Source organism: Lissotriton helveticus, chromosome 4_1 (genome assembly GCF_964261635.1).
Source record: "Lissotriton helveticus chromosome 4_1, aLisHel1.1, whole genome shotgun sequence".
NCBI classification, from domain to species: Eukaryota; Metazoa; Chordata; class Amphibia; order Caudata; family Salamandridae; genus Lissotriton; species Lissotriton helveticus.
This window is the reverse complement of record NC_136063.1, coordinates 1,976,892,409-1,977,036,587: the sequence shown is the minus strand read 5'-3', so window position 1 is coordinate 1,977,036,587 and position 144,179 is coordinate 1,976,892,409.

Here is a 144,179-nt window from a genome sequence, read left to right as displayed (position 1 = left end):
AATATTTCATCATTGTAACAAGTGTGCTGCACTTGGCCCTTTTTGCAGAGTCATCCCTGACCTTTTTGCCATCTTCCTGTATTTTGTCTGACCTGTTTTTGTTGGTTTTATGACTCTGGGCACTTTACCACTGCTGATCAGTGCTAAAGTGCATATGCTCTCCCTATGGTAAATTGGTGTATGGATTATTGACTCCATGATTGACTGATTTGGTTTACTTGTCAGACCCTAGTACAGAGCACTGAGTGTGCGCAGCGCTTGTAAACTAAATGCTGCTAGTGGACTTGCAGCACTGGTTGTGCCACCCACAGAAGCAACCTGTAAAAGTGTGTCTTAGGTCTGCCATTGCAGAGCCTGCATGCAGTCTGTTAATGCCATGTTGACTGGGCAAGTGAACCCACTTGCCAGTCCCTAAACCTTCCCTTTTCTTCATATCAGACACCTCTGTGATAGGCCCAAGGGCAGGGTGCATTGTAGGTATAAGGTAGGGCATGTGTTGCATGTCCTAATAGTGAATTACAGCCATTTTTGTTTTTCACTATTGTGAGGCTAACTGTTCTCCATAGGCACAATGGCCAATTAGATTATTACATCTTATAATCCTAACTGACTCAGGGAACACGGTAGAAACTCGAGTTTAGTATGCCTGAACTCGGAATGATAAAATACATCTTTTAGTGAAGTTGATTTTAACATTCTGTGTTTGAAAATACTACTATTAGAAAGTAGGTATTTTCTTGTCTAACTATCCGGGCCTAACTCAGCTAGGTTGTGTATTCCTTGCCTGGAGTTTGAGTGACAAGGCTGGGGGATTTCAGGAGACAGGGTGAGTCCGCCCTGCGGTGAATAGAGAGATCTGCATCTAGATGGGAGGGAGGAGTTGCACCTGGGACCTGAATAGAACTGTGCTTGCCCCAAACAGTGCTGGCTCCACCCCCTGTGGTGCGTCTGATGTCTCTTTCCTGCACTGTGAAAGGAAAGAAGGAGTCATGTAAACAGAGTGCTCCAAAACTGTTTTGGACTGGGCAAAGGCCCCTCTGCCCTCAGAGGACAAATCATTTTGGGGTATAAATATTGGGACCCTGATCACAAGAAATTAGATCATATTCTACTACAAAACTACAAGAAGAAACCTTTGCTGAGGAGAGGAACCTGAAGAAACTGAGGAGATAATATCTCTAAGCTGAACTGCTGCATGGGGGATTGGCCTGCAGTGGTTGCCTGACTGCCAAAGAAAAGAGAAACAACGTTATGTGCTTTATTTTCAACTTGTCAAGGATCTCCAAAGGCTTGGAACAGAGCTTGCCTCCTGCTGAAGTCTCAGGGACAACAGACTTCAAACCCCAGCTCCCCAGAGATCTTTGGACGTGCATGCGGCTGTTTTGGGGCCTTCTGAGGGACGGCTTGTCGCAGGGAGCTGGAAGTGTGACTCAAGAGTAAGAAGCGTGTCGTATTCGCTGCTGCTGCCGCAGCATCGTGGATGTAGCTGCTGTAGCTGTCGTATTGCACCACATCGAGAGAAGCGTCTCACAACGAAGAGGAAGCGTGTCGCAGTCGCTGCTGCTGCCGTCGAATCTTGGATGTCGCCGCTGTAGTTGTCGTATTGCACCGCATCAAGAGAAGTGTCTCGCAATTACGAAGAAGCGTGTCGCCGTCGCTGCTGCTCCCGTCGCATTGTGGATGTCGCCACTGTAGCTTTCATATTGCACTGCATCAAGGAAATCGCCTCGCATCCACGGAGAAGCATGCAGCCGTCGGCGCTGCATCCATCTCATCTTGGATGTCGCCGCTGTAGTTGTTGAATTGTGCGGAAGCCTTTCGCAACGTCGGAGAAGAGTGCCGCAGCCAAGGCTGTTGCCGTCGCATTACTGAACAAGGGTGTTGACGCTGCAGCTGACGCATCGGAGAAGCGTGCTGCATTTGGAAGATCTTCACGTCTTTATTTCTTCGCACCAGAGCTTTGCCGCATTTCCATCACACTTTTGTTGTGGAAGGTACATTGGGATTCCAGGAGACAGGGTGAGTCCGTCCAGTGGTGAATAGAGCGATCTGGATGGGAGGGAGGAGTTGCACCTGGGACGTGAATAGGACTGTGCCTGCCCCACAGTGCTGGCTCCACCCCCTGTGGTGTGTCTGATGTCTCTTCCCCGCACTGTGAAAGAAAAAAAGGAGTCATGTAAACAGAGTCCTCCAGAACTTGTTTGGACTGGGCAAAGGTCCCTCTGCCCTCAGAGGACAAAGGATTTTGGGGTATAAATATTAGGATCCTGATCCCAGGAAATTATATCACTTTTGGACTACAAAAAGAAACGTTTGCTGAGGAGAGAAACCTGTAGAAACTGAGGAGAGACTATCCCTAAGCTGAAGTGCTGCCTGGAGTGGTTGCCTGACTGCCAACGAAAGGAGAAATAAGTTTGTGTGCTTTATTTTCAACTTGTCAAGAGCTTGCCTCCTGCTGAAGTCTCAGGGACAACAGACTTCAAACCCCAGCTCCCCAGAGTTCTTTGGAAGTGCCTGCTGCTGTTTTGCGGCCTTCTGAGGGACTGCATGTCGCAACGAGCTGGAAGCGTGACTCAAGAGGAACAAGCGTGTCGCCGTCGCTGCTGCTGCCGTCGCATCGTGGATGTCGCTGCTGTAGCTGTCGTATTGCACCACATCAAGAGAAGCATCTCACAACAAAGGGGAAGTGTGTCGCCCTTGCTGCTGCTGTCGCATCTTGGATGTCACCGCTGTAGCTGTCGCATTGCACAGCATCAAGAGAAGCGTCTTGCAATGAGGAAGAAGCATGTTGCCATCGCTGCTGCTGCCGTCGCATCAAAGATGTCGCCGCAGTAGCTGTCGTATTGCACCGCATCAGGGAAAGTGCCTCACATCCACGGAGAAGCGTGTCGCCATCGGAGCTGCTGCCATCGCATCTTGGATGTCACCGGTGTAGTTGTCGCATTGTGCGGAAGTCTCTCGCAACGTCGGAGAAGAGTGCCGCATCCAAGGGTGTTGCCGTCACATCACTGAACAAGTATGTCGCCGCTGCAGCTGACGCATCAAACCGAGACTTCTCGCATCATCGGAGAAGTGTGCCGTATCTGGAAAATCTTCACATCTTTATTTCTTTGCCCCACTTCCATCGATGCAACACTTTTGTTGTGGAAGCGTCACGCATCGTAAGGTACATTGACTTAAAGTGTCGCATCTTAAGAACTGAACTGAACTAAGCTAAAACTACCATTTTATGTATAGTATTGTGGATTTTTGTCATTTGTGGTCTTGTGTTAAGTCTATATAAAGATTACTTATTTTTAATATACAACTGTGTGGTGTCCATCTGTAGTGTTGTCACTGGGTTACTGTATGTGGTCACATATGCTTTACACACAGCCTCTGAGATAAGCCTGTCTGCTCATGCCAAGCTACCAAGGGGGTTAGCAGGGGTTATTTTAGGAGTGTACCCCCTTACCCTGACTAGAGGCAAGGGTCCCTATTTGTCACAAGTGCCTGCCTGTGCCGACTAGAGATCCCTAAATCTAACAAAGTGCTACAGGATGTATACCATGGACAAGAAGCCTGGATGAAAATGTATCAATAAATAACAGAAACCAATGAGTCACATAAAGAATCAGAGTCTTCTGAGAAAGTGCCGACAACCAAACCCAAGGCCCATCCACTTAGAAGATCCATGTCTAACTTTTGTCCCCCTCCAATAACATATCAGAAAGCAGAGGATCTCCAATGTGTTATCTGGAGTCAGCCAGAAGAAGGTCAAAGGGATTAATGAAAGAACAAAGTACAGCCTATGTGAATCTCAAAGCGCAAACGTGTTTTTATCTGCAGGTAGTTTCTTCCGAGATGAAGTTTTAAACTGAGTAGCTGATCTAAACAGTGATGTGAATGTACTTGCAGCGCTTTGATAGGCCCCACCTGAACTGCATGAATGCATACATTCAAAAATATGAATGTACAATGAGTTCCCAGGAGCAACATAACCACCAGCTTTCAGTCACTGCACTCTTTGAAAAGCAAATGAAGTTTTAACCCCTTCCATGCTCATGACGAGCTCAGCTCGTCATGCAGTACAGTGCTCCTGTGCTCATGACGAGCTGAGCTCGTCATGACCACACCCGTTTTTATTGCTGTCCAGCACAGCAGCAGAATCGCCCTATCAGTGATGCGGTTAAAGACACTCGACTGCTGACTACGGGTTCACACTCGACAATAGTTTTCAACATTTATGAAACTATATTCATCCATAATAATGAATTTACGATTTTTCTGGTGAGAATGGACAATGACAGAATTAGTTATCAGTTTGTCAAAAGGAATGAGCTTTTTATGGTGTTCTCAGCTAATTTGACTCCTGGAAAAAGGCTCTGGTAAAACCGCTCAGAAAGAACACGGCCACCCCATGGGAAGAGCTAGCCAACCTTAGACCCATATCCCTGCTCCCGTTTTTGGGCAAAATGATTGAAAAACATGTAAATAATAAATTGTCCAAATACATTGAATCTGCTGGAGTGCTGGATCTATCCCAGTCTGGTTTCAGGCCAAGACATAGCACAGAGACCGCTCTAATGTCAGTCGCAGACGATCTACACATGTACCAGGATAGGGGTCACTCTGTTGTCCTGGTACTGTTGGATCTGTCTGCGGCATTTGACACCGTCTCCCACTCCACCTTGACTACCAGGCTAGCTAACATCGGCCTGAAGTAGGAAGCCTTGGCTTGGTTGAGGAGCTTTCTGACTGACCGCACCCAGCAAGTAGCTATGGGTACATATAGGTCAGAGGAGGTGGAATCTCTAAGGGGGTGCCACAGGGCTCTTGTTTGAGCCCCACCCTCTTCAACATATATGTGGCACCCCTGGCTAACATCATGAGAAGATACGGATTCATCCTAATATCTTACGCGGATGATACGCAACTCCTCTTTCCTTTTAAGATCTTTACACCTGAGGTCAGAGAATCCTTCTCCCAGGGCATGAAAGCAGTGGCACGATGGATGTCTTCCAAATACTTACAGTGTAACGTTGGAAAGACGGAAGTCATGTTGTTTGGTGAGGCAAAATTGCTCTGGACCCCAGACTGGTGGCCACAAGATCTCGGCCCAGTGCCCAAGCCTAAACAAACTGTTAAGAACCTGGGGGTCCGTTTAGATCAGGAGCTTACTCTCAAACAACATGGCAACCAGGTGGTGGGAGCCTGCTTTCATGTAATTGGTATGCTGCGAAAAATCTTCCCACTACTACCTGATAATACTAGGAAGACGCTGGTCCAGGCACTTGTTTTGAGTCGCCTGGACTACTGCAATGGCCTGCTCCTGTCGGCCAACGAGGGAGTTATGAACAGACTTCAGGTGGCTGAGAACACGGCTGCCGGCCTGGTTCTGAATGCCCCTCCCCACACGCCGTCTAAACCTCTGCTGACAAAACTACATTGGTTATCTGTCAGACAGAGGGCCAAGTTCAAGGTATGTTGTACCATCCACAAAAGCCTGAATGTAAAGGGCCCTGCATACCTGAATACTAAATTTATACCTTACACACCATCCCGGACACTTAGATCTAGTGAACAAGGCCTTTTGTGTGTTCCCAGAGCAAAGAAGACCAGACATGGTGCAAAACATTATCCATAGCCGGACCCTCTCTCTGGAATAGTCTCCCAATATCCCTCAGGCTGTGTGTTGATCATCTTCCTTTTAGGAAAATGCTAAAAACTTTCTTGTTTAAACAGTAGATCACAGTAGCTTTTAGCATCCCTTCCTCTTAACTCTCTGTAGAAGCCAAAATCGCGGAGATACTCCTTTGGGAGTGAAGCCAGCGCGATACAAACCAGCAAATAAATAAATAAATAAATAAATAAATAAGTTCTTGCTGTCAATATAAGATCACAGTCCTCATTAGTGCAATATTGTTAGTAAGGAGTTGTCGGGCCCCATTCTCTCTTCAGGACTTTGCCTTCACTGCCATATAGCAAACGTGCGAATCTGGACAGTACCCCTGTGTTGCTTTAAAGAAAGGAGGGTCCCCTTATTTCCATTACTTTATTGAAGGATTTAGCGTGCGGGGGGGAGCTAGCCATTCTGGCTACTCTTGCAGGCCTTCTCCTGACTTTCCATTGCTCACACATAATCATTGGACTGTGGTATGATGGATTTGTTCTGGTCCAACCATTGATATAACACCCATATAGATTATCCCAGGAAAGTAATCTAAGTTAGTCCTAGTTGGTAACTTTCCCAAATCTCCCAGAATTTAAACTTTTTACTAGGTGCCTTTCTTTTATCCAGTTTGTATATTCTTAATATTGAACTCAGCCACTCGCTGTGTGTCGGGGGGACTGGGCTTACCCATTTCACACAAATCTCTCTCCTAGCCAATAATATTAATAAGAAAAGTAGGTTTTCCTGTACTTTAGAAAGTTTTTCTGGCACGCTTGCATTCATTACCCCAAAAATAATTAAATCCATACTTACATTCAGATGTCTTCCTAGCACCCCGTCTAGTGTCTTACCCACATCGTTCCAGAAACCATCGAGAAGGGGGCACTGCCGAAACATGTGGAGGTCGGCGGCCTTTTCCAGTCCACATTTTGGGAAAGCCTTCACTGTCGCCCCATTGAATTTTGACAGCTTTTTCGGGGTCCAGTATACTCTGTGAGATGTGAATAAATGGTTTCTCTTTAGGGCAGCTGAAGTTACGATAGCCCAGCATTTACTCATAGATACTTGCCATTGATTGGTTAGCTCCAGCGTCGGCAGGTCTTTCCCCCATACTCTCTCCGGTACCTGAAATTCTTCCTCCCCAGCTTGGATCAAAGCCCAGTACCAATGCGAGATTTCTTTGCGGAAAACATCCTTTTCCAGCATCTCCTTTTCCAGAGTTATATTTCCCGCTCTAACTTCTTTTAAGGATTTCACCCAGCTAGAAAGCTGGTAATATTTGAATTTTGATACAGAGGCATTTGTTGTTAGAGATAACGTCTCCCAATCCATTAAGTTATTCTGAGACAAGAGATGTCCCCACATTGTTATTCCTGTTGATTTTATCGGGAGTGCAAGTATATCTTTAAGGCACTCAGGAGTGCCTGGAGAGTCCCATATTGAGGCCAAGTCACTGTAATAGGGGATATTTAGCGTACATCTTATGCCAAACCAAGATTTGGCCGCTGATTTCAGAGTCTTAAGTTTGAATTTTTTTGAAGAATTGTGGGTGTCCGAATTTATATAGGAAGTGGCTAGTTTTATTAGTCATTGTTTGGAGAAAAGGTGGATAATTATCAGATGTATTTAGTAGCTTCCTGCTTGATTTAAATTGGAATGCTCTACAATACTCATAGATGTCGGGACTAGCAATCCCCCCCTGAACTTTTTTCCTTCTTAGCTTACTCCAAGCGATTCTAGGGTTTTTCGAAGACCAAATAAAGCTTGAGATTTCCCCTTGGATTTTTTAAATTATTTCTCTGTTGAATTCCAGAGGAATGGCACCGAAGGCAAAGGTAATTTCGGTAAAATTGACATTTTTGTTATATTGGATTTTCCAAGTAGAGTCAGAGGTAGTCCTCCCCACACTTTTAATAACTTCTTAACTTCCTTTTCAATTCTTTGGATATTGATCTGTGTTACTTTATCTAGATCTTGTACTAGGTCTATACCTAGATATCTGATTTTGTCTTTACTATACGGACTAATAGAGTTATCGTTCCAGCTCATAGTTTCCGTTTTAGCTTGATTAATTTGATAGCCGGAGAGTCTTCCGAATCCGTTCAGAGTCTCTTCTATTATCGTTAGGGACCTGCTTAGGTTATCTGTGAAGATCATCAGATCATCTGCATAAAGAGCTATTTTTTTAGACCAATCTTGAAAGGAGAAGGGGGATATTGAGGAATCTTTTCTGAGACACTCTGCCATCGGTTCAATATAGAAATTGAAAAGCAAGGGGGAGAGGGGGCATCCCTGCCTTGTTCCTCTCTTTATCTGGATGTTTGTAGTGAGATTGCCATTAATTAGGATTTGAGCTCTAGGGGAAGTATAGATTTTTGCCACCATATTTAAGATATTTGTCCCCAGATTGAAATTTTTCAATACTTCCTTCAAATATACCCAATTGACTCTATCGAACGCTTTGGCTGCATCGATAGTAATTATTGATAGTGGAAGTTTCTCATTGATGGCTATGTCTATGGCGCCAAACAGTTCTTGTGTTAGATCTTGTAGTTGTCTTCCGGTTATAAAACCCTTCTGGTTGTTGTTGATTAGTAGCCCTGCTATTCTCCCCAGTCTTTTGGCCATAATCTGTGTGAAGATCTTATAGTCACAGTTCAGGATAGAAATTGGGTGGTATGATTCGCATTTTTTTGGGCTTTTACCTTGTTTTAGGAGGATGGAGATTGTAGCTGCGTTCCAGGAATCAGGGAGGTCGTCATTTTCCAAGAAGATTCTATTCAATAAAATTGTTAAGGGGGAAAGCAGTGAGTCCCTTAATTTTGTGTAGAATTCATGTGGCAAGGCATCCGGACCAGCTGCTTTACCTCTCTTGAGGTTTTTTAGTACTTCTTCTACTTCCTGAGTTGTAATTTCTGCATTTAATTCCTCTTTCATTCTGGTGTTAAGGTTGGAAGATTTAAAGGCCTTAAAAGGTGTTTTATTTCCTCAATTTCGGGATTGCAATCTTCATTGTAGAGATCTGAGAAAAAAGCTAGGAATTCTTGTTTTATTATGGCTTCTTCTGATCCATTCTCGGTTGGATTTCGAGGGTCAATAAAAGCGACTTTATTCCTGGCTTGGTCTGTTCTAATTTTCCAAGCAAGCATCTTGCCACAACCCTCCCCATATTCGTAGTGGGCGAGTTTGCTGGCCTCCCATTTTTCTCTGACTTTGTTTTCCAGAATTTCTACTATACTTTCTTTTTGACACATTCTGTCTGCTTCCAGTTGCTCTTTGTAAGAAGGAGATATTTCTGCAGCTATTTGTATATCCAGATTTCTGATCCTATCTTCCAACTTTTGGATCGTTTGTTTTATTCCCTTTGATTTGTGAGCTGCTAGGCTGAGGATGTTCCCCCTAATCACCGCTTTGTATGCATCCCAGGTTGTCTGTATTGAGGTGCCATCCTTATTGTCCTCAAAGAATAATTTGGTGTGTTCTTTGAGCTGCTCAGTAATCTGGGGGTCTAAGAGAATTGTACAATCTAAGGTCCATCTTGTACCTTCCATACCAACTTCGAGTTTCAAGGTGATCCGGACTGCCGAATGATCTGAGAGATGGGCAGGGATATGTTCTACTTTTATAGTTTTTTCGACTAGCCCTTGGTCTAAAAGAAAGAAGTCTATTCTTGATTGAATTCCAAGTTTTTTTTATTTTGGAAAGTAAAATTATTTTGTTTATCACCCTTTTCTTTCCAGATGTCTACTAAACCCAGATCCCTTTCTTAACATTTTTTACATCATTGTTTTATATCAGCAAATTAAAACTGTTACTAAGTAAAGATCTTTAATTCGAACAGATTCCAACAACATTGATGTTGGCTTTGATGACAAAGTGAAGAAGTCAAAAATAGTCTCATGAACCGACAGGCTTATGCTGTGCAAATGTACTGTCTTTTCCCAAATCACGTTTTATGAATTACATCACAGCTAAAAACACGACAACACATGATGACTGCCCACATAATGTATGCCATGTGCAAAAGTAGAGAGCTAATCACTTCAATGAATAGGATTGGTGTTCAACAAGTTATAATGACATAGTCTGGAGCATGAACATGTTAGCAGATCATGCTTTAACAACTTGTGAATCTGACAGCACACCACTTCCAAGTCACTTTTCGAGGAAAGGAAATGTTGCTCTTGATAATTTTGATTTTGAAGCCATCTCTTCCTTGACTGGAATGTCCAGCATATATGATACTGCCATGGCGCTTATTCAAGACTGTACCAATGAAGTAGCTTAGGGAAAACAAGCTGTAGGCATAAACAAACACAGCTACCTTGCCATTGTGAGCAAACTCACTACAAGCCATCAACATACCTCAGACTACCAGAAAGTTTCAAAGTGGCTGAGGACATGGATCTTCTTCTACCTGATGCGGTGATCTGCAAAGCTGATTTAACTGAATGTATCATGTTGCTTATTCGGTGCGGACTGAAGTATGAAGAAAAGCCAGTTCCTCGGTGGGCTGGATTCATTCTCCTCTCTCCCAGAATACCATCTTACTGAAGAAGGATGGGTTTTTACCAGTATTATCATCTCCAGTCACAAACTACACAACTGTACACACAGCTCCAAAATGTGCATGCTCATCTTGAAGGCCAGCCTATCCTGCCAATTTTCTGCAAAGAAGGTGTTTTTCTGTATTGTAGCTGAAATTTGTATGAGCAATTCAGTAGAATTTGATTACATTTATCCATTGATGGATGTTTTCCACATGTCAAAACTTGTTTAGTAGTGTGCAGGAAGTTATCTCAGTGGATGTGGCATGCTCGATGCACTTATTGAGGCTGAAATCTTTGGAAGTAAAACTGTCCAGTCAGTATTGAGCGGAACTCATTACGTTTGTTTGTTACAAGATATGCACAACATATCTCAGGCTATAGAAACATCGCGCTGGAATGCTTTCTGGAATAAGAATGACAAAACTGGTTTTGCATATCTGATATCATCATAAGTGAACAAGACACATGGTGCAATGAATTTAAAATACATAATGCAAAGCAATGCTCAATGCACTCACTTAAAAATCAGAAAACCTGAAAACCAATATTGAAGAGTTTGTTAAAGAATGTGAAGAAAAATCTGAACTTCGCAAGTACTGGGGAAATGTTTTACACATGATAGCTCCAGTAAAAATCTTGATACATGCTGATCTGGAAGGTGATTGGGAGAGCACGTGAAGACTGTGGAGTCACTGACTATTCTGTTGATCCGATCCACCAAAAAATCAGCACTGAAGGATCGACTCGACAACAACACCCACAACAGCAAGGAACTATTCAACATCGTCAAAGAATTTACCAACCCCACCGCCGGCACCAACGACATCACTCCCTCCCAAGACCTCTGCGACTCTCTATCCTCTTTCTTCCACAACAAAATCGCCGACATTCATAACAGCTTTGATAACCTGTCCGAAGAACAACCCACTCCACCCACCTCCGAACCCAAACAACACTCTCACAACCTTTTCACCTGGAACCCAATCACGACTGAAGACACCATCCGTCTGATGAACTCCATCCACTCAGGATCACCAACCGACCCATGTCCCCACCACATTTTCAACAAAGCAGACTCTATTATCGCACCCCATCTCCGTGACGTCATCAACTGCTCATTCAACTCTGCTACCTTCCCGGAAAGCTGGAAACATGCCGAACTCAACGCCCTTCTGAAAAAACCCACAGCGGACCCCTCTGAACTGAAGAACTACTGCCCCATCTCACTCCTCCCCTTCCCGGCCAAAGTCATCGAGAAAGCCGTCAATACTCAACTCGCCGCCTTCCTTGAATCCAACAACTCACTTGACCCCTCACAGTCCGGCTCTTGAGCCAAACACAGCACCGAAACCGCCCTCATCGCCGCTACTGATGACATCCGAACGCTACTGGACAACGGAGAGACAGTTGTCCGAATCCTACTAGACCTCTCCGCTGCCTTTGACACAGTCTGTCATAACACCCTCATACAACGCCTCAGTAACGTCGGAATACAAGGAAAAGCATTGGACTGTGGTAAATAAATAATTAATTACCGGTTCTATTTTTCAGGATACTCTATAAACAGATAGCTCAATAAAAAAGAGTCAAGATTCGAGGTAGCTGGAGTCTACAGGCTTTAATCAGGCTTAAAGGACAGGAACAGGACAGCCTGCATGGGAATAGGATGGCAGCTGCCGGGGGCAGGATCTGGGAGCATAAGGGATAACTTTTTAATATGGGTGCACAATATATATACTTAAACAAATACATTACATTCAATACAGTAGGCGTAGCAGTAGGCGTGGTTCGTAGCAGTCGCGAAAGATAAGGGCAAAATGATGTAACAAGAAGGCGTGTACAGGGCGTATACATAGACATGTGATGTAAACGTAACAGAAGTGTCATAAACGGGGCGGAAACTTGGAGGGGGCTACCTGAGCAGCTGGGACCTCTAACCTAGTGGTGCGCACAAACGGGCAATGACGTGTTACCAGGGAGAACTGGGGGCTATGACTTCTGCACTAGAAGAGGAGACTAAAGTCTGGAGTGTCAGAGCGACATGTACCCAGGCATATCTAGTATCTGGTGTTTAGAGTACATGTTGATAGAATCCAAAAGTTATCAGGGCAAAGGCTACTTGATACTAAGACTGGTGCATGCATTATTCTACATGTAGTTCGTGTGCGAGGAATATTCTATGAATATTAATACAGTATTTCTCTTACATGGAGACATAAAGGCTAGACCATGACGGAAACTATTGATGCGATTCAGTAGCTTAGGAATGCAGAGAAGGAGGGCTGGACTGATAACTAGAAACATAACATACTCTTGGCAGACTGGGAAGCAGAGCCAGGCCTGGCCGGGCACTGCGAGGCATGAAGTAAGCGAAGGGTCAGGGATACAGGTGGGGGCTGTATCGCTCCTCGGAGAGGGTTCAGGAGACAGGAGCTGAATCTGTGTCCGGGCCCCTTTTGAGGCCTAGAAACGGGGACAATTCAATGAAGTAACGTGCACACTGTGAAATGTGGCAACGTAGGTTTACATAGGCCTAATATTTCGTTGTTTTCACGATGACTGGAAACTGGCATACTAGAGATGGACACAACTATAATTGCGTCTTTAATCGATCAGAGGGGAATACATGCATATCGATCATGCACATATAACATAAGATGGGGAACACGTAGGCACATACAACATGGCAAAATTTACTTTTCCACATTCTCTCCTTGTGCCCTACGTTTCCATCAGGAAACATCAATATTCATGATACCATCTATCATTTCATATAGCATCATTTGCTCGTCTCGAATTGTCTTGGAACGGGATTTAGGACTAGGAATACAAGAGGTAGCACAAATGCCGCAAATCGCAGGGCCACATTGTATACAGAGGCAGCAACTGAATATGATCATTACTGCAATACCTAGATATGACAATACTTTCCATCCCCAGGCAGATATAATACTCCAGAGCCAACCGGACCATGTCCAGGTGCCTGGATTCTGGTGTAACTGATGGGCAATTTTATGAAGTCTGGTTATAGCTGAATAAACAGACGGCGCATTATTAGGAATGAAAATGCAGCAACTAGATCCGATGACTCTACATGCTCCTCCTCTATCGGCCAGTATGACGTCAAGAACGAGACGATTTTGGAGCACGACAAATCTCATAGCAGATTGCTCTTCAGTTAAATTACCTAGAGCGGAAGTAGTCTCATTCACTACCGCTTCAAGGGTTCTGGTTAACCTACGGATTAACTTACTATTCTGGATAGGTCCTATAAAGAAGAAGAAACCTTTATTGAAGTCTTGATACTGTTCTAGAGTAGTGTCAGTTTGATCGACAATTGGGGACTCGATCTCCCTTTTATGTCTGACGTGTACTAGATGTGTGTTTCTGTGATAATCAGATGGGGCTAGAAAAACTGGTGGCAGTAGGAAGGCAATGTAACATGTTCCATCCCAATCGAGGGGCAGACGAACATATGCGGTCTGACCACAAACAAAATAAGAATGACGTGAGGCTTTGAAAATAGATTTCCCACTGTCACTATACTCGACAGTAGTAGAACAATCACTATGTCCTACATGTGCGGAACCATTCTTTCTGACACATAATTCGCCTTTGACTGGTAGTACTGAAATAGCAGGCAAATCTGGAGTAGTATCAGACTGAACATTCAGGACCATGAAATTCGAGGAATAATTACCTAAATCATATACTTCATTTTCTAGATCTAACCCTGTTCTATGGGGGAGACCTTGCTTGTCTGGAAAACATGTTCTATTCAGAAGGGACATATCTGTTGAGGATGACGTTAACGTGGACCATGCTCCACACAAACCATTATGTGAAAACGGATAAGGAAAGAGTGGCAGAACTCCCTTCGGTGTCTGGAAAGGGGGGAGTCGACCACACACCCAACAATTAGTGGCATTGCTGGTCTGGTGTGAATAGTGTAACATTCTGATAAATGTGTTATTTCGCATAGCAAGACGATAGGATAGCTCGTGAGGAGGCAGATAACTAAATGTGTGCTCTACTGTAGCATTAGAAAACTTATTTACATGTGAAACTGGAAAACATAAATATAAAGCATAACTTGTGCAGGTAACCATTAGACTCACATATAATAAAAAACTTAGAACAATGATACATCGTATAGAGTTTTGACTAACTCTCTCACTATGGGGGTCTATCTCATACATGTCAGAAACCTGTCTAACCGTTTCACCCGAGAGGGACTTAGACAATTAAACTGGCTGACTTATTTTACTAGACCTTAATTTCTTTTTATACTCCTGCTGCGGAGTTTTCTCTAACAGGGGAGGCTTGAGTTCAGAGTCAAGTTCAGAGTCTGTTTTTAGGCAGTCTTTAGAAAAAGTCTTTTCCTTAACAAATGTCTTTTCACGAACTCCATGGAATTTCTTTATATGGGACAGGTGGACCCATCCTTTCCTGCCCTCTAACTTCACAGCGGTCCTTGTTGTTAACAAGACAAGGCGGGGCTCCTTCCAACGGGGCTCCAGCGGGCTTGAACGATCAAAATTCCGCACCAAGACGAGGCTTCCTGGAATGACTTCATGCGGTTTCACCTCGGTGTTGTCTGGAAATGCGGCAGCAACCTGTGAACGACAAGAGTGTAGGGCAGACATCAAGGAAGCTAGGTAATCTGTCAGCATATTACTGGAAACATCTGTAATACTGCGGGGTCTAGGTGTACCCCACATGTTTGGGGGGCGGCCGAATACGACCTCATACGGGGACAGACCTGATCTGGAATGTGCAACCATTCGCATGTAAAATAAGGCAACTGGCAGGGCTACTAGCCAGTCTACACCTTTCTCTTTACAAACTTTTGCAATGCGGACTTTCAATGTCTGATTATGTCTCTCTACGAGACCGGCTGCTTCAGGATGGCGCACACAATGGAACTTCCACTGGTACCCTAACAGAAGGGAAACATGTTTCATGAGCTCAGATGAGAATGGCTGGCCGTTATCAGAATACACGACCCTAGGGAGTCCATAGCGGGGAAAGAATTCACGAACCAACTGCCTGGCAGTGGTCGCAGCTGTGTAATCTGGGACTGGATATGCTTCTGTCCACCTGGACAAAGCGCATACAACTACGAGGACATACTTGAAACCTCGACATCGCTCCATCTGAATATCACAGAAACACACATCTAGTACACGTCAGACATAAAAGGGAGATCGAGTCCCCAATTGTCGATCAAACTGACACTATTCTAGAACAGTATCAAGACTTCAATAAAGGTTTCTTCTTCTTTATAGGACCTATCCAGAATAGTAAGTTAATCCGTAGGTTAACCAGAACCCTTGAAGCGGTAGTGAATGAGACTACATCCGCTCTAGGTAATTTAACTGAAGAGCAATCTGCTATGAGATTTGTCGTGCTCCAAAATCGTCTCGTTCTTGACGTCATACTGGCCGATAGAGGAGGAGCATGTAGAGTCATCGGATCTAGTTGCTGCATTTTCATTCCTAATAACGCGCCGTCTGTTTATTCAGCTATAACCAGACTTCATAAAATTGCCCATCAGTTACACCAGAATCCAGGCACCTGGACATGGTCCGGTTGGCTCTGGAGTATTATATCTGCCTGGGGATGGAAAGTATTGTCATTTCTAGGTATTGCAGTAATGATCATATTCAGTTGCTGCCTCTGTATACAATGTGGCCCTGCGATTTGCGGCATTTGTGCTACCTCTTGTATTCCTAGTCCTAAATCCCGTTCCAAGACAATTCGAGACGAGCAAATGATGCTATATGAAATGATAGATGGTATCATGAATATTGATGTTTCCTGATGGAAACGTAGGGCACAAGGAGGGAATGTGGAAAAGTAAATTTTGCCATGTTGTATGTGCCTACGTGTTCCCCATCTTATGTTATATGTGCATGATCGATATGCATGTATTCCCCTCTGATCGATTAAAGACGCAATTATAGTTGTGTCCATCTCTAGTATGCCAGTTTCCAGTCATCGTGAAAACAACGAAATATTAGGCCTATGTAAACCTACGTTGCCACATTTCACAGTGTGCACGTTACTCCATTGAATTGTCCCCGTTTCTAGGCCTCAAAAGGGGCCCGGACACAGATTCAGCTCCTGTCTCCTGAACCCTCTCCGAGGAGCGATACAGCCCCCACCTGTATCCCTGACCCTTCGCTTACTTCATGCCTCGCAGTGCCCGGCCAGGCCTGGCTCTGCTTCCCAGTCTGCCAAGAGTATGTTATGTTTCTAGTTATCAGTCCAGCCCTCCTTCTCTGCATTCCTAAGCTACTGAATCGCATCAATAGTTTCCGTCATGGTCTAGCCTTTATGTCTCCATGTAAGAGAAATACTGTATTAATATTCATAGAATATTCCTCGCACACGAACTACATGTAGAATAATGCATGCACCAGTCTTAGTATCAAGTAGCCTTTGCCCTGATAACTTTTGGATTCTATCAACATGTACTCTAAACACCAGATACTAGATATGCCTGGGTACATGTCGCTCTGACACTCCAGACGTTAGTCTCCCCTTAACTGTCATACAAGTAGTCGGACTTGGAGTGAGTGTCTGTGTCATGTTAACTGGAATGTCTGGAGTCTGAGCTGTAAGCTTGGCTGTTCGATCTGCTAGATCCTTACCTTGGGAAATGATGTCAGTAACTTTCGTATGTGCTTTGCACTTCATGATAGCGATAGCTGTCGGTAAATGTATTGCATCTAATAGAGCTTGAATGAGGAGACCATGCTGAATCTTGGTTCCATGAGAAGTCATGAAACCTCTCTCCTGCCAGAGCACTCCAAAGTCATGTACGACTCCGAATGCGTAACGTGAATCTGTATATATGTTTACTTTCAAGTTCTTGGCACGTATGCAGGCTTGGGTCAGAGCAACTAGCTCTGCTGCCTGAGCAGACAGGGTGTCAATACGATGTGTTTCTAGAACTTCAGTTTCAGTAGTCACTGCATACGCGGCTACTAGTTCTCCTGTACTTGTTCTCATACATGACCCATCCACATAAAGTGTCAGGTCGGGATTAGGTAATGCAATGTCTGTCAGGTCTTGTCTTGGCTTTGTCATAGTGTTAACAACTTCCACACAGTCATGTGTGGCAGGATTTAAAGTAACTGACGGTAACAGTGTAGCAGGATTTAGAATGTTGCAGCGTCTGATTTCTATGTGTGGCTGGAACAGCGTCAGTTCATAACCTGTTAAACGTGCAATTGTCAAGTGCTGAGTCTGTGTTCGGTTTAAAAGAACTTCCACGGAGTGTGGAACTTGTACTGTCAGGGAGTGTCCTAACACTATGGAATCACTTTGTCTGATAGCTAGAGCTGCGGCTGCAACTGACTTGAGGCACGCAGGCAGAGCCTGGGCTACTGGATCTAATGTGCTCGAAAAATAAGCACAGGGCTTGTACTGTCCTGCTTGATCTTGTGTGAGAACAGATAATGCAGTACCATCACGTTCTGTGACAAAAAGTGTAAAAGGCTTACTGTAGTTCGGTGTTGCTAGAACAGGTGCTTGGCATAAGGCTTTCTTTAATTCATTAAAAACAAGTGTATGTTCCTGGGTCCAAGGGAGGACAGTCGATACGGCTGCCTCCTGTGTCGTTAACTGTATCAGTGGCTTAGCTAGAAATGCATACTGAGGAATCCATTGTCTGCAATAAGAAGTAAGGCCAATAAAAGCTCGTACCTCCTTCTGTGTCTTGGGCTGTGGAAGACTCGCTATTAACTGGATACGGTCTGGTGTCAACTGCCTACCCCACTTGGACAGTAAGTGTCCTAAGTATACCACTTGCTGGACACAGAATTGTAATTTGGAAGGGGACACCTTGTGCCCCTGCTCGGCCAGAAAATACAGAACTGTAAGTGACGCTCGCTCGCAGTCACGTTCAGAACAGGCTGTGATCAGTAGATCATCGACATACTGGAGCAGGGCAGTGTCAGCTGGCATGTGAATATTGTCTAGTTGTCTCTTAAGTGCTTGACTATAAATACTAGGACTTTCTGTGAAACCTTGAGGAGCTCGTGTGAATTTATAGCTCCTTCCATTTAAACAAAAACCGAAAAGGTACTGGCTGTCTGGATGAATGGGGACACTAAAAAATGCGTTCTTGAGGTCAATGACCGTGAAAAACGTAGCTTCAGAATCAATGGCTGTCAATAGGGAAGAAATATCTGGGACTACTGGGTACTGAGGTATAATACATTTATTAAGCTCTCGAAGGTCAATCACTAATCGATATACTGGAGGTGCATTCGGATCAGTACGTTTCATAACTGGAATGATAGGAGAATTACATACATTGGAGTCAGTTTCTACAACCACTCCTTGAGCGATCAGTTCGTCAATAATCTTGGATAAGGCTGCTACAGCCTCAGGTGGCAATCTGTACTGTCTGATTTGTGGCAAAACTATACCTTGCTTGAGAGTCACACGATGGGGTGTGATATGCATATATCCTACATCAGTTGGACCTTGCGCCCATAAATGCTGCGGTACGTTCAATAATCTTGGATCAAAATCGCGTAATACATAGTGACCTTTGAAGTCACGTAAAAACAATCGGACTCCTTCTGGGGAACAGCATATAACTGCTCCTAATTCTTTTAACGTCTTGATGCCTAATACATTTTCGGGACATGATTTCGTGAGTAACAAATCAGTAGTTCGGGACAATGGACCAACTTCTAGAGTAACTGGTTTCGAAATTTCATTAACAATCGGCTTTCCTGAAAATCCAAGGGAAACATTTTTAGAGCCTGAGAGCGGAGCCCCTGGAACTTCGTCATGACTGATAGTAGTCCTACTTGCCCCTGTATCAATCAAAAACTTTCTGTCTTTCCCTAATACTTGACTGTGTACATAGGGACCCTCTTGATCTACAGGTATCTCGATGAGAGGCAAGCCTACCTCCCTCTCTAGGCTGTTTCATGAATACTGTTGATACTCTGGATACTCTGACTGAGCATACTGGTACATTTGCTGTGTGACATGCTGTGTTGCAGCGATGGGCTGCGGTGCTGGAACTGTCTGTTGTGCATTCTGTGGTGGCTGAGAAGTCTGTGAAACTTGTTCTTGTCTAGGCGGACGTGGTCTTTCTTTAGTCTTACCAGTAGCTATGTTGTGTTTCAGAACTGCACACTCGTTTATAAAATGACCTGGCTGTTTACAGTAATTGCAAGTCCCTTTAACGGGAGCTGCAGGATGACTGGCTAGATTCGGACCCCTCTTCTGACTGTCTTGCGGAACGGATTGTGCAACTAATACTTTCATTTTCGTGTCTTTCATACGTCTTCTTTCGTGTTCTTGCTCTTCCCTGATTCTATTCTGGTGATACTGGAGCATTTGTAGCATTTGGGACGGAGTATTAGCTTGCCAACTACTTTCGACTTTCAAAACTCGATTTTTAACTTGTGGACTTGAATTCTCGACTAGTTTGGTGACAAAAAGATGAGGGTACGATTCACTACCTGTCTTCAGACCACTGTTAATAATAAAACATTTTTCAAATCTAGAATAAAAATCACTAGTGTCTTCATCCTGTTTCTGTTTACAAGCTGAGATTGCATCCCAATCTTCCTTTTTCGTGGCTAGTAATCTTGGCAAAACCTGTATCAATAACTCGGGCAATTCTTTAACTTTACCCCCTAGACCGGTACCTGGTACTCGTGAATTATCTTCAGCTTCTAGAGCTGTCCAATCAATCTTTTTCTCTCCCACCTCCCATTCTTTTTCCTTGAGTTTTTCATATACCCCTGCGGGCAACAGGACCTTTAGCATCTTAATGATATCAGGATACGTGTATTCTCCCATACGGAGCATGTCTTTTAATTCTCGATGGAACCCTGCTGGATCTTTGTCATGACAGGGAATTAGCTTTTTCATCTCTAAGAGTTCCATCTTTGTGATAGGGGTGTAAACAAATACTCGTTCTAGATCACCACCCGTTGTCCTAACTGGGTGTACTTCTCGTAACGGATGCTGTCTATCTATGTAGAATGATTTACTTTCTGGAGGTGGGACATGAACAAAATGCGGGTTCAGAAACGTTCTATATTTGTGGCGCTGTTCTAGAATGATACTAATTAAATCGGTACCTAGACCTCTCCATCTATACTGGAGTAACTCGTTCAGAACATCATGTAACGGACCTGGATCCGAATGTTGTCCCTCATACAGTGTAATGAGGTGCTGGATCATATACATACCCACCAGTCGCTGCTTGGCTGGGGGCAGTTTCAGAAACATTTGTGCCACTATTTCGTCCGGAAAAGTGGTAGAATCAGTAGTCCATCGGACTGCTGATCGGGCTAGTTCTTGTTCATGCATGGTACTAAGTTTACTATAACCAATTCGTGATTTCAGATTGTGATCGGTAGCTTGAAATACTTGCTCAAGGGAACCCTGTTCTGGTGCTGGAGAAGGGAAAACTTTCTTGTGTTCTAGGCGTGAATGTCGGTCGGGAAGTCTAGTTCTACCTACATACGCTATTCTGATGGGATTCTCGTCGTCTACCTCTTCAGAAGAAGAGTCGTTTTCTTTCTCGGACACTTGTGCTGCTTTTCGTTTCTCGTGTAACTTTATTATTTCCCTACGGATTTTCTTGTACATACTGTCTATACAGTTCTGGGTCTTGTGTCTTCCCTCGGCTATGTGGTCACTCCACCTGGTCAGGACTTTCATTTCTTCCAGATCTTTATCCGGATAATCTTGTTCTCTTATTAAACAATTAATTAAAAACTTTAAAAGCATAAGCTGAATTTCGACTTTTCTTTGAACCATGGCGTCGCCAATACTTTCTGGATCTACTCCCGTACGGATGAAACAATATATTCTGTCTAGATAACCTTTCATATTCGGTAGGGTGTCCAAATATTCGGTCACCCATCTTACACGCAATGAATACAGGACCATATCATCATCGCCTGGGACTGGATCATAACGGCATTCGGTAAGGGCTCGCTTGATATCGGCAACTGACTGATGCTTGGGCGAACGCTGTAACGCTCGGGCATGTAGCTCGATTAATGTCACACGTCTGTGCTGAGGCGGGGTTCCAGGAGGACTTCCCCCCGAGGCCCCTTGACTAGAATCGTCGACGGGTATTGTACGGGCTGGGAGAGTAACTGATGTAGCGGGTACATGTACTGTGGGCTGGACCGGGGGTACCGTAACAGGTGCTGTAACGGGTGCCCCGGTGACTGGAGGAACAGGAATTACATTATTTACAGGAGCTGGCGGAACAGGATTTGCATATTCCGGGACTGTGTCATCCAAATAGGACGAGAGAAAAATATCAGCTGCGGTCGGTTTGTGACGTAGCTTAATCGGAACTAATGGCGGCGGAAAATTACATGGTGCTTCCGGGGTTGCTTTCGGCAAGCCCTCGGCAAGAAGAGGATACATACCCTTAATGAGGGCATTTCTCTGTCTGTCTGACTGTTCGGCTTTAACTCGTTCACCTACTTCGATTAATTCCCTTTCTTGGGCTCTTTCTGAGAATTCCCTACTTAACTCTGTTTTTCTGATTTCTTTTTCTGTTCTTTTATGAGATTATTTGCGCCATAACTCAATGGCATCTTTCTGGGACTGTCTGGCTTTCTTTTTCCATAATGCTTCTTCTACTCGCATGATGCACTCGGCATCCCATGTACCTGATACGGGCCATCTATATTTCTCGTCTAATTCCTTGGTGTACTCCACCCATAAGTCTAGATATAATATGGCACTTAAGCCATGCTTATGATACATAAAATGACCTGGACTGTCCCTTGGCGGGACAGGAACTGCTTCCTCGAGCAGACCTTTTCTGGTTTTTAACTGACGTAATTTCGAGAATAGAGGCATGACTTAGACTGGAATCTGGACACAATACAATACACAATAAACACAATAATAACTTGAAAAGAAAATCACTCATACCACGACATTGAAAACACATGAAATAACATTTAAAATAACGGTTCGGACAAAATACTACCTGGAATACTGAGAACAGAAACACATGAATTTCTCGAGAACAGAACTTACTGGAATGACTAGATGCACTGCTAAAACAGTAAGAAACATACCGGTCTCATGAAGAGACACGTCAGGACCCGCATCCACCTAGGTGGACACTTCGTGTTGGATCTGTGTACCCAAACCCACGGACCAGAGACAAATTAATTGACCCTGTCTAGATACTACCCCAGCAACGGTACTCACCGGGCAGCAAGAACGGAAGGCCTCGGACTGGACTGGACTGCTACGACGACGGACTACGAACTTCGGACTTCAGTTACAGGTGGGCCTCCGGATACCTCGGACCTTGGACTCTCGGCTTGGGCTCTGGTCGGGACTCGCCGCGTTCCTCCACCGCCTCGTCTGGACGCTGGACCGCAACCTCCGTCTCCTCCGTGGGCCTGAGGGATACTTGAAGCAGAAATATCTGCACGTGCACGGTATGGTTCCGTCACGGCTGCAGAGGATCAGGGGGCCTGCGTGGCTTCTCCGGCGCGTGGGGAAAGGGCAAGTCCCTATTCGGGCGCCATTATGTGGTAAATAAATAATTAATTACCGGTTCTATTTTTCAGGATACTCTATAAACAGATAGCTCAATAAAAAAGAGTCAAGATTCAAGGTAGCTGGAGTCTACAGGCTTTAATCAGGCATAAAGGACAGGAACAGGACAGCCTGCATGGGAATAGGATGGCAGCTGCCGGGGGCAGGATCTGGGAGCATAAGGGATAACTTTTTAATATGGGTGCACATTATATATACTTAAACAAATACATTACATTCAATACAGTAGGCGTAGCAGTAGGCGTGGTTCGTAGCAGTCGCGAAAGATAAGGGCAAAATGATGTAACAAGAAGGCGTGTAGAGGGCGTATACATAGACATGTGATGTAAACGTAACAGAAGTGTCATAAACGGGGCGGAAACATGGAGGGGGCTACCTGAGCAGCTGGGACCTCTAACCTAGTGGTGCGCACAAACGGGCAATGACGTGTTACCAGGGAGAACTGGGGGCTATGACTTCTGCACTAGAAGAGGAGACTAAAGTCTGGAGTGTCAGAGCGACATGTACCCAGGCATATCTAGTATCTGGTGTTTAGAGTACATGTTGATAGAATCCAAAAGTTATCAGGGCAAAGGCTACTTGATACTAAGACTGGTGCATGCATTATTCTACATGTAGTTCGTGTGCGAGGAATATTCTATGAATATTAATACAGTATTTCTCTTACATGGAGACATAAAGGCTAGACCATGACGGAAACTATTGATGCGATTCAGTAGCTTAGGAATGCAGAGAAGGAGGGCTGGACTGATAACTAGAAACATAACATACTCTTGGCAGACTGGGAAGCAGAGCCAGGCCTGGCCGGGCACTGCGAGGCATGAAGTAAGCGAAGGGTCAGGGATACAGGTGGGGGCTGTATCGCTCCTCGGAGAGGGTTCAGGAGACAGGAGCTGAATCTGTGTCCGGGCCCCTTTTGAGGCCTAGAAACGGGGACAATTCAATGAAGTAACGTGCACACTGTGAAATGTGGCAACGTAGGTTTACATAGGCCTAATATTTCGTTGTTTTCACGATGACTGGAAACTGGCATACTAGAGATGGACACAACTATAATTGCGTCTTTAATCGATCAGAGGGGAATACATGCATATCGATCATGCACATATAACATAAGATGGGGACCACGTAGGCACATACAACATGGCAAAATTTACTTTTCCACAGGACTGGATCATCTCGTTCCTCGACGGAAGAACCCAGAGAGTCCGCCTCCCCCTTTCAAATCTGAGGCCACCAAAGTCATCTGCGGCGTACCACAAGGATCATCACTCAGTCCCACCCTCTTCAACGTGTACATGAGTCCCCTCGCATCCATCGTGCGACAACACAACCTCAACATCATCTCCTACGCCGACGACACCCAGCTAATTCTCTCCCTCACCAAAGACTCTAACACCGCCAAAACCAACCTACTCAAGGGAATGAAAGAAGTAGCCGAATGGATGAAGAACAGCCGGCTAAAACTAAACTCGGACAAAACAGAAGTCCTCATCTTAGGATCATCCCCCTCTGCATGGGACAACTCATGGTGGCCTCCAGCTCTGGGCACAGCACCCATACCTACAGATCACGCTCGTAACCTGGGCTTCATCCTAGACTCCTCCCTCTCGATCACCAGACAAGTCAATGCTGTCTCATCATCGTGCTTCAACATCCTACGCATGCTCAAAAAAAAATTCCGCTGGATCCCCACCGATACAAGAAAGACAGTCACCCACACACTAGTCACTAGCCGACTAGATTATGGAAACACCCTTTACGCCGGAACCACTGCCAAACTACAGAAAAAACTCCAACGCATCCAAAACGCCTCAGCCAGACTCATACTGGACATCCCCCGCCAAGCTCACATTTCCGGCCACCTGAAAGATCTCCACTGGCTTCCCATCAACAAAAGAATTATGTTCCGTCTCCTCACCCACGCACACAAGGCCCTCCACGACAAAGGACCCGAATGCCTCCACAAACGAATGTCCTTCTACACACCCACCCGCCAACTACGTTCATCCAATAAAGCCCTCGCCACAATTCCGCGCATCAATAGATCCACCATGGGAGGAAGATCTTTCTCCTACTTAGCTGCCAAAACCTGGAACTCTCTCCCCAATCACCTCCGCCTCACACAGAACCACCCCTCCTTCAGAAAGCAGCTAAAAACCTGGCTATTCGATAAGTAACGCACCCACCCTCCCCCAAGCACCTTGAGCCCTCTGGGTGAGTAGTGCGCTATACAAATCACTGAACTTGAACTTGATAGCTCAATAGTTCGATTACATAAAATGCCTGATATGTGGGTCCTGGTATTTGGAAAGAGTGAAGAAGCTAGAGGTGGAAAATCCAGACCTCTACAGAAAATTGAATCAAAGACAGTTTGTGGTGAAAAACAGAGAGGTAGTGTTCAATGATGTAGCTTCAGAAATGAAATTGGAACAGACAATCCAGAGATCACAAAAAAGCTCCACAGGAATTATTGGTCAGACATGTTAAAGTGAATATGTTGCTCAATGGCTGCTAGTTTACCAAGAAGTCCTTTTTATTTGCAATGTCTTCTGGGAGGTGACAAAATCAAAAATTTATGGACCATCTTGAAATAATTTCTCACCACAAACTTTTGGGAAAGAGAGGGGACCATTTTAATAAACATGTTGACAGCCTTCTTACTTTCATGCAGCAGCAAGGAAACTCCTTTGAAATGACTAAGCATGTGCAACTACACAACTTCATGACCAAACAATACGTGGATAAATAAATAAAGACATGTCGACTTGACGTCCTGGAACATAGATCAAAGCTATAAATAGATATGAAGCAGGAGAGATTTGCAATGAAATTGAAAAGCTGTTTGACATAATCACTAAACCTAAACGTCCACGTTTTAATTGCCATAGTAAGAGTTGTCTCCAACCAGCCACTACAAAACAGACTACAAAAAAACAACCTTTGCAAGCATTTAGAAATATGGTAGTAGCAAAATAAAGGGGTGAATTTATCAAAGACATTTTGTCACATGATCTTCTTCCAACAAATGCACTACTTGATGGGATATACTGCAACCAAACCAGTGAAGTGCAAACTCATACAAGAGCTTGAAAAAAGACTTTCACCTGAAGAATTTCAATCTGAAAACGTGTCCTCAATAAAAACTGCTGTTGTTGTCCACTATATGTCACACTTGCGAATGATTAAGATTTTGTCCATGCAAAACTTCGGTGAGGTCTTTTAGACTGTTTTACAGATATCTAAGTCAGTGTACACTTTGCAAAAACTGCACATTGTGTTTGACAGTTACCTCAAACTATCTGTCAAAGAATGTGAGAGAATGAGACAAATGTCTACAAGTGGAACAACTAACCTTGCCTGCATCAAACAATCAACACCTATACCTGTGTAACTTGAGGAATTCTGGTCTTCAACTTCGAACAAGATCTACTCCTTCATGGACTGAGGGATGAGTGAGGAATGTGTGAGAATGGGTAACTATGGAGACGGTTCGCATGAAACGGGATGGAAGGACGAAAAACTCAAAGATGATCTCCAGGCATGGGCAGCTATGATAACCGATTTGTCTGATGTACTGGAGAGTTTGACAATCTAGTTGATGGGACTACCTCCAAAATGTTAAAGGACGGATGAGGCAGATGAGTGATTAAGAGGGATACCTTAGGACACCAGACAACCCCATACACTGTAGGTAACTATAGGTGTGAAAAAGACTGTGACACAGAGAGGGGAGGGGTGGGGGGAGTTCTTAGGCTTATATTAGCAAAGGAATCATGGTATGGAAATATGCGGAACAACCCTGTTCAATGGGTGAGTGTGGTCAACTTAGGTTCTACCTGGGATAGGTGAGGGGGGCACACACAGCCTAAAAGACTGCATTCCTGACGTGTTATGTCTGTGGTTTTAACCCTCGCAAATCGAGACAGGTACTAGCGTATGTAGACAGGCACAATATACAGGAGGTACTACTGCAGGAAACACACCTAAAAAAACAGTCAGAAGGTGCAGTGGGGGCTAGATGGCCTGGGCGAGATTGGCCTCCTCCTACTCTTTGTACTCGAGGGGGGTACTTACCCTTGTACAAAAGCACGTGCCATTTCCAATCACACAAACTATAACGGATACGCATGGCCGATATGAAATTCTACAGGGAGTGCCCTTGGGTACCCAAATCATGCTAGTTAACACCTACGGACCAAATGTGGACGACCTTAGGTTTTTCAACCAGGTATGGAATGAGCTCCAATGATTCCCACTGTCCTGAATAGTATGGGGGGACTTCAATACCGCTTTAGATCCTCAGAATGATAGATCATCACAAGCACCTACACCAGATAAAAATGCGGCCAAGACACTAAGAGAAGGCATAGTGGAATTTATTATGCTGGATTTGTGGAGGCTGAGAAATCCGAAAGCACGACAGAGCACCTATATGTCAACAGTACACTCGTCATGGTCCAGAATAGACTACTGGCTGGTATCAGCTAAAGTGAGCACATGGGTAAAGGTGGTACAAAATCTTGCCAGAACACTATCAGGTCATAACCCAGTCAAGTTAGAACTGGAAATCCCAACACAGAGCCAGACGAGCTATCTATGGAGATTCAAACGCACAGCAGTACTTGACCCAATATACAAGAAGACTATAAAAAAGGCCGTAATAGAATTATTTGAAATAAACATGGGCTCCCTAGAGGAAACCTCCATGCTGTGGGAGGCATTTAAAGCTACAGTCAGGGGAGTCTGCATAAGTACACATGTGGGCATAGTCAGAGATATCAGAGAGCAACTACACAAACTTGAAGTGAAGTCCCTGGAGAGGAAACTAGACGCAGAATGGAGTACGAAAACACTAGCGGACAATAAGTAATATAATGAATCAGCGCAGAGAGAAATATACTACATATCCAGACCGTTTGTGGTTAGAACATATGGGGAGGAAGGACACCCAGGCCGAGCGCTGGTGGCTAAGATAAGACCAGCCAGTGGATACAAGCCTATCACAGGGGTGACTGGAGAGGGTGGCATAACCAAGTATGAATCACAATCATGAATCATAGAGTTTTCTAAATATTATGAGAAGCTATATGACTCCAAACTGGTCATACCATAAGATGACATTAACAAGTACCTTGATGATATAGCACCGGTATGACTTTCAGATGGGCAGAGGGAATACTTGGTGCAACCACTAGATGTAGAAGACATGATTGAGGTCTTTCGCTCCCTACCAAATGGAAAGGCAAATTCTACAAGGAATTTCAGATCTACTGGCGCCACATGTGCTGGCACTATACATGGAGGCATATGTGAAACAAACACTGCCATGGACACTGAGAAAGGCCCTCCTCATAGCACTACTGAAACCGGACAAACAACTGGACAAATGTGACTCGTGCCGGCCATTGTCGGTCATCAGTACAAACACCAAAATACTGGGCCATATACTGGTCAGCAGACTGTGACCATTGGTCACCACAATGGTACGGCCAGATCAGTCTGCATAATAATGAGTTCTTGAAGAAATCAATATTCAGGCAAGGGGAAGTACCTAATGGCTTAAAAGGCTGGTTTTCCAAGAAATCGTTGTGAGATAGATGAACGGATGGAAGTAGTCATGCCTGTATTTGGGCAGCATGGGCTATTCCTAAATAAAGGCTTGATTTCGATGCCTATATATGGGCAATACGAATTGTATCCATATAAGGGCTTGAATCGGGAAATTCATACGGAATCTAAATCAACATACAACACCCACTCCACCTTCTTATGTACGACTCTTACTAAATACTAAGCTCTAAATACGTATAAACATATCTAAAAACTATCTACACAATAAGTGTTGTAAAACCCACCCAAAATACATAAAAATGCAATAGTACTGGTTGTACACAAAAGAGCATTTGTGTTGTACGCATTCAAGCAATGTTTCATTCTAAGCATATAGTTGACATTTGAAATGCTAACAGAATGAAACCATGAAAATATACATGTATGAAATGGCTCGTAAATACAGAAGGAAAAGATGCCGAAACCATTTCCTGTCAGATTCACATAAAACTGTATTTGGACAAGGTCAACTATTGTCTCTCAAAGGTTTTCAAAGAAATCTTGTTCTCTATGAATAGTTCTACTTTGAGCAGATTACTGGTGCCAGGGCTAGGAGAAAACATGAAGTATTCTATGTTTGTTGACAAAAAATCGTCTATGATTGTAGGTGAAAGTCGGATTACCTCGTTTAGAAGATTAAGCACATATAGATGTGAAGCATCGCCTGTTTCCTCTCGTACCTCAGCAGTTGAAATTTGCGTCTTTGAGATCTCAATGGATGCCATCATCAGAATTGGTAGCCGCTCGAGACGTTGGCATGACTGATGGAAGTGTCAGACAGATGTCTAGCAAGCATTCTTCTCCACATAGCAGGCAGCATAGAACAAGTAAGATGCAATCTTGCCAAATTGTTCTGAATGACAGAAACCATGTGGTATTTAATTCTCGTAGACAAGGCAGTCCCAAAATTTGGACGATGCACTCACGACACTTCATCGCCAGTAGAGTTGTTTCCATGGAGAACTGGGTGTCGCTGATGAATTGGCTTGCCATATCGCAGCAGTAGGAGCAAAAATAGTATCCCTGCAATGCTTCCCAACAAGAGAGGCAGTCCGCCAAACAAAGAGTGTATGAAGTTCAGAAATATTCCTAGGACTGCTTGAAAAGGTGCTGACAGTCCCGAAAATACGGTCCTAAATACATGTACAATACCGCTCGTATCAGACATGTTTAAGATACGACTTAACATTCCTGAGAAATGTATAGGGCAGTTTGTAGTTAAGAGGGCATGTATCTCGGCAGAAGTCCTTGAGACTTATAGATCATAGGTCTCTTTGGCTGAGGTCAGTGGCACAGTTTTTTGCAAATGAATGGCTTTCATTCTGCTTAAAGCATCAATTCGTATAGAAGAGATGTACAGTGAAGGACATAAAGGTGACTTCTTGTCTGTCTTGGTTTTAGGAAACAATACTTGCATACAGCAAGTGACCCTGGCTGACACAGTTACTAGATATGGTATGCCTGGCAACATGCCACAGCAGCCATGATCATTCAACATGAGGTAACTCCCATTTGAGAGCTGTCCAAAAGTTGGATCAATCACTGCAGTTTGTGAACCTTGCAGGTGGCAGGATAAATTCTTACAGGACCCATCACAGGCCCTGTGTAAGTTTATAGTCTTACAAAGGAGAGAACCGCTTAGTGCGTTTTCAGTTTATCCCGCTAATAAACACTTCACGTCCCCCACTCCAACATCTGTGTGTGTATGGTAATTCCCAGGATGTTTTGATGTATTCTTTTCCCAACCTTTCATATGTGCCTGCTGGTATGTGTTTTAGGCAATACTCAAAATATAAAATTGTAACAGGCAGAGTGATTGTTCCATGTATTATCCATTCAATAGCTGTTTTTTCTGCTACCGTAAATGGCAATCTTTCCAGTTTTTCAATGCTCAGCACCGTATAGTCTTCTACCTTTTGTGTCAATTTGATCTGTTTATCAGTGAGATTGAAATATGAAAACAGTGACGTAGTATTGATTAAACGCCAAAGCACATAGCCAGAACAAAGGTTTTGCAACGTCCAGCCTAATAGCATGATAGAACGTAGTTGCGACTGACCATGTTGCAGCATGACCAAGTCCTGTTTCATGATGTCTATGGCCGAAGACACTATGCTGTCCTAAGAATATATCCTGAACGACAGAGTTGTTAACCCATTGTCAACCACAGAGCGAGTTTTCTCTGAATTAATACAATCAATTTCTTGTATTATTTATGCAGTCTGTTTGCGTAATCTTTCATGCTTCATTATAAGCAGCATTTACACTGGCATATATAAAACGTTTATGACGCTGTGTTCTTGGTCCTAGCACAAATTGCCTAAGATCAGCGCCATCTTTAAGTAAAGATAAGTGTTGCTTTACATCCTTCAGTGTAGATTTGTGTAGCCAATCAAGGCAGAGCTTCCCTACACTGTATGTTGTTACTATTCTAGGATGCTGTCTTTGAACATACCTCGGGTCTGGCCTATTGAATGTGAAACCGTGTGTTTTGTTCAGGAATCTAACTTGACAGGTGTTTGTGTCTGTCGGCCAGATCCACCATTTTTTTCCAATCTGGATCTGTTATGTTGTGAAGCAAAATAGTATATACGTCGACCTCCCCCTCCGAAGTGTTATTTCTTTCAGGTGTAGGTGTAGGTATGGACAGATTGTTCATGTCTTTGATCTTGGCTAACCCAAGACAAGACGTCTATTGTACAGTGTCACTTAAAAACATAATTTGCTCAGGGATGATACAGGCTCTAAACATAGCTTCTATATCCTTGACCTGTAATATTTTGTGCCCCAGACAGTTTTTGTCTCAATGTTGTCTTTCCAAAAGTCGAAACCTAGCTTAGACAGTTGGGATGGTATTTGGATCTCAAGAGGTACAAGTTCCATAGCTTTGTTGCTTAGTCCTTCATTTCGCACTTCAGATTCTTCAAAGGTGATGAGTCTCTCACTTTGAACCTCTTGGATAGTAGCTAGAGCAGGGCGTCTGCTACATTGGCGGAGTCCACTTGGCCTACTGCTTATTATCGGCCACATGATGTGGTTTGACCAGGTCGATTGACATAAACCTGTTCTCCTTTTTACCAGCAAGAGACGGCAGTAATACTGTCCTAGCAATCCGTGGATTGCTAGGACAGGTACTGGTTGTCTGTAAGAAGGCCCACATTCCTTGTTGTCCGCAATCTTTTCTCTGACTAGATCACCAAGCTTTGGGATCCAGACAGACCTTGCTAGGATGGTCCGTTTTTCCTCAGTGGTGGTGGCTTTCAGGAGCACATTGCTTTGTTTCATTCCTATTTCTTTTAAGTCCTGTAAAACAGCCAAACAATCTTTGATGTCAAAATCTTTTTGGTCCACCACTGATGTTTCACAATCAAGGTCCGCAACCAGCATCCTAGTTCCAAAAAGGACCTCATATGGAGTGATACCCCCTGGAAAACTTCTTGGCAAGTTGTTAAGACTACGTTGGACACTTATTTGATGTTTGACCCACCCTTCACCCGAACCTAATACCCTAGCTGTTATAGAATGCTTTATGTCCCATTTTATTCTCTCCACAATCAAATTTCCTTCAGGATGGAACGGACTAGAATACTGCAATGCAACGCCCAAGTTGGCCATGGCCTCCTTGTAAGCTCGAGAGCTAAATGCAGGACCCCAGTCAGAATGTAGCGTGCCGACTGTGTATATGCCGATAAAGACTCACAAATCTTTTATAACAGTTCGAGCGTCAGCCGAGCACTCAGGCCACATCCAAATGAACCTTCAACACAAATCCACTGCGACCATGATATATTTATAGTTACCATCCCTTTGAAAGGCACTGCAGTGGGTCAGGTAAATGCAGGCTAATGGTTTATCTAAAATTAACAAGGGCATCTGCGCAGGATGTTTCACAGCAGAGACTTTAATCTTTTGGCATGTTTCACATTCAAAAACATAGTTTCTGGTCTGTTTCCGCATGCGTGGCCACCAGTATTGCTGTTTTACTAATGATACTGAGGCGGACACACCTGCATGAGTAGAGGCGAGCCCTTCATGTGCTGCTAGGATTAAGCCTAGTCTATGTTCCATGTTTGGAATTACTCTATCCCCCACTGCAGGGATTCGAGCTAACGGAACATTGTTCGCATCAAATATGTATGAGTATTTGAGTGGAAACCCTTTCGATAATGTTTTACCAATGTCTTTGCTTGAAGCATTGACAGCCAGCATTATTTCCCTGTCTTTTTTCGTTTATGAACTAGTGATTGCAGCTATGGAAGCCGTTTGCACAGCTGCCTTCGCGGCTTCATCAGCCAATGAATTCCCTGCACCGTGAAAGCCATCACTTTGATGACTCAGCGTACGTATCACGTGAGTCTTTTGTAGTCCTTGTCATAACCAAACTACTTGTTCCCAAAGCAGTTTATGCTTGATTGTGCCACCTTTTGCATCTTTGTAACTGTTTTGAATCCAGTTTTGCAAGCATTCATTGTATGATTGAACACAATAATACGAATCGCACACTATGAATGTGGGGAATTTGCGATCCGTATTCTCACGTGCCATCTTGAATGCTTGTAGTTCAGCTCGCTGAGCTATACAATCTCCTAACGATTGAGTTTTAGTGACCATTGGTCAGAATTTGCCAATGCGCCAACAACTTTTAACGATCGCGCACGCTGCACTATAGGCTTGTTTACCATCGTAGCGGGTTGAGCTGATCAGGCACTATAAATTATACATTTATACTGTTCTAGAGGCAGAATTTTAGTAGGCAGAGGCCATTCTTGTTCGTATTGTAGTAATGCTTGTTTTTTCAAATAAGGATCAAACACATATTCAACATCAGTTGCAGCAAGAGAAATAACCCATTGTATCCATCTTGGATGTAAAGCTTTAGCATTTGGAATGCTCGCTTTCGTCACTGCCTCTAAGTCAGGTACAGGTGTAACAACCGTAATGCGTTTACCCTGTGCGAGGGCTCTTTCTTTTGCTACAGCAGTTTGAACAGCTGTCAGAATGTATTCTGTAGAAGTGAATTTGATTTCTGCTTGTGTGTACAAGTGTGATTTGTAAGCTATTGGTACTTTTTCACCTACGTTAAAAGTTAAGTACGTGAATCCGCATTGTCCTGGAATGATTCGGATCACTAAGTTGCGTATGTTTACGCGGGTTTCCAAATGTTTGGTTGCTAACATGTTTGTTTGGAATAAACGCAAAATTTCAGTGTGGTTTTGTGTCCAATTTACTGATTTAAAATCAGGTTTGATTAATTCGTAGAGAGCTTAAACCCTTTCTGCTTAATTTAAAATGTAAGCTCTTCCGAAATTCAGGAAACTTGGAATCGACTATAAGTTTTTAAGCGTTTTTGGAGGTTGGAGCAGCGCACATTTATCTAGAAAGTTTGCTGCCAGGCTCTTGCCTTAACTTGATAACTCATATCCTAGGAAAAGGACATTGAGATGGGCAATCTTTGATTTCTTAAAAATGAATTTATACCCTTCAGAGATGAAGCCCAAAATAATTGAGTTCACCCTGTTCAAGTGCCTATCCAAGTCATCGTCTCTCAGATAGATGTCATCTACATATGATAATGCTTCATCATCATAAGTTTGTAGTAACTCTTTTGCTCTTGCTGAGAATAAACCAGGACTATCTATTCTTGAATCCCCGAGGGAGACGACAGAAGTGACGCTGTGTGCAATGTTTTGACAGAAGAAACTGTTTGAAATATATAATGTGGTTTTATATTTTTTACGCACAATGTTATTCATTAATGCTGTGAGGTTCCGTGAATTCTGAACCCGTTTCATAAAGGTCATGGTTTCGCTACGCATTTGGTATTAGCGAACCGTAACCAGTCAGTACGGCAAGCATGAGTGTTTTCATCACGTTACACCGATGGATTCACTACGTATTTAGGGATTCGTTTTGAGCCCTTGGGTTCCATTTTGTGTATGGCAGCCATTTTGTGGTTGCCCTCACATAGGCCGATGACTGCGGCCGAACGAGTCTTTAGCACACATACACTTTAGCTGACTTCTGAATGACCTGAGCGAACGACCCTCTTGCCTGAAGTCAAACTTGTTAGGCCAGTTCTTTTCCCAGTAGCTGATCAAGATTGAGGATCAAGGCACAGGACACCATAAACCTTTATTGCACACAACTATGTCTTATCTTACTCACACCTGTCTTTGCTCCTTTCTTTATGACCCGTTTACGATGGGGATGTGCCCGTTTTTATTATGGGTTCGATCGACCTGTCTGATGAAGAATGTTGGGTTCAACCAAATGATCGATCATGGGCTGGGCAACTGAAAAGTGGGTTTTACCGTCATGCGATACCTCTGATCTGGAGGCATATGATTGGACAGTTTGTAAATGTAAAGTATTTGTCTGGAATGTGATTTTTGGCATAAAAAGGGATGGCTTGCTTTGTAAAATTGAGCAGTCTCCTACGAATATACAGCCATTGTACTTCGTGGACCTCTGTTTCTGGTGGCAGCCAATAAATTCGATCTTTGACATCACCAAGAAGATTCTGTGTGTCTGTATGCCAAGACAGGTGAACTCGGAGACATTGGGCGTTTCCCCTGGTGCCGCCGGGTCTTAAATAACCCGGTTCTTCAGCTGTAATGTTTGTGTTTTGCACTGAAAATGTTTTGCAACAAGAATTTAGAGGTCTGTAATCCAATACTAGACGATATGTATTGTCTGGTTTGGAGACATGAAACAAAGGATTGTTCATTGACGAGGTGCATGTGTTAATCACTTGATATTCAAGTTGATGTAAGATCTCCCTGACCTGTTTTTTAGCTTCTTGCTTAACTGGATACTGCCTTTGTGAAGTTGGTTGATTTTTAACTGGATTTTATGGTGAGAGGAATCCTCATCCCATCCTACAAGATTTTTGTATAATGCTCGAGCCTGGGCGACTGACCATTTCCTGGAATAGGTATATTTTAAATTAATTGGAATGTGATTAGAGAAGGCTGGCATAATGATGTCTTCGCCATGTGGGCGCTCCCTGACAAATTCTGGTGACCAGTCTGGTTCAGCTAGAAAAATTTCATAACGCTGAGAGAGTCACTCCTAAAAGAGTGCTCTTATTTTTCTTGGTATGTCTCCCTCCATCCAGAGTGTTATGTCATATAACCTATGTGGAGAACTAACCCTGGTATCTGCAGTTTAAACTTGAATGAATTTATTCAAGTCCACTGTCTCCAGATGATCCTTCAGGTTCTGGCGTGCTATGGTGACTTCTGCTGCGCTGTCCAACATTGTCTGAGCCCATTCTCCGTTCTTGAGTTGTGTCCTCAAGATCCTCTGCATGTCTGATTTTTAGACCTACTACCTTCTTTTTGGTGAATTGAGGTTTCTTTTTTTTTTTTTAACATGATGATCGTCTTTGGACTACAAGCGTTCTACCTTGTTTTCAGACCGTCCTCTTCTTTTGGATTTCTGTGACGAAGTCTGAAAGGTATGAGAGGAACGTGCATCAGTATCTTGATATCTATCAGGTTTTCTTCAAATTATCCCTGTTCCTGAGGATATACCTCCTTTCGCCTTTTGAGGAGACCTACCTCTGAAATGAGAACGCTTCTCTTCAGAATTTGTTTAGTGTTTTCCCACTTCTCTTTAGAAAGGAGTGTTTTTACTAAATACCTTTTCAGGACTTTCAGACAGTTGGGGTTTCACTGGTTTCCTACCCAGACTGACTGCCTAATTCTTCATAGGATTTTTCAATTATTCTGGCTAGTTCTTGTGGTTGCTCTGTTACATAAAATTCCCTTAATTTTTGCAGGATCGCCACTGATGCTGCTTGACCTTTAATATTAGCTAATATTATTGCTGTGACCTGTTTGAAATCTTTCAGTAGTTTCATACCCAGATTTAAAGCAGGCTCTGCCCCGTATTCATTTAGAATCTGTTTCAGGACATCTGGTATTACCGCCAAAGACGGAACACCAAGTGTTTTAGTGTAAATAGCAGCAAAGACTGTACCCCAAGTGGTGCAGTCCTCCAGATGTGGTCTGATCCCTATTGGTAATCAGATTGTTAAAATTCTGTGTTTCTCATGAGGGCTAGTATTACGAAATACTGCTTCAATTTGAGTATTTTTTTGAGCTATCCCGAATGGAATTTGTTCCCGTTTTGCAGGTCATTTACCAATGACTGAGTGTAAAGTCTGTGGTGTACTTTTTAGTGTATTCCCCTGGTGGGATGTATGTTGTCGAATCACTATTGGAGGTTAGACTGTGAGAGTCCGCATGACATATTGAACCACTTGTGTATAGAGTTTGATTAACTCTTTGAGTTGAGCTAGTAAGTTTACATCTGACATGTCAGCAATTTATTTATTTATTTTGAAGCTTATAAAGCGTTCGGCTACCCCCAGCGGGGGTGTCCCGGCGCATCAGACAACTAGCAACAAGAGGAATTAAACGCAGCTAGAGATTGAAAAACAGCCAAGTTTTCAATTTGCTTTGGAACAGAGGTTCCGATGTAATGAGCCGAAGGTCCAGTGGGAGGGTGTTCCAGAGTTTTGCAGTCACCACAGAAAAAGCTATACCCCCCATTCTAGAAAGGCGAAAGCGCGGGGTAGAGGGAAGGCAGAGATGGTTGGATCTGAGAGCTCTGGAAGAGTGGACAGGTATAAGCCTGTTTCTCAGGAAGACCGGGCCAAAGCCATTAAGGGCCCTGAAGGCAAAGACCAATGCTTTGAATTGAATGCGACAAGTCACTGGCAGCCAGTATAGCTCCACCAGATACGGAGTGATATAATGGCGATAAGGGACGTTGCAAATCAGCCTGGCTGCAGCGTTCTGCACAATCTGCAGCCGCTTGAACAAGTTGGCTGGAGCTCCTACATACAAGCTGTTAGAATAATCAAGATGAGGAGTGATTAAGGTGTGCATAACGGTCCTGGGAGAATCAAGGGGGAGGAAAGGGAACATTTTCCTGATCATGTGGAGTTTACCAAAGCAGGCTGCAGTAACTTTGTTGATTTGGGTTTTACAAGATAAAGGGTTGTCAAATTGGAAACCCAAATTACGAGCTGCTTGAACTGGCACCGGTGGGGGGTTTAACTCCGAAGGCCAAGATAGTGTAGAGGAAAGTGGAGAATTCTGGTTGAAAAATAAAATTTCGGTCTTGTCCGTATTAAGTTTGAGATTGTTTGATTTCATCCAGAAGGAGATGTTAATGAGGCAGCGTCGAAAGTTGGTTAAGCTGCCGTCAGAGTGATCTCTAAAAGAAAACACAAGCTGAGTGTCATCAGCATAGGAGATCACTCTGACCCCCTAGGATTCAACCACTTCTGCCAGAGGAGTGAGGTAGATATTAAAGAACAAAGGGCTGAGTGCAGAGCCCTGGGGACACCGCAGAGCAGAGATTTCTCTTCAGAGACAAAAGGCCGGATGAAGACCTGATGAGATCTACTCATAAGAAAAGATCTAACCCAGGCCAGAGGAGTACCCCCAATACCAATATTGCGTAGACGATCCAATAGGATGTCATGAGACACGGTATCGAAAGCCGCGGATAGGTCGAGGAGGACCAGCATGGCCTCCTCGCCAGCATCCACGCACTCCCGAATGGACTCAGACACCTCAAGCAGTGCGGTCTCAGTGCTAAATCCTGGTCTAAAACCGGACTGGGTGTCATGAAGGAGTTGTTGGGATTCAAGATAATCAGCTAATTGTTCCTGCACCACTTTCTCAAGGATTTTTGCTGGCTTATGAAGGAGCGATATAGGCCGATAATTGCCGAACAGTGACGGGTCAGCGTCTGTCTTCTTAATGATTTTAATCAGCATAGCCTGCTTCCATGCGGAGGGGAACTGCCCTGTGAGTAGTGAGGTATTCCAGATAGAGAGAAGCGGGCTAATCACCAGGGGGGCAAGGCTCCCTAGAACCTGTGCTGGGGCCGGGTCGAGGGGGGACCCAAATTTGCACCGCCGTAACAAAGTCATAGCAGACTCCATGGTTAGATTCTTAAATGAGACAAATGTCTCCTCTTGAACTTTTTTAGGATCAGGCGAAGGAGATTGAATCCTGATTGAATGTGAATGAAATATGAATGATCTTATCATGAAAAAAGTCAGAGAGACCATCACAGAGGGTCTGACTGGGGGTATCAGGCAGGTCAAGGCTGGAGGGTTAGGAAATTCCTTAATGATGTTGAATAAGGTCTTAGATGAATTTGCAGCAGCCTTGATTTTCTTTACAAAATATTCCCTCATGGTGGCACGCTTAAGTTTGTGGAAATTCTTTAAAGCAGTTCTATAGGTAGTTTTAGATGCAGAATCATACGTCAGTCGCTAGTTATGTTCCAATTTTTCACATCTGCTCTTTTCCTCACGCAATGCCATAGAGAACCAAGGCGCAGACGACTTTGATCTTAAAGAAGCTAGCGGTAGCATTGGAGAAACGAGGTCAATAGAGGAGGAAAGGGAGGTGTTAAACTTGGATACGTCTGAGTTTAAATCATTGGAGGGCTGCCCAATCAATTTAGTAAAGATGCCAGGATGTGGTGTATAGCTGGCTAAAACCGGCCATGTAGCTCCTAGTCTACCTAGTGGACCGAGCCTGATAATGTGATTTAAATGTTTTAGGGCACCTTTAAACCAGAGCTCATGCTCTGCTATGTGAGTGAAATTTCAATATCCTCGAACTGAATATATTCCTCTGGTGGATCATCTTCTTTGTAGAAGTGAAACATGTGTTTTGTAATTTGCTTCAGGGAAGACTATACATGAAGAGTCCCTTCAGAGGTCCAATCTCAACTTCAATAATTGGCTCCACAGTTTTCCCAGATGGCATCATACTTCATGGACTGTGGAGTTGTAGTGAGTGCTGGAGAGCAGTCCACAACAGCTCTTCTCAATGCTGCAAGTAATCATAAATGTTTATTTATTTATTTTTTTGGCCCTTCATAGTTGTACTATATTAGCAGACAATTTATTATCTTACAAAATGGGTATCTAATGTATATGTGTTTTTCATTTTATAATCTTCTAATTTATTGTAACACTATTTACATTTAATTTGCCATATGGACAAGAGAAAGCGTTCCTCTATAATTAAATGCACAGTTAACTTTTGCCAGTTATTATTTACTTTTTCACTTTCTAAATCCAAGTCAATAGTGTGTGTTTGAATCTTTTAGTTAGTGTTTTGTCTACATCTACAAACATACTCTGTTTTTTGAGACCACACTGTGTTAAATGTTGTAATCTCTTTTTCAAAACTATCAACTGTAATATCTGTGTCGCTTTCTGCAACTCCTCCTCTTAACAACTCTTTTTTTCCCGGGAATCCTGCTCAGGTCCAAAGAAACACAATTGCACATCATCACAAACCTTCCCTAAGTCTGCACACAATATCATGAAAAAGTGCTCTATTCATTTCTGCTAAACACAAAGCAAGAGTTTTCACATTACACAGCTTCCTAGCTAAAGTTCGCATTGTTGAGTGGTTTAAAGTTAAGATCCTGAAATGATGAAAAGTGCTTTGGCACATTGTTTGACAAACAAGTTAGTGAGTGCCCCTGCAAAATGTATGCTTTCTAATCTTGCAAGGATCCAATCATAGTAAAGTACTTATTTTGTGTGTTTTAAACTTCACCTTAGAAAGATGTGTAAAAATGTCCCTACTAATACATCAATGGATTGCTGTGGAATACTACAAACAGTACTATAATTCCATTTCTATACAGGCACCTGAATCCACCTTTCTTGTACCTATTCTTTAGGTAGGTAGGTACCATCATCTCTTTCGCTATAGTTGTGCCATTCTTCCCTCCATAAAATCACCCTCTGCAATAAATAGCATTACCCAATCATTAACCCTGGATATAGCTTTCTTCATTAAAGAAAGACTGTGTACTAGAAGTATGTATGCATTCTTCACTAAAAACTATTTAAAAGTAACTTCTATTCTCTAATAATTGTTCTGTTTTTCTCTCCTCATGCCTAACACCATTTTGTCAAGAGTCTTCATTCTATTTATTATCAAAATATAAAGCTTCACCTTCAAAGCAAAGGCCTTGTCAACTACTCTCTCAGCTCATTCTTTCAGTGTCAGTGCATGTCTCCTTCTTCTATACGTTTTCATATTTCTCAACTGATTTATGACTACTCTACTGCAAAGCATCCTGGCTCTGAATATCTTAAACTGCTTCTGTCTCCTTGTTAAGGTGTGTCCATCTTTGTTACATTTTTCCCTGTTCTTGTCATATAGATTTCGTCCATTGTTAATCTTTCTCACAGTTAGAATTTTATTTTTATATTTTTATAATATTTGACTATGTCCTCTTACCAATAGCTCTTTTTTGTTCGCCGCTTTTTCCTCATTTTGCCCTTTTTGAGTCTCATTTCTCCTTTGATACTGTAGTTGCTTCTGTTACTTTTTCCTCCGAACTGTTGCAGGCATTCAGATATTGTTCAGTAAAAAGGAATAAGTATATTTGAAATGTATTTTATAGTCAATGTACCAACTACAATGAATGACACCTACAACGCTAAAAGTACTTACTTCAATGTACCAAAGCCAAACCAAAACACAAAACCTTATTTATTAGTTACCTTTTAATATTATAGCACCCTCTCCTACAACACAGTTGCACCATATCTCAGTTCTCACTTATACATGGTAAAAGACCTCTTTATCCCTTGTGTACTTAATTAAAAAAATAGACATCAACAAGAGTGTAAAATCTCCTACAGTGTCTTAATACTGTAAATCCAAAAACATAACATAAGAGCTATTTCTGTGGCTCTCTACCATTGTGTCACTGGTACATTTGAGCATCCTTTATGAGGTTTTGCCATAGGGGTGTGCCACACACCTTTCTGCAGCACTGCCCTACAGCAAAAGAAAAAGGCAGGAATGTACCATATCTATCTGATACAGCATATTCCTGTCCTTTTCTCCTGCACTGAGGCACAATACGCTGCTGTGCACCAATGGAGGTGGTTTTGCTTTATGGTGCAAGGGTGCTTGCATTGCGACGATGAATATTTGTGTGCGTTAAGGGGATCCTCCCTGCTCAAAAACAACCACAAGAGGCTTTTTCCTCTTTCTATGTGTGCTGCAGAAGGCAGCACACATAGGAAAAGGTGAAATAAAGATATTTCTCCTTGTCGTGCCTCACTTTCGCCTCACCTGGGAAGGCGTACGTTTTTGCCACTGCCTCAAATTTGCGATTTCTCGTAAATCTGGGACAGTGTCAAAAAGCCATGGATGTTTCTGGGAACGCCCCCAGCAACACCCATTACACACCCCTTTAACGCAGAAAAGTGCGTAAAAGGGAACAACATTTATGAAGCAGCATTAAACCACAAAAAGTGGTTCAGTGATGCCTTGTAAATATAAAGCAGGCTCCTGCGCCACAGAACATCACAAAAAGTGATGTTCTCATGGATGTGGTTATTCTGGTGGCACAAGTGTCCTAAGAAATGACACCCTCAGATTAAAATTTTGAGGAACACTGCATATACAAATTGGCAAATTAATCTGTATTGCAGCATGTAGCTCACTAATTCTTCCGAGTACATGCAAACAGTGTATAACAGCTTACGTATATAATTCACTAGATAGCTTTAAAACAGTACATGTTCCTCCCTAAAACCTGTAAATACATGTGTCTTTGGTATGTAGGAACTACATTGGTGGTCCCTTATCTGCATAGTTAGCGCCTGTATATTCGCATGACTATATTGCTACTTTCTGGGTGGCTGGTTGAATGCATGGGTATTGCCTGCGTCGTTCAATGAGTACATAACTAGTGCCAGCATGATTGGAAGAGTGCATGTGTAGTTTCTGGGTGATTGAATTAGTCTAGATATCACACTTGATATATAATGCATACATCGCTCTCTAAGAGCATACATTGCTCTGTTACTCAGCGTGCACATTCATCAGTAATTTTCTAAAAGTGAAAACAATTCTCACATTGCAAAGCACAAAACATTTTCTTAATGTCATACCTACATAATGTTGCAAATATTGCTTGTGTCTTTAAAACATATATTCAGCATTTCTCAAAGGAAAGTTACATGCCAAGTGAAGCTAGAGCTCTCAGGAGACATTCTGCACTATTAATCCGCCTCAATTTTAAACATAGCATGTTTAAAGAAATAGACCAGCAGAGTTAAAGAACATATTTATTTATTTATTTATTTATTTATTTTAACGACTTGTAGAGCGCCTGGTGACCTGAAGGCATCCCCGCGCTGTAATGATTTTGATATCCAGATGAGATGGAGGAGAAAAAAAAAAAAAAAACATAGATCACCATGTAAACATATATTTGATTTCATAATAGATATACACCTTCAGGCCGTCTTTCCAAAAATATGTAGTTCCATGCATCTTTAGGTAAACTCAAGAGTCTCATCATATATATATATATATAACTTTCTGCAACCACAAAAACCATATCTCACCAAGTTAAAAACCACATTGACAAACCATTCCTTATACATACCTAACAAGTATTACTACTTTATAATTAATATACAGATGCAGCACACTGTCTTATCTTTTATTTCTGACTACACTACTCCTATTCATGTTTAATGTGACTAAAACTACCACAACACCCAGAATGCAAATTATATAGGTGTATTTATACTGCACAAAATGCTTAGATATTTAAAACATTGCTCAATGCTAATTTTCAACAGACCTAAATCCTTAAACACATACCTTTTGCCAGATAAAGTTCATCTGAAATATTTTTCTTCACATCACTGTGATATTCTTTTTAATCAAACTCCCATATACATCTTCATTTCTAATTAGCCTAGGACCTGTGCGCACATAGGATCAAAAACAGGGTAAGTTCATATTAGCTACAATTCGGAAGAAAAAGATCGCCACAAATTTTCTTGTGTCTTTAATTGCTTGTAAGCATAGAAACCAGCCGACACAAGTTTTGTCAGAGAACAGTCAACTCTGACTCTTCAGGGCTGGAATTGGAACAGAGGGGGCTCACTTAGTAAACCACAAATACAATATCATCATGCCAAAACATAACAAGAATCAAAGTTGTCAACCTGATTCAGCATAAGTGGAAACCATTGAAACAATTGAAAAATTAAAATCTCCACTGGTAGACTGCTGTGATAAAACTTGAAGATACTGTGTCAAGAGAGTGAAATGGTGTGACGTCAATAATCAAGCAGGCAACACATTTAATTAGTGAAAACATTCTTGGTGGTCACACAAAAAGTCCACAAATTATTAAAAGCCAACCAAGAAATGGGATGGGATTTAAAAGAATCACCTAGAGAGACCAGTGGGTGGAAAAGAGGAAAGAAAGAGACTGCCAAAGAAATCCATTGGCAATTAATTCAAACACCCTCGCACAACTGTGTCCCCGTATTGAAGAGAAAAATATTTCATTAAAAAAGTTTCTTAATATTAGACCAAAGGGATTTAGATTCGAAAATTGGCATGCAAAACACATACCTGAGTCATCGCAGAATGGTTGGAAAATTTAAAAATATGAAGTCAAAAACACACAGTAGAGATTAATTAATAATACATCTAATGTAGACTGGAGCACAGAAAGAGGGCTGGGTTGTAACACTCCGGGTAATTACCCCCAAACCGGTCGGGGTCTGGGATAGCCAAGAAATATCGAGAGTACGATGAAATCGCGAGAACAATAACAGTGGAGAGGAGGAAGGGAAGTCTATTAAGAGTAAAGTCCCATACAGCAAGAAAGGAGCATATCAAGTCTATGACAGGCAATTCCTAATAATAGCTCTGTAGAATGATTAATAAATGTAAGAGACATGGCCAAGACTGAAGTCATCAGTCTGCATTTAAACCCAGCAAGATAACAATGGGTAGATAAAATTTAGTATGGAAAATAGGCTGATGTCCAACAATGGATCACGAACAATAAATATTAAGTAAAAAGGGGGAAAAAAGAAAAAAACTCAAACTCCCACAACTCCGGTACCCACCTTATAGTGAGTCGGTAGGCCAAATTCTAGTCAATATGGGGTCTAACAAGGACGGGTACGTCAAGGAGATCTGTAAAGAAACAACAGCACTCAGTCAGAATCCAAACCGTGGTGGTCACAAATAAATACACACAGAGTGGAGGAGAGTACAAAGGACGACTCACATTTGTGTTAATAATGGAGCGCTCACATGCAACTTCTGACATGGGTCCATGTCTGGAAACTATAATCCAAGAAGAGAAAATGCAAATTGTAATTAGTGTCCGCGATAGTATACCAAAGAACAATTACTAATCCAGTATTCTGAAACAAGAATCCGTTCTTATCTAATTTAGATGAACTTACTTGAACTTGAAGGAGACCCCACGTCTCAGCAGTGATCCTATCAACCCGGAAGCTCAATGGCAAAGGACCGGGGTCGAAAGTAACAGGAGTATAAAAAAAACTAGACCGCGTCGAATACTTCCGGCGTAATTATCCAGAAACATGGAAATAAAAGGATTCAATAAACAAAGAGAAAAGATCGGTAAGGACGTAAATAAAAAACAAAAAATCCCAACAGACGTGGGTCAAAAAATAAATATTTGAAGTGCACGAATAAATTAATAGTACAAAATGACAGACACTATAATCATGTCCATATTAAAGCTAAGCCCCCAGGAAAGAGGAGTCTGTCTACAAGATCTAAAACGTAATACGAATACTGGCCCCCAGAGGGGTCATGTAATGCAAAGGCATCATACTGCATGTGTAGACACAATCAATAAGTGGACATTAGTAGAAACTACTACTCTAGATTGGCACAAAATGTAGTGTCCGAAAATGGGATCATAGTACCATTTGCACAAAATATAAGGGCCAAACTATTTTACAAAAGAATCGAGTAGTATGCTCCCAGTTAAGAGTAAATTAATAGATTAAAAGTCTTAATGACCTGATTGAAATGAAATCCAACAGGAAAGCAGCTAGGGGAGAAGACTAGCGACAGAATCAATCATTATTAAAAGAAGTGTCTCAATCCACACCAAATTGTCAAAGGTATACCTGAAGAACTTGAGAAAGTCCAAAAGGGGGAGTCCGGAATCCACGATAACAATGGCATGGAACAGTGAGGTACACCAACTCCGTGTACCACAATACACAGACCAAATAGTGCTACCAAAGTATTCGCAAATGTGGTGATTCTTCATAGTATTTATCTAACGGTGCCACCATAGTGTTGATGTGGGAATACGATTGTGACCAATCTGTAAATTATGTACTCTGAACACATTCAAGTTAATCAGTAATCAAAACAAGGAGACATGTACAATGCATAGTACTACACACAAGCAAAGCTCATAATGTCAATAATACGTAATTGGACAACAGTTGCTGCATAGTCACTGGGTGTGAGTGTTTGATTGGTTCAGATTCTCCGTCCATCACCACCCCCTTTTGTACCGCTTTGTTTGCCATAAGTTGGCTGGGTATGCTCAGACGTGAGTCCCTTGCACACTTTGTCACTGGATTCAAGCAATACTGGCTGAAGACGGCTGAAATGCCAGAAACCGGTCCTAGGACGTTTTTTTCCGGTCCAGGAAAGGCATGGCTTGGCAGTTCGGGCTGGACTGTTCCCATCAGGCACAGGGGCAGACTGATTTGCATATGGCCATGTCTGAACTGGGGTGGCAGAGTGGGCTAAAGAACTGTGATGGATTAAACCCAAATCTGTTGACTGGGTGTGAGTGTTTGATTGGTTCAGATGCTCCGTCCATCACCACCCCCTTTAGTACCGATTACTTAAATTGTGTCATGACTCCTCAAATATTTAAACGTGTTCTGTCACTTTAACAACCCCCCTAACACACTATTAGCTCAGTGTACTTAGCAACTCAATGGAATCAGTAGGTCACACATTCACACCACAGTCTAGAAGGACCATGCTACTTCTAAACTGTATTACATTTCTTTTTTTAATCAACAGCCAATAATAAGACTTCCTGCTAAGGCATTCAACAAATCACCTAATTGCATTCACTTTCATACTGACAGCATCCAATGAAATATATACATTTTTTATAAACACCTCTATTTTAACTGTTTTGTATTTGGGAAACTGTATCATTTAGCTCCAGCCTTCTCCTGACTGCTAATGCACCTTCACTTCAAAATGCCATGAGTGTGGATTGTGGGACACAGTTATGTCTGTTGGGCTAAAGAAGTTGCAATAAACAGAGGTATTGTCAGGGGCTTAGGTTTGCCAAATGCATAAATTACTTAGTTTGGTCAGAGAGGGTTAACGTTTCAGCAGTGGCTGGCTTTGGTTAAATCGATTGTGGATTGCTGAGCTCCTCACCTTAATATTGTGCACTGTGGTGGCAATTACCTATGCGCATTGGCTGGGGGAGATCTGAAAAGCCTAACGAAAGATACCTTTGCAGAACTGATGTCCCTTTTCCCTCACACTGTCTTGGTGTACTCCAATATATGCCCTAGACAGAAATTGAAGTAGTCAAATCAATTCTGTCCAAATATTGACAACACCAGGAAACATGTTAATAAAACTGTTTCTGCATTTTTCAGAGACCATCTCATGGGCTGTATCTATAATAACAATCTGCATTTTGACATGCATGGAATTTATAGAAATGATGCATGCACTTTACAGATGAATGCAACAGGGTGTTTCTAAGTAACCTGAAACTCTGAATCAGGATTATATGTAGCTGTCATGTATACACACAATCAACACAAAGGCTCTTTCAGAGCCACCCTAGGAAGGAAAATATTGTTCATTTTTTTCTAAAGATCTTTTTTATGTAGTTTTTGGGAATCTTCGCAATGTTGTCGCAATGGTTGCAAATAAGTTGCGAAATTGCAAAACAGAAGCAGACATTCCACCTACACCAGCACATCCAAAAATATTAACTAAAAATTCCATTCTAAACATTGCGCTAACCATATTACTATATACATGTTTCTTTAAATACATGTTTAAACTCATGTTTTTGTACTTAGTTTCTTTAAAATCCATCTTAACACCTTCAATGCTACAGGTTTTCCCCTCCTGTGCTGCATGCCCAGATTTCCCATTGTTCATGACAAGGTCAGCTCGTCATTAGCACAGCTCCAGTGTGCCTCATGACGAGCTGACCTTGTCATGAGCATGGAAGGGGTTAAACACCTATTTTTTGTTTTCGCAGTTATTTGGGGTGTCGCGACAATGCTGTTAACTGCGACATATTGCATCTTTACTTTAAAGTGAAAAACACATATTTGCAAACATATTACAGTATTGTACACACTAGTTGTTTATTACAGTACACTTCAAACTCTTGTTTTTCTAATGTATTTCTATACCAATCATTTCTAAAACCTATTTTCTGTTTTTGCGGTGAGGCCAGAGATCGCGATGACGTTGGTAATCGCAATCCCCGCAAATACCGAGTGAAAGCGGAAACTCAAAGCAGGAATTCAATAGACACCACCAAATTCAAATATTATAACTATATCATTATTTATAACCATCACGTTACATAAATCACTATCTATATAATTCTATAAATGTATCAGAATCTCATACAATGTTTACTAATGATACACTGATAATTTTTTTTATATTTACATCAATGTTTGCGGTGTCGCTGTGATAGTTACGATGTCCTCGCAACAGTTAATGGGGCGCCGCACTGACAGTTGCAGAGTTATCGCAAATATTGTGAACGATGAAAAAAATCTATTTTGGACACATAACTTGTGTCACTCACACATCCATTTCTCAAACATTGTGTCAGAGTATCTCCACCCTGACCCCTTATGTTAGCTTTCACACTCATTTTCAGCCTTGGGAACCATTCCTGAATGATAAAATGGCAGTCACAATTTTCTGTTCAGGTTGCGTCCAGCCAATCACAGCATTGCCGATAGCTGGTGTATCCGTGAAAAATCACGAATCCATTGAGAAACATCCTTGGCCAGAGATATATCTATATTTTTTGGCTTCAATTTCTCAAATACTACTGGACAGATTTGCACCAAATTACAACAAGTACAATCTGCATAACAGCATCTACCATTTCTGCCAAATTTGGTGAAATTCCAGGTTTTCGGGCTGTGGGTTTAACCCCTTTGGTGCTAAGGCAATTCCCGCTTTTACTCTAATTTCCATTGAAATGCCATTGAAATGACATGGTCAGCTCGGCTGCAGTGCATGACGAGCTGACCTTGTCATTAGCATGGAAGTGGTTAACAGCTCGTTCCTATGGGAAATAACATCACAAATTCACCCTTTTTTGTGCTCCTATTTCTTGGTCCCCACAGCATGGATCACCCCCAAACTTTCCATGACACACAGAACCTACTTGGATGGATGAGTGTCTGTGTGGATCTATAGGAGAGTGCGAGAATCTCTGAGTGGGACTTTGAGTTGGTGGGTGAGTGTCTGAGTGGATCTCTAAGTGGGTGTGTGAGTCTTTGAGTGGATCTGAGTGGGTGCATGAGTATGTGTATGTGTGTGAGTCTGAGTGTGTCTGTGAGTGGGTGTGTGAGTCTCTCAGTGAGTTTGTGAGTGGGTGAATGAGTGCTTTAATGGATCTTTGAGTGGGTGCATGAGTATCTGAGTGTGTCTGTCAGTGAGTGCATAAGTGTCTCTGTGGGCAAGTGAGTGGGTCTGAGAGTGTGTGCATGAGTATGTGAGTGTGGTTGTGAGTCTGTGAGTGGGCCTGTGAGTGGGTGAATGTTTGCTTGTAGGGATCTCTGAGTGGGTTCATGAGTATCTGAATGGGTCTGTCATGGGTGCATGTTAAGAAAAGTAGGGGTAATCACTGCAGCAGCTCTCCCTGTGATGGTCCCTCCTGTGCAGCTTGCCTGCAGTCCACTACCCTCTGCTACCTTTGGTTTTGTGCCTCCAGCGCTTGTTTTCTGTTAGTTTTTCTGCCTCTTCTCTGCTAGCTCCTTCCCTCTATGTTGCCTCTTTCTCTTACTCCTCCCAATATTTCTCCTCTTTCTACTCACTCCTGACCTTTATTCTGCCTCTCGCTGGTCATTTCTGACCTCTATTTTGCCTCTTGAAGCTTTTTTCCCACAGCTATTTTGACACTTTCTGCTCATCCTGCCTGTTATTTTGTCTCATTCTTCTTACACCTCCATATATATATATATAAATATATATATATATATATATATATATATATATATATATATATATATATATATATATATATATATATATATATATTCACTGAAAAAACCATAGGTTTTACACCAGTTATAGTTAGCTGGAAGTTTTACTCGCATAAAACCATTAAAATTCCCACGTTATAGTTAGTTGGACTCACTATAACTTGCGCGTGCAATGCACTGCTGATGACGTCACATATTACATCACTCATGACATGGTCAGTGACATCACTCATGACATCACTGATGACACCATCCTTGTGACACAGTGACAGACCTCTTTTCACTGTAATCTAACCCTTGAAACACATATTCAAAAATAGAAACTAAAATTTTAAAAAAAATGGAGATACCCATATCAGTTACAACAACCAATTCAGCAATTCCACCATCTATATACACATGCACTCATTCACCAACAGTTCTATATAGTGACTCATACATATACTCACTCATCATATGTAGTGATACAGCTATACATGCTGTTACACACCGACAGTCATCCAAAAGTTACTCACACACATACTCACACATGCAAATAAACTATTGAACATCCATTTATTTGCATATACAGCTAAACACACACTACCACCTTACTTCAAAGGTAAATAACACATACTTACTCTTTTAAACAATCACTTATAGAAACACATACTAATTTAAACAGGAAGTCTTACAATCCCTCACTCTCACATATACTCACTTATATACATTAATATTCACATATACTAGATTAAAACATATGTAGTTACTGATAAAGACACTAGTGAGGCAGTCATTCACTCAGTAACACACACATATACACACTCATCCACCCATACAGTCCTGCACATATGCTGTCTTCAAAACACATACAAACAGAGAGTCAGTCATTCATGCATCTATGTGCTAAGTAATACCCCCACCAAACCATACAAACACTCATACTGATACTAAGAAAAACATCTAATAACCCATATACATACACATGTAGCTACTCACCAACCCATGCAGCCACTTATACACAAAGTGAAACACTAATAGATATATTTAAATATTTAAACATTACTCACTAATATATGTATTCACTAAGATACACCTAATAAGCCAGTTAACCAATCAATTTAAAAAAAATAAAATCCATGTAAACACTTATTTAAACATTTATTCTTCCATCAACTTTTACATATACATATATAAAACATATTTAATTTTCAGAAAGACACACATTCACTGGATGGTGTCATCAGTGATGTCATGAGTGATGTCACTGACCATGTCATGAGTGATGTAATATGTGACGTCATCAGCAGTGCATTGCACGCGCCAGTTATAGTGAGTCCAACTAACTATAACGTGGGAATTTCAATGGTTTTATGCGAGTAAAACTTCCAGCTAACTATAACTGGTGTAAAACCTATGGTTTTTTCAGTGAATTTAATAGGTTTTTTAAATGCTGATTCCTAACTATAACTGGTGTGAAACCTATGGTTTTTTCAGTGAATTTAATAGGTTTTTTAAATGCTAATTCCTAACTATAACTGGTGTGAAACCTATGGTTTTTTCAGTGAATTTCATAGTTTTTTTTAATGCTAATTCCTAACTATAACTGGTGTGAAACCTATGGTTTTTTCAGTGAATTTCATAGGTTTTTTAAATGCTAATTCCTAACTATAACTGGTGTGAAACCTATGGTTTTTTCAGTGAATTATAGTTATAAAAAATAATAAATTTTAAAGCGAATTTTATATTGTATAATTATGTCATTTTTTATTTTTATTTTTATTTTTCACCCCGGGGCGCTCCCGGGGCACGTACCGGTGAACGCACGGGTAAGCGCAATGTCACGGCGCGCCCCGGGGCGCTTACAGGTGAGTGTCCCGATAGCGCTATTGCCGCGAACGAAAACAACATTGTGACGTATCGCGTAGCCGCCATGCCTTGCGTCATAAGACACGTATCGCGTAGCCGCGAGATGCGTCTTATGACGCACCGTGTAAGCGCACCCGGAAGCGCATACGATCGCGCAATGTAAGCGCCCCGATGCGCTTACGATACACGCCCCGGGACGCGCCCCAGGGCGCGTAGCGTAAGCGCGTCAAGCCATGTGACTTTAAAATAACACTTTTCATTGGTTCAGAACTTTTTTTTTCCAAATTGTGAAAAACCCACTCATTTCTCTCACTATTGCTTTGTAATTGGAGAGAGCAAGAGCTGTTCTGTGTACTGTCTTCATCTCCTACTTTCCTGATCTACAGCAATGGCTACAAGGGAGTCATCCAGCAGTGATTCCGACGGATTTTTGCATGAGGACCCTCCTCAGCAGAAGAAAAAGAACCATTTCATCTGGAAATTCCATGACATCCCTGAAGGACAAAAAAAAGTCAATGCTGCAAAAGTAACCTGCAAAATATGTGGCAGTACTTTATCCAGAGGCAATCCTCTAAAAAAATATAGCTTCGGAAATGCCAATTTAATCAGGCATGTCAAAAGAAGACACCCAAACAACTTTGCCAGGGAGAGTGTCAGGGAGCTGGCTCGGAATTTGCCCACAGATGGCGGCAGCACCTCCACTGGTGGAGCAACACCTTCGGGAAGAATGGTCCCTAACATACAGCCGGTGTTTGCAGGCATCAAATTTCTGTGCACGCAGTGTGACGAACTGCTCTGCTATGGGGAGCAGAGTGTTGAACTCATTGCCATAACGAAACAGGAACACCGCTGCTCTGCCAGTCCCTAAATTTTCACATTTTTTTGCTTCTGTTGAGCAGTTTTGGAATTCCTGTTTTTGTTTTTCCCCTGAAAAAAATCCCCCAAAAATATAAAATCATTTTAAAAAGTCTAAAAAAATATAAAACAACAAAAACAAAAAAAAGTTATTTTCAGAACTACCTCCAATTTATAAAAAATGCTATTTTTTTTAAAAAAAGTCTGTCATTTTTTATCTCCATGGTACGCTCCCCGGTGCGCGTACCGGGCGCTCCCACCCGCGAAAATCGATTTTTTTTAAATTTTTTTTATTTTTTTTATACCCGCGGGACCCTTTTATGGCCCCCACATCAAACCTAGGGGGTCAGGGGGGGTGTACCCTGCCCCCTTTTGCTCATTTCCCCCTTTGATTTTTGCCACCTCTTGTGTCTCAATCCTACCGAGACACAAGATGGCGGCCGCTGCGGACTGTTTTGAATGTTTACAGACACCCGAGAACCAATCAGCTTACCGTGCGCAAGTCGCATGGCGCGCCCGGAGCGCTCCCCGGTACGCGTACCGGGGAGCGGCTATAGATATATAATTTTTTTTTAACCTAAATTACTCAAAATCCTCTGGAGCACATATCTTGAGACATAGCAAAGGCACATCGTGCTACCAGTCCCTACAATTTTGCCAAGTTTGGTGGAAATCCATTCAGCGGTTCAGGCTAAAAGTGCGACAGACCGCCTTATGGAAATTAACATGGGGAAAACACATTTTGGGACCCCCCTTTTATCTCGGCCCCCGCTTTACAAATGCCCCCCTAACTTTCAGGGACGGAGCGGAGCGCCGCGAGGCAAAGTTGCTGAAAAATTCAGGCTGATTCCTCAACCGGCGCCAAAGTTATTCCAAATAGAATGTTGCGATTTCCCTATGGAAATCGATCCTAACTATAACTACCCACTGGCGACCGCCAGTAGGTAATATATATATATATATATTCACTGAAAAAAACATAGGTTATAGACCATATATAGTTAGGGATTAGCATTTAAAAAACCTTATTTTACTCACACAAAACCATTGAAATTCCATATATAGTTAGTTGTACTAACTATATATCACGCACCCGCAATCCACTGCTGATGATGTCACATATTACATCATTCATGACATGGTCAGTGACATCACTGATGACATCACTGATGACATCTCAAATGACATCACTGATGACATCACTGATGACATCATCCAGTGACTGTGTGTTTCTGTAAAGTTTAAATATGTTTTACATATTGAAGAATGAGTAGATGTAGAAGTGTCTGGATGAAGGATTTAGTAGGTGCGTGACTGACTGTATGAGTGAGTGATTAAATGTGTCTCACTGAGTGCATGGGTTAGTGACTAAACTGTCTTAATTTGTGCATCATTATGTCTGTTGTTCTGTAAACTGCTGCATGTGTTGATCAGTAGCTATATGAGTAACTATATAGGTTATTGATTGGTTGCCCAAGCATTTGTATGGTAGACTGAGTGTGTGTGTGAGTGGCTGGGAAGTGTATGACTCTGTGCATAGATGTATGGGTTCAAAAGTGCATGTTGGAAACAGCTGTATGGGCGGTTGACTGTGTGCATGACTGTATTGGTGAGTGAATAGATATCTCAGTGCTACATGTCAAATTAAGTACATATGTAAAATACAGTACATGTGAGAGTTGACATATATAAATAACTGTGCATAAGAGCCAGTGAATGTGTGAGTGGCTGTATGGATCATTGTGAACTTGTATCCAGGATTGTATAAGTGAGTAAATATGTTTTAGTATTTGTTTGAATAAGTAAGTAAGGTGTGTTTAACTGTATAGTTAAGGAAATGGAGGTGTGATTGATTGTTTGCATGACTGTCTAGGTGTGTGTGTAACTTCATGGATGAGTGACAATCTGTGAGTCTGTGTTTACACTGAGTGTATCTAAGGTTATATTAGAGTCTGAAGAGGTTCATCGTATTATCACAACAGTGATGTCATCAGTAATATCATTTGAGATGTCATCAGTGATGTCATCAGTGATGTCATTTGAGATGTCATCAGTGATGTCATCAGTGATGTCATTTGAGATGTCATCAGTGATGTCATCAGTGATGTCACTGACCATGTCATGAATGATGTAATATGTGACATCATCAGCAGTGGATTGCGGGTGCGTGATATATAGTTAGTACAACTAACTATATATGGAATTTCAATGGTTTTGTGTGAGTAAAATAAGGTTTTTTAAATGCTAATCCCTAACTATATATGGTCTATAACCTATGGTTTTTTCAGTGAATTTTTAAGGTTTTGTAAATGCTAATTCCTAACTATATATGGTCTATAACCTATGGTTTTTTCAGTGAATTTCATTGGTTTTTTAATAGCTAATATCAAAACCTTTACAATGTATTATTCTTTAAAAAGAAAAATATTTTTTACATGTTTTTTATACAATTTTTTTTTTATTTTTTTTTGTTTCGCTCCCAGTACGCGTACCGGTTAGCTTCCCGTTAGCTCAATCCGGAGGCGCGACCCGGTACGCGAACTGGTAAACGTTCCTTTAGCGCACCTCTCGCGTTACAAAACAACATCGCGACGCTTCGCGTCAGCATGACGTTTCGCGTTCTCGCGTAATACGTCATATTACGTGCTACGTTCGCGTACCCGGAAGCGCAGCGGTACGCGAACCGGAAGCGATCCGCGGCGCGGCGCCGACCGCGTAATGTAAACATAGCAGGTCATGTGACTCGATAATAACACTTTTCATTGGTTCATTTCACTTTTGGTTTCCTAATGATGTAATACAAGGTCATGTGATCTAAAATGGACACTTTTCATTGGTTTAGAACTTTTGTTTTTCCCAAATGATGAAAACCCCTCCTTCTTTCATCACTCTGACTTTCATCTTGGTGAGAGAAAGACCCTTTATTGAGACTTTGTGATGGCTTCATTAGTAGCTTCAGCTGGTGCTAGCCCACCACCTCCACCAAATCCAAGAAAGAGAGGACCACCTGCAGAAGTAATTCTGCAAGAAGAGGAAGAACAGGAAGAGGAGGAAGAGGAGGAAGAGCATGAGTTTTTGCCAGAGGAGCCCAGGAGGTACAATCGACAGGAGAATTATATCTGGCAATTCTACAGAATTCCTGAGGGGCAAAAGAAAGTGAATGCTCGTTACGTGTTTTGCCGCATATGCGGTGACAGATTGTCAAGGGGCACTGATAAAAAATATAGTTATGGCAATCATACTATGCATCGGCATATGAGTAGGTGGCACCCAAATAACTATAGTGCTGCCCAGCTACGTGACCAACAACAAAATCCCCTCCAAATGGCAAGAAGATCGGTGGTTCCAGAGGTGTCGGGACCAGAGGCGAGGGAGGTGATTGCAAACATCCAAATGTTGTTTGGGCACGTAAAACAAGTGTGCGTGGAATGTGGCGCTTTCATCTGCTACAGAGAAAGTAGCATCACTTTGATTTTGCGAGCAATTCAAAATCATATTAATGTTTGCACAAGACGCACCAAAAAATAAATTCTTTTTTTTTTTTTGCTCCTGTTGAGCCCTTTATAATGGATCGTTTTTGTTTCCCCCCCCCCAAAAAAACCAAAAAAAATTTAAAAACGTTCAGAAAATACAAAAAAAGTAAAAAAATGTTCAAAAAATACTAAAAAAAATATAAAACAACAAAAACATAAAAAAAAAGTTCTTTTCAGAACTAACTCCCCATTATAAAAAAATTGGTAGAATATTTGGAACTCTGCCAACCTGTATTTCTCTTAGTTCGCTCCCGGAGCGCTACCCGGTACGCGTACCGGAAGCTAACCAAAAAAATATTTTTTAAAAAAGAACAGTAACTATAAGGGAAGGAAATACACAGTTATGTTAAAAGAAAGACAGCTCTAGGGAGTAAACTAAGGATACTGTTACCTACAATCCACTGTTGATGATTTCACATATTACATCATTCATGACATGGTCAGTAACATCAACAGCAGTGGATTGTAGGTAACAGTATCGTTAGTTTACTCCCTATAGCTGTCTTTCTTTTAACATAACTGTCTATTTCCTTCCCTTATAGTTACTGTTCTTTTTTAAAAAACATTTTTTTGATCAGTCATAAACAGTGACATTAATAGAAACAGAGAGAGTGAACAAGAGTGAAGAACTATGGTCCTCCTCAGCCACCCTCAGAAAACCAAGGGGGTCAAGATACATCTACCGTGCCCCCTTCTACCTATTCTGAACATTATTTGCCCTCCATCTTGTATCTTGATTCGAACGAAACACAAAATGGTGGACTGCCATAACGCTGCTGGTTTGCGAACCGGGCAACTTCCCAGGAAGCGGTCCCAAAAAAAAAAAAGTTGGGAAAGTAATTCACAGACACTAAGAGTAATAGAGATGGAGTGAGTGAACAAGACTGAGGAACTATGAGAACAGAGGGACTGAGAAAAAGAGTGGAAGGAGTTGAGTAAATAGGTAATAGAGAAAGGAATGAGGAAAGTAGCAAAGGCAGGAAACTGAGGATTAAAGAAGTGAAGCAGTGGATCTAATAGTAGGTGAATGTGATAGAAATGTAACGGAAAGAGTACAACTATTTACCTTGTAATTGCCGTTAAATTAATCACATTTTATTTCTATACTTTCAATCTGTGAAAGAGAGAAACAACATTTGAAAAATATTAAAATATGTATTTAAAAATTACAAAAGACAAGGGAAAATATTGAAGGACAAATAGTTTTTCAACAACTTTGACACTGACAGAAGCTTCTGCTTCTCCAGGTCCTCTACACAATGCTAAAGATATACATTTTAAACTAACAGTATCTTGATGCAGATGAAGTGAGGCCTATCTTAAAACATGGTGCATCTTTTGCATTGCTCTTGTTTCAGAAAAGTGTCGCTTCAGTATGCCAATAACATGTCTCCTATCCAGAGATTTGTTTGAGGTGAGGCCTACTCAGAGTTCAAGATGAGATTTACACTTGTTGAAGTGTACAGAGGAGATAATATCTGTGAAAGTCTACTAATGAAGTGAGTCATGTCCACTGCACTCTTCAACAAAGTAGAAACCTCCTATGTTTCCCTGGACAGACCTAAACTTGATCTGCACAATGTGATTCGTAATGATAGGAAACTCAGGTGATGTAATTGAAATATGTGCAATTTATTTTGCTCATTTCACAATCACATCACTTGTGTTTCCTTTGCTTAGGTATCTCATTGTGCAGATGTAGTCCAGCATATGAAAGAATACGTAGAAGTGCAGCACTGCATACAATAAATTTAACACTTACAGAAAACTCACCTTCTCCATGCCTCCTACACAGTTCTACATATACATCATAAATGCAAACAGTACAGAATTAATTATACATGTTAAATGGTTTATTTTTGCTGTTCTCAGAATGTATCAAAATTCACTAAAAACAGTGACTTGAAGGTATTCATCATGTAACAGCGGGGAAAAAAAAACACAATCAAAATGATTGTGTTTAAAAAACCCATACAACATCAGAAAATAAAATTCAGAACTCCTTAAAGTTAACTTACTTTCCATGACGTCCAAGGATGTCCTATGAACAGCTTACACTCTTTTGTGCTGTTATTACTTTCAGCCCGCCACTTTCTGAAAGAAAACCTCCATCGTTTTTAAAAACACGTTACATGCAATAAATGACTTCTTGCTCTCTACCACTATTTTCCACAAGGCCAAATCTAGTCAGAGATATTTATAACTCTTGGATTTCTTGTAAGCCAATCCCATCATTTGGCATTTCCGCAACTTTCAGAATTAAAATGTTGAAGATCATTTTCACAATCCTGGAATAGTAATATCTTCCCCTTCTTGGTCAGTCATGTTCTACATTTCCTATGACACTGATACTGCTTAATATGAAGCAGACTTACACTACCTCTATGAGTACTACAATTATTTAATTCTCTACATCACTTTTAATCACAAAGCAATGTAAAACAGTAGACAGCATTGCAGACTTACATTCCCTCTACTCCATGTTTTGATTGGCTGCTTCAATTAGCTTATGAAAAGAAACAGTTTTTCTGAACTCATTTAAAGTGCACATACATCTCCATGATGTCCAATCCTTTGATTAGAAGTTATGTCTCTGAACTACACTTATCCTCAAGGCCAAATTGTGTAGGAGCCATTAGAACTTCTTGAAATTCCACAGATCATATCCCGAGATTATTTTCCTAAAATTTTGGTTTTAAAAACACCAGGTAAGAGTTTTTAAGGTCATACGGCAATTTTTTTTTGAAAATTAAAACAGAATCATTGCAGAATGACCAGCCATTTCTAGACTTTAAATAAGCTGTGTAATGTCCTGATGATATTGAAGGGCCGTCATGATATATAATTGCTGTAGTTACAAAAGTCCTTCCTGATATTGACAACTGCGAAGCTACAAAATTTTTTATTAAAGTTGTCAATTTTGTTCCATCAGGCCTACATCGTTGGAACATTAAAATGACGTACTGGCCATATGTTCGTATAAATAATGTGGACATCATTTCAGATTTACATTGGCTACACTCCATGCTGTGATTAGCAGCTTTTACTAGCTTATTAAAGGAGACTGATTTACTGTCTGGCAAAGTTAAATATATAAATCTTTCTGAGTCTACACTAGTAGTACTTGATACCATACAGTTCTCGCAGTCATGCTGCCATTGATAAGAAAGCCCAAACAGCTGATCTACATCTACACCTTCAGCATGTAATACATCAAGCATATACATTAAAAACTCCTGACAATCTTGCTGAATATTTTGAGAGAATTGTGTTTGCCCTGAACATCTGTCTAACAGGTTTCGAATTTCAGACACACTTTCTATTTTTGTTCTATCTGTGCTACATTTCTCTAACACAGAATTCAACAAACTGCAAAATCTTTGATCAGAATTGACCACAATCTCTTCTTTTACATTTTTTAGAGAAAACAAAACATTCATTACTACATTAGCATAGCAGTTGACACCAGAACTGTTTTCAAACTGAAAACCAACAACATCTTCAACAGAATCCTCTTTGTTTCTGCTTGTAATTTTAGGTTCATTCACTTTTTGTCTTTTTGCTACAACCTCCCCAGTATTGTTCTCATTTCTTCGTTTCCGGCCTACCAGACGTTTCTCAAACAAAGGAAACTGAGGCAAATGTGGCGCATACTCTCTTCTTAACCTATTGTATTCCTTAACACAATCTAGATCTGCACAAATGTTTCTGACATCACACTCAATCAAGTACAATCCCGATAAAGTTCTAACTCGTGACAATGCCACATATGCCATACCCTCCTTGAACACAGAACTGCCAATATTCACCAATGCAGTGTCTACACTTAAACCTTGCGATTTATGAATTGTCACCGCATATGCCAAGCAAACAGGGAACTGCTTACGGCGAACATATAAGTCTTTTACAAGCAAAAATCTAGCAGAACAACGAGCAATTAGCTGTACTTCCTCAATGCCATCAAATTTAATTTTTAAAAATTCAATTCCATCTCTATTTCTGTATTTCACAAAATCAACAACATTACCCATTGATCCATTTACCAGACCTCTTTCAACATGTAAATTCCTTCTTAAAATTATACGGCAGTTCAAGCACACATTCAGAGTCTTTTCAAAACCTGCAGTTTTAGATATAGTCTTCTCTAATGAATCCAATTTTGATTTCAGATTCTCAGACAAAATAATTGTTGATCCCATATGCTCTACTCTATCAATAGCTTCCACTTTCACAATCTCTTGCTTTTCTAAATGCAACATTTTGTTGTTAAATTTGGCACATTCTGCAAGAGTTGGCATCAAACATATTCCAGATTTCTTATCAGTAATTTTCTGAAAAATATTCTCAGGCACAACATCTTGTTCTGGATATAAATTTGACAGTAATCGTGCATGTAAAGCTTCTTTCCCATGCTCGGTCACTTTTCCAATTCTAACATCTTGTAGAATAGTCTTGTAAACTTCATCCTTTGCCTGACGCATATTTTCATGCAGTTCAGCATAATTGAAGTTTAACCATATATTGACGTTGCCAATGCTGCCTAGGCACTTCCTGGTATCTTCATGCGTGAGCATTTTGAACACAGGTTGCCCTTTCACTGGTGTCAGCTGCAGAAGATCTCCGAAAACAATGATGTGTTTGCCACCAAATAACACATCATACTCTGTTTTGAGAACTTCTTGCATCCTCAAATGCACAAAGGCAAGCATGACATTGGAAACCATGCTTACTTCGTCAATGATAAGAAGTTTCATTTTCCTCAAGATTCTTGAAACTTCAAAACAAGCATCTCCAGATAGCTTGTGATATTCTAATGTGTTGTCATGCTCCACTGGCAGCATCAGTAAACGATGTAAAGTAATCCCTTTAATATTATGTGCTGCCAGTCCAGTTGGAGCAGTGACAACACAAGACAGCGATGACTCTGTCCTTTCCTGCAAATAGCATGAAATTGCTTTAATGAGGAAACTTTTTCCAGTTCCCGCTTCTCCACTCACGTACAGTCGGACAGGCTTCAACGACGTACATGAGCACTCTTTCTTATCATGACTTAATCCATGATCAATTTGCATGGTAACTTCGTCATATATTTTCCTCTGCTCAACGTTGAGTTGCCTTTCCAACTCTTCTAAGTTAACCGCATCCTCTTGAGCATGTGCCATGGCTCTTTCCACCTCATTCATAGCAGTGGCAGCTTCATTTTCAATAAGAGGTCCTCCTAGTGGATCCTGACTCAATGAAGCAGAACTCTGACTGTCCTGAGAACTGTCTCTGGCAATCTCGGCTGCAATCGTTGCTTCCTGCTCAATTTCCGCATTCAACATTTCTACATATTTGGGAAAAGCAGGACATTCTATGGTCTCCTTGGCGGCATTGAAAGAGTCTTCATAACAGAGGAAATCTCCAAGCAGTTCCTCTTCTGCACGCCAAGGCTTGAAAAGTTGCAAAAGTGCTAAATAGAAAAACTCCTTTTTTTCAGGAGATTCGCCACTCAATTTTCGATGGTTTATCAAGTGGCATTTTCTTTGCTTCACCAGACATCCCTCACTTCCTATTACAGCATACACTCCTTTCTCAGTATCTTCTTTGATGTTCCTCTTGAACATGTAATTTTGCAGAACCTCATACAGACAAACATTCTCTAGGTGACTGCTTCGATTTGGATAATATGTATCCAACATGTTTGTCTTCAAAATGTCGGTACTGTTTGGCTCCTTTTCCGCCAAATACTCAATTTCCCGCACAGGTTTGAGAACTCGATTACGCGTTGCAGCAAGACCAAGACTCGCCCAAACGATACTCCTGGACTTGGCATAGAGACTTGCTGAAGACAACCGGTCAGAACATTCGTACGCTCCGATTTCTCGATGCGACAACATCTTCAGACTGAAACTGTACAACTTCTTGCTGAGGCTCTTTTCATGGGAAATGTCCTCCCACATATCCTTCAATTCTGTCTTCTCTTTTTTGGTGATGTAAGACGTCACATACCGAGCCACAGCCATACAGTTATCAGCCACAAACTGTATATCCATGTTAGCATTCCACATGGACAAAATCACCGGGTTGTAGTCGTTGATGTACTTGGACTCTTCGTTCCTCTTCAAATTGTAAGTGTTTTTAGGTGATTTCTTCATGACATTGTGTCGCAGCGAAGACATCAAACTGTTTACTCTTCCTTTAGAAATCACCGGTCGTGGAAAGCTGAAACGACATTTAGTGTAGAACTTGTCCTTGTTTCGGAATTTACGACGGCAGTACTTTCCACATCGATGGCTTTGGAAACGCAGAACTTTTTCTCTTAGGCTTTTCTTCTCCTTTGCGTTTGGAACAGCACACGTAGAATACTGTTGGATGAAACTCATCACTGAGTCATCTGGATCCGTTCCAAATTTAGGTGCATCCTTGATCCACAGCAACATATGTATATGAGGAGCACCTCTTGCTTGGTACTCCTTTCTCCAGAAGAAATCCAACACCTCTCCAAGAGGTGGATTCTTCTTATTCATGATGAAAGACATCATAGCTTCAAATCTATGATTGAAGTACCTACATACATTGACTGGATCCAAAGAGCACAGTTCTCCGGGTGTCTTGAATTCGATGTTTTCTACGTTAGCATTTGCCTCTCGTAGAAATTCAAGTAAGTCTTCCCAGCCATACTCGGCACAGCTCAGAGTGAGGAACCATGTGGGAGTACCTAAGTTCCTCAGCATACATTTTAAATCACCATGACGACGGTACCAGTACTCATTAGTACCACGCTGACACGCCATGAGATTAATCAGGTGAGAATCCAAAATACTATCTTGGACATTCACTTTATCCATAAAATCACTTGCCGAGATGTTTTGCATGTGTATACCACTTTTCAAGATGTGGTTCACTGCATATGACAGTCCAGACAGATCGCTTTCAAACAGGAGATGAAACAAATAAGGAATGCATTGTCGAAACCTAGCATCTCCTGCATACAATCGCAAAGTCCGGTATTCAGAAGCAGGAATTTGATGAGGTCGCTCATCATATCTTCCTCCCTGACCTGTTGGAAAAAGCTGTGGGAAACACCGAGCTTCCAAACTTTCCTCCCAAACACTAATGGGACTCCCTTTGGCTTGTTTCATTTGAAACAACTCAATAGCATTCCCCATGACTTCCTTTGAATGCAAAGGATGAACACTATAATGTTCATATATTTCCTCACTAGTAGAGGGTTCTACTTTCTCAATTTGACCAGCACACAAATCGCTATCCTCTTCCTCACTTACTTCCTCTTCTGCAACATATACATTCTTATAGTATTTATTATTTTTTTTCAAATACAATGTTGCCTTTTTAACTTTCCTAACATCTACTAAATCTTGCCATATTTTCTTATTCTTTGTCGGAACCCCATTAACTAAGATAACCAGAGGTTCCTCTTCCACTTTTTCTACTCCAATTGTGTTAATGTTTTTCTTCAAATCTAGAGGCAAATAAACAACTCTTCCCTTTAATCCTCTCTGTAAATCTGATGGAGGCAATTTCCCTGTCTTTGGCTCCATTCTTACAATAGCCTGAAAGGGATGGATACTTTGAATCAAAATAGATTCATAAGTATTTAAATCCTTCAATTCAGAAGGAATCTCAACCAATTCCAGATTATTATGAACTGCTCTAGCAGGCATCTGGTTTTGTTTTAATTTGTTACAACAATAAGTACACACACGTTGATCCAATCCCAAATCAAAACAATTTTCTACCATCAAGTATGTTGCAAAATCCTTCCATTCACTATTATTTTCCCTTTCACTTTTTGCATATAAATCCACTAACTTAGTCTGATTCTTATAATAAGTGCGTCGACAACACACACAAGTGAAATTAGGCCTCTCACTTGATTTCATGTCAAACGTCGCAATTTCCCTCTGGAAATTATCTGTACTGGAAACATGTACAGTATCTTCCAAATGACCCTCTATTTCTTGCTCAATTTCAACATTCTCCTCTTTACTTCCAAAGTAACAAAACTCAATTTCTTCACATATATTCCTCACATCTATTTCAGAACCATGCAAAAGAGCAGCGCATAATTGTTTCAGCATAATTGCTGGACTCTTAGCATAATACAACAGTCTAACTAACTTCCTCACTTTGTTATGATGCACTGCTAGCATCCTGAAATGATGAAAAACACTCTGGCATACTCTCCTGGAAAGACAAGCCAGTGAATGACCATGCAAACCTGTCACTTCTCTCACTCTGCAAGGATCTAATTCTTGCAACAACCTCATTTTCTGCTTCAAACTTTTCTTGTTAAATGACCGTACAAAATCACAAAGCAAATTGATGGAATCCTGTCGCACACTGCAAATACTACTACACTTCCAGGTGTACACAGGACCCTTAGCACGTCTTCCTAAAACCTCATTACCTAACAACTCTTCTGCCTCTGTTGTCACAAGTTTTTCTTTTTCAACTGGACAACCATCTTTCACTTCATAAGCACGACCACTGATGTCAACTGCATGCACCAAATCATTATCCTGGAAATAACTCTCTTCATTAAAAAATGCCTCACAGCTTGAACTATGTATCCATTCTCCAGAAAAAACTTCACAAAAATTACTACGATTAACTATTCTCTTCCATCTACTATTTCTTTTGAAATCAAAAATTGCCTTGTTTAGCTTCCTAATTCTATTGATTATCAAAATAAATAACTTACGTTTAATTTCAAAAGCCTGATCAATAACTTTCTCAACTTTTTTTTTTCTCCTATAAAAAACTAATTTCTGTTGACCTTTCTTAATATTTTTTAACAAATTGCCAATTATCCTGTTACGGAACATTCGTTTACGAATCTCCGTAAACTGTTGTTTCCTTCTACTATCATGCACAGATTTATCTCTTGCTCTAGCAGTAACATTTTCATTTGTCCTTTTCTTTCCATTTGATTTACTTGTGTTGTTATGGATTGAAACATTTTCTGTACTAATATTTTTTTTATTAGAAATATTTTTTATGAAATATTTAGAGCTCTTACCCGGTGCTTTCTTCATCGCTTGAGAAATCTTTTTGTTAGAGGACTGCTGCATTTTTTTTTTCTCCTGCTGTCTTTGACGTTTTGCAGCCTTCATCTCTCTTATTTTTGTAGGCATAGTTGAATCTGAGGAAAAATATAATAAAAATGTTATTAAACATTATTATCAAACAGTAAATCAGTAATAGTGATCAAAAACATAACACACTACTTGACATTTTAAATAGAAGATTTTTTAGTCCTTGCAAATTTACAATACAGAAATAGCAGAAAAGAAATGAGATTTATATTTATGTTACCTATGCTATTTTATATGTGAATCTGATCTAATTTTATGAGCATATTTTAATATTTTATTGAAGACACTACACATAACCTGTTTTTGAAGGTGTCTTTATTTTTAAATTAAACGGTTTACCTTTTTACTTTTTATTGATTATAAATTTTAAAAATAAATGTTTATAATTCCAAAGGCTCAAGCAGGTCAGCTTCCCATCCTATATCATATAATTCGGACAAATCTGCATCCTCATCACGCTCTTCTTCATCCTCAGGATTTAAATCATCCAATGGATCAACATCCACTGATGTTTCAATTACAAGTTCAATGATGAGGTCAAAATCAACTGATTGCAGATTGTCGCTCATGTTGATGTTGTCTTTATCTTTAAAGAAAGATAACAACAATGAGATGTTGCAGAGTAAGAGACAAATCTCAGAGATTATAATAGTAAAATTGTTTAACAAGATTAACATTTTGCAGCTATTATTTAGCCATGTCCAGCAATGCTGAGCAGGTGAAGACTATGTCTAATTTTTCAGTGAACAGGACTCATCTCTTCTTAACCTTGGATAAGCCTCACCGACTCTGTGTCCCCTGCACATACTTAAATGTTAAAGGGCAGATTTATATTAAATGGCACATCCCCAGGCATGCACCAGTTAACGTGCACCGCTACTCTGCCACCCATGGTGTGCCGTATTTACAATCAGATAGGAGAAAGCTTCGTCAAAACCCTGCGCCTGCTTTAAGCAGGCATAGGTCTTGACGCAACATTGTGGAGATGGGGCACCCCTGAGCCTTGCTTGAGCTGCATCGCACTTGCGATACAACTCCAGCAATCACTACCTTTACAGCACAGATACGTCACGCATCTGTGCCATTTTTGCCCCATGATGCCCCGCATTGTAAATGCAGCACACCATGGGTGGCGGAACAGCGGCGCAGGATGACTGACACATCCCTGGTGATGCACCAGTCATCATAAATCTATCCCTAAGCTTCTTATCTTGTTACAGATGAACCGCCATATGTACCATCAAACTATTTTGCATTTCCTAAATAGCGAATTTTAAGGAATAAATAGCAATTCTTTACCATTCCTAATTTGCAATGAGCAAATTGCTAATTGCAAGTTACCCATTCATTTCCATGGGCTAGGAGGCTCATAGGAATGAAGGTTTAATTTGCGATTAGCAATTTGCTCATCACAAATTAGGAATTTTTCCAAGGGTGCAGGGGTGTCTCAAGAACACCCTGCTGCACCCCTGAAAAAGACATTTGGGGGCATATGGCACACATACATGCCCTAAGGGCATGTGTTGGCGTCATATGGGACCTTTTGTTTTTTTGAAAAAAAGCTTTTTGAAAAGAATTCACAAATTACCACCAATTTACCACAATAGTTTCCAAATCCTTAATGTCATTTTTTACATATTTTTTGTTTGATACATTGCATTTAAGTAATCACAAAATTTGCAAATCCTTCAGTGCAATCGCAAAATAAGGAATAGCAAATTTTGCTACTCCTTATTTTGCATCAAACTTGTTTGATACATACCATTTGTCTAATTAACATTCGCAAAGGCCGAAATTCGTAGAATTTTGATCTTTGCGAATGCTAATTAGCTTGATACATATGGCCCCAAGTGAGGCCTGTCTTGCGACATGGTGCATCTTTTGCATCACTGCTGCATCGGTTTCATGTGGTACGTTTTTTTTACACCATGACATATCTGCCTAAATGCATCAATTTGTAATTTTGTCGCCTCATAGCAAATCTTTTGCACCGCCGCTGCATCATAAAAGTGACGCACAGTGGCACAAAAGAGGCATACACCTATCATAAATCTGTCCCTAGCATTTTAAATGATTAATCCAGGATGACGATAAGGTGTGGCCTATCCAAAGGTTTGTTTAAGGTGAGGCCTACTCAGGATTGCAGATTAAAGTTACGCTTGATGAAGAATACAGAGGAGATAATACATGTAAAGGCCTACCAATGAAGTAAGTAATGTGCACTTTATTGCGCCAGTCATCATAAATGTATCCCTAAGCTTCTTATCTGGTTACAGATGAACCACCATATGTACCATCAAACTATTTTGCATTTCCTAAATAGCAAATTTTAAGGAATAAATAGCAATTCTTTACCATTCCTAATTTGCAATGAGCAAATTGCTAATTGCAAATTAGCACCGCCGCTGCATCATAAAAGTGACGCACAGTGGCACAAAAGAGGCATACACCTATCATAAATCTGTCCCTAGCATTTTAAATGATTAATCCAGGATGACAATAAGGTGTGGCCTATCCAAAGGTTTGTTTAAGGTGAGGCCTACTCAGGATTGCAGATTAAAGTTACGCTTGATGAAGAATACAGAGGAGATAATATATGTAAAGGCCTACCAATGAAGTAAGTAATGTCCACTTTATTGCGCCAGTCATCATAAATGTATCCCTAAGCTTCTTATCTTGTTACAGATGAACCACCATATGTACCATCAAACTATTTTGCATTTCCTAAATAGCAAATTTTAAGGAATAAATAGCAATTCTTTACCATTCCTAATTTGCAATGAGCAAATTGCTAATTGCAAATTACCCATTCATTTCCATGGGCTAGGAGGCTCATAGGAATGAAGGTTGCAATTTGTGATTAGCAATTAGCTCATCACAAAATAGGATTTTTTTCAAGCGTGCAGGGGTATCTCAAGAACACCCTGCTGCACCCCTGAAAAAGAAATTTGGGAGCACATGGCACACCTACATGCCCTAATGGCATGTATGGGCGTCATATGGGACCTTTTTTTTTTTTTTAAAAAAAATGCTTTTTGAAAAGAATTCGCAAATTACCACAAACTACAAGTTGGTGGTAGTTTCCAAATCCTTAATATCATTTTTTACATATTTTTTTTTATACATTGCATTTAAGGAATCACAAATTTTGAATTATTGACATTTTAAGTAATTTCCACATGTGCACTGTTTTCTAAATATAATTTGAAAATCGTTTTTGGGGAAAAGTAATGGTTTGCAAATTTATGACAAGGACATAATGGTGTATGCTTCTCTATAAGGCATTTCAGTATCTCTAATGTCATTTTTCCCATATTACATTATAAGACCTTTCCCCATGAAGCACATTCCTTGTAAATATGCTCCCACCAGTGCATTGCAAATTTAGATTTTGACTGTTTCAGACACATAGCCATGTTGAAAGTGACCCAAAAAAATTGCAAACGTTTAAAAAAAAAAACATTCATGTGTCTTAATGACATTTTAAGTCATTTCCCCATGGACAATGTTTTCTAAGTGGCACAAAAGAGGTATACACCTATCATAAATCTGTCCCTAGAATTATAAATGATTAAATCAGGATGACAATAAGATGTGGCCTATCCAGAGGTTTGTTTAAGGTGAGGCCTACTCAGGATTGCAGATTAAAGTTATGCTTGATGAAGAATACAGAGGAGATAATTTATTGTAAAGGCCTACCAATGAAGTAAGTGATTTCTACTTCATTGCACCAGTCATCATAAATGTATCCATAAGCTTCTTATCTTGTTAGACATCAACCGCCATATGTATCATATAACTATTTTGCATTTCCAAAAAAGCGAATTTTAAGGAATAAATAGCGATTCTTTACCATTCCAAATTTGCGATGAGAAAATTGCTAATTGCAAATTACCCATTCATTTCCATGGGCTAGGAGGCTCATATAAATGAAGGTGCAATTTGCGATTAACAATTTGCTCATCACAAATTAGGAATTTATTCCAAAAGTGCAGGGGTGTCTCAAGAACACCCTGCTGCAACCCTGAGAAAGAAATTTGGGGGCATATGGCGAACATAAATTTTAACAACATTCCTTTACCTCAAAAACGATTTTCAAATCATAACTTCAAAACACTACACATGGGAAAATTACTTAAATTGTCCTTAAGACACATAAAAGCGTATTTTGATTGGCTTTCCTGCATGGTAGGGTCACTTTTAACATGGCTATGTAACATAAACATTCAAAATCAAAATTTTCAATGTACAGGTGGGAGCATATTTACAAGCAATTTGCGCCACAAAGAAAGGTCTGACATTAAAATGGGAAAAATAACATCAGGGACAGTCAATTGCCTTATAAAGAACCATACACCATTATGTCCTTCTCATGAATTTAAAAACAATTCCTTTTTCCCAAAAACGATTTTCAGATCATAATTTCAAAAACTGCACATGAGAAAATGACTTAAAATGTCATTGAAACACATGAAAGCGTTTTTTTATTGGCTTTCCTGCATGGTTGGTTCACTTTTATCATGGCTATGTAACACAAACATTGATAATTAAAATTTTCATGCACATGTAAGAGCATATTTACAAGCAATTTGCGCCACAGAGAAAGGTCTTACACTAAAATGAGAAAAATAACATCAAGGACAGTCAATTGCCTTATAAATAACCATACACCATTATATCCTTGTCATGAATTTAAAAACAATTCCTTTTCCACAAAAACGATTTTCAAATCATAATTTCTAAACACTGCACATCAGAAAATGACTTAAAATGTCATTAAAACACATGAAAGCATTTTTTGATTGGCTTTCCAGCATGGTTGCGTCACTTTTAACATGGCTATATAACAAAAACATTCAAAATCAAAAATTTCCATGCACATGTGAGAGCATATTTACTAGCAAATTGCGCCACATAAATCATAATTTTCTCCTTAAAGCACACTATTCTCTATCTAAAGTAAAGAAATATTTTCTCACCTTAGCAAATACTTTGAGTTTGAAAACAGTCTAAGAAACACACCAATTTGTCTTCAGCAGAGCAAAAGGTATGCACTCCAGAGTCTGCAGCTATCAAAAGCACAGAAATGGTGTAATTCTTCACACATATTTCTCATGTCACCCAATCAAAACTCTTCCCTCACTTTTTTTCAAATGAAAACCCTTCCCCCTCTGCCCTTTCTGCCTATTTTCCATAGCAACCACCTCTTGGAGAAACTCTGGTGTTTGCAAATTCACACAACAATGTTGCAATTGAACTCTCAGTGCACCTGCATATCCAGTGCTTTCTTTCATTTAATGATTTTTTATTGACCACTCAAAATACATCTTTCAAAGAACACATCTCTACACCCTAACTTTCTGTTTTCATCAATCAAAATCCACCAATCACTGTTACTACTTCATGAACACAGAAACTCCACAGTTTTTTTCATTTCAAACTCACATTTTTTCAACTGCCATTTCATTGCCACACTTCATCTGACTGCAGGAGAACCTTCTCTCACCATGTTTTCTGTCTGGATTGTTGGTCATAGTTATATTCACTGGGCTCAAAGGTACGTTGAAAGCAGGAATTTACCTAACCTCAATTTACAAGATGTGGAAATTAAGTGGTTTGGCCAGAGAGGATTAAAATGTCACCAATTGATACCATTGGTGAAAACCTTTATGCATTTGCCAAAACCTGACCTGTTAATTGTGCACTGTGGAGGTAATGACTTGGGCACTTTGACTGGTGTAGGTCTGGAAATGCTTTTAAAGGACACCTTTGAGCAATTAATGGCACTTTTTCCTCAGACTGCCTTGGTATATTCAAATATATGCCAAAGACAGAAATGGAGGTGGTCAAACCAATTTTGTCCACAAATTGAGAAGTCGAGGAAGCATGTAAACAAATCTGTTTCAGCTTACATGAGAGACCATGGAATGGGCTCCCTGTACAACAATAACTTGCGTTACTACATGCAAGATATCTACAGAGGAGATGGAGTTCACTTCTCAGATGAGGGCAACAGAGTTTTCACTCTGAATTTAAAAATGTGCATTGGTACCTACTTATAAGTACCTAAATGTACCATAAACCCAAAAGCTCTTCTCAGAGCTACCCTACATCTAATCACTCACAATTATTTTTTTACTCTAACTATTTTCACTAATTTTCAACAAAATACGCTCCCTGGTGCGCTACCCGGTACGCGTACCGGGAGCTAACCTCGCGAAATTTTTAAAAAAAATGTTTTTTTTTCCGCACATATGGGCCTCCTCAGCCACCCTCACAAAACCTAGGGGGTCAAGATAAGTCTACCGTGCCCCCTTCTACCCATTCTGAACATTATTTGCCCTCCATCTTGTATCATAATTCGACCGAAACACAAAATGGTGGACTCCCGTTACGCTTAAGGTTCGCGTACCAGGGCGCTCACCGGTTCGCGTACCGGGTCGCTTCCTGGGAAGCGCACCATCAAAAAAGGTGGGAAAGTAGTTCACACAAAAGCCACTTGAGACAATTTCACCAAATATAGATTAGCTCATACTACATACCAATCCCTACCATTTTCACAAATTTGATTGGAATTCCATTTAGCCATTTAGCCTGTAGACCTCTCTAAATACCGTGAGGTAAATTACTTCACAAAACACATCTGAAGTGTTGGAATTGACAACCAATTAAAATGTTACTTTCATTTTCTACTTTTTTTACCTGACATTTGATTGGTTATGTACCCGAATATATATAAAGGAAGAGAAGGAAACACAGCCATTTTGACTACTACTTCCTGGTGTACATTTCATTTGGATTTTCATTAATAACTTCAACTTCTTTTTAAAGGTAAGTTTTTATTTTTAAAACTGAAGTATATTGTGCACTTTAAGTTAATATGGCAAACTTTTTCTGTTAGTTATATACTATCCCTCTGTAGTACTTATAAATTTAGATACACTTTTTTATATTCCTACTTCCACTCTGATACTATACACTGCCCAAAGATAAATTCTCTGATAAAAACTGCCTATCTAAAATTAATCCCAACAGTGCCCTACCTCTACTAATATATATTTTTTTTATGCAAATTTCAGGAAAAATGGAAAGTGAACAAAACATTTCATTTGAAATTATCCTTCCAGAGTCCAACACAGAAATCATTGATCCAAATGAGATTGAATTTATGGATGAAACATGGGACCAAGAACTACTGCAATGTGTGCAAGCAGTAGATAACCTCCTTGCAAATGAGGACATTTTACAACCTCAGAGACTACAATCTATATTCCATGATTATGAAATTTCTGACAATGAAATGTTAGAAAGTTTAATAAATTATGAAACACAATAAAAAAAGTTAAAAAAAAAAAATAATAATCAACAAAACCAACAATCAATTAACATACAGCATTTGAAAAGTCTATCATTCATTTTTTATTGTGATACGCTCCCCAGTACGCTTCCCGGTTCGCGTACCGGGCGCTAACCACGAAAAAAAACAAAAAAATTTTTTTTTTTTTTTTGCTTAGCGGGGCCCCTTTAAAGCCTCCACATCAAACCTAGGGGTCTAGAAACCTAGAGCTGATTGGCTCTCCGGTGTCTGTCAACATTCTAAACAGTCCGGAGCGGCCGCCATCTTGTCTCTCGGTAGGATTGAGAGACAAGAGGAGGCCAAAACAAAGGCGAAAATGACCATAAGGGGGCATACTAGATCCTCCCTGACCCCCTAGGTTTAATGTGGAGGTTTTAAAAGGGCCCCGCGGGGCAAAAAAAACAAAAACATTTTTTTGTTTTTTTTGCGTGGGGAGCGCCCGGTCCGCGAACCGGGAAGCGTTCTGGGCAGCGTACTGCAATGAAAAATGAATGATAGACTTTTCAAATGCTGTATGTTAATTGATTGCTGTTTTTGTTGATTATTTTTTATTTTCTTTATTTTTTAAGCATTTTTTTTTAATGTGATTGTGTTTCATAATTTATTAAACTTTCTAACATTTAATTGTCAGAAATTTCATACTTATCATGGAATATACATTGTAGTCTCTGAGGGTGTAAAATGTCCTCATTTGCAAGGAGGTTATCTACTGCTTGTACACATTGCAGTAGTTCATTGTCCCAAGTTTCATCGAAAAATTCAATGTCAATTTGATCAATTGTATCAATCAATTCTTGGCTGCTCTCTTGCAGGTCCATTTCAAAAGAAACTTGGTTTTCGCCTTCCATTTTGCCTGAAATTTGGATTAAAAAAATATATATTAGTAGAGATAGGGCAATGTTGGGAATAATTTTAGATAGGCATTTTTTATCAGTGAATTTATCTTTGGGCAGTGTATAGTATCAGAGTGGAAGTAGGAATATAAAAAAGTGTATGTGATTTAACGTAAGTAAATTCATAATTATACAAGAGAAGCCTAACTCCATCCATAACTATAACAGAGAAGTCTCTCTAAATCTATAACTACTACAGAGGGATAGTATATATCTATCAGAAAAAGTTTACCATATTAACTTATAGTGCACAATATACTTCAGTTTTAAAAATAAAAACTTACCTTTAGAAAGAAGTTGAAGGAATTAGTGAAAATACTATTGAAATGTACAGCAAGAAGTAGTAGTCAAAATGGCTGTGTTTTCTTCTCTTCCTTTATATATATTCAGGTATATAACCAATGAAATGTCAGGTAAAAAAAAAAGAAAATGAAAGTAACATTTTCATTGGTTGTCAATTCCAACACTTCAGATGTGTTTTGTGAAGTAATTTACCTCAGGGTATTTAGAGAGGTCTACAGGCTAAATGACTAAATGGAATTCCAATCAAATTTGTGAAAATGGTAGGGATTGGTATGTAGTATGAGCTAATCTATATTTGGTGAAATTGTCTCCAGTGGCTTTTCTGTGAACTACTTTCCCACCTTTTTTGATGGTGCGCTTCCCAGAGAGCGACCCGGTACGCGAACCGTTGAGCGCCCCGGTTCGCGAACCTTAAGCGTTCCGGGAGTCCACCATTTTGTGTTTCGGTCGAATTAAGATACAAGAGGGAGGGCAAATAATGTTCAGAATGGGTAGAAGGGGGCACGGTAGAGTTATCTTGACCCCCTAGGTTTTCTGAGGGTGGCTGAGGAGGCTTATATGTGCGAAAAAAAAACATTTTTAAAAAAAAATTCGCGAGGTTAGCTCCCGGTTGGCGTACCGGGTAGCGCCCCAGGGAGCGTACTTTGTTGGAAATTAGTGAAAAATGTTAGAGTAAAATAATAATTGTGAGTGATCAGATGTAGGGTAGCTCTGAGAAGAGCTTTTGGGTTTATGGTACATTTAGGTACTTATAAGTAGGTACCAATGCACATTCTTAAATTCAGAGTGAAAACTCTGTTGCCCTCATCTGAGAAGTGAACTCCATCTCCTCTGTAGATATCTTGCATGTAGTAACGCAAGTTATTGTTGTACAGGGAGCCCATTCCATGGTCTCTCATGTAAGCTGAAACAGATTTGTTTACATGCTTCCTCGACTTCTCAATTTGTGGACAAAATTGGTTTGACCACCTCCATTTCTGTCTTTGGCATATATTTGAATATACCAAGGCAGTCTGAGGAAAAAGTGCCATTAATTGCTCAAAGGTGTCCTTTAAAAGCATTTCCAGACCTACACCAGTCAAAGTGCCCAAGTCATTACCTCCACAGTGCACAATTAACAGGTCAGGTTTGGGCAAATGCATAAAGGTTTTCACCAATGGTATCAATTGGTGACATTTGAATCCTCTGTGGCCAAACCACTTAATTTCCACATCTTGTAAATTGAGGTTAGGTAATTTCCTGTTTTCAACGTACCTTTGAGCCCAGTGAATATAACTATGTCCAACAATCCAGACAGAAAACATGGTGAGAGAAGGTTCTCCTGCAGTCAGATGAAGTGTGGCAATGAAATGGCAGTTGAAAAAATGAGAGTTTAAAATGAAAAAAACTGTGGAGTTTCTGTGTTCATGAAGCAGTAACAGTGATTGGTGGATTTTGATTGCTGAAAACAGAAAGTTAGGGTGCACGGATGTGTTCTTTGAAAGATGTATTTTGAATGGTCAATAAAAAATCATTAAATGAAAGAATGCACTGGATATGCAGGTGCACTGAGAGTTCAGAGTTCAATTGAAACAAAGTTGTGTGAACTTGCAAACACCAGAAGTCTTCCAAGAGGTGGTTGCCATGCAGAAAAGACAGAAAGGGCAGAGGGGGGAAGGGTTTTCATTTGAAAAAAAGTGAGGGAAGAGTTTTGATTGGGTGACATGAGAAATATGTGTGAAGAATTACAGCATTTCTGTGCTTTTGATAGCTGCAGACTCTGGAGTGCATACCTTTTGCTCTGCTGAAGACAAATTGGTGTGTTTCTGAGACTGTTTTCAAACTCAAAGTATTTGCTAAGGTGAGAAAATATTTCTTTAATTTAGATAGAGAATAGTGTGCTTTAAGGAGAAAATTATGAATTATGTGGCGCAAATTGCTTGTAAATATGCTCCCACCTGTGCATGGAAAATTTAGATTTTGAATGTTTGTGTTACATAGCCATGTTAAAAGTGACCCAACCATGCAGGAAAGGCAATCAAAAAACGCTTTTATGTGTCTTAAGGACATTTTAAGTAATTTTACCATGTGCAGTGTTTTGAAATTATGATTTGAAAATCGTTTTTGAGGTAAAGGAATTGTTTTTAAATTTATGACAAGGACATAATGGTGTATGCTTCTTTATAAGGCAATTGACTGTCCCTGATGTTATTTTTCCCATTTTAATGTAAGACTTTTCTCTGTGGCGCAAATTGCTTGTAAATATGCTCCCACCTGTGCATGGCAAATTTAGATTTTAAATGTTTGTGTTACATAGCCATGTTAAAAGTGACCCAACCATGCTGGAAAGGCAATCAAAAAACGCTTTCATGTGTCTTAAGGACATTTTAAGTCATTTTCCCATGTACAGTGTTTTGAAATTATGATTTGAAAATCGTTTTTGGGGAAAAGGAATTGTTTTTAAATTTATGACAAGGACATAATGGTGTATGCTTCTTTATAAGGCAATTGATTGTCCCTGATGTTATTTTTCCCATTTTAGTGTAAGACCTTTGTCTGTGGCGCAAATTGCTTGTAAATATGCTCCCACCTGTGCATGGCAAATTTAGATTTTGAATGTTTGTGTTACATAGCCATGTTAAAAGTGATACAAACATGCTGCAAAGGCAATCAAAAAACGCTTTTATGTGTCTTAAGGACATTTTAAGTAATTTTCCCATGTGCAGTGTTTTGAAATTATGATTTGAAAATCGTTTTTGAGGTAAAGGAATGTTGTTAAAATTTATGTGCGCCATATGCCCCCAAATTTCTTTTTCAGGGGTGCAGCAGGGTGTTATTGAGACACCCCTGCAGCTTTGGAAAAATTCCTAATTTGCGATGAGCAAATTGTTAATCGCAAATTGCACCTTCATTTATATGAGCCTCCTAGCCCATGGAAATGAATGGGTAATTTGCAATTAGCAATTTGCTCATCGCAAATTTGGAATGGTAACGAATCGCTATTTATTCCTTAAAATTCGCTATTTTGGAAATGCAAAATAGTTATATGATACATATGGCGGTTGATGTCTAAGAAGATAAGAAGCTTAGGGATACATTTATGATGACTGGCGCAATGAAGTTGACATCACTTACTTCATTGGTAGAGCTTTACATGTATTATGTCCTCTGTATTCTTCATCAAGCGTAACTTTAATCTGCAATCCTGAGTAGGCCTCACCTTAAACAAACCTCTGGATAGGCCACATCTTATTGTCATCCTGAATTAATCATTTAAAATGCTAGGGACAGATTTATGATAGGTGTATGCCTCTTTTGCGCCACTTAGAAAACACTGTCCATGGGGAAATGACTTAAAATGTCCTTAAGACACATGAATGTGTTTTTTTAAAACGTTTGCAATTTTTTTGGGTCACTTTTAACATGGTTATGTGACTCAAACAGTCAAAATCTAAATTCGCCATGCTCAGGTGGGAGCATATTTACAAGGAATGTGCTCCATGGGGAAAGGTCTTATAATGTAATATGGGAAAAATGACATCAGAGACACTGAAATGCCTTATAGAGAAGCATACACCATTATGTCCTTGTCATAAATTTGCAAACCATTACTTTTCCCCAAAAACGATTTTCAAATCATAATTTCAAAACACTGCACATATGGAAATGACTTAAAATGTCCTTAATTCAAAATTTGCTATTCCTTATTTTGCGATTGCACTGAAGGATTTGCAAATTTTACGATTCCTTAAATGCAATGTATCAAACAAAAAATATGTAAAAAATGATATTAAGGATTTGGAAACTACCACCAACTTCTAGTTTGTGGTAATTTGCGAATTCTTTTCAAAAAGCATTTTTTTCTAAAAAACAAAAGGTCCCATATGACGCCCATACATGTCCTTAGGGCATGTATGTGTGCCATATGCCCCCAAATTTCTTTTTCAGGGGTGCAGCAGGGTGTTCTTGAGATACCCCTGCACGCTTGAAAAAATTCCTATTTTGTGATGAGCTAATTGCTAATCGCAAATTGCAACCTTCATTCCTATGAGCCTCCTAGCCCATGGAAATGAATGGGTAATTTGCAATTAGCAATTTGCTCATTGCAAATTAGGAATGGTAAAGAATTGCTATTTATTCCTTAAAATTTGCTATTTAGGAAATGCAAAATAGTTTGATGGTACATATGGTGGTTCATCTGTAACAAGATAAGAAGGTTAGGGATACATTTATGATGACTGGCGCAATAAAGTGGACATTACTTACTTCATTGGTAGGCCTTTACATGTATTATCTCCTCTGTATTCTTCATCAAGCGTAACTTTAATCTGCAATCCTGAGTAGGCCTCAACTTAAACAAACCTTTGGATAGGCCACACCTTATTGTCATCCTGGATTAATCATTTAAAATGCTAGGGACAGATTTATGATAGGTGTATGCCTCTTTTCTGCCACTGTGCGTCACTTTTATGATGCAGCGGCGGTGGAAAAGATTTGCTATGAGGCGACAACATTACAAATTGATGCATTTAGGCAGATATGTCATGGTGTAAAAAAAACGTACCACATGAAACCGATGCAGCAGTGATGCAAAAGATGCACCATGTCGCAAGACAGGCCTCACTTGGGGCCATATGTATCAAGCTAATTAGCATTCGCAAAGATCAAAATTCTACGAATTTCGGCCTTTGCGAATGTTAATTAGACAAATGGTATGTATCAAACAAGTTTGATGCAAAATAAGGAGTAGCAAAATTTGCTATTCCTTATTTTGCAATTGCACTGAAGGATTTGCACATTTTTTTGAGACTACTTAAATGCAATGTATCAAACAAAAAATATGTAAAAAATGACATTAAGGATTTGTAAACTATTGTGGTAAATTGGTGGTAATTTGTGAATTCTTTTCAAAAAGCTTTTTTTAAAAAAAACAAAAGGTCACATATGACGCAAACACATGCCCTTAGGGCATGTATGTGTGCCATATGCCCCCAAATTTCTTTTTCAGGGGTGCAGCAGGGTGTTCTTGAGACACCCCTGCACCCTTGAAAAAATTCCTAATTTGTGATGAGCAAATTGCTAATCGCAAATTAAACCTTCATTCCTATGAGCCTCCTAGCCCATGGAAATGAATGGGTAACTTGCAATTAGCAATTTGCTCATCGCAAATTAGGAATGGTAAAGAATCGCTATTTATTCCTTAAAATTCGCTATTTAGGAAATGCAAAATATTTTGATGATACATATGGCAGTTCATCTCTAACAAGATAAGAAGCTTAGGGATAGATTTATGATGACTGGCGCATCACCAGGGATGTGCCAGTCATCCTGCGCCGCTGTTCCGCCACCCATGGTGTGCTGCATTTACAATGCGGCGCAGCATGGGGCAAAAACGGCACAGATGCGTGACGCATCTGTGCCGTTAAGGTGGCGCATTGCTGGAGTTGTATCGCAAGTGCGATGCAGCTCCAGCAACGCTCAAGGGTGCACCATCTCCACAATGTTGCGTCAAGACCTATGCCTGCTTAAAGCAGGCGCAGGGTTTTGACGCAGGTTTCTCCTATCTGATTGTAAATGCGGCACACCATGGGTGGCAGAGCAGTGGTGCACGTTAACTGGTGCATGCCTGGGGATGTGCCATTTAACATAAATCTGCCCCTTTACATTTAAGTATGTGCAGGGGACACAGAGTCGGTGAGGCTTATCCAAGGTTAAGAAGAGATGAGTCCTGTTCAGTGAAAAATTAGACATAGGCTTCACCTGCTCAGCATCGCTGGACATGGCTAAATAATAGCTGCAAAATTTTACTCTTGTTAAACAATTTTACTATTATAATCTCTGAGATTTGTCTCTTACTCTGCAACATCTCATTGTTGGTATCTTTCTTTAAAGATAAAGACAACCTCAACATGAGCGACAATCTGCAATCAGTTGATTTTGACCTCATCATTGAACTTGTAATTGAAACATCAGTGGATGTTGATCCCTTGGATGATTTAAATCCTGAGGATGAAGAAGAGCGTGATGAGGATGCAGATTTGTCGGAATTATATGAAATAGGATGGGAAGCTGACCTGCTTGAGCCTATGGAAATATAAACATTTATTTTTAAAATTTATAATTAATAAAAAGTAAAAAGGTAAACCGTTTAATTTAAAAATAAAGACACCTTCAAAAGCAGGTTATGTGTAGTGTCTTCAATAAAATATTAAAATATGCTCATAAAATTAGATCAGATTCACATATAAAATAGCATAGGAAACATAAATATAAATGTCATTTCTTTTCTGGTATTTCTGTATTGTAAATTTGCAAGGACTAAAAAATCTTCTATTTAAAATGTCAAGTAGTGTGTTAAGTTTTTGATCACTGTTATTGTTTTACTGTTTGGTAATAATGGTTAATAACATTTTTTATTATATTTTACCACAGATTCAACTGCAGATCATTTCAAGATTTCACCATGCCTACAATAGAAAGACAGAGAAAGGCTGCAAAACGTCAAAGTCAGCAGGTGAAAAAAAATAAGCAGCAGTCCTCTAACAAAAAGATTTGTCAAGTCACGAAGAAAGCACCGGGTAAGAGCACAAAACAATTCATAAGAAATATGTGTAGTAAAAAAAATATTACTACAGAAAATGTTTCAGTCCATAAAACGAGAAGGAAATCAAATGGAAAGGAAAGGCCAATGAAAAATGTTACTGCTAGAGCAAGAGATAACTCTGTGCATGATAGTAGAAGGAAACAACAGTTTAGGGAGATTCGTAAACGAATGTTCCGCAACAGGATAATTGGCAATTTGTTAAAAAATATTAAGAAACGTCAACAGAAACTGGTTTTTTATAAGAGAAAAAAAAAAGTTGAGAAAGTTATTGATCAGGCATTTGAAATTAAACGTAAGTTATTTATTTTGATAATCAATAGAATTAGGAAGCTAAACAAGGCAATTTATGATTTCAAAAGAAATAGTAGATGGAAGAGAATAGTTAATCGTAGTAATTTTTGTGAAGTTTTTTCTGGAGAATGGATGCATAGTTCAAGCTGTGAGGCATTTTTTAATGAGGAGAGTTATTTCCAGGATAATGATTTGGTGCATGCAGTTGACACCAGTGGTCGTGCTTATGAAGTGAAAGATGGTTGTCCAGTTGAAAAAGAAAAACTTGTGACAACAGAGGCAGAAGAGGTGTTAGGTAATGAGGTTTTAGGAAGACGTGCTAAGGGTCCTGTGTACACCTGGAAGTGTAGTAGTATTTGCAGTGTGCGACAGGATTCCATCAATTTGCTTTGTGATTTTGTACGGTCATTTAATAAGAAAAGTTTGAAGCAGAAAATAAGGTTTGCAAGAATTAGATCCTTGCAGAGTGAGAGAAGTGACAGGTTTGCATGATCATTCACTGGCTTGTCTTTCCAGGAGAGTATGCCAGAGTGTTTTTCATCATTTCAGGATGCTAGCAGTGCATCATAATAAAGTGAGGAAATTAGTTAGAATGTTGTATTATGCTAAGAGTCCAGCAATTATGCTTAAAAAATTATGCGCTGCTCTTTTGCATGGTTCTGAAATAGATGTGAAGAATATATGTGAAGAAATTGAGTTTTGTTACTTTGGAAGTAAAGAGGAGAATGTTGAAATTGAGCAAGAAGAAGAGGGTCATGTGGAAGATAGTGTACAGGTTTCCAGTACAGATAATTTTCAGAGGGAAATTGCCACGTTTCAGGTGAAATCAAGTGAGAGGCCTAATTTCACTTGTGTGTGTTGTTGACGCACTTATTATAAGAATCAGACTAAGTTAGTGGATTTATATGCAAAAAGTGAAAGGGAAAATAATAGTGAATGGAAGGATTTTGCAACATACTTGATGGTAGAAAATTGTTTTGATTTGGGATTGGATCAACGTGTGTGTACTTATTGTTGTTGCAAATTAAATCAAAACCAGATGCCTGCTAGAGCAGTTCATAATAATCTGGAATTGGTTGAGATTCCTTCTGAATTGAAGGATTTAAATACTTATGAATCTATTTTGATTCAAAGTATCCATCCCTTTCAGGCTATTGTAAGAATGGAGCCAAACACAGGGAAATTGCCTCCATCAGATTTACAGAGAGGATTAAAGGGAAGAGTTGTTTATTTGCCTCTAGATTTGAAGAAAAACATTAACACAATTGGAGTAGAAAAAGTGGAAGAGGAACCTCTGGTTATCTTAGTTAATGGGGTTCCGACAAAGAATAAGAAAATATGGCAAGATTTAGTAGATGTTAGGAAAGTTAAAAAGGCAACATTGTATTTGAAAAAAAATAATAAATACTATAAGAATGTATATGTTGCAGAAGAGGAAGTAAGTGAGGAAGAGGATAGCGATTTGTGTGCTGGTCAAATTGAGAAAGTAGAACCCTCTACTAGTGAAGAAATATATGAACATTATAGTGTTCATCCTTTGCATTCCAAGGAAGTCATGGGGAATGCTATTGAGTTGTTTCAAATGAAACAAGCCAAAGGGAGTCCCATTAGTGTTTGGGAGGAAAGTTTGGAAGCTCGGTGTTTCCCACAGCTTTTTCCAACAGGTCAGGGAGGAAGATATGATGAGCGACCTCATCAAATTCCTGCTTCTGAATACCGGACTTTGCGATTGTATGCAGGAGATGCTAGGTTTCGACAATGCATTCCCTATTTGTTTCATCTCCTGTTTGAAAGCGATCTGTCTGGACTGTCATATGCAGTGAACCACATCTTGAAAAGTGGTATACACATGCAAAACATCTCGGCAAGTGACTTTATGGATAAAGTCAATGTCCAAGACAGTATTTTGGATTCTCACCTGATTAATCTCATGGCGTGTCAGCGTGGTACTAATGAGTACTGGTACCGTCGTCATGGTGATTTAAAATGTATGCTGAGGAACTTAGGTACTCCCACATGGTTCCTCACTCTGAGCTGTGCCGAGTATGGCTGGGAAGACTTACTTGAATTTCTACGAGAGGCAAATGCTAACGTAGATAACACCGAATTCAAGACACCCGGAGAACTGTGCTCTTTGGATCCAGTCAATGTATGTAGGTACTTCAATTATAGATTTGAAGCTATGATGTCTTTCATCATGAATAAGAAGAATCCACCTCTTGGAGAGGTGTTGGATTTCTTCTGGAGAAAGGAGTACCAAGCAAGAGGTGCTCCTCATATACATATGTTGCTGTGGATCAAGGATGCACCTAAATTTGGAACGGATCCAGAAGACTCAGTGATGAGTTTCATCCAACAGTATTCTACGTGTGCTGTTCCAAACGCAAAGGAGAAGAAAAGCCTAAGAGAAAAAGTTCTGCGTTTCCAAAGCCATCGATGTGGAAAGTACTGCCGTCGTAAATTCCGAAACAAGGACAAGTTCTACACTAAATGTCGTTTCGGCTTTCCACGACCGGTGATTTCTAAAGGAAGAGTAAACAGTTTGATGTCTTCGCTGCGACACAATGTCATGAAGAAATCACCTAAAAACACTTACAATTTGAAGAGGAACCAAGAGTCCAAGTACATCAACGACTACAACCCGGTGATTTTGTCCATGTGGAATGCTAACATGGATATAAAGTTTGTGGCTGATAACTGTATGGCTGTGGCTCGGTATGTGACGTCTTACATCACCAAAAAAGAGAAGACAGAATTGAAGGATATGTGGGAGGACATTTCCCATGAAAAGAGCCTCAGCAAGAAGTTGTACAGTTTCAGTCTGAAGATGTTGTCGCATCGAGAAATCGGAGCGTACGAATGTTCTGACCGGTTGTCTTCAGCAAGTCTCTATGCCAAGTCCAGGAGTATCGTTTGGGCGAGTCTTGGTGTTGCAGCAACGCGTAATCGAGTTCTCAAACCTGTGCGGGAAATTGAGTATTTGGCGGAAAAGGAGCCAAACAGTACCGACATTTTGAAGACAAACATGTTGGATACATATTATCCAAATCGAAGCAGTCACCTCGAGAATGTTTGTCTGTATGAGGTTCTGCAAAATTACATATTCAAGAGGAACATCAAAGAAGATACTGAGAAAGGAGTGTATGCTGTAATAGGAAGTGAGGGATGTCTGGTCAAGCAAAGAAAATGCCACTTGGTAAACCATCGAAAATTGAGTGGTGAATCTCCTGAAAAAAAGGAGTTTTTCTATTTAGCACTTTTGCAACTTTTCAAGCCTTGGCGTGCAGAAGAGGAACTGCTTGGAGATTTCCTCTGTTACGAAGACTCTTTCAATGCCGCCAAGGAGACCATAGAATGTCCTGCTTTTCCCAAATATGTAGAAATGTTGAATGCGGAAATTGAGCAGGAAGCAACGATTGCAGCCGAGATTGCCAGAGACAGTTCTCAGGACAGTCAGAGTTCTGCTTCATTGAGTCAGGATCCACTAGGAGGACCTGTTATCGAAAATGAAGCTGCCACTGCTATGAATGAAGTGGAAAGAGCCATGGCACATGCTCAAGAGGATGCGGTTAACTTAGAAGAGTTGGAAAGACAACTCAACGTTGAGCAGAGGAAAATATATGACGAAGTTACCATGCAAATTGATCATGGATTAAGTCATGATAAGAAAGAGTGCTCATGTACGTCGTTGAAGCCTGTCCGACTGTACGTGAGTGGAGAAGCGGGAACTGGAAAAAGTTTCCTCATTAAAGCAATTTCATGCTATTTGCAGGAAAGGACAGAGTCATCGCTGTCTTGTGTTGTCACTGCTCCAACTGGACTGGCAGCACATAATATTAAAGGGATTACTTTACATCGTTTACTGATGCTGCCAGTGGAGCATGACAACAAATTACAATATCACAAGCTATCTGGAGATGCTTGTTTTGAAGTTTCAAGAATCTTGAGGAAAATGAAACTTCTTATCATTGACGAAGTAAGCATGGTTTCCAATGTCATGCTTGCCTTTGTGCATTTGAGGATGCAAGAAGTTCTCAAAACAGAGTATGATGTGTTATTTGGTGGCAAACACATCATTGTTTTCGGAGATCTTCTGCAGCTTACACCAGTGAAAGGGCAACCTGTGTTCAAAATGCTCACGCATGAAGATACCAGGAAGTGCCTAGGCAGCATTGGCAACGTCAATATATGGTTAAACTTCAATTATGCTGAACTGCATGAAAATATGCGTCAGGCGAAGGATGAAGTTTACAAGACTATTCTACAAGATGTTAGAATTGGAAAAGTGACCGAGCATGGGAAAGAAGCTTTACATGCACGATTACTGTCAAATTTATATCCAGAACAAGATGTTGTGCCTGAGAATATTTTTCAGAAAATTACTGAGAAGAAATCTGGAATATGTTTGATGCCAACTCTTGCAGAATGTGCCAAATTTAACAACAAAATGTTGCATTTAGAAAAGCAAGAGATTGTGAAACTGGAAGCTATTGATAGAGTAGAGCATATGGGATCAACAATTATTTTGTCTGAGAATCTGAAAACAAAATTGGATTCATTAGAGAAGAGTATATCTAAAACTGCAGGTTTTGAAAAGACTCTGAATGTGTGCTTGAACTGCCGTATAATTTTAAGAAGGAATTTACATGTTGAAAGAGGTCTGGTAAATGGATCAATGGGTAATGTTGTTGATTTTGTGAAATACAGAAATAGAGATGGAATTGAATTTTTAAAAATTAAATTTGATGGCATTGAGGAAGTACAGCTAATTGCTCGTTGTTCTGCTAGATTTTTGCTTGTAAAAGACTTATATGTTCGCCGTAAGCAGTTTCTTGTTTGCTTGGCATATGCGGTGACAATTCATAAATCGCAAGGTTTAAGTGTAGACAGTGCATTGGTGAATATTGGCAGTTCTGTGTTCAAGGAGGGTATGGCATATGTGGCATTGTCACGAGTTAGAACTTTATCGGGATTGTACTTGATTGAGTGTGATGTCACAAACATTTGTGCGGATCTAGATTGTGTTAAGGAATACAATAGGTTAAGAAGAGAGTATGCGCCACATTTGCCTCAGTATCCTTTGTTTGAGAAACGTGTGGTAGGCCGGAAACGAAGAAATGAGAACAATACTGGGGAGGTTGTAGCAAAAAGACAAAAAGTCAATGAACCTAAAATTACAAGCAGAAACAAAAAGGATTCTGTTGAAGATGTTGTTGGTTTTCAGTTTGAAAACAGTTCTGGTGTCAACTGCTATGCTAATGTAGTGGTTAATGTTTTGTTTTCTCTAAAAAATGTAAAAGAAGAGATTGTGGTCAATTCTGATCAAAGATTTTGCAGTTTGTTAAATTCTGTGTTAGAGAAATGTACCACTGATAGAAGAAACATAGAAAGTGTGTCTGAAATTCGAAATCTGTTAGACAGATGTTCAGGCCAAACACAATTCTCTCAAAATATTCAGCAAGATTGTCAGGAGTTTTTAATGTATATGCTTGATGTATTACATGCTGAAGGTGTAGATGTAGATCAGCTGTTTGGGCTTTCTTATCAATGGCAGCATGACTGCGAGAACTGTATGGTATCAAGTACTACTAGTGTAGACTCAGAAAGATTTATATATTTAACTTTGCCAGACAGTAAATCAGTCTCCTTTAATAAGCTAGTAAAAGCAGCTGATCACAACATGGAGTGTAGCCAATGTAAATCTGAAATGATGTCCACATTATTTATACGAACATATGGCCAGTATGTCATTTTAATGTTCCAACGATGTAGGCCTGATGGAACAAAATTGACAACTTTAATTAAAAATGTTGTAGCTTCGCAGTTGTCAATATCAGGAAGGACTTTTGTAACTGCAGCAATTATATATCATGACGGCCCTTCAATAACATCAGGACATTACACAGCTTATTTAAAGTCTAGAAATGGCTGGTCATTCTGCAATGATTCTGTTTTAATTTTCACAAAAAAATTGCCGTATGACCTTAAAAACGCTTACCTGGTGTTTTTAAAACCAAAATTTTAGGGAAATAATCTCGGGATGTGCTCTGTGGAATTTCAAGAAGTTCTAATGGCTCCTACACAATTTGGCCTTGAGGATAAGTGTAGTTCAGAGACATAACTTCTAACCATAGGACTGGACATTATGGAGAAATACGTGCACTTTGAATGAGTTCAGAAAAACTGTTTCTTTTTATAAGCTAATTGAAGCAGCCAATCAAAACATGGAGTAGAGGGAATGTAAGTCTGCAATGCTGTCTACTGTTTTACATTGCTTTGTGATTAAAAGTGATGTAGAGAATTAAATAATTGTAGTAGTCATAGAGGTAGTGTAAGTCTGCTTGTATCAGTGTCATAGGAAAAGTAGAACATGACTGAGCAAGAAGGGGAAGATATTACTATTCCAGGATTGTGAAAATGATCTTCAACATTTTAATTCTGAAAGTTGCGGAAATGCCAAATGACGGGATTGGCTTACAAGAAATCCAAGAGTTATAAATGGCTCTGACCAGATTTGGCCTTGTGGAAAATTGTGGTAGAGAGCAAGAAGTCATTTATTGCATGTAACGTGTTTTTAAAAACGATGGAGATTTTCTTTCAGAAAGTGGCGGGCTGAAAGTAATAACAGCACAAAAGAGTGTAAGCTGTTCATAGGACATCCTTGGACGTCATGGAAAGTAAGTTAACTTTAAGGAGTTCTGAATTTTGATTTCTGATGTTGTATGGGTTTTTTAAACACAATCATTTTGATTGTGTTTTTTTTTCCCCGCTGTTACATGATGAATACCTTCAAGTCACTGTTTTTAGTGAATTTTGATACATTCTGAGAACAGCAAAAATAAACCATTTAACATGTATAATTAATTCTGTACTGTTTGCATTTATGATGTATATGTAGAACTGTGTAGGAGGCATGGAGAAGGTGAGGCTTCTGTAAGTGTCAAAGTTGTTGCATGCAGTGCTGCACTTCTGCGTATTCTTTCATATGCTAGACTACATCTGCACAATGAGATACCTAAGCAAAGGAAACACAAGTGATGTGATTGTGAAATGAGCAAAATAAATTGCATGTATTTCAATTACATCACCTGTGTTTCCTATCATTACGAATCACATTGTGCAGATCAAGTTTAGGTCTGTCCAGGGAAACATAGGAGGTTTGGACTTTGTTGAAGAGTGCAGTGGACATGACTCGCTTCATTGGTAGACCTTCACATGTATTATGTCCTCTATTCTCTTCAACAACTCGAAATTTCATCTGCAACCCTGAGTAGGCCTCACCTGAAACAAACCTCTGGATAGTAGACATCTTATTGGCATCCTGAAGCAATTATTTAAAATTTTAGTGTGTTGCGACACTTTTCTGAAACAACAGCAATGCAAAAGATGCACCATGTTTTAAGATAGGCCTCACTTCATCTGCATCAAGATACTGTTAGTTTAAAATGTATATCTTTAGGACTGTGTAGGGGGCCTGGAGAAGCAGAAGCTTCTGTAAGTGTCAAAGTTTTTGAAAAACTGTTTGTCCTTCAATCTTTTCCCTTGTCTTTTCAAATTTTTAAATACATGTTTTAATATTTTTCAAATGTTTGTTCTCTCTTTCACAGATTGAAAGTATAAAAACAAAAAGTGAGTAATTTAACGACAATTATAAGGTAAATATTTTGTACTGTTTTCGTTACATTTATATCACATTTAACTACTATTAGTTCCACTGCTTCATTTCTTTAACCCTCAGTTTCCTGCCTTTGCTACTTCCCTCATTCCTTTCTCTATTACCTACTTACTCAACTCCTTCCACTCTTTTTCTCAGTCCCTCTCTTCTCATAGTTCCTCACTCTTGTTCACTCACTGCGTCTCTATTACTCTTACTGTCTTTGACTGATCAGTCTATCACTACTTGTTCATAATGCTTTCTCTGTGTAGTTGAAGCACACTAAGGGGAATATTATGAACACCGCCAATAAAATTATTGCTCTTTTTATTGGCTGAAAACTGGTGCAAAAGTGGTTTTAGTGGCAGTTTTCTGCCACAAAAGCAGCTTTAGCGACACATTTCTGCCAATAAAAGCTGCAAAACTTTTATTGCCTATGTTGATGATATGGCTCTATGTTAATTACATTTCTTTGCTGTTTCAATTAATCTTTTTCTGTTATTTTTTGTTTTCTGTTTTCTATTTTTTCTCTCTGTTATTCCTCATGTTTTAATCTTATTTTGAACATTCACTCACATTCTCCAAGAAACTCTTCTTTGTTAATGTTATACTCTCTTTTTTTTTCTTTCACTTCCTTATCTATTTTGTTTTTCACAATTATACCCTCTTCTGTCTTTTCTTCGGTAAATAGATCTATTAAACAGTATCTCTTCTTTACTCCCTATAGCTGTCTTTCTTTTAACATCACTCTCTGTTTCCTTTCCTTATACTTACACTTTTTTTTTTTTTTTTTGATTAGCTCCCGGTCCGCGTACCGGGAAGCTAACCCGGAAGCGAACCAAAAGTAATAGAGCTTGCCAGAGTGCTAAACATTCTAGCAATTTTTTTGGAAAGGGAAGGTAGTTCTGAAAAGAACTTTTTTTAAAATATTTTTGTTGTTTTATATATATATTTTTTTTTGTGAACATTTTTTGGTTTTTTTTGTATTTTTTGAACGATTTTATAATTTTTTGGTTTTTTTTTTGGGGGGGGAAACAACAAAAAACAGGCGTTGAAAATGGCTCAACAGGAGCAAAAAAAAATTACTGGGGGCGGTTAGGGCAATCATGGTGTTCATATGCCAGGTTGAGTGCATTGATGCTCATGTTGCCACAAGCTAATAATGCACGACAGTGCATACATAAGTGAATCATGTGCCCAAAATTTTCTTGAATATTTGGCACAGTTTCCCGTGCCTCTTCTGGTGTTAGAGAAACCGGTATTGTTGGTCTGGCCACAGGAGTTGGTCTTGGATTGTCGTGCATATCCCTTAATTCTGCCCGGCTGTAATTTAGGGGATGTTTCCTCGTCATGTGCCTGTGCATTGTGTGATTTCCAAAGCTATATTTTTTGTCCGTCCCTCTGGACAATTGTTCCTTGCATATCAGTCAGGTGACATACCTTGCGTTGACCTTTTTTTGGCCACGAGGCATTGAAAAAAACTGCCAGATGAAACTGGCTTTCTTTCTGGAAACCCGGGGCAACTCTTCTAAAAATTGTGGTTCTTCTCCCTCCTCATCCATTTCTTCCTCTTCCTCCTCAGTGTTGGTAAGGACCTGGGGAGGTGGTCCTCTCTTCCCATGAGGAGGTGGTGGTGGTGGTGGGGGTGCACCAGCTGAAGCAACCAATTAAGCCATTTTCACACAAGCAAAATAGGTCTTCCAACAAGCAAAATAGGTCTTCCTCTCACAATGATGAAAGTCAGAGTGAGGAAAGAAGGAGGGGTTTTCATCATTTGGGAAAAACAATACTTCTCAACCAATGAAAAGTGTTATTTTTAAGTCACCTGACCTAGCCTTCCATCATTATGAAACCAAAAGTGAAATGAACCAATGAAAAGTTTTATTAACAAGTCACATGGCCTCTCACGCTCATGTTACGCGCTGCGGAACGCTCCCCGGTTAGCTTCCGGGTCGCTAAGCTTCGCGCCCCGGTCCGCGCCCCGGGACACTTCCGGGTGCGCTAACGCGATACGTCACAAGACGCATTTCGCGGCAACGCGATACGTCGCGCTTTCGCGCCGCGGATCGCTTCCGGGGAGCTGCGTTTCGCGCCTCGGTCCGCGCCCTGGGGCACTTCCGGGTGCGCTAATGCAGTACGTCATAAGACGCATTACGCGGCAACGCGATACCGTCACTATGTTGATTTCTTACCGGTTCGCGGACCGGGTCGCGGAATTAAATTGAGCTAACGGGAAGCTTCCCGGTTCGCGGACCGGGAGCGAAACAAAAAAAATATTTAAAAAAAATTATTAATAAACATATAAAATATATTTTTGGATTTAAAGAAGAATACACTTTACAGCTATAGATATTAGCTTTTAAAAAACCAATGAAATTCACTGAAAAAACCATAGGTTATAGACCATATATAGTTAGGAATTAGCATTTAAAAAACCTTGAAAATTCACTGAAAAAACCATAGGTTATAGACCATATATAGTTAGGAATTAGCATTTAAAAAACCTTTATTTTACTCACACAAAACCATTGAAATTCCATATATAGTTAGTTGTACTAACTATATATCGCGCACCCGCAATCCACTGCTGATCATGTCACATATTACATCATTCATGACATGGTCAGTGACATCACTGATGACATCACTGATGACATCTCAAATGACATCACTGATGACATCACTGATGACATCTCAAATGACATCACTGATGACATCACTGATGACATCTCAAATGACATCACTGATGACATCACTGATGACATCTCATTTGACATTACTGATCACATCACTGATGACATCATTCATGTGATAATACGATGAACCTCTTCAGACTCTAATATAACCTTAGATACACTCAGTGTAAACATACACTCACAGACTGTCACTCATCCATGGAGTTACTCAGACACCTAGTCAGTCATGCAAAGAATCAATCACACCTCCATTTTCTCAACTATACAGTTATACACACCTTACTTATTCAAACATATACTAAAACATATTTACTCTCTTATACAATCCTGGATACAAGTTCACAATGATGCATACAGCCACTCACACATTCACTGGCTCCTATGCACAGTTATTTATATATGTCAACTCTCACATGTACTGTATTTTACATATGTACTTACTTTGACATGTAGCACTGAGATATCCATTCACTCACCAATACACTCATGCACACAGTCAACTGCCCATACAGCTGTTTCCACATGCACTTTTGAACCCATACATCTAGTGAATCAACTGCTCACACATATATGCACAGAGTCATACACCTCCCAGCCACCCACACACACACTCAGTCTCCCATACAAATGCTTGGGCAACCAATCAATAACCCATATAGTTACTCATATAGCTACTGATCAACACATGCAGCAGTTTACAGAACAACAGACATAATGATGCACAAATTAAGACAGTTTAGTCACTAACCCATGCATTCAGTGAGACACATTTAATCACTCACTCATACAGTCAGTCACGCACCTACTAAATCCTTCATCCAGACACTTCTACATCTACTCATTCTTCAATATGTAAAACATATTTAAACTTTACAGAAACACACAGTCACTGGATGATGTCATCAGTGATGTCATCAGTGATGTCATTTGAGATGTCATCAGTGATGTCATCAGTGATGTCATTTGAGATGTCATCAGTGATGTCATCAGTGATGTCACTGACCATGTCATGAATGATGTAATATGTGACATGATCAGCAGTGGATTGCGGGTGCGCGATATATAGTTAGTACAACTAACTATATATGGAATTTCAATGGTTTTGTGTGAGTAAAATAAAGGTTTTTTAAATGCTAATTCCTAACTATATATGGTCTATAACCTATGGTTTTTTCAGTGAATTTTCAAGGTTTTGTAAATGCTAATTCCTAACTATATATGGTCTATAACCTATGGTTTTTTCAGTGAATATATATATATATATATATATTCACTGAAAAAACCATAGGTTATAGACCATATATAGTTAGGAATTAGCATTTAAAAAACCTTATTTTACTCACACAAAACCATTGAAATTCCATATATAGTTAGTTGCACTAACTATATATCGCGCACCCGCAATCCACTGCTGATCATGTCACATATTACATCATTCATGACATGGTCAGTGACATCACTGATGACATGTATGTATTGCGACTTATATAGCGCACGTATCACCCGAAGGCATCAAGGCGCTTGCTTAGGGAACCCGTCCTGGTATTCCCCTGTGAGATACCCCGGCAGGGTATCCACAAGGTGAAAGCCAGGCATCCTGCCGCGAGGGGCCGTAGTGGAGATTAAGCAAGCTATTGCCCAGAGTCGCAGAGTGTGACCCCGTGAGTCGAGTAGGCACCGGAGCGAGAATTGTCGAGTCCGTGGAATTTTTGAGCCAGAGACCCGCCGAGGCGGGGAATCGAACCCTGGTCCACGGCCGATCTCAGCTTCTGGGTCTGCCGCCTCTAACCACTGAGCCACGCTTCTCCACACTCACACACTCACATCACTGATGACATCTCAAATGACATCACTGATGACATCACTGATGACATCTCATTTGACATCATTCTTGTGCTAATACGATAAACCTCTTCAGACTCTAATATAACCTTAGATACACTCAGTGTATACAGACACTCACACACTGCCACTCATCCATGGAGTTACTCACACACCCAGTCAGTCATGCAAAGAAACAATCTCACCTCCATTTCTTCAACTATACAGTTAAACACACCTTACTTATTGAAACATATACTAACACATATTTACTCTCTTATACAATCCCTGATACAAGTTCACAATGATCGATACAACCACTCACTCATTCAGTGGCTCTCATGCACAGTTATTTATATATGCCAACTCTCACATGTACTGTGTTTTACATATGTACTTACTATGACATGTAGCATTGAGATATCCATTCACTCATCAATACACTCATGCACACAGTCAACTGCCCATGTAGCTGTTTCCACATGCACTCTTGAACTCATACACCTAGTGAATAAACTGCTCACACATCTATGCATAGAGTCACACACCTTCCAGCCACCCCCACACAAACTCAATCTCCCATAGAAATACTTGGGCAACCAATTAATAACACATATAGCCTCTCGTATAGCTAATGATCAACACATGCAGCAGTTTACAGAACAACAGACATAATGATGCACAAATTAAGACAGTTTAGTCACTAACCCATGCATTCAGTGAGACACATTTAATCACTCACTCATACAGTCAGTCACGCACCTACTAAATCCTTCATCCAGACACTTATACATCCACTCATTCTTCAATATGTAAGACATATTTTAACTTTACAGAAACATACAGTCACTGGATGTTGTCATCAGTGATGTCATCAGTGATGTCATTTGAGATGTCATCAGTGATGTCATCAGTGATGTCACTGACCATGTCATGAATGATGTAATATGTGACATGATCAGCAGTGGATTGCGGGTGCGCGATATATAGTTAGTGCAACTAACTATATATGGAATTTCAATGGTTTTGTGTGAGTAAAATAAGGTTTTTTAAATGCTAATTCCTAACTATATATGGTCTATAACCTATGGTTTTTTCAGTGAATTTTCAAGGTTTTGTAAATGCTAATTCCTAACTATATATGGTCTATAACCTATGGTTTTTTCAGTGAATTTCATTGGTTTTTTAACAGCTAATATCTGTAGCTGTAAAATGTATTCTTCTTTAAATCCAAAAATATATTTTATATGTTTATTAATAACTTTTTTTTAAAATATTTTTTTTTCTTCGTTCCCGCTTCGCGAATCGGGAAGCTTCCCGTTAGCTGACCTTGATGCCGCGAAATAGACCACGAGCCGGTAAACGTTTCTTTACCGCAACTGCCGCGTTAGAAAACAACATCGTGACGCCTCCCGTCCGCATGACGTTTCGCGTTGTCGCGTGATACGTCATATGACGTGCTACGTTAGCGAACTCGTACGCTTACCGAGTCGCAAAGCACAGGTTTCTGGAAGCAAACCGGGAGGCCCTGCAAAGCGCGTAACATACACACAGCAGGTCATGTGACTTGGTAATAACACTTTTCATTGGTTCATTTCACTTTCGGTTTCCTAATGATGTAAGACTAGGTCATATGATCTAAAATGAACACTTTTCATTGGTTGAGAACTATTTTTTTTCCCAAATGGTGAAAATCCCTCCTTCTTTCCTCACTCTGACTTTCATCATTGTGAGAGAAAGACCCTTTGTTACCAGTGAGCAATGGCTTCTTTACTAGCTTCAGCTGGTGCTTCCCCACCACCTCCACCACATCCAAGGAAGAGTGGACCACCTGCTAAAGTTATAATTCAGCAAGAAGACGAAGAAGAGGAACAGGACGACCTAGATAATCTCCCTATTATGGCCAGAAGATCTGTTGTACCGGAAGTAACGGGACCAGAGGGCAGGGAGATGGTGCCAAATATACAAACGAGATTTCGTGAAGTAAAACAAGTCTGCCTACATTGCAGTGGATTCATTTGCTACGCAGAAAGTAGCATCACTCTGATCAACAGAGCTATTGACAATCATGCTCATGTTTGTCCGAAACTCCCCAAACAATAAATTCTTTTTTTTTGTTTTCTTGCTCCTGTTGAGCCCTTTACAATGAATCGTTTTTGTTGCCCCCTCCGAAAAAAAAACAAAAAAATTATAAAACTGTTCAGAAAAAATCAAAAAAAGTAAAAAAATGTTCAGAAAAATAATAAAAAAAATATAAAACAACAAAAACAATTTAAAAAAAAGTTCTTTTCAGAACTACCTCCCCGTTATTAAAAAATTGGTACAATATTTGCAACTGTGCCAACCTCTATTTCTCTTAGTTCGCTTCCCAGTTCGCTCCCCGATACGCGAACCGGAAGCGAACCCAAAAATTTTTTTTTTAAAAAAGAACAGTAAGTATAAGGGAAGGAAACAGACACTTATGTTAAAAGAAAGACAGCTATAAGGGAGTAAACTAGAGATACTATTACCCGTAATCCACTGCTGATGATGTCACATATTACATCATTCATGACATGCTCAGTGACATCATCAGCAGAGGATTGCGGGTAACAGTATCCCTAGTTTATTCCCTATAGCTGTGTTTCTTTTAACATAACTGTCTGTTTCCTTCCCTTATACTTACTGTTCTTTTTAAAAAAAAATTTTTAGATCAGTCAGAAACAGTGAAAGTAATGAAATATAAAAGACTACGTAGAATATGAGGACTGTATGCAACAACTTTGACACTTACAGAAGCCTCACCTTCTCCATGCCTCCTACACAGTTCTACATGTACATCATAAATGCAAACAGAACAGAATTAATTATACATGTTAAATGGTTTATTTTTGCTGTTCTCAGAATGTATCAAATTTCACTAAAACAGTGACTTGAAGGTATTCATCATATAACAGCGGGGAAAAAAAAACACAATCAAAATGATTGTGTTTAAAAAACCCATACAACATTAAAAATCAGAATTCAGAACTCCTTAAAGTTAACTTACTTTCCATGACGGCCAAGGATGTCCTATGAACAGCTTACACTCTGTTGTGCTGTTATTACTTTCAACCCGCCACTTTCTGAAAGAAAACCTCCATCGTTTTCAAAAACATGTTACATACAATAAATGACTTCTTGCTCTCTACCACAAGATTCCACAAGGCCAAATCTTGTCAGAGCCATGTATAACTCTTGGATTTCTTGTTAGCCAATCCCGTCTTTTCGCATTTCCACAACTTTCAGAATTAAAATGTTGAAGATCATTTACACAATCCTGGACTAGTAATATCTTCCCCTTCTTCCTCAATCATGTTCTACATTTCCTATCACACTGATACTGCTTACTATGAAGCAGACTTACACTACCTTTATGACTAGTACAATTATTTAATTCTCTACATCACTTTTAATCACAAAGCAATGTAAAACAGTAGACAGCATTGCAGACTTACATTCCCTCTACTCCATGTTTTGATTGGCTGCTTCAATTAGCTTATGAAAAGAAACAGTTTTTCTGAACTCATTCAAAGTGCACGTATTTCTCCATAAAGTCCAGTGTTATGGTAAGAAGTTATGTCTCTGTACTACACTTATCCTCAAGGCCAAATCGTGTAGGAGCCATGAGAACTTCTTGAAATTCCTCAGAGCACATCCCGAGATTCTTTCCCTAAAATTTTGGTTTTAAAAACACCAGGTAAGAGTTTTTAAGGTCAAACGGCAATTTTTTTTTGAAAATTAAAACAGAATCATTGCAGAATGACCAGCCATTTCTACACTTTAAATAAGCTGTATAATGTCCTGATGTTATTGAAGGACCATCATGATATATAATTGCTACAGTTACAAAAGTCCTTCCTGATATTGACAACTGTGAAGCCACAAAATTTTTAATTAAAGTTGTCAATTTTGTTCCATCAGGCCTACATCGTTGGAACATTAAAATGACATACTGGCCATATGTTCGTATAAATAATGTGGACATCATTTCAGATTTACATTGGCTACACTCCATGTTGTGATCAGCTGCTTTTACTAGCTTATTAAAAGAGACTGATTTACTGTCTGGCAAAGTTAAATATATAAATCTTTCTGAGTCTACACTAGTAGTACTTGATACCCTACAGTTCTCGCAGTCATGCTGCCATTGATAAGAAAGCCCAAACAGGTGATCTACATCTACACCTTCATCATGCAATACATCAAGCATGTACATTAAAAACTCCTGACAATCTTGCTGACTATTTTGAGAGAATTGTGTTTGGCCTGAACATCTGTTTAACAGATTTCGAATTTCAGACACACTTTCTATGTTTGTTCTATCAGTGCTACATTTCTCTAACACAGATTTTAACAAACTGCAAAATCTTTGATCAGAATTGACCACAATCTCTTCTTTTACATTTTCTAGAGAAAACAAAACATTAACTACTACATTAGCATAGCAGTTGACACCAGAACTGTTTTCAAATTGAAAACCAACAACATCTTCAACAGAATCCTTTTTGTTTCTGCTTGTAATTTCAGGTTCATCGACTTTTCGTCTTTTTGCTACAACCTCCCCAGTATTGGTCACATTTCTTCGTTTCCGGCCTACCACACGTTTCTCAAACAAAGGATACTGAGGCAAATGTGGCGCATACTCTCTTCTCAACCTATTGTATTCCTTAACACAATCTAGATCCGCACAAATGTTTGTGACATCACACTCAATCAAGTACAATCCCGATAAAGTCCTAACTCGTGACAATGCCACATATGCCATACCCTCCTTGAACACAGAACTGCCAATATTCACCAATGCACAGTCTACACTTAAACCTTGCGATTTATGAATTGTCACCGCATATGCCAAGCAAACAGGAAACTGCTTACGACGAACATATAAGTCTTTTACAAGCAAAAATCTAGCAGAACAACGAGCAATTAGCTGTACTTCCTCAATGCCATCAAATTTAATTTTTAAAAATTCAATTCCATCTCTATTTCTGTATTTCACAAAATCAACAACATTACCCATTGATCCATTTACCAGACCTCTTTCAACATGTAAATTCCTTCTTAAAATTATACGGCAGTTCAAGCACACATTCAGAGTCTTTTCAAAACCCGCAGTTTTAGATATACTCTTCTCTAATGAATCCAATTTTGTTTTCAGATTCTCAGACAAAATAATTGTTGATCCCATATGCTCTACTCTGTCAATAGCTTCCAATTTTACAATCTCTTGCTTTTCTAAATGCAACATTTTGTTGTTGAATTTGGCACATTCTGCAAGAGTTGGCATCAAACATATTCCAGATTTTTTCTCAGTAACTTTCTGAAAAATATTCTCAGGCACAACATCTTCGTCTGGATATAAATTTGTCAGTAATCGTGCATGTAAAGCTTCTTTCCCATGCTCGGTCACTTTTCCAATTCTAACATCTTGTAGAATAGTCTTGTAAACTTCATCCTTTGCCTGACGCATATTTTCATGCAGTTCAGCATAATTGAAGTTTAACCATATATTGACGTTGCCAATACTCCCTAAGCACTTCCTGGTATCTTCATGCGTGAGCATTTTGAACACAGGTTGCCCTTTCACTGGTGTCAGCTGCAGAAGATCTCCGAAAACAATGATGTGTTTGCCACCAAATAACACATCATACTCTGTTTTGAGAACTTCTTGCATTCTCAAATGCACAAAGGCAAGCATGACATTGGAAACCATGCTTACTTCGTCAATGATAAGAAGTTTCATTTTCCTCAAGACTCTTGAAACTTCAAAACAAGCATCTCCAGATAGCTTGTGATATTCTAATTTGTTGTCATGCTCCACTGGCAGCATCAGTAAACGATGTAAAGTAATCCCTTTAATGTTATGTGCTGCCAGTCCAGTTGGAGCGGTGACAACACAAGACAGCGATGACTCTGTCCTTTCCTGCAAATAACATGAAATTGCTTTAATAAGGAAACTTTTTCCAGTTCCCGCTTCTCCACTCACGTACAGTCGGACAGGCTTCAACGACGTACATGAGCACTCTTTCTTGTCATGACTTAATCCATGATCAATTTGCATGGTAAGTTCGTCATATATTTTCCTCTGCTCAACGTTGAATTGTCTTTCCAACTCTTCTAAGTTAACCGCATCCTCCTGAGCATGTGCCATGGCTCTTTCCACTTCATTCATAGCAGTGGCAGCTTCATTTTCGATAAGAGGTCCTCCTAGTGGATCCTGACTCAATGAAGCAGAACTCTGACTGTCCTGAGAACTGTCTCTGGCAATCTCGGCTGCAATCGTTGCTTCCTGCTCAATTTCCACATTCAACATTTCTACATATTTGGGAAAAGCAGGACATTCTATGGTCTCCTTGGCAGCATTGAATGAGTCTTCGTAACAAAGGAAATCTCCAAGCAGTTCCTCTTCTGCACGCCAAGGCTTAAAAAGTTGCAAAAGTGCTAAATAGAAAAACTCCTTTTTTTCAGGAGATTCGCGACTCAATTTTCGATGGTTTATCAAGTGGCATTTTCTTTGCTTGACCAGACATCCCTCACTTCCTATTACAGCATACACTCCTTTCTCAGTATCTTCTTTGATGTTCCTCTTGAATATGTAATTTTGCAGAACCTCATACAGACAAACATTCTCGAGGTGACTGCTTCGATTTGGATAATATGTATCCAACATGTTGCTCTTCAAAATGTCGGTACTGTTTGGCTCCTTTTCCGCCAAATACGCAATTTCCCGCACAGGTTTCAGAACTCGATTACGCGTTGCAGCAAGACCAACACTCGCCCAAACGATACTCCTGGACTTGGCATAGAGACTTGCTGAAGACAACCGGTCAGAACATTCGTAAGCTCCGATTTCTCGATGCGACAACATCTTCAGACTGAAACTGTACAACTTCTTGCTGAGGCTCTTTTCATGGGAAATGTCCTCCCACATATCCTTCAATTCTGTCTTCTCTTTTTTGGTGATGTAAGATGTCACATACCGAGCCACAGCCATACAGTTATCAGCCACAAACTGTATATCCATGTTAGCATTCCACATGGACAAAATCACCGGGTTGTAGTCGTTAATGTACTTAGACTCTTCGTTCCTCTTCAAATTGTATGTGTTTTTAGGTGATTTCTTCATCACATTATGTCGCAGCGAAGACATCAAACTGTTCACTCTTCCTTTAGAAATCACCGGTCGTGGAAAGCCGAAACGACATTTGGTGTAGAACTTGTCTTTGTTCCGGAATTTACGACGACAGTACTTTCCACATCGATGGCTTTGGAAACGTAGAACTTTTTCTCGTAGGCTTTTTTTCTCCTTTGCGTTTGGAACAGCACACGTAGAATACTGTTCTATGAAACTCATCACTGAGTCTTCTGCATCCGTTCCAAATTTAGGTGCATCCTTGATCCACAGCAACATATGTATATGAGGAGCACCTCTTGCTTGGTACTCCTTCCTCCAGAAGAAATCCAACACCTCTCCAAGAGGTGGATTCTTCTTATTCATGATGAAAGACATCATACCTTCAAATCTATGATTGAAGTACCTACATACATTGACTGGATCCAAAGAGCACAGTTCTCCGGGTGTCTTGAATTCGATGTTTTCTACGTTAGCATTTGCCTCTCGTAGAAATTCAAGTAAGTCTTCCCAGCCATACTCAGCACAGCTCAAAGTGAGGAACCATGTGGGAGTTCCTAAGTTCCTTAGCATACATTTTAAATCACCATGACGATGGTATCAGTACTCATTAGTACCACGCTGACACGCCATGGGATTAATCAGGTGAGAATCCAAAATACTGTCTTGGACATTGACTTTATCCATAAAGTCACTTGCCGAGATGTTTTGCATGTGTATACCACTTTTCAAGATGTGGTTCACTGCATATGACAGTCCAGACAGATCGCTTTCAAACAGGAGATGAAACAAATAAGGAATGCATTGTCGAAACCTAGGATCTCCTGCATACAATCGCAAAGTCCGGTATTCAGAAGCAGGAATTTGATGAGGTCGCTCATCATATCTTCCTCCCAGACCTGTTGGAAAAAGCTGTGGGAAACACCGAGCTTCCAAACTTTCCTCCCAAACACTAATGGGACTCCCTTTCGCTTGTTTCATTTGAAACAACTCAATAGCATTCCCCATGACTTCCTTGGAATGCAAAGGATGAACACTATAATGTTCATATATTTCTTCACTAGTACAGGGTTCTACTTTCTCAATTTGACCAGCACACAAATCGTTATCCTCTTCCTCACTTACTTCCTCTTCTGCAACATATACATTTTTATAGTACTTATTATATTTTTTCAAATACAATGTTGCCCTTTTGACTTTCCTAACATCTACTAAATCTTGCCATATTTTCTTATTCTTTGTCGGAACCCCATTAACTAAGATAACAAGAGGTTCCTCTTCCACTTTTTCTACTCCAATTGTGTTAATGTTTTTCTTCAAATCTAGAGGCAAATAAACAACTCTTCCCTTTAATCCTCTCTGTAAATCTGATGGAGGCAATTTCCCTGTCTTTGGCTTCATTCTTACAATAGCCTGAAAGGGATGGATACTTTGAATCAAAATAGATTCATAAGTATTTAAATCCTTCAATTCAGAAGGAATCTCAACCAATTCCAGATTATTATGAACTGCTCTAGCAGGCATCTGGTTTTGATTTAATTTGTTACAACAATAAGTACACACACGTTGATCCAATCCCAAATCAAAACAATTTTCTACCATCAAGTATGTTGTTAAATCCTTCCATTCACTATTATTTTCCCTTTCACTTTTTCCATATAAATCCACTAACTTAGTCTGATTCTTATAATAAGTGCGTCGACAACACACACAAGTGAAATTTGGCCTCTCACTTGATTTCACCTCAAACGTCGCAATTTCCCTCTGGAAATTATCTGTACTGGAAACCTGTACACTATCTTCCACATTACTCTCTTCTTCTTGGTCAATTTCAACATTCTCCTCTTTACTTCCAAAGTAACAAAACTCAATTTCTTCACATATATTCTTCACATCTATTTCAGAACCATGCAAAAGAGCAGCGCATAATTGTTTAAGCATAATTGCTGGACTCTTAGCATAATACAACATTCTAACTAATTTCCTCACTTTATTATGATGCACTGCTAGCATCCTGAAATGATGAAAAACACTCTGGCATACTCTCCTGGAAAGACAAGCCAGTGAATGACCATGCAAACCTATCACTTCTCTCACTCTGCAAGGATCTAATTCTTGCAACAACTTCATTTTCTGCTTCAAACTGTTCTTACTAAATGACCGTATAAAATCACAAAGCAAATTGATGGAATCCTGTCGTACACTGCAAATACTACTACACTTCCAGGTGTACACAGGACCCTTAGGACGTCTCCCTAAAACCTCATTACCTAACACCTCTTCTATCTCTGTTGTCACAAGTTTTTCTTTTTCAACTGGACAACCATCTTTCACTTCATAAGCTCGACCACTGGTGTCAACTGCATGCACCAAATCATTATCCTGGAAATAACTCTCCTCATTAAAAAATGCCTCAGAGCTTGAACTATGCATCCATTCTCCAGAAAAAACTTCACAAAAATTACTACGATTAACTATTCTCTTCCATCTACTATTTCTTTTGAAATCATAAATTACCTTGTTTAGCTTCCGAATTCTATTGATTGTCAAAATAAATAACTTACGTTTAATTTCAAATGCCTGATCAATAACTTTCTCAACAATTTTTTTTCTCTTATAAAAAACCACTTTCTGCTGACCTTTCTTAATATTTTTTAACAAATTCCCAATTATCCTGTTGCGGAACATTCGTTTACGAATATCCCTAAACTCTTGTTTCCTTCTACTTTCATGCATAGAGTTATCTCTTACTCTAGCACTAACATTTCTCATTGGCCTTTCCTTACCATTTGATTTCTGTCTCCTTTTCTGGACTGAAACATTTTCTGTAGTAATATTTTTTTTACTACACATATTTCTTATGACTGTTTTTCGACTCTTACCCGGTGCTTTCTTGGTGACTTGACAAATCTTTTTGTTAGAGGACTGCTGCATTCTTCCATGGTCCTGCTGTCTTTGACGTTTTGCAGCCTTTCTTACTCTTTCTTTGCTAGACATCCTAAAATCTTGAAATAATCTGCAGTTGAATCTGTGGTAAAATATAATAAAAAATGTTATTAACCACTATTACCCAACAGTAAATTAATAACAGTCATCAAAAACTTAACACACTACTTAAGTATATAATATACTGAAGCCTATTTCCAATTTTTCACTGAACAGGACTCATCTCTTCTTAACCTTGGATAAACCTCACCTACTCTGTGTCCCCTGCACATAATTAAATGTAAAGGGGCAGATTTATATTAACTAGCACATCCCCAGGGATGCACCAGTTAACGTGCACCACTGCTCTGCCACCCACGGTGTGCCGCATTTACAATCAGATAGGACAAAGCTACATCAAAACCCTGCGCCTGCTTGAAGCAGGCATAGATCTTGACGCAGGTAGGCTGAAAGCTAAAGCAACAACTAAGTATCGTGTGCAGAAGTTACAAAAAAGGAAAAATGGCGTTTAAACCAGTAATGAGCCCATGCTAACGTAACACAGTGTAAAAATATCCAGGATCTACATCAGTTTGGGGTTCACGAACCTGGCAGGTACAAGGCACTGAGGCTTTCCACCGTGCATGTCTCATCCCAAATCATATGTTGTTTGTGAATGAAACAATTTCCCAGACCAAATGCTTTGGATTGGCTACTTCTAAAAAATTAAACACCCCTACTATCCCGGAGTTAGAGGAATATGATGGTTGGAGTAATTTTACTCGTTGTCCATTAAAGATTTACAGGCCCTACTCCGTAATTCTTCCTTTAACATTTCCAGTATAAATCCAAAAGGTTCACTGCTTTGGCAACGTGCCTTATCCACGGTTTAATAACGCTGCCTTTTGCTTTATATAAGTTTTCAAATTGTATGAAATATATACCAATAGGTCGTTATTAACCTTTAGGTAGTGGTTTTCTTCATGAGGTCTGGTCGCTTCCATACACATACAGATTTTCAAAGATGATCAAGACCTTTATCTGAATGGAGAGGAATGCACTGAGACGCCAGATCATTCACTAATGTGTAGGCACATACAGTTACACGGTTCATGCAACAAACACCGACCAAATATGGCTTGCGTGTTGCAAGGCACGCCAGTTCCTGCTATCATCCCCACGTTCAAGTTCTTGGAAAATGGTAGTTATTTGATGCTCAATAATGAAGATTGTTCTGGGTTAATTAAAAGTATTCATTTTATCGTAACAGTAAATGAACGGGTTATTTGCTGCAGAAATGTTCTATTTCCTCCCACACATGAACATAGGGAGTTTTCAATCTGGCCACAAATACCAACCTTGGGAGCACATTTCAACAGCATGGCAAGAATAAGAGCTCTTTTGTCTCAGAGAGAGGTGGCCTTGAGTTCGGCCCGTGAAACTTTCGTGCTTCACATAGCGAACACCCGTACAGAGGTGCAGACCCTTTTAAATACAGATTCGACTTTGCATTTCAGCAAGATTACCCATTCATTTCCATGCAGCAGGAGGCCCATAGGAATGAAGGTGCAATTTGCGATTAGCAATTACCTCATCGCAAATTACGAATTTTTCCGACGGTGCAGGGGTGTCTCAAGAACACCCTGCTGCACCCCTGAAAAAAAAATTTGGGGTCATATGGCGCACATAAATTTTGAAAACATTCCTTTACCTCAAAAACGATTTTCAACTCATAATTTGAAAACACTGCACATGGGGAAATGACTTAAAATGTCCTTAAGACACATAAAAGCATTTTTTGATTGCCTTTGCAGCATGTTTCAGTCACCTTTAACATGCCTATGTAACGGAAACATTCAAAATCTAAATTTGCCATGCACAGGTGGGAGCATATTTACAAGCAATTTGCTCCACAGACAAACTTCTTACATTGAAATGGGAAAAATAACATCAGAGACTCTCAATTACCTTATAAAGAAGCAGACACCATTATGTCCTTCTCATCAATATTAAAACCATTGCTTTTTCTCAAAAACGATTTACAAGTCATAATTTGAAAACACTCCACAGCTCCTATGCACATAAAAGCCCTGTCAGTACTAATACTTCACATGTTCTCCAATTACAATTTCTCAAAGAAACAAAATCTATTTCTGAAACACTTCTGAGACAAAGCAACATTTGAAAAACACAACTTTCTTCATAATTTTCTCCTTAAAGCACACTATTTTCTATCTAAATTAAAGAAATTTTTTCTCACCTTAGCAAATACTTTGAGTTTCAAAACAGTCTCAGAAACACACCAATTTGTCTTCAGCAGAGCAAAAGGTATGCACTCCAGAGTCTGCAGCTATCAAAAGCACAGAAATGCTGTAATTCCTCACACAGATCTCTCATGTCACCCAATCAAAACTCTTCCCTCACTTTTTTTCAAAGCAAAACCCTTCCCCCCTCTGCCCCCTCTCTGCTTTTTCTGCATAGCAACCACCTCTTGCAAGACCTCTCACACAACAATGTTGCAATTGAACTCTGAACTCTCAGTGCACCTGCATATCCAAAGCATTCTTTCATTTAATGATTTTTTCTTCGCCACTCAAAATACATCTTTCAACGAACTCATCCATGCACACTAACTTTCTGTTTTCAGCAATCAAAATCCACCAATCACTCTTACTGCTTCATTAACACAGAAACTCCTCAGTTTTTTTCATTTTACACTCTCATTTTTTCAACTGCCATTTCATTGCCACACTTCATCTGACTGCAGGAGAACCTTCTCTCGCCATGTTTTCTGTCTGGATTGTTGGACATAGCTACATCTATTGGGCTCAAAGGTACGCTGAAAACAGGAATTTACCTAACCTCAATTTACAAGATGTGGAAATTAAGTGGTTTGGCCACAGAGGATTAAAATGTCACCAATTGATACCATTGGTGAAAACCTTTATGCATTTGCCAAAACCTGACCTGTTAATTGTGCACTGTGGAGGTAATGATTTGGGCACTTTGACTGGGGTAGGTCTGGAAATGCTTTTAAAGGACACCTTTGAGCAATTGATGGCACTTTTTCCTCAGACTGCCTTGGTATATTCAAATATATGCCAAAGACAGAAATGGAGGTGGTCGAACCAATTTTGTCCACAAATTGAGAAATCGAGGAAGCATGTAAACAAATCTGTTTCAGCTTACATGAGAGACCATGGAATGGGCTCCCTGTACAACAATAACTTGCGTTACTACATGCAAGATATCTACAGAGCAGATGAAAGTTCACTTCTCAGATGAGGGCAACAGAGTTTTCACTCTGAATTTAAGACTGTGCATTGGTACCTACTTATAAGTACCTAAATGTACCATAAACCCAAAAGCTCTTCTCAGAGCTACCCTACATCTGATCACTCACAATTATTATTTTACTCTAACTTTTTTCACTAATTTTCAAGAAAGTACGCTCCCCAGACCGCTTCCCGGTTCGCGAACCGGGCGCACTCCACGCAAAAAAACAAAAAAAACGGTATATTTTTTTTTTGCCCTGCGAGACCCTTTCAAAGCCTCCACATCAAACCTAGGGGGTCAGGGAGGATCTACTATGCCCCCTTATGGTCATTTGCCCCTTCGCTTTGGCCTCCTCTTGTCTCTCGATCCTACCGAGAGACAAGATGGCGGCCGCTACGGACTGTTTGGAATGTTTACAGACGCCGAAAAACCAATCAGCTTCGCAAACCTCCGTAACGCGAAAAGTACGAGAAGCGGAGCGCTGTTACAGATATATATCTTTTTTTGAACGTTAATTTCTCAAAATCCACTAGAGCACATATATTGAGACCTAGCAAAGGCACATCGGGCTACCAGTCCCTACAATTTTGCCAAGTTTCGTGCAAATCCATTCAGCCGTTCGATTATTATTATTATTATTTTTTTTGCCCCGCGATGCCCTTTTAAAACCTCCACATCAAACGTAGGGGGTCACCGACGATCTACTATTCCCCCTTATGGTCATTTGCCCCTTCGCTTTGGCCTCCTCTTGTCTCTTGATCCTACCGAGAGACAAGATGGCGGCCGCTACGGACTGTTTGGAATGTTTACAGACGCCGGAGAGCCAATCAGCTTCGCTTCGCAAAGCTCCGTAACGCGAAAAGTACGCGAAGCGGTGCGCTGTTACAGATATATATCTTTTTTTGAACGTTAATTTCTCAAAATCCACTGGAGCACATATATTGAGATCTAGCAAAGGCACATCGGGCTACCAGTCCCTACAATTTTGCCAACTTTCGTGCAAATCCATTCAGCTGTTCGATTATTATTATTTTTATTTTTTTTTGCCCCGCGGGGCCCTTTTAAAACCTCCACATCAAACCTAGGGGGTGAGCGACAATGTACTATGCCCCCTTATGGTCATTTGCCCCTTCGCTTCGGCCTCCTCTTGTCTCTCGATCCTACCGAGAGACAAGATGGCGGCCGCTACGGACTGTTTGGAATGTTGACAGACGCCGGAGAACCAATCAGCTTCGCTTCACAAAGCTCCGTTGCGCGAAAAGTCCGCGAACCAGAGCGCTGCCCGGTCCGCTGTTACAGATATATATATTTTTTTAAACGTTAATTTCTCAAAATCCACTGGAGCACATATATTGAGACCTACAAAAGGCACATCGGGCTACCAGTCCCTACAATTTTGCCAAGTTTCGTGCAAATCCATTCAGCCGTTCGGGCTAAAAGTGAGGCCAACCGCCCTATGGAAAACTCAATGTTAAAAACACGTTTTGGGACCCCCCTTTTTTCTCGGCCCCCCCTTGACGAACCCCCCCAAAATTTTCAGGGGCTGCTCAGAAACAAAATGTGCCATTTTGCTGAAAATTTCAACCAATTCCGTCCACAAACGCCAAAGTTATTAGACATAGAATTTTCAAAAAACCCATAGAGAAAAAATCCTAACTATATATACCTACTGGCGACCGCCAGTAGGTAATATATATATATATATATATATATATATATATATATATATATATATATATATATATATATATATATATATATATATATATATATATTTCTTCCCACAATGTTCTCTATAAGCCTTATATCCCACTGCTAAAAAATACAAAGAAAAGTCAAAATTTCCATAATAAAAAAAATTAAAGAGGGGCGTGGCAAGCAGCCGTGCAAACAGAGCTCCATGACCACAGGAGTGTCTATCAATAACTCCGATCACTAATCCTGTCACCACACTGTCGTAACTGATCGGACCGCAATCCACTTTGCCCGCGGTAAAGATTGTGCCACTCAGAAGCCCAAGAGATGTGACAGAAGCGGCACTGGACCTAAGGAGCGACTGCGGCCTGCCCTTCATGCTGAGACCGGGGCCTTGCATGATCTCTGGACCTGCGGAGGGATGGTCCCCAGTGATCCCAGAGACACAGCGGCAGACTTGTTCCAAGGGGCGCGACGGAACACACAGGCATTCGTCCAGGAGGTGGCGAGGATGGCGGGGGGAGACACAGAGCGAACCGGCGACTGTGCCGGAACTCTTCAGACAAGTGAGTGCGGTCCCATTACTAGCGACCCCCGGGGACGAAGCACACATCCACTAAGGGCTGTGAGAGAGGGACTGGGGCTGCGGAAGGCCTAGTGAAAGTGGGGGCTGGCAGTCCATTGCACCGGGTGCGGCTGAGAAGCCACTGGATGCCGCTCTGGGCCGCGCTAAGAGAAGGCACCACTGGGTCGCGTGAGGTGGTCCTTAGACCAGAGCCGAAGACTGACTTCGCCTGAAACAACGCGTAGTGACGGGGCGTCCCGCTGAAGTCGCCTGGGCCAGCACTACGGAGTATTCACTAATTGTGGCTCTCCCCCCCACCCATTGTTGCAGGACATGGTGAGGTGGACAATGACGGCCCCTCAGTTTTTTACCCTACATTGAGCTTGACGAGAGGCAGACTACACACGTTTGAGATTTCACTGCAATAAAGGACACAGGCACACCCTCCCGCCCACTATACTGCGGGGAGTGTTGGCAGGAAACCCGAAAGCCTGCATCTAAAGGTAGCTCATACGGCAGGAGGTGGCGACTACTGCCCTCACCCCACGACTGTGGGACAACTGACAAGTGGGATGTGATGGGAGAAAGGGGCCCCAGAAGTCAGCCAGCCACCAGACTTGTATGCATACAATAAAGACTCATCGGAGCCCTCACAAATGGAACCTGCACAGGCAGCTGCCCCGGCGGTGAATAAATCAGATAACTCAGATGAGGTCACCCTAAAAGATATAATGGCAGCCTAACAAACTGTTCAGTCCTCAATTGACTTGATTTCTACAGATATCTCCCTAATACTGGCAGATTTTTTGAAAATCACAGAAAGACTGGTGGATGTTGAAAACACGGCGGCTGCGCTCTCTACAGACACGGCCGCCCTACAGCGACAAGTGAAGCGCCTAGAAGCAGACAACAAACTGATCATGGCTAAATTGAGCAATCAGGAAGGCCGTTCCCGTCGCAATAATGTGCGCCTCATTTGCGTACCGGAGAAAGCAGGCGGGTCAGCCCTGGACCTGTTTGTGAAAGACCGCATTAAGAACCAACTGCAACCTGTCCACTTTCTTTTCTGTGGAGAGGGTGCATTACGTACCAGGTGACAGACCACACCCGGGGCCCCCCCGGCCAATTTTGGCGCATATCTTTCATTTTCACGACCATGATGTAATTCTACAGGCGGCGAGAATAGTCCCCCTGATCCAGATAGATAATTGTGCTGTCAATCAATCAATCAATCAATCAGAGAATTTATAAAGCGCACTACATACCCGTGAGGGTCTCAAGGCGCTGGGGTGGGGGGGTGGCTGCAGCTAGTGATCGAAGAGCCAGGTCCTGAGTAGTCTCCTGCAGGTCTGTGGGTCTTCTGTCTGTCATAGGAGGAGGGGGAGAGAGTTCCATGTCTTGGCGGCGCGGTGGGAGAAGGACCTGCCCCTGGAGGTGGTTCTGTGGATGCGTGGGACGGCGGCCAGTGAGAGGTCGGTGGAGCAGAGTTTCCTGTTGGGTACGTAGAATGATAGTCGGTTGTTGAGGTATTCTGACCGGTGTTGTAGAGTGCCTTGTGTGCGTGGGTCAGGAGTTTGAAGGTGATTCTTCTGTCGATGGGGAGCCACTGTCATACTCTATCCAGACTACACAGCTACGGTTACTAAATAGAGGCGCAGTTTTCTAGAAGTGAAGAAAGATTTGCGCTCCAGAGAACTCAAATTCTCAATGCTTTTCCCGGCAAAACTGAGAGTGGAGGCAGAGGGGAAGACTTGGTTATTCGCAACACCAGAAGAGGCACAGGAGTGCCTGGAGGGATGGCTCCCGGCCAAAGGCACCAGGACACCAGGGAAATATCAGCAACACTGAGTGACTGAATCGCTAGTATCCAAGACCAGAGTGAATAGTGAATCAGAAGACTGATCGTACTTTGATGAACGGAAAGACATTTGATGCTAGAGTCCCTAATATATTGGCGCCAAACAGATGTTAGCCAAAGCTGTCGCAGCCATGGTATACAGAGCAGAGACGTCTCATGTGACAAAAAACTCAATGTTTGGGACTGGTCTCTCCAGAACTCTGGAGCGTGGGCAGGCGCTCTTTACAGGTATGAGCAGGCTATATATACTAATCATTGTGGCAACAGGATCATTCTAAGCGGGAGACTTTTGAGGGACATTGGTAGACTCGCCCTCATATACCATGGTACAAGTTCGGGCATTGAAGCACTCTGCTCAGTTGGGATGGCGGATAGTTACAGGACCGCCAGGCAGGGAGGCATGGAGGGTCGAGGCGATTGGGACACTGTTGGGGGATTTGGGTGAAAGAGCGAGCCTTGTTTAAGCTTGGCTGTACCACCTTTCAGGCCAAAATGGGCACCGCCCCGGAGTTCATTTGCTCCGCCATCAAATCTTACACGCCGGGAAGAGAGCTTCGATCCACTCATCAGGCCCTGCTAACCATTCCCCGTTTCAGAAAGAAAAAGGCGGGCGGAACAAAATTCTCAGTTCTCGCTCCTGCGTTCTGGAACTCCCTTCCGGCGGAACTCCGTATGATGCCTTCTTACACCGAGTTCCGGAAAGGTCTTAAAACCCTGCTCTTCTCCCAAGCCTATAATGTCTAGCCTCCCTCTGATCTTGTTTGTCTCCTTGCAATCCTAAAGCGCCAAGAAACCGCACGGTAGAAGCGCGCTATACAAATGTTTTTAAATTCAAATTCAAAAAATTTCTGTTTTGTTTTATTATTTTTGATCCACAAATTGCTCAACGGTATTGACTATTATGTCATGATGCTCTGCATGCTACGTAATCCATTGCACTGGACGACTACAGCACTTGCACCGGACATATACATAGACACAGGCAGGGAGGAGGGAGGGTGTAAAGGGGCACAGTTCTTGGTTTTCACGTTATTGTTTTTATTTGTCTTCATGATGGCACTCATATCAACAGACTATGGTCGGCACAATACACAATTCCAGACCCCTGTACTGGTATATGCGTAGATGGAAAACATCACTCCATTGACAGTAACCCCAGACACCCCAGAGGGCCCTAACAGTTCTCTCTTGGAATGTGAATGGACTGATAGATAAGATTAAAAGGGGACTAGTCCTTCAATATATCAAGCGCAAAGGTCCATCCATAGTCTTGATACAAGAGATGCACCTAAGGGGCTCGGTCACCAATACCCTAAATAGATGGGGATAAACAATGGCCGTCCACTCAGAATTCACCTCAGGCTCCCGTGGGGTGGGAATTCTGCGAAATAAACGCTTCCCACTCATACTCACTGACTCCAAAACGGATGACCAAGGGCACTTTGCTGCACTGACATGCCAATGAGAAGGGAGAACGTATAACTTAGTCTCGGGCTATGTACCCCTAGCATTGCACCAAACGGCCCTCCCAGCCCTTGGTACATTTTTACTATCCTTACCGGCAGGTGACACTATCATGGGAGGGGATTTTAATGCTGTGATAGATGTATCTCTTGACAAACAACCTCCCAGGGACCCGAGTAGCGCTCAATACACACATCACTCAGGAGTCCACAACAGCCTCTCCAGGAATTGATGACATATTCACGTTGGAGACTTGGCTGGATAGGGTAACGGAGATCCAACACCTACCCCGCGGAATATCAGACCATTCGCCACTATACATGAAGCTCTCCTCTTATAATATTGTACGATGGAGGGTGTTCCCCATACATCCTGGATATCTCCAAAACCATGCAATTAGCAAGAAACTCTGTGCAACCACTAAACACTATTTCACCAAAAATTTACATTCCATGTCCTCACCTGTAACACTCTGGGAAGCCTATAAAACAGTACCACGTGGGCAGGCTATTTCTCTGGTAGCCGGGCACAAGAAATCACAGAGACAGCAGCTGGAAGGCCTCGAACAAGAGGTGGCAGACGACTAGGCAAACCATGCACTAGACTTAACCGATGATACATCACATGCGCTGAGTCTGGCACAGCAGGAATACAAAACATTTGAGTGGGAGGTGGCGAAGGCAAAACACACTGCTACAAGGCACACTATTTGTAAAGCAGGCGATAAGGCAGGCAAGCTCCTTGCCTGGCTAGCCAAAAAAGACCGAGCTGGTAGGTGGATAGCTCAGCTCTGTCTGGAGAATGGAGAGAGAATTGGAGGCCCGCAACAAATAGTAGACTCCCTCGCCTCCTACTATAAGGAGATATACACGCCGATAGCCACTAACACACTGGAAGATAACTTTGCCTTCATAAACGATATTCACATGCCCTCACTACCGGAAGAATCGGTCTCGGCCCTCGAGGCTGAGCTGACCGAGGATAAACTTGCCTCTGCCATTGCGGCACTCCAACCTGGGAAAGCATTGGGCCCAAATGGCATACCGGTACTTACTTAATATGTACAGGGCCAGTCTAGAGAGTGGTGCGCTCCGTGAGGACCAGCGGCTCACAACCATTGTAGCGAATAACAGGCACCGCAACAATGTGCTTCTTACAGACAAATTTCTATCATAAATGCTGAGGCAAAAATTCTGGCGAAGGCGCTGGCACTGTGCATCCAACCATACCTCACTACATTAATCCACCCTAATCAATCGCGCTCCATGCCCCACCGCAACACGATCCTAAATCTCGCAGCTCCACTATTGCAGAGGACGCAGTCATTCTTTTATTGGACGCCCGAATGGTGTTTGACATGGTGGAATGGCCTTTCCTTTTTGCAGTGCTCCGGCACATGGGATTTGGTCCCAAGTTCGGTGCCTGGGTGAGTCTTCTCTACACCAAACCCATGGCGCATGTCATGGCAAACAGCCGCATTTTGAAGAACTTCCCTTTGGGTAAAGGCACGAGACAGGGATGTCCACTCTCCCCTCTATTGTTTGCGACAGTGCTGGAGCCCCTTGCAGCGTGGATCCGCCAATACCCTGTCATCAGGGGGCTTAAGTGGACAATAGGGTGGAAGGACCACATATCACTATATGCTAACGACATTTGACTCTATATGACGCCTCCCGCCCGGTCGCTAAACTGCCTCGTCGACATCTGTGTGGCCTTTGGCAGAGCCTCTCGCTACACCATTAATTAGTCGAAATTGTTGCTTTATATCCTTCATGCCACCCCCGAGATTACCGCGGAACTGTGATATCCAGATAGCGGAACGGGGTTTCATGTACATCGGCATGTATATTACCCCCCAGGTGACACACTTCATAGAAGAAAATCTCATGAAACCGGTGGCCCACTTCCGCCTCGATGTGAAGCACTGGTGCGCTCTCCCTCTTACGCTATTGGGCAGAGCAGCTCTCTTTAAAATGATGGCACTGCCCAGATTTTTGTATGTCCTACAAAATACCCCCATCCATGTTCCCCCCTCTTTTTTTGCTCTAATAAATAATGAAGCAATTAAACTTCTCTGGGATGGCGGGACAGCTCGCATCACCATGAAAAACTTGTTAAGGGGTGGCACGATGGAGGAATCGCTCTCAGACATATACAGTCTTATTATTGGGTATTGCAACTCACTGCAATAAATCAGTGGCTGCACATGCCGCAGGAGGAACCCACATTCTGTATGGATTGCCATCTCCTGGATGCTGAGGGGAAGATGGGAGCATTGTACAACAGCACTAAGAGACTACACTTCAATGGCCCCAAGGCCCATACACTGCAAATCTGCCTTGAGGCACAGAGGGCGATGGGGTAGGGGGGGGCTCTTACACAGGCGACATCGCTGTGCGACACTCAACAACTTGGAAGACTAAGATACTACAACAGTGTGATCTAAACGGGGACTCCAGGGTGGGGGACCTGTGGCAGAAGGGGGAAGTTGTGCCATTTACTCAGCTACAAGACACGTATAAGTTGGCGCAAACTGAAACTTATAGATATGCCCAAATAAGACATGCCTTACTGGCAGTGATCCCGGAGGGCACACAGCTACCTGAGTCCTCCCCATTAGAGGACAGGTTACTTATGGACCACCTCCAAATGAAAGCCATCTCCCTGACATATCAGAAAATAAGAAATCACCAACAAGATCCAACACTAGCCCTGAAAAGGAAATGAGAGGCAGAGGTAGGCGACCTAGATAAGGAGGACTGGCAGACGGCCCTGATGTCCCCGAGGGAGGTGGCAATACCCTCCACTCTTAGGTCACTCCAACTGAAAATCCTACACCGCATCTATTACACAAGGACCCTGCTACACAGGATAGGTAAGGCAAGCACTCCATTCTGCCTCCGACAATGCGGTACCGAAGGTACTATTTGGCACACACTCTGGGTCGCTTCTTACTGGACCTTAGTACTACTCACCATGTCCCAAGTCACTAACTTAGTTATCCTGCTCCCTCCAAAGTGCTGCCTACTTAACATCTGGGAGCCCACGGAATTGAATCACGCAGACCAGGACTGGGTAACATTAGGGATGACACTAGCCAAACAGAACATAGCACAACGCTGGTGATCGGATCAGTCCCCGACGCCTCAGCAGGGGTGTCGAGATATGGACCACACAATGGTGACAGAGAAATCTGTATACATCCACAGAGGCTGCCCTAAGAAATGGACACACATTTGGGGCAAGTGGAATCACTTTCAGGGTGACATTTGCAAACCTCCCCCACCTGAGCAGGTATCGGATGATAGTGACTAAACCATGCAGAATGATGAGACAGGACCTGCCACAATACACTACACCCAAGGGGCACAGAGAGGTTGATAAAGTCGATGTCCTAATATATGATATTATGCCAATGTCGATGCATACCTGGATTATTATTATTGTATGCCACTGATTATCCATTCTTGATTTGCATGTCTGTCGATCTGTGTCAAATATTCAATAAAAAAAATGTAAAAAAAATAAAAATTAAACATATATAACATTTCATTGTTATTTTCTCGTTGGAAAAGATAAACAGAAACTGCAAAAAATACAACACAAAGGAATAACTCTGAAACAAACACAACCATTATGAAAACATTTACATAAACACAACAATAAAAAAATGTCTTATCTGTCATATTTTCCAAATCACAATATTCTTACAACCATCTGGTATCACAGTAAAAAAACCTGAATGCTGAGGAAGGCTCCATGAGCTGTATGAGTCCCTAGCTGAAATTGCTGTTGTCATGAGGGAGAAGCAAGAACAACAGACCTCAACATTGGACATCAATGAGGTTACTACCAAGATGGAGACCATCATCGACAGCATGACATCTAAGGAGTGCAAGTTGGACTCCGACAGAGCAACAATGGCTGCACTCCATAGCAATGTTGTTAAATTGCTGATAAACCATCAGACCCTTGTCAGCACTGTGCTGCCTTCCTTGCTGGTACAGACAAATGCTGGTGGAGACATGGGAACTAATCTTCTGTTCTTGATGTGTGTGTGCCCCAGATTCCTCCCACACATACAATGCCAACTACATGGGAGGTACAACACTCATCAGGAAGATGATGAAGGCTTTCCCAGTTTCTGTCGAAGAACTGCCAGACAACATTTGTCTGTGCCCCTGGCCAGTTTCCCAGTGGTCCTATGTCTATCATCACGACACATTCTTTGCCCCCCAGTACTGTACCTTTTTGTTTGTGCACCTGTTAATCGTATCCACTTGTGTTTGTGGACTGTTGAATTGGACTACCTTGCCTAATGGCAATTTGCACTTCCTCACTAAAATTCTACTGACCCCAACATGTCGCATGACATGTCTCTCAAATGGACTCTGTCTGGATATCCTTTGCTCACTATCAATGATGGTGTTGTTACCCCAAACACTGCTAAAATGCTAATGCTGAGCTGTCCACATCTATAATCAAATACACTCCTATAAACCAGTAGTATGTCTGTTGCCAAAAGGACTAACTATACCATGCTGGATAGGTATTATCAGAACCTACTTCTGACCATCTCAAGGAGAGTGAACCAAAGTCACTAGCACATGCTCTTTTGTATCTGCCCCAACAAGTATATAGCGATACAAAAGGGGATGATGGACGGAGCGCTTGAACAAATCAAACACTCACCCCCAGTCAACTGATCTGGGTTTAATCCATCACCATTCTTTAGTTCACTCAGCTGCCCCAGTTCAGACATGGCTATATGCAAATCAGTCTGACCCCGTGCATCATGGGAACAGTCCAGCCCGTACTGCCAAGCCATGGCTTCCCTGGACCGGAAACAAGCATCCTGGTACCGGTTTCGGATTCATAATCTTCATCAGCCAGGCTATCTTGAATCTAGTGGCCAAGTGAACAAGGGACTCACGTCTGAGCATACCCTGTCACACTTAGGGCGAACAAAGCGATACAAAAGGGGATGATGGACGGAGCGCTTGAACAAATCAAACACTCACCCCCAGTCAACTGATCTGGTTTTAATCCATCACAATTCTTTAGTACACTCAGACACCCCAGTTCAGACATGGCTATATGCAAATCAGTCTGACCCTGTGCCTCATGGGAACAGTCCAGCCCGAACTGCCAAGCCATGTCTTCCCTGGACCAGAAACAAGCATCCTGGGACCGGTTTCGGATTCATAATCCTCATCAGCCAGGCTATCTTGAATCCAGTGGCCAAGTGAACAAGGGACTCACGTCTGAGCATACCCTGCCACACTTAGGGCGAACAAAGCGATACAAAAGGGGATGATGGAGGGAGCGCTTGAACAAATCAAACACTCACCCCCAGTCAACTGATCTGGGTTTAATCCATCACCATTCTTTAGTTCACTCAGCCACCCCAGTTCAGACATGACTATATGGAAATCAGTCTGACCCTGTGCCTCATGGGAACAGTCCAGCCTGAACTGCCAAACCGGTCCTCTGAAGCTTGTTTCCGGTCCAGGGAAGGCGTGGCTTGGCAGTTCGGGCTGGACTGTTCCCATGAGGCACGGGGTCAGACTGATTTGCATATATAGCCATGTCTGAACTGGGGTGGCAAAGTGGGCTAAAGAACGGTGATGGATCAAACCCAGATCTTTTGACTGGGTGTGAGTGTTTGATTGGTTCAGATGCTCCGTCCATCACCACCCCCTTTTGTACCTCTTTTGGCCGCCATAAGTGTGGCAGGGCATGCTCAGACGTGAGTCGCTTGCTCACTATGCCACTGGATTCAAGCAAGCTGGGCTGAAGACGGCTGTAATGCCAGAAACCGGTCCTCGGAAGCTTGTTTCCGGTCCAGGGAAGGCATGGCTTGGCAGTTCGGGCTGGACTGTTCCCATGAGGCACAGGGTCAGACTGATTTGCATATATAGCCATGTCTGAACTGGGGTGGCAGAGGGGCTAAAGAACGGTGATGGATCAAACCTAGATCTTTTGACTGGGTGTGAGTGTTTGATTGGTTCAGATGCTCCGTCCATCACCACCCCCTTTTGTACCAACACGTATATACACTGTAATGGAATAATGAGGAACCTCTTGTCTCCCAAAGGACTGTCAGGGTGTGACAATAATATGCTGAACATGACTGACACACAGTGAAAAGCTCCAGGCCTATCTGTTATCTACTAAGGGGAGCTGTGGGCATTGTGAGCCAATAATACAGTTATACTTATTAACATATATTTAGTCCAGTAAACATGTAATTATGATAAAACACATATAAGAGCCTCAATGCTCTTAAGGAAGAGATCCTAAAGTACTGATATTATTAGGTTTGCACTGACAAAAGGTAGATATCCATGCACATACTCCTTCATTATTAGCATCATGCCTGTGCAACACAAGGATGTACCAGGAAAGTCCCATACCTTGGATGTCAGTATGCAAGAAATGCAAGTGATCATTCTTGGGGATATGCGCCAACTGAAAAATAGTGTGAAAAGCTAACCTACACATTGAACAGAAAAAGAAAATGATGAACATCAACCCCAGCCGGCTTTTAATTTTCTCTCGTTTTACATTCTCAATGTTCTTTCTCTTATGTTTTTAGGTGCATATCATAGCCCAAGACTCTTGTGACGACGAGTACTGTAAGTTTATTTTATTTACTGCTCTTATCTATGTCTGTCCTTGACACAGGATAGGACTACATGAGTGAACAACTTGCAGTTAGCCCATCATAGAAACTTGCCCACTCAATGAGCGAAGTGAGTGGTCAAGAACAGTATGGATAAGTTTATTTAACTAAAAAATATCCATAATTGCCTGAAGGTTTTTTCCCGATGGTTTCTATATGTGACACCTATTTGGCATTGATACGAATAGATTGATTGAAAAGGCCTGTCTCTTATAGTACACAGTATGTGTAAACACTATACTAATAATTTTTCTATCATAACCTGTATAGGGCCACTGAATCTTTTATATATATTAGTTTGAATCAGGTTCTGTTCTAACTTCCAGAACAAACAGTGAATTATAAAAGAACATGTGACGCAGCCTCCCGCCTTTACAGATGATTATGACCCATAGAGGTATATACTTCCATTTACATTAGCTTTCCTCTTATCAAAGGCATTTGGGTTTGTTCTCTATTTACCTTTCGAGTCACAATGTACTCAGAATTTTCCCTGTGGTTCCCCCTTTTTCTCTCTATTAAGAGAATCACTACAGACAAGACAACCTATGTACCTAAGACGTGGACTTTTCTATATATTGACTATACTTGCATATGCAAGACCATGGATAAAGGTATTTACCTGAAGGAATCTCTCAGTATTTTGGGAGGCCTCTCACCTCACAGCTTTTGAATTGATGGACCAACACCACTTTGAAACATGAGCACTGGATGTTTTTCCTTTTTGCACAGCTTTTATTATGGGTTGCTTGTGGTCTATCTGCACTACTTCCTTTTTCTCCTAGTAAACACACACAGGGTGCAGTCTAGAAACTTTTTAATGTTGGAATTGTCTCTTCCCGTTCTTGTGCTCATATAAACTCAATGTGTAGTTTTCCTATATCCTGATAGATTTTTGATGGTTTATAGAGATGAACAATACAAAAATGTCTTTCTCTTATGGCATTATTTGAAGCCTTGAAAAAGTTTCAATGAAATGAAACACGTGTCGGCTGCCCGTCCATTACTCAAAAAGGAGAATTGTAACATCGAATTGTCTATTCCCAATCATTTCGCTACTGTGTTTTAAAGAAAATTGTAAAATATTTGTGATATGTTTATAATAAACTGTTAAAGCTAGAACAGAGTCAAGGCCTTGCTGATACTTTGAATTGGACATACATTCATAAGATTTGATATTACAGTTATATTAGAGTGCCGAGGTTGACATATTTCTATTTCATGTTTTTACTGGGTCCAAACGGGCACCTTTTTTTTTGGCAGTGTGGTGCAGTTAGCAGAACCTTGCAGATATAAGAAATTCAAGAAGATTCCCTGAGCACAAAGTACATATATCTGTGAGTATTACAGATAATATCAATTCACAAATAATTGTCCATATCAGCACATCCAAATTGTGAGAAAATCCTTATTTTTATTCTCAATCCATAGGTGTTCGTGAAGACTTGTGGTTTTTAGTAGTTGTATTATATGTTGCACAGATTGTGGGCCTGATTTTGGTACCTTATCATTTGATTCTTTCTGGTGTTGTTGGGTCCTATATGGTGGCACCTGTTGGTCTTATGTATACTTGGTTTCCTTTTTCCACTTGATTTTCACTTTATTGGTTCTGATTCTTTCCCTTTTTTCTTTTTCTTTAATTGTGGGTATAACTTATGTTATATTGGTATAGGCTTTATGTTAGGTTTGGCTCCCCACTTCTGGATATTATAATTGGGTACGCATTTATTATTACAGCCCTGAAGAAGTCATTGGGCAAACTTCCCCTGACGAAACACGTGTTGGCGTTTGGCTGTTTAAACTGTATCAAGATTGTATTGCTGTATCCACAAGTCTTCACGAACACCTATGGATTGAGAATAAAAATAAGGATTTTCTCACAATTTGGATGTGCTGATATGGACAATTATTTGTGAATTGATATTATCTGTAATACTCACAGATATATGTACTTTGTGCTCAGGGAATCTTCTTGAATTTCTTCTATTGTGAGGGCATTATGTTGTAATTGCTGTTTTCTGGCAGCGTTAGGTGGTAGCTGTCTTTGGTTCCCTTGATGCTACTTTGAAAACAATAATCTTTTTTTCCTACTATTTGCCATTTGAACTATGCGCTGTTAAAACCTCACCCTCTGTTGCTTTAGACATCTCAGCAGATATGTTAACTACGTTTGTAAGAAAAAATGACTCTTAGATCAAGCTATACATGTTGCACATTACTAAGTGAAGATAAAACTAAACAAATGATGAACATTACATGTTTAAGATTATCATTACAACTATAGATACATTACTACATACAAATTGTACATACGTACCTACTGGTCCTCTGATCTCCAGTCCCAGGTGGTCAAAGAGATCAACCTCTTGTGCCATACCATCAGCTCATTGATGCTTCATGTGTTGGATAGTCCAATCAATCCCAAAGGTCTGATTGAGATGCCAGCACACATGCTCCTATTTGACCTTTTTTTATTTGACAGGGTAGCCCTGTCTGACCCTGCCACAAAAGTTTAGCATCCTGGTCAGACAGTGGAGTATGAGTCAAAGTAGCCCCAAGCTCTACCTCCTAAAATGTCTTCCCCCTATCAGACATCTCCCAATCCCTCCGACAAAGTACAAAGTAAAACTCTAAAGAAGGACCCCTAATACTATAATTACCCCTACAAATGTAAACACCATAAAGACAAACTCCCCAAAATAAACAGACACATTTAACAACAATACAATGCAAAGGGTCAAAAAGGTGATACAAATACACACAACAGGGACGGATCAGGCAGGGAAAGGACAATCTATTCAGCACAGAAACTCTCAAATACACCTCCAACACCCAGCTCAAACTAACAGAGAGAAAGTGAAAGTAACTTCACACTTCCTAGTATGGAGCCTGCACACACATTGTGTCATGTCCTGGGCATATCCTGCCCATTTTCGATTAATGCATAATTCTTTATGAAGCATTGTTACTCTAATACCCAATTGGTGATGAACGCACAGCACATTAGTACTAATGTATTGACTTCCACTGATTGGCATCAATGTGTGGCTTACTACCAGCACATCTGGTGCAATGTGCTGAACAAGTACACAGTACGTGAGGTTGTGAATGTTTTTAACTCTCTTGCCAGACTGTGTTTTTCTGCACAGTAAATTGAACTATTTGGCATAAAATTGAGGGAATTTGTGTAATTTGAATTGCTGATAACATCTTTTTAAAATTGAGGGGAACTTGCTGTTTTTATTGGTATAATTCATCTAGCGCCGACCCGCGGAACCGCCTGTTAGAGCGAGCCCGCCCATTCAGGGTAGGCGATCTAGTCGTTTTCTGCCGTCACAGCCATAAATATCGCGCTGGCTCGATCGTGCAGCCTGTAGTACACAGTACGTAAGGTTGTGAATGTTTTAACTCTCTTGCCAGACTGCGTTTATCTGCACAGTAAATTAAAATATTTGGCATAAAATTGAGGAAATGTGCGTAATTTGAATTGCTGATAACATCTTTTTTTAAATTGAGGGGAACTTGCTGTTTTTTATTGGTATAAGTAATCTAGCGCCGACTCGCGGAGCCGCCTGTCAGCGTTCTAGTTGTTTTCTGCCGTCACAGCCATAAATATCACGCTGGCTCGTCCGCGCAGCGGGTGCGCCAAAGGCAAGCCCGTCCCCGCCCGGATCGCTCCGAGTGCCAGGACCCCATGCCAACTTACCATCCACAGGTATTGCCAACAGGAACTTCTAGCTCTCAGGCAAGGCGTATGTCAGGGCATGGATTGCTGGAAGGAGGGGCGAGAGGCAGAGAACCACAAATGTGTAATGTGTGGTTTTTTGCCTTACACTCCTGACTGGCGTGGGAGGTGGGCTGGCAAAGGTATCACACAGATGAAATAAGGTCAACTTTACAAGAAATTAAATCTGGGACCCCAGGAAGTCTCCTTGGTGTAAGGAGGGTATCGATAAGTAGCAGTCAAAGGCGGAGTCACAACACAAAAGCTAACTTTTTCATGTTTGTTACTAAACACTAGATCACTTGTTAAACACAAATATCAGTTAGAATGCCTCCTACGCTGGATAAGCCAGACATTGTCTTTTTGACAGAGACATGGACGGATGTTAGCTCGGACCCCGACTGGAACTTGGCCCTACCGTCGGGATATGCGGTAGTAAAACAGGTTAGGTCTGTAGGTAGAGGTTGGGGGATAGCTGTGATATATCGTTACTATCTTAGACTACGCACCGAACCAATCACTTTGATTTTGGCAGAGGCGTTATATTTTTCATTTAAATTTAACGATCACTCTACGTTTTAAGGGCTTCTCCTATATCGCCCTCCTGGGCCTAAAACTGACTTTCCACAGGTACTTTTGAATTATCTAGAAACCTTCTTAGATTCAGAATCACTTAGCATCTTGAAAGATTTTAATTATCACCTTGAGTTGGTGAGCAATCCTGACACAGCGTGACTTTTGGACAACATGGCAGGATGTGGTCTTTCCCAAATAATATCAGAACCTACACATCAGGCGGGACACACATTAGATGGGATCTTTACAAACGATCCGGAAATAATTGTGAGTAAGACCATGGCTCTATCTTGGACTGACCATAGGACCATATATTTTGAGATAAGAAAAAACAAGCCCAGTCGACCTTCTGCTAGTTTTGCAAGAATTCAGAAGTCCAGAAAATGGAATAAAATACAGGGAAGTGAATTGGAAAAGGCTTTGAACCTAACCCCACCTAATCTAGATGGGGATAATGACTTAGCGGTGGATCAGTTTGATAAATGGATTTGAGTAGCGGTAAATAGTATTGCTCCCGAAACAACTACAATAAGTAAAAGAGTCTCAGCGACCTCACCTTGGTACAGCCTTGAACTGAAACGCATGAAGATGAGCTGCAGAAGAAGCGAAAGGCGTTGGAGGACTGATTATAGTCCTAAGCATAAACTTGACTACAATGCAAATTTAGGTAAATATAAGATGGCTATTATTGAAGCAAAGCGGGCGTATTTTACGACCAAATTTGCGGAGGCCTCAAGTTCCTCTAGGGAAGTATTTAAAACTGTCCATACATTAGTTAAGCCACAGCATATTACTAAGTTTAGACCAGATCAAGCGTTTTGCAACACGATGGCTAATTTCTTCAAGACTAAAGTGCAAACAATATTTAAGGATCTTTTACATTTTGTGTCTGTAAATTCAGGTAGTAGTTCTTCTACCATGAAAACCTGGACAGGAAAGTGTAGACAGTCATGTTTCAGGCCGATTTCTTTAGAAGAGGGCCAGAAACTCATCTTATCAACTAAATCAGGCTCTCCAAATGATCCATGTCCTCCGGCCATTTTCCATCTAGTATCCAAGCTTATGAGTACATATCTTACTCCCTTGCTGAATCAGGTTCTAACAACTGGAAAATATCCCAGTGTCTGGAACCAGGCCTGTATTAGGCCAATTATAAAAAAAACGGCTTTAGATCCCACAGAGACTAAAAATTATCGTCCGATCTTGAGAATACCGATGCTTGCTAAAATTCTAGAAAAAGCTATAAACATGGAGCTGATACAATATCTGGAACAGAACGATCTACTGGATCCCACACAGCATGGATTTAGGCCTTGCCACTCTACGGAGACAGCTCTGATTCTATCTATGGAAGGGATACGGAAGATTGTAGATGCTGGGGCAGAGCGGTACTGATCCTTCTGGATTTGTCGGCTGCGTTTGACACCGTGAATCACACTGTGTTGGTGCAGCGGCTACAAGAGGTGGGAATAGCAGATACCACTCTGTCTCTCCTTTTTTCCTTTTTAAAAGACAGAGAACAGAATGTCCACTGGGAAAATCTACAATCGGAAACCTTCCATCTTCCGTGCGGTGTCCCGCAGGGATCAGCTCTATCACCCACCCTTTTTAATATATATATGTCCCCGTTGGCTAATGTTGTAAGGAAACATGGATTTTCCCTGATTATGTATGCCGATGACTCCCAGCTCACGATATCAGTGTCTTAACAACCAGAGCTGGTAGCCAGCAGTTTTCATGCATGTCTGAAAGACATCATGTCCTGAATGAGCCAACATTTTTTAAAAATTAACACCGATAAAACTGAGGTTCTTGAATTGGGCAAGGGGCCCTCTCTGTGGAACAGCAGCTGGTGGCCAACAGAGGCAGGGGAGTGCCCTTGCCCTGTCACCAAGGTCAGGAATCTTGGTGTGATCCTTGATGATCAACTTAAACTTTCCACCCAGGTTAATCCGCTGACCTCTTCCTGCTTTTTTCTTCTGAAAGTACTTAGGAAAATATTTCCGTTTATTACACAGGCACTCCAAAAGACTGTTGTAGTTGCACTTTTTCTTTCTAAGATTGATTATTGCAATGCGCTCTTCGTAGGGATTGATAAAGCGCAGAGCAGTAAGTTGCAATTGTTGCAAAATGCAGCAGCCAGACTGCTTATGAATATTCCTAAAGGCCGCTCTATGTTGGATGCTATTAGGTCTTTACACTGACTTCCAGTACAGCAACGGGCTGATTTTAAGTCCCTTTGCTTGGTACATAAGGCTCTCTATGGATGAATTTCCGGGGAGATACAGAAATTGTTCTCTCGGTATTCACCTACTAGAACACTCAGACCTACTATGCTTGGTTTTGTCTGTGTTCCAAAAATTCGGAAGACAAGGTGGGGGGGGGGCGCTCCCTGTCTTTCTGTGCTGCCAAGCTATGGAATAAGATGCCATCGACACTTCGACTCCAGCCTAACCTCTGTATGTTTAGGAAGGAGCTGAAAACATGGCTGTTCTCTAGGATCTAAAACTTTTCGTGGCGCTTCTGTTCTGTATACTACAACCAGTGCCAAGAGGCCTCGGCATTTGAGCGCTTAACAAAAAACAAATCATCATCATCATCAACAACAGGGTCAATACGCAGTTTCAGACACATGCAAATCGGACAATGTGTAGGGTGTACTAAAGATGATTGGTTAATGCTGGATTACACTCCTTGGGCACACTTCTGTTGGTCCAGGATTGGGATTGCACCATTTGGCATGTCGGTATGACAGGTGCAGTGCCCTGGTGGAGAATGTGTGTGGTCCTAAGTCTACATGTCCCTGTCACTTCTTGACAAGTGGTCCTGCACCCTGCCAGGGAAGTAGTCTGGCCTCAAGGAATGCATGTGCGTTTCTCGTCACCCAGACGGGTAATAGCACACAGCATGGAACCACACCAAGGCAGTACACATTATATATGATGACAAATACGTTGTCAGAGCCGTCTCCAGGGTACACACCTGGATGTCCTCCACAGATATATGTACATGTGAAGTTTGCTCCAGGGGCCTACAGGCCACTCTATTTTATTCCCCATTCTATCCAATCTCTTTATACATGCAATACATGCAAAGTGTCAGGATTCCTTCCATGTGATATGTCACAGATGTATCACACACTTAGAGAAGCACAGAGACAGGTTGGGTCACCCATACTACAGTACAGGTTGGGTCACCCATACTACAGTGTGTGTGCCATCCAGCATGCACCTTTACTGGATGTCCTCTATTCATCTGGTATGAATTCGTTATTGCACATGTCTCTCAGGCAGCCATGTCTTATGCATTAAGCTAGGCAAGGTCCTCCGGTCATCCATATATTGCACTGTCAAAGACACTTCTGTACTCCAGGGCATTTGCATGACCCAATATGTGAGTTGCATGCACAACACAACATAGTAGATTCTCAAAGCAAATATATTATTACAATTCTTAACCCATCTAAGTGTGTAGCCCTGGGAAGTATGATTGATCTTGATTGACGAAATGCATTGCACATCACTGCATTGAATTACTCTGCACCAAAGAGTGTGCCCAGGAGCATTGCATGGGGGTATTTATTAACATCTCATGTTCTTAGATGCAATCCCAAACTCAGCTCAGCAGGTGAACCGGGAAAGGTGTCATGATGTAACACTGTTCCACGAGTGGCATTAAAAGGAGCTGGACCTCTCAAACTCCTTGTTACTTCATCTCTTAGAGTGTGCTGCATTCTGCAGCACACGTCGATGATGGATTATGGCTCATAGGATATTTTGCTTAGCAAGAAGGGGTACACTCAGGCACAAATACGTTCCTGCATGCAACATTGGCACCCTTGTTCTATGCCCCGGCACTGGATGAAAGGCAAAAATTGCTTTTCTTCTATTATATACAGCACATTCCTGCCAATTTAGCTTTTACACATAGCCGGGCAGTTGGCTGACTATCTGTGCTGCAAAATGTGGCCAAGCTCATGATATTCCCCTTTGTTCACAGTAATAGGACTTTAGGGGAGCATTATAGTAGCCCACATGTATCGTCCTGCGACTAACATCATGATGCACACACTCAGGCACCGCACACTTTTTGGTTCTTCACTCCCTTCGGACTGTTTTAGAATGTGTGAAGGTGAATACACAATACTCACACAAAAACATTCCCCAAGTGCATGCTGTTACAAATTTAGACCTATGTGTTGTGTATGTTAGGCACAGGCACATGCCATTGTGCACATGGTTTTATGGTGCACACACTTTTTGGACAGCATGATGTTGTACAGGGGTGAGTGCAGCACACAGCAATGGACCTTTTGAATACAAGCATTTACCAGTAGGCCTCACTACAGTGAACCAGTGTCACATTGTCATTTTTCACTAGTCCTGTTCACTAAACATCATGCTAAACCCCCCAATTTAGCTGTAAATTACTCCTGCCAAAGGAAGTGATATTGAGACCCATGGCAGAGGCCTATGTAATGGCACACCCTTTGGAGTGATACATGATTTGTGATCCCCAAACTATGCAGTTGCACACTCAGGGCAGGGGTGAACTACTCTTACCAAGTTCATAACACCCAAACCTCCATTATAGAGTGTTCAATGAGACAGTGTAAATACACATACATGTGCGTGACATTTGACATGAACACTTCACACTTCTGCCATCTCTGTATTGTTTAGGTGATGGAATGGTTGCAGCAAGTGGAGAAGCGTGGCTCAATGGTTAGAGCGGCAGACCCTGATGCAGAGGTCTGGCCCGCGACCAGTGTTCAATTCCCGCCTCGGCGGCTCTTGGACTCAATCTCCCCGGACCTGATAATTCTCACCTCGGTGCCTAGTCTAATCATGTGTCCCACTCTTTGGCTCTGGGCAATAACTTGCTTAATCTCCACAACAGCCCCAGCAGCGCTTGGATGCCTGGCTTCACCATGGGGGTGCCCAGGAGTGGAGATTTCACATGGAAAAGCCAGGAAGGGTTCCACAGCGGTATGAGTGCAGCGCCGGGATGCCCCGTCGCGTGGGCAGCCGTGCGCTTTACAAATACAACACATTTACATTTACATCTCCATTGTCTTACTTCTTTGGTTAATGCCACACTTTTCAGGGTCATCTGTTCATAGTGTAATGTTAGAAGTCTTTGAGCCTCATCATATTGCTGAGTAATGCATGGTATGTGTGTGATTTATCAACTGTGTAACAATATGGTGTACATGACAATGTGGCCAGGATTTTCAACACATGTTTAGTGTTTAGAGGATGGCCAAAAATACATGTATGCCTTTTTAAAAAATTTCATTTTTATATATTCACATCATACTAGCCCTTTTTCTATGACAACTGTCACTCACGATATGTGATGGTATCTGCAGCAACATTTGTTTCAATAAAGTGCTGGCATTCTTCATGCTACCATATTGGTGAGACACTCTACAATGAAGGCTTCGTCTCAGAAATTAACATATTGGGTGGTGTGTGTTCCAACACTCTGTGAGTGACGTCAGAAATACACTTTTCTGCGACATCAGGCTGCTAGCTGTGCAGCACTGCTCAAGTGTGTGAGGACAAGAATGGTAATTTAGGATATCGATATGCGACATGCCTGGCCGGTCACTTAAATGCAGTACACTGCATCACAGTGCATTTCTGCATTGGTGGATTCATTATGGGGAACCATGGCCCGTCTTGCCTTGCCAGTGCCAGTCTACGCCTGGCACTGGCACTGGCAAGATGGCCGCCGTGGGATCACTCTTTTGTGAATATCCCTGCTTATGCCCCCCATCCACCCTTATGCTCGACAGCCCTGCTTCAAGTAAATCATCTGCAACACAACTATCCCTGTACATCCCCACAAAGAAGAAAATTTGTCCAGGAATCCTACCTGAAAACTTTCACAGATGACAATGCCTCCCGGAGACTGCCTCGGACACAAGAGGTGTTTAAAGACCCGAATCTAGGCTGTTGTGGACGTAGAGTCCCGCTGTTCATGCGGAGTGAGTCTCCTGCTTGCCTTGCATCGTGCCTGAGCTCGCATTGTCGTGGCGTAGATCCCTGGGCCAAGCAAGGTGATCCAGCCACCTGCAGCCGTCGTGACTCTTGTTGTGATGCAGGCTTGTCTGTACGATCTGCCCCAGTGGCTTTGCCCATGATTACCGCACTGGGAGTCGAGTGCCTGGGCTTTCAATGTGCTGCTGGATAAACTCACATCTGATGGAGATAGCTGAGTGGCTCTCGTTTGGTGGAGCTGGCTCATCGAACTTGAAACTTGGCGGGATGAAGAGCTCTTGCATAACCCCCACAGAGGCCAATTCCGGTGAGTAACAGAACAACGAGTACAATTGGTCTACCCACTGGAACCTCAGATTTGGTGAAATATCTCAATGGACACCTATTCCCAGTAACGGGAGACATGAGACTCGCTACCACCTGCCTGACCCTAAGATGGCGGCATCTGACCCGTAATCTATTTCCCTCCTACAGAACAACCCCCTAAACTATTTCCACCTTTGCCAGACTTCTACTCGTCTCTAAACCGGACAACAACTTATCCTAGTCGCGCTGGCCTCAGAAACAGGAGGCGCAGCACATCCTATCACACCACCATTACTGAGGGCCTGTCCCCAAGATGGCGGCTCTCCACCCCTAAACACTAATCATCGGAAATTTCACCGGACCCTTCAGCACTCCTACCCTCTCCCTGGAAACTAGGGAATAACAATCTCACACACACTGGCTTCAGAAACGGGAGGCACAGCGCACACCATCACTTTGCCACTTTATCTTCATTCTGAATGTCCAGGAGAACTTATGCTTGCTCCCTCTGACATAGGTGTCCTCTACAGAGAACCCTGCGGTCCACGAGTTGGCCTTCATTGGGTTCATGATCTTCTCCCTCAGCCTCACGACTCTGAACTATCTCCCCTGGATGGTGACTGGGTTAAACACCCAAGAACTTAGTATGAAAACATCTGGATTGCTGATGTGCAGCGTCCTATAAACTTCTGTGAAAAATAATTCAAATTACAAACTGTGTGCTTCATGTCCTGGATGGCAATGCTTCTAGAATGGCCTGTGCTAGGTTTTTACCTTAGAGATGGGGCAAACTCATGGCCACAGAGAGAAAACAATCTGTCCCCCAAACTGATGCTGACTGTTCCCATTTAGTATTCTTTCTTTCTTTGTCTACTTCCTTTACTCCTATCCCCTCTCACCTGAATCTCTCCCCTTGCCTGCTACACCTGACCTTTTGTGCCCTTTGACTAAGCACTCCTTCTCCCCTTGTTGGGGAAAAATCCAATATTTATATTCTGGAACCCGCTGAGAGAGTCCACAGCGCCAAGGGAGCCACTCACAGTTGAGGTCTGGTATGGTACCCCTTGCCAAAGCACTCCCTCTCCCCTTTTTGGGAAGGATTCAGTATGTAGTCTTTGGAGTCTCAGAGACCCCTCTGAGAGAGTCCACTGCGTATAGGGAGCCTCTTGCAACAGAGATGGGAAAATGATACCACTTCCCCTGGGATCACAGATTTCTGGACTTTGGACGGAGCTTTGACTACCGGTTTGTGTCCCCGTCACCCCCCCCTCTTCCTTCCATGCTGTGTCTCTCACCCTCCCCTCCTCTTTCCATCCTCCATTCTCTGTCAACTTCCCCTGCTCCTACCCCCTCCCCTGAATCTCTCCCCATGCCTGCTTTTTCCCTTACGTATATGTCCATTTTGTTTGTCTTGACCTTACATGTAATTATTTTGCCAGGTTCTAATAACTGTGTAACCTTTGTAACGATGTACCTGCAACTATGGTCTGATGTAAAGAGCTCTGATACCTCCGGGTCTAGCCAGCGCTATATAAAACCTTTAAAATAAAATAAAATAAATAAATACAAATAAAATGGCACCATTTGCTCAATGGGTCTGCCAACATGATTATTACATGTTGAGGTCTACTTCTAGTTCAGAATATTTGAGCGACTTGATGGTGACAGAGTGTGTGATGAAGTAGCCAACATAATGAATGAGTTCATACATTTATTGTTATGTTGAATATTTTAGTGGTATTCAGACATTTGGCCCATCATGCAGCAAAAATATTTAGAACAGAAATTTTGAACAATGTTATCATGTCGCCGCTGATCGGCCATTATAAGGTGGATCTCCCCTCCATCCTCTGCTTCCTCCACTGGAACATCAACTTCATGGTCCAAGTTCAATGGGCCAGTATCACGCACACATATGTTGTGGGGGATGCCGCATACTAGAATTCTTTTGCACAGCATATAAGGCTAGTATAGCAGTCTCCGCCTGACATGTCCCGGCCTCGGCACCTGGACTTCAGAACACCAAAAGTATGTTCATCCACATTTCAGGTTTTGAAAAGTGCCTGATTATACTGTTGTTCCTGCTTTATTGGGGGATATGAAAGTGGGGTCCAAGGCCCATGGCTGAAGACCATATCCCTGATCATCTGAAAGTAGAAAAAATATACAACTGTTAATGATAAAGCACTTTGTTACATAAACATTCATGCCCTGTGTGTTATGTTTACTGAGTCACTCATACACATTTCTTACAGTATGAAAAGAAAAAAGAAGGACTGACAGTGGAGCCTCTTATCTAACAGCACCTAACCCGATGTAGCTACTCTATTTTTAATTTACCCACTATTTCTGGTGGGAGCTGTGTGCACACTGTACAGTACCCACCTCCACAGTACTAGTTTCCAGCAGTACCCACCGCCACAGTACTAGTTTCCAGCCGGGACCATAATCAATGGTCTCAAAGCGGGGACCATCTTTAACGGAGTGAGTTACCAAATAATTAAAAGACTACGAGAAGAAAGGCAAACACTAACCACAGAGAGGGACAAAAAAGTGATAACAACAAACATTGCATATCCTAAATCTGATGCCAATTCGAAAATCTAACTAACAGGCACTAGAGTCAAGTGTGATTCTTGCCGATGTAGGAGGTTAAAATTAGGGAACCTAATATTCACGTAATTTAGAATTCCAGTAGTAGGAAGCATCCCACACTGGATGCTCCTATATACATGGCCCGGAGACAGAGGGGCTGTGCCCTATAGGATATGTAGTAGAGCAAACAGCTTATTATTAAAAAAAACCTTTTCTTTTAAGGAATTTCAAGTCCGGCAAATGAGCCTAGTTAAGTAACAAGTGGGGGTATGGGGAACACCCCTGTCTAAACGACCGAGAGTATGATAAAGTCTAGTGTCGTGAGAGAAAGGAGGGACAGAGTGGTAAGGTTACCCAAAATGACCTAGACCAATAAAGTATGCACAAGCCTACATATTCAATATCAAAACCTTAGGAATAGCAGGAGTGAGGTCGCAAGAGTGGGTTAAAGGTACCATGATTCCCAGTCCGTGAGGGCTTCCTGCAATCTAAGATACAAGACATATTGTCTAACAAATGGGTCCAAGTGATGGAATGACAGTGAGAGGAGAAAGGAAGGGAGCAAGGCACCAGCCATATCTATACATTGGATGGAACTAGGATGTCCATTTGATCTTAAACACAAGAATTCAACATCGTATTGTTTATAAAAGAGTAACAACATGTCATTGTTTGCAACAAAGTAACACAATGGCCATAATACTATAAAAAATAATGCATTTCATCATCATTGGTGTGCTCTAACTCAATGCTATGTAGTCTACAGATCCAACCACGCTCCTATATATGGACATGGCCCTGTAGATCAATTCCATTTTCTATTAAAAGGATACAGGATCACTACTCTGCATGTAATGCAAGTGATCATTCTAAAGGATGAAATGATTCACTTGATATTCTCTTACTTAATGCTTAAGCTGCACTTAATTATTGCTTCGTACCTTTTAGATTGCCCTTGACGGGGAACGTCAACCAGTAAGAAATATACACTCTATTGAATATACCTGGATGGGCCTGATCCTACCTTACTTTTACGGTGGGTACCACTCCCCCCTCTCTTCCTTGGCTTAGAGTTTGCAAGAATATGCAATGAGTGTATTTTTTGGTGACTTGCACTCTCTGCATTCTACAGTATATTAGTATTCCTCACCGATCCCACTCACGGGGGTATGTTTCTCATACTCTTCTCTTTTTTTCTTTTCCTTTTTTATGGTTGTTTATATTATCCTAATCTGTTTTCTCACTTCTTCTGACAGCTTTCCATGGGTCTTTCAGCAGTTCCCCTTTTGGCTAGTTCTTTCTTTTATTTGGAATTATTGATATTCGTTTTCTACGTCTCTTTAATGTAGTATGTTGCCCTAGGAGACATGTACATGTGATGTTCGCATGTATGAACACAGTCCCGGCTGGGCTTGTATGTTGTCTCCTTTCTCTTTCTATATATATTCCTGCGCTATAAGGGTAAACATGAACTATTTATGTATCATTGCCTACATAACAATTTTGTAAATATTTTAAATCCCGTTAGTCTGTCTTTGTTGTGTCCTTAGACAACCTAAATCATGTCTTGTCTTTTTTTAAAAAAGAGTATCATATTTTTGTTGTATGTTTGTCCTTATATTTGTATTCTTATTCGTTTGTTAAAAAAAAGAAACATCGAAGACTTCTTTATTCTTTTTGATTATGGACAATTGATTTGCTTTTACTGTCACCTTTGCTTTGTTTAACATTTCTTACGGTATTTGACGATATGTGTTACATATACAGTTGGCCATTGGTTTAGATATGCTGACCATGCCCTGATACTTTGGATACTCGTACATGCTGCCTTTCATGTTTAGACAGTAGCTTACTGGGATTGGCATTTTGAAAATTTCTTGAACTCTCTATGTTATGTGAAACTACTCATTGTGCAAAGTGACGAAATAATGATCAAATTTACTACCATTTGTTTATCCTTAAGTATTTTGTGGCACTGCCAACATGTTGAAACTCTCACATACATATGTCCCTGTGTAACCTCTGATGTTGCAGGCATACATGACATTTACACAGCCTTTGATTTATTCACTTACTTTATCATGTGATTTGGCTGCTTACATGCGATGGTTTCAATCTTATAACATTGATAGCTTTTAGTATTTGTTGTCACCCTTCAGCTATTGCTATTTTCAGTCACGTTCTCATGGTGCACTTGGATTGACACATAGATCTTGCAACGTGGCCCAACTTTATGTATGACACACTGATGTTGCTGCAAGTAGCTTTTGAGTGCAGACCAGAACAGAATATTTAGGGTTTTCATATGTATATATATGACTCTAACTTGTAAGGGATTCATTACTTCTATGCCTTGATTCTGTCATCATTGCTGTGGCCAGGGAATGCTGAGATCAGCATCATGAGTACACTGTGATACCCTCTTCTGTTTGCATTTTATTCTAAGTACATAGCTGATGTACGACATGCATTGTGTTTGGCTTTGTGAGTTTAAAAATGTTGGATTTATATGACTTTCATTTGGCAAACTTACATCACAAAACTGGTGATCAATCACATTAGTCACATATGTCAATGTGCCTCAAGACTCATGTTTATGTGTATACCGAGACTGTCGGTATGGCTGGAACATATGTGTGTTTTGTACAGTCTGTATCACATTGTTACCATTATTAAAATGTACACGTCCGGGGCTGACACTTACATTGCATGACACACAAGGACTTTTCAACAACTTCTTCCAGTGTTGCTCATGAAACTTCAGTCAACATACAAGTACACTGCCAGGTGTGACACACTTACTCATTTACATAGGATTTATTCTGACACAATTCAATATGTTGACCATAACCTGATACCAAGACTAGGTAAGCCATTGAGGAGACACTCATCTCAAAATTATCTATTGTGTATACTTTGTACTCATATTGACATTTCTGGCGTAAAACATGTTTTATGTTATGATTTGTTGATCTCTGCAGGTGATGTGATTCCGTCCATTCACACCGTGTAGAATGACCCATTACTGCTCACAGATGTTCTGTAGCTACTGCCATTGTTGGATTAGTGGGGGAAAGACAGGAATCATTGTCTAGATGTTGCAATACATTGTTCCCACTTTGTGCACAGGACCTTAGGGGCCAGATATTTGGCAAAGTGGCACACTGGAGTGCTGCAAATCAACTAGCTGCACTTGTAGAGGGCTGTATTGCACAGTGTTTAAGACATACAGCACATTCCTTTCCTTTCACCCTGCATGGGCACAGCATGGGCTGCCTTGCAAAAAAACAAGCAGCATTGCACCATGGTCTAAATGTGCCTGCGTTGCATGCAGGATTGTCTTAATGCAGGAAGGTGTGCCTTCCTGCACATAAACAATCTTTTGAGGCATATTACTTTATGTATGTTGACGTGTAATGCAGCACACATAGGAGGCGGCAGCGACTTAGATGACTTAAGTTAGTAAACCTTGTTACACATCAACTGGGGAGGCCTATTTACATAATGCATTCCCAGGGTGTTGTGGTTTGATATACAGGACATTCGTCATTAACCATGGAAGTTGCATGGAAACTCCTAAACAACGCCCATGGGACACCTCCCTAGCACACAGTGATGCAACACAACATTTTGCACAGCGTTGCATTACTCCAAATTGTTACACCATTCATCCTCACGCTGAGTAGCTTCGCATGTCTACACATATCTGACTTTGGGGTTTGCATTATACATGTACCATGATGCATGGTGCTAGTATGAGGCATACATCACTTACATATGCTCGAGCTCAGTCGACAGACACAGAGATGGCTATTAAGTAATACATTTCTGAATTTTTATTGGTATCTTGTATACTTCATATTTCCTTACAAACAAGTTTGGTATTCCCAAAATGTCCTTTCTAGAAGTGCTTGTTGATGATGCTGTGTCTGAAGCTGTAGGCATCATGCGAGGTTCTAGGGTATTTTGTCAGCACATTGGTGGACGATGACCTGGACGTTGATTGAGTTGGTGTGCTTCCAGTTCCTGTACAGGTGTAATGGTTTTGCAGGGGAAACCAAGTGCACATGTGTCCAGTCAATGGCCCCTAATACATGACAAAACCATGCAATGGCATAGAAGCCGTGCTTGGTCTCCAGCTGCTGTGGGGATAACAGACACCATATCTGTCTTTGCTTTTGAATAAAGCAAGTTTTTTTTTAATGCAGCCCGTTTTCCTTAAAGGAAAAATTTTAAATTTCTGTTTCAGTTTTCTAGGGTTGGCAGTGGTCTGTGGGACCACTGCCTGCTTTTAGAAAACGTGTTTGCCACAATTTACGAAGGGGAAGGGGTCTCCTCTGGACCTATTCCTATTTGTGACTGGCTTTCTACCGAATTGAAGTAGGTGGTAAACCCGCCCCTTCCTAATAGCGACTTTCAAACCCTATTTGCGAGTCAGTAATAGGTTATGATTCATAAAATAGGGTGTGTATATAGAAAAATGCATTTTACCAGTCGCAAATGGCCTGATCGGCCATTTCCAACCAGTAAAATTCATCATACATCTGACCCTTGGCTTTTTTATACTCGGACTGCTGCCTGTCCATGCTAGTCTTAGTGAATGTATAAACTGTGAAATGATTTCTCTTGTATGGAATGGTATACAATGCCTGCTTCTCAGAAGGAAAGTGGACTACTTTATGCTCTTAGGGCGTTTTAATAATATCACTGGGTATATCTATCTGTGTTTTATGTTCCTTCTTGCTTTGCAATGTCAATTGTTGATGTAAAAAAAGATCATTGTTATTCTCCTTTACAACTGGGGAAATATTCATCGCTTGTGAACAATCTATGAGATGATGCTGGTGGCATGGTTACTTAAATGGCTTCTATAGGTCATAAATGAGTGTGCAAGTAAAACATTGTCCTAAATATGCCCGTTGATTATGTTGTTACTGATCCATATAGCGTTGATATACACTAATTAGCTATACCTATTGACATTCAACAGGTTTTTCAAGTGTTTTTATAGTTCTACTGGAACAGGGCTGTAGAGTAATTGATTTATGAAGGGCATAGATGCTGGTAACAATGCATCTGGATACTTGGAAGCTCATTTATATGCAAAACATGTATGCAGGACACTGGGGAGCTTGGAAGGGGCAAATATAAAGCTATCATGTCTCCTCATTTCTTACTTTTAATGCTGAAATATCAATCCTACAGCACATGCTACTGAAAGGGATGGGCCCATTAGTTCTAGACCTGTTCTAGAGTCACGCTCCAATGGTTATTTTTCAAAATATGTAAGAGTAAAGGGGAGTAAATCGTTAGTATATAGTCAATTAACCAATAACTCTCCTTGATAAATAATAACTGACAGACTACTGCTTAAGGATAGTTAATTTATTACAAAGTCAAAAATTACTGGACATAGCGACAGCAGGGTATAGAAATGGAAAGGAGTTAGCATGACGCCAAATCAGCACTTCCAATTTAGGCGATGCAGCATAAGCAAGACAATTGAAAGAAGTAGGATACAGAAAATCATGAAGCATGAGTCCAATTTCCTTGCATCGAGGGTTGATGAGTAAAAGTGTTAAATCTATCCCTACTCCAGCTCTAATGTAGCACCCCTATTTAAGCGTGTTCAGTAGACGGAGAGAAAGATGTCAGTGTGTGGAGTCTTCCTAAGAAGTCTCTCCACCAACAATAGATCAAAAAGCATAAAGCCACTATCCTTAGAAAGAGCTAATTCCAAGATGCTCTCTCTCTGAAGGCAAGAAAGAAGGGGGGTTCTTTCCTTAATTCCAATAACCAGTTATCCACAGGTAACCTTCCCATGATGCACCGTGTTCCCACCATGCACGCTGGGTATGGTCCTGGATTTAATTTTCCATGATGTCACCGGTGTACCTTCCTTGCACAATTTGTCCTTAGTTCCGTGACCTTCTCCCATGTGAATCATAACCGCCTTTATATATTGACTCAAGTCACACTGTACATGCTGAACCTTCACAGGCGGGTAGGGCAAAGGGTGGTTTAATGACCGCCATTTCTGTTAAAGATAGCACTATGAAAACGCTTAGGTTGGTAAGTTCTCCCTGGTACCAACTATTTTTGATTGTAGATCTGTTCCCAGTCCCTTTGCTCTTAATTAACTGGTATTACAATATCTTTGATTCCCACAACACACGTGTTATTAATAATTTACAGGAGGAGATAAGTAAAGCAATTAATGATCCCCCCTCATTGTTCATCATATGGGTAGGTGATTTTAATTGTTCCCTTTGTAAATTTAGTGGGTCTAAGGCCTGTGGTCTGGTTGATTCTAATGAGCTAGCACTGGCGCACTTTAAGCATACATGCCAAGGCGATGCCCTGAACAATATTCTTGTGATAAATGACCTTTGCATCTTGGATATGCCAACTTCTCTTAATTCGTTGCCAATACCAACCTTCCAAGATACGGGGGGCCACATGAGTGTAATTGATTTTGTCATGGTCTCTAGTAGGTATACTTACTTCGTTGATAAGTTTCAGATAGAACTAAACCCTGTGAGTGACCACAACCGCCTAGTAGTGAGTTTGTGTCCTTCAACTGAAAGGAACCAGTCCCGGGAAGAACCTGTGAAATACAGTGGGAATCAAGGCGTGACCCTGAAGTGGGACAGGGTTGATGCAAGTAAGCTACAGGAAGTGGTTTTCAAATCAAATAACTCCGAAGTGGAGGCTTGTTTAACTATCCCATTAGAGCCTGAAATAGTAATTAGGAACTTCGAAGCACTCTGTGGGAATGTGGCAATGCATTTGAAAAAATCGATAGGAATGCAAAAACCAAGGGCGTATAAATGGTTTGACGCCACTTGTTCAGCAGCGCAAACATCATTAAAGAAAGCATTGCATCAAATCCCTCGGGATAAGGAGCTAATTAAAAATGCAAGAAAAATATATAGGGATACTGTTTCTAAGCGGAAGTTAGATCTAAAAAAGAAAGCTTGGAACGACCTGGAGAAAGCTTCAGATCTGAAAGATACTAGGTTGTTTTGGCAGGTAATTAACCGTCCCTTCCTTAATAGTGAGGATAAAGGTAATATGGTTACCCATATACCGGGAGATATATGGGAAGCCCATTACGCAAAAATATTCAATCCTAAGGGCATATGTACGTCAGCTAATGGTGAGGGGTATAATGTTCTTTGTCCCGACTCAGCTTCCTTACTTAGCCTTTCACTTTCTCTTTCTGAAGTCGAGGAAGCTTTGAGGAAAGGTATTCCTTTAAAAGTCCCTGGTCCAGACGCAGTCCCATTAGACCTTTTTGAATATAATGTCGACGTGTGGGCACCGTTATTGCTTAATGTTTTTAAAGCAATTGTGGTTGGGCGTATACCCTTGTCCTGGAAAGAGGCGGTAATCCTACCGATTTTTAAAAAAGGTGATAAATGTGACCCGTGCTGCTACAGGCCAATATCACTAATAGATCCTTCCTGTAAACTGACGGGAAGGGTAATATTGGCCCGTTTGCAGACATGGGCAGACTCCATGGGTATTGTGGATTCACAATATGGGTTCAGGAGAGGTAAGGGAATGACGGAACAGTGCCTAAACTTGGCCTTAATCATGGGTAAATACATGCGGGCGAGGGGTCTTCGATCCACCTGGCCTTCATGGATTTATCCAGTGCTTTTGATACTGTTTGTAGGGACAAGTTATGGCAGATGATGGAGTCTATGGGGTTTGAGGAACCTTTGATTACCTTGCTCCATAGATTACACACTGCTACTACTGTGAGTATTAGATTTGGTCCAGGGAGAGAGAGGACAAGATCTATCCCTTCGACCGAGGGTGTAGGTCAGGGCTGCATTTTGGCTCCTTTTCTGTTTTTAGTCTATACTAATGGTTTGGAGAGTTTTTTTTGGAGGCTTGTTCGGATTTTCCTAAAATAAATGGTAAACAGATACCTATGTTATCATATGCCGATGATACGGTGTTAATGACCTTAACCGCTAATAGCATGCAAACTTGTTTGAGTGCTTTTAACAACTTTATGTTGGATTTAGACCTTAAGGTTAATTTTGCAAAGTCTTTTGCGATGGTCTGTGGTCCTAAAGGTACAAAAACCTGTAGGTATGTGGTAGAGATTTCGACTATTGAAAAAGTGGATAAATATTTGGGCAATTTATTTAATAACAATCTGAGTTGGGACCCATTAATAACGGGGCGTGTACAAAAAACAATGCAGTCTATTAAGGCCCTTATTCGCTTTTCTAGCAAATTAGGCCAAACACCAATTGCTGAACTGAAGACCTTATATAGAGCCAAATGTTTGCCTGTGGCGACCTATGGGGCGGGTGTCTGGGGGACACAAAGATGTTCTAAGATACAAATTATGGAAAATAAATTCTTAAAACACCTCCTATCAATTTAAATAGGCTCATCCAACACCTTCTCTCATATAGGACTGGGCATGGAATTTGTGAGTGACACTATTTGTGTCTCTCATTTACTGCTATGGGGGAAAATTTGGTTGTCTGAAGATCTTCGGCTTTCAAAAGAAATCCTCCATGATTGCGTAAACCTTGACCACGCTATGAAGATCCCATGGTTGTCATATGTGAGGGGAACCCTCCATAAAATTGGTATGGGCTATATCTGTGAAAACCCAGAAACCATCCAGGGGGATACAAAGGCTAAAATTAAATCTGCGTATCATACTACCCTGGGCTTATTGAAAAATGAGCAACTATTATATCAAAATGGTAAATTGCAGCACCAATTTTATTTAACTTTTACTGTGCATACACAATGGCGTTTTTATTTGACTAGATTCCGATTAAAAATACTGCACTTTCTTTTTGCTTTTCCGAAACAAGGGGGTTGGTGTGAGAGGCTTCCCCCTTGCTCATGCGACAGCAAAACCCCCCAATTGTAAATTGATACTTGTATAGCGCACTACTCACCCGCAAGGGTCTCAAGGCGCTTGTACGAATACCGCTGTGGAACCCATCCTGGCTTTCCCTGTGAGGTGTCCACTCCTGGGCACCCCCAAGGTGGAGGCCAGGCATCCTCTGCATTGTGGAGATTAAGCAAGCTATTGCCCAGAGTTCCAGAGTGGGACTCCATGATTGGAATAGGCACCGAGGCGAGAATTATCAGGTCCGTGGAATTTTTTGGAGCCCAAGACCCGCCGAGGCGAGGAATTGAACCCTGGTCCCGGGCTAGACCTCTGCATCAGGGTCTGCCGCTCTAACCATTCAGCCACACTTCTCCACTTGCATCTTGCATCTTGTTCTTTTTTGTTCCTTGTACAAGGAGCCAAGAAATATATTTATTAAACCTATCTTATTGGGTCTCAAACCATGTAATTACAAAATGGGATACGAGCACTTGATATCGCTGCCCACGGCCGCCATATGTAGCGCTATGCTCAACTTTATTAGATTGGCACTGAACATTAGGAAAGGATATTGAAAAATTGGGTTATTCACGTGGTGATGCATATATATAATAGCTTCATATACTATATAGGAAAATATTGGTAGAGGAAAATGTCAATGTAGCGCTAGCCAATGATTTATCATGGTTCATCACAATGTACATATGTGTTTGTTTTGTTAAAATTTTAGCATAAGCACTTTATTGTTGAAGATCTGTTCCCCTAATTTTATGTAAACTTGCTAATGTTCTGGAAATGTGAATGCTAAGATTATATTAAGATGTTAAAATGTATTTGTCGGTTGGAAAATTGTGTATAACGTTTTTATTGTATACTTTTGAGATTCAGATGATGAATCGAAATAAAGTTTAATGAATGGAATCGAGAATCGACTTAAGTCACACAATTGTAACTTCTTCTCTACTTACTTAGCTACTAAAACAAAGACATTACTTTTCCTAAGAAATGCTTCTCCACCTGCAATGGAAACTAGATAAAGAAAAGATTTTGAAGTGCACATGAAATTCAACTATTAATTAAAAAGCAAGATTTTTCAGGGACTTGTATTTCAGGCATGTGACTTAATCTAAGAAAAGAACGCGTCCCTTTCTACACATTATTATAATGCACCCCTACAAATAAAATTAAAATTCCACTTCATCAGTTCCACCCTCTGATGACATTGATTCATCATAAAACACCCCAATTATCCCTGCAGAGTAGACCGATCTAAACAGATGTCGTAGCTGCATTAAATCCTTTTCCAATCTTATCTCAAACTCCTTCAGCTGACTAATGCTGTATTTTATGATGTATAATAGTGACATTATTAATATTAATATATCACCTCAGATCGTTACTTCCATCAGGGATATAAGTACAACACTATTGAACCTTCAGCATCCGACCGACTCTACCTTCTTTTGATAGTAACTCATCTAATGCAAGATGACTCTGCGTCAACCTCGCCCTTGTTGAGATCATCTTCCCATCTAAGAGTAGCAAATACTGACCTGTGTTAACAGATAACGTGTCCACTATTGTAGCCAGCCTACTAATTTTTATGTCATTCAACACCACTCTCAAACTAGGTATTATCACTCCAAATATATCTCCCACAGCTCCTCCTGCAATTAGTCCACATTTTTCCCTGCTATTCGACTTTCTTTCCAAACTCCCCCAATCCTCTACATTCTATATTTTTGGAAACATGACCATCAAATTACATGTACCATACAATTTTCTTGGAAGCCGAACATACACATTCTTTCCACACTTTACACTGCTCGTACCTTTCGAACCGATTCTTGCAAAAACGTCTTCCAAGGACAATTGACCAGGAAGATATGATCACACACACTCTGTCCCACAAACACAGTATCTTACGTACTTGCAACCTTATGAATGCAAAGCTCACCTCATTGTTCCCAATCTAAAGCTAAGGGACCAGAACTTGCTTTAACCTTGTGAGCTAACTCCTTCCTGGTCCACTCAAACTTCTTGTCCCTATTGTCTGACTAGACAACTAATCCCCTATGTCTATCTTCTCCTTGATGTATGAATTTCTTTTCTATGCCTGCTAGTATGCAGATTGAGTCATGTCTAACCCTGGGCGAAGGACTTTGCGTGGGCGTAGTGTTGCCTACTTCGCCCTTTGCAAAGTAGGCGAAGCAGGCAACACTACGCCCACTCCTTGGGCGTAGCGAAGTTGCCCGCCACCTGCCTCCCTCCCGCCCTCCGGAACATACCTAATTTTATGAAATGGGCACATAAAAATGAATAAAAGACACTTACCTTGTCCGCGGCGTCCCGGGCCTCCCTCTGCTCGTTCACGCCGCCGTCTGCTAACCAATGCACATGCGCGGGCGGCCGCGCATGCGCATTTCTCGCGAGAAATGCGCATGCGCGCCCGCCCGGCCATGCGCATTTCCCTGACGCTCCCCCTACCATATTCCAGTCTTTCTGCCCCAGTGGGAGCACAGGGCACCCTAGACACCAGGTTTTATATTTTTTTATACGCCCAGGGTGGGGGCAATAGCCCTTGAATTCCCCCCTCCCTAGGGCGGCAGAAAGCCCACTAGGCACTGAATTTTCAATATGTTTTGGGCCCTTGCCTGTCACGGCAACTTGGGCCTCCTACACGAGTGAGGCACCATTTTTATTGGGAGACCTGGAGGAATGCTGGGTGGTAGGAAATTTGTGTCAGCCCAGTAATGCCACAACTTTCCCACACAAAAATTTGTGAAAAAATTTGTTTTTTTTCAGATAAATTGAGGTTTGCAAGGGATTCTGGGTAAGAACATTTTGGGGGATCCACGCAAGCCATACCTCCCTGTAATCCCCCGGGTGTCTAGTTTTCAGGAATGTGTGTGTTTGGAAGGGTTCCCTAGATGGCTGCCGAGTACGGGGCCAAAAACCCAGGTGACCCCCATTTCAAAACCAGCGAGTCAACATTGTTATCCATTTTTATCGGGACACCCGGGGGAATGCTGGCTGGGTGTTAGGAAATTTGTGTCATCCCGGCGATGCCACAACTTTCCCACACAAAAATGTGTGAATAAAGTTTTCAACTAAATTTGAGGTGTGCAGGGGATTCTGGGTAAGAAAACGTTGGGGGATCCACGCAAGCCATACCTCCCTGGAATTCCCCTGGTGTATAGTTTTCAGAAATGTGTGGGTTTGGTAGGGTTCCCTAGATGGCCGCCGAGCACGGGGCCAAAAACCCAAATGACCCCCCTTTGCAAGACCAGGTAGGTTTGTGACAGGCAATTTTGATGTTGCCTCTTTTTGGACCCTTGCCTGTCGTGGGTGCTTGGGCCAACCACACGAGTGAGGCACCATTTTTATCAGGAGACCCCGGGAAATGCTGGGTGGGAGGAAATTTGTGTCAGCCCGGTGATGCCACAACTTTCCCACACAATAATGTGTGAAAAAAGTGCTTTTTTCCTCTAATTTTGAGGTTTGCAGGGGATTCTGGGTAAGAAAACGTTGGGGGATCCACGCAAGCCATACCTCCCTGGAATTCCCCTGGTGTATAGTTTTCAGAAATCTGTGGGTTTGGTAGGGTTCCCTAGATGGCCGCCGAGCACGGGGCCAAAAACCCAAGTGACCCCCCTTTGCAAGACCAGGTAGGTTTGTGACAGGCAATTTTGATGTTGCCTCTTTTTGGACCCTTGCCTGTCGTGGGTGCTTGGGCCAACCACACGAGTGAGGCACCATTTTTATCAGGAGACCCCGGGAAATGCTGGGTGGGAGGAAATTTGTGTCAGCCCGGTGATGCCACAACTTTCCCACACAATAATGTGTGAAAAAAGTGCTTTTTTCCTCTAATTTTGAGGTTTGCAGGGGATTCTGGGTAAGAAAACGTTGGGGACCACGTAAGCCATACCTTCCTGGAATTCCCTGGCTGTCTAGTTTTCAGAAATTTGTGGGTTTGGTATGTTTCCCTAGATGGCCTCCAAGCACGGGGCCAAAAAC